The sequence below is a fragment of the Lithobates pipiens genome, unplaced genomic scaffold, assembly GCF_037356315.1.
Source record: "Lithobates pipiens isolate NorthernLeopardFrog02 unplaced genomic scaffold, aLitPip1_a1.2 Scaffold_13, whole genome shotgun sequence".
NCBI lineage: Eukaryota > Metazoa > Chordata > Amphibia > Anura > Ranidae > Lithobates > Lithobates pipiens.
In genome coordinates this window covers 16,184,363-16,328,541 of record NW_027507718.1, presented here as the reverse complement: position 1 = coordinate 16,328,541, position 144,179 = coordinate 16,184,363, and the positions used below count along the sequence as shown (strand labels likewise).

At 41.0% G+C, this 144,179-nt stretch overlaps 1 protein-coding gene across 4 annotated transcripts; it reads right to left on the bottom strand.

Annotated features, from left to right (window-relative positions):
• Window positions 1-33,715: 33,715 nt before the first annotated feature.
• LOC143973955 (transducin-like enhancer protein 1) lies at window positions 33,716-110,269 on the bottom strand. Of its 4 annotated transcripts, none has more exons than XM_077474876.1 (20): window positions 109,611-110,269; window positions 106,142-106,242; window positions 101,303-101,366; window positions 101,148-101,192; window positions 87,069-87,131; window positions 85,568-85,672; window positions 80,122-80,326; window positions 76,548-76,564; window positions 69,082-69,198; window positions 64,400-64,453; window positions 62,837-62,989; window positions 59,305-59,449; window positions 56,714-56,901; window positions 56,528-56,604; window positions 50,290-50,539; window positions 48,163-48,410; window positions 41,490-41,637; window positions 39,170-39,320; window positions 35,340-35,416; window positions 33,716-35,251 (listed from the first exon to the last, which is right to left on the bottom strand). In XM_077474876.1, exons 1-20 carry the CDS (start codon window positions 109,632-109,634, stop codon window positions 35,144-35,146), a joined length of 2,340 nt encoding a protein of 779 aa, XP_077331002.1. In that variant the 5' UTR covers window positions 109,635-110,269; the 3' UTR covers window positions 33,716-35,143. The 4 variants fall into 4 exon arrangements, with proteins under 4 accessions (XP_077331002.1, XP_077331003.1, XP_077331005.1 ...); XM_077474877.1 differs by having other exon boundaries at window positions 80,122-80,323; XM_077474879.1 differs by having other exon boundaries at window positions 80,122-80,323; window positions 85,598-85,672.
• Between the last annotated feature and the right edge of the window lie 33,910 nt (window positions 110,270-144,179).

Below are 144,179 nucleotides of genomic sequence, written 5' to 3'. Positions count from 1 at the left end.
TTAAAGCGATACTAAAGGCCATACAGTACATATGGACACACATAGCCAAGCATGGCTATGTGCACCCGTACACACAGTACCAGTAAGTCATGCCTCTGCTCCCTCCTTACAGGAGTTTGACTGAAAGCAGCAGAAGTTTATGGCTCAGTTGCCCTTGGTTTCTCCTGCTAAAACAGGAAGTGAAGGGAGCAGTGCTGAGGACAGAGACAGCGCTTGAGGGGAGACAGTGAGACATGGAGGCAGGTAAATGTTAGACCCCTTTCACACTGGGCTGTAGCCGCATAAGTGCTAAAGTGCTGATCCTTTTAGCGGCACTTTAACAATGTTTAAGCATCGCTTTTCAGCCGCTAATGGGGCATTTTTAACCCCAAAGAAGGGATTAAAACATCCGTGTTGCGCCGCTTTCTAAACACTTTTCAGATGCTTTGGAAGCGCTGCCCATTCAATTCAATGGACAGGGCATTTTTGGAGCGCTAAATGCAGCACTCCCAAACCGCCCCAAAGATGCTGTTTTCAGGACTTTTCCTAATGTCCCGCTAGCGCACCACTACATGTGAAAAGTCACACTGAAATGAATGGGAGGTGGTCTTAGGGATGGGGGGAGGTGGAACAGGGACAATTGCAGAGAATGCATTAAAGCAGTAGTAAACTCCGCTACCCCCAGGTGGTTTAGGCCATAATGTGCATTGCAGACTTACCTGTCAAAGGAAGCTTTCCAGTGCTGTAGTGCCAGGGAACTTCCATCTTCACCCCTGTCTTCTTTTCGGATACTGTCTATTGGCGGGCCATGATGACATCATTCCCACACATGCACATGGAACTCACATCATAGCAGCACAGATTAGGTGCCATTAATGCACGCTGAGCTGCACATGCATTGATGCATGGCTTAGTAAGCATTACAGCTGACAAGCAGGGGAAGCACTTATGACATAAAAGACTGATAACGTCTCACCTGTCATAAAATCCCTACCATTCAGCAGTGGGTTTACAGCCACTTCAAAGCAGACCTTCAGTCATTTTTTTATCTTTCCATCTATTAAATCGTATGCCCTTGTTTTAACTCTGGATAGTAAAAAAAAAAAAAAGAAAAAATTCTCTGCCAGCAAATACCTTACATAGCCCACTTCCTGTTTCTTGTCTGCTAAAAAGCGTAGACTTATGACATCATGCACAGCTCTCTTTTTGCCAGGAAGGAAGAGGGGATGAATCATAAGAGGACCAACAAAAGCTGCATTGCTGCAGAGCTGGAGGTGTGCCTCTATGTGTCTATGTAAATCCAGGAAGAGAACAGGCCGCAGCTTCCGCTGTCTACAGTTTAAATGGCTGCAGCCAGACTCAGTGGAGGGAGATTTCTGCAGCATATTTGGCTAGTACAGAATCGCAGTATATATAAAATAATATGCAAAGTGGTTGGAGGGAAGCTTCAGAATGGCAAATATGTTGTTATTACAACTTATGTGAGCAGACTGCAGTTCTTTTTTAAGGTTAAAAAAGAGATTTAGACTTTAGAATAATTTCAAGCTATCTAGCAAATAATCAAAGCATACTTATAAATCAGTTAGCACCCAACTGACTGGTGGCAGATTTCCACCTTCTTGTTCTTCTCCAGTCCTTTTCATTTTGACTTGCAGTTTTCCTTAATTGGCAATGAAGAATGAGATTAAAAAAAAAATCAGCACAAGGGACATTACTTACTGGGAGTGTGATGCTCCCCTTGTCAGCCGATTTAGTTAAACTATTTCTCCTCGGATTATCTCGCCACCATAATGTTCCTGCACAGCAGAGGTTAAACAAGTTGAGGGAGCTGAGACAAGAATTCATCAAGAGTTCCCAACTATGCCCACCCTTTTTAAACACCTCTTCCATTCATAGATGTTGTAGTACTATAGCTTTCAAGAATGAAAACTATCTATAAATAGAGGAAGGGCAGATAATAGGATTTTTATAACAGCTTACCTGTAAAATCCTTTTCTTGGAATACATCAAGGGACACAGAGCCACTGTAATTATTGTATGGGTTATATGGTACCTTCAGGTGATGAACACTGATAGTTCAAATCTTAGTGGATGGTAAGCTTCCACAATTGTCAGAATTAGGAGCTGAGTAAAAACATAAGTAGATACAATATCAACAGTTATGCCGCGTACACACGATCAAACAATCGGGTGGAAAAGTCCGGCAAACTCAAGTCCGCCGGACAATCCCCCCGTGTGTAGCCTCCGGCGGACTTTTTTTACCCGAAAGTACAGCGGACTTAGAAAGTAGTTTTGCACTCCAATCTTCCTGTCGGACTTGCATTTCAGGGGACAATCCGGCCGTGCGTATGCCAGTCCGCAGTACTTTTGAAATGAACGGACTTTTCCCGCCCGGAGAAAAGTCCGCTCATTTTGAGCGCGTCTCCAGGTAGGCGGGCCCGCGAAGGATGCGTCGCTGGCCCCGCCACCTGGTACGGACTTAAATGGGAACCCCAACGCCCAAAAAATCGGTGTGGGGGTCCCCCCCAGGTCCACATCAGACCCTTGTCCGAGCACGCTACCCGGCCGGCCAGGAAAGGGGGGACGAGCGAGCGCCCCCCCCCTGAGCAGTACCAGGCCGCGTGCCCTCAACATGGGGGGTGCCTTGGGGAAGGGGGGGCCGCGCAGCCCCCCACCCCAAAGCACCTTGTCCACATGTTGATGAGGACAAGGGCCTCTTCCCGACAACCCTGGCCGTTGGTTGTCGGGGTCTGCGAGCGGGGGGCTTATCGGAATCCGGGAGCCCCCCTTAATAAGGGGGCCCCCGGATACTGGCCCCCCACCCTATGTGAATGAGTATGGGGTACAATGTACCCCTACCCATTCACCTGTAAAATAAAGTAAAACACAAGATAAAATAGTTTATTGCACAGCTCCGGGGGTCTTCCGTCTTCAGGGGTCTGATGTCCCCGCCTATTATGATGTCACAGTCCCAGCATCCTCTGCGTTAAGCTGCGTTACCCCCTGTATAAAGCTTTGGACCAAAGAATGTGAAGCAAGCGGACATTGAAACAATACCGATAAGGCCAAGACCTGGCCCTTGATAGTATTCCAAGCCAGTTTCATCTCTAGCCCCATTTGCAGAAAGGCAAGAATTCTACCTATAACATACTTCCTTGGATGCCAACCCCTGCATTCACACCAGGAAACATATGCCTTCCAGACTCTATAATAAATGACTGTGGAATCTGGATTCTTTGCATTAATCAAAGTAGATATCACTGAGCCTGAAAGCCCACAATTCTTCAGAATGTGGGTTTCAATAGTCAAACCCTTAAATTTAGCGTTTGTAAAGTAGGCTGGAACACTGGTCCCTGCGATAGCAGGTCTGGACGTGGTGGTAGGGGCCATGGGGCCCCTACCACCATCTTTACTATTTACGCATACCAAAATCTTCTGGGTCATGCTGGGGCCACAAGAACTACCGACTTCCTTTCCCGCTTTATCCTGCCAAGAAGTTGAAGTAGCAGCAGAGTAGGAGAGAATGCACAAATCAGTGAGAACTGATCCCACGGGGTCACTAACGCATCTGTTCCGCATGTGAGTGAATCCCTTGTTCTTGACACAATGTTGTCGACTTTGTTGTTGAACCTGGACGCAAACAGATCTACACCCGGGATCCCCCATCTTTGGCATATAGCCAGGAAGATGTCAGGGTGCAGGGACTATTCCCACAGGAACAACTGCTGGCGATTTAAGTAGCCTGCCTGCCAGTTTTCTACCGCTGGAATGAAGATTGCCGATATGCATGGCACATGCTTTTCTGCCCGAGTTAGGATATGGTTTACCTCTCCCTGGGCTGCCTGACTTCTGGTGCCCCCTTGGTCATTGATATAAGCCACTGTTGGGGCATTGTCAGATTGAATCCTGACAGGAAAATTCTGCAACCTGAATGTCCAGGCGTTTGGGGGTAGATGCGCTGCATGAATCTCTAGAATGTTGATGGGCAAGGTCCTTTTGGTTCTGGACAATTTACCCTGGACAGACGCCTCTTCCAGGACTGCTCCGCAACCTGAAAGGCTGGCCTCTGTTGTTACCACCTTCCAGGTAACTGGTAAGAAGGATTTCCCCTTGTGCGGATTCTCGGATATCCTCCACCAACTGAGGCTCTGGCGCACTTTTGGCGAAAAAATGCATCAGAAAATCTAGTGCTTGGACCTTCTTGTTCCATGCCGATAGAATACAGTCCCGAATAAAACTGAGCATAGGGAACTGCTTTGAATGAAGCCACCATCCTCCCTAACAACCTCATACAAAGGCGAATGGAAGGACCCTTCTTTGCCCTGACCACCTGAACCAACTCCCTTATGGCGCTGATCTTTGCCTGGGATAAAAACACCCTTTTCTGGGTTGTATCTATAACCAGACCCAAGTACTCTAATCTTCTTACTGGCTTTAAAGAAGATGTCTCTAGGTTGAGGACCCAACCTAGGTATTTGACTGTGGTGACCATGCTTTGGTCTAAGCGGCCTACCGACTAGTCTATCAAGAGCAGGTCACTAAGGTATACTATTATTGTTATACCTTGAGTCCTTAATCTGGCCAGAGGAAGGGCCAGAAGTTTTGTAAACACCCGAGGTGCAGTAGCTAGACTGAAAAGCAAGGCTACAAACTGAAAATTACGTTTTTCTACCTCAAAACGCAGATACTTCTGGTGAGCGGGGGAAAATAGGTACATGCAGGTATGCATCCTTGATGTTGACTGATGCCGGAAGTTCTCTTCCTTGTAGGGTAGAGAATACTGATTGGATTGATTCCATGTGAAAAGAGCGAATTTTCAGGAACCAGTTTAAATCTGTGAGATCTAGAATGGGTCTGACATCTCCATTTGGTTTTGGCCCTGTGAAAAGGTTTGAATAAAACACCAACCCCTGCTCTTTCATGGGGACCACCATGATCCCTTTTTGCTACAAAAGTCAGTTTAACGTTAGAAAGAGAGACTTCTTTTTCTCTGGATCTTTGGGGACGTTTGACCGGAGGAAACAAGGAGATGGGAATTCTTGGAACTCTAGTTTGTAACCTAGAGCTATTGTGAAAACCATCCATCTGTCTCGAAATTCTTCCTATCAGGCCCTTAAGAACTGAAGAAGTCTTCCTCCCCACTCGAGCAAGCGGGGGCGCCCCTTCATAAAGAGGCTTTAACGTTCTGTCTTGTGGGTTTCCTCCCCCAGGTTTTCTTTTGTCCCTGGGGTTGACCCTGAGGTTTACTTCTTGAACCCGATGGTGGAGGCCATTGAGACTGCCTGAAGGCTGATGCCCCTGGCACTGGAGAAAGAGCCGGTTTAAATGAGGGACGTTTACTCTTTTTCTTAACTGTCAAAAGGGTACTTTTCCCACTTGATATGTCTTAGATATATTTGTCCAAATCCTCCCCAAACAGCTTTTCACTGCGGAAAGGAAAACCAGCCAGGAGATTTTTGCATGGCGTTTTGGCTGACCAACTTTTCAACCATAAGATTCTACGCATATGTACCAACCCAAGTGTAAGGTAAGAGGTTTGAAGAATGGAATCTCTGATTGCGTCAATTGCAAAACACAAATCCACCGGCAGCTCGGCTAACTCCTGAACCTGCTGTTCAGGGAAAACCTTGAGCACCTGTTTCAAATGGTCTCTCAAGGATTGACATACCCCAATTGCCACCACTGCAGGTTAAGCCACTGAACCTGCCAAGGAGAAAATGTTTATTTTAACAGGAATTCCAATTTCTTTATCAGTTGGATCCCTAAGCATTGTCAACCGGAAAAGTCAAACTTTTATTCACAGAGGATATAGCAGCGTCAATTGCTGGTATACTCCACATCTTAGTACATTTTTACTCCATAGGATAAAGTGTTGAAAACTTTTTAGGAGGGAAAAAATATCTGGGTGATCCCACTCAGAATACATAAGCTTTTCTAGTAATGAATGGACAGGAAAGGCGTGCAAGGCTTGAGGAGGCTTTAGTGAACCCAAACAGGAAGCGGGCTCTTCAACTGACTCCGTTAAGGGTAAATGTGGAGCGGACCATTTCAGTAAGAGAATGCACCAGCAACTTCTCAGCATGTGAAGCTGAAGAAGGTCCTTCCCCATTTGATCCCTCAGCCTCTTCACGGTCCCTTTAAGGGGGATTCATCTTCCCCCTTCCACTGTTCCTCTGTTTGAGGATCCTGGGTGGTAGAAGGGAACCAAATGCGTTTTCTTCCACTCTGTAAAGATACGATTAAAGCCGCTAATCTTTCCTCCAATCCACGCATAGGAGAAAACCTGCTCAGTTATATAGACAGGGGCTGAAGTGTCAGAAGCAAATAAGCTAACCAGGTAGAGGGACATTCCGAAGAGAAAAAAAAAACCTTCCCACGTCTTACCTGGAGCTTGGGCCAGAGGAAGCATGCAGCTTGTGACACAGAGCGAGACTGATAAGCATGGAAACAGGCACGTGCTTTTGACAGCCCCCGGTGGTGACTCTAGGCATGACAACATTTACTTTAAAGGAGAAAACCCACAAGAATTAGAAAAATTCCTTAGGAATCTCTCTTACCTTATCCAGCTGCAGGGTTCTGTGGTAACAGACCCAATCTTCACCACTCACGATGGGCTCCGTTAAAAAACATTTAGGGACCGGGCCTCCTTTTTATTGGGGAATACACAGCCTTGGGCATGTAAAGCACCCCACCAGGAATATGGCTGAAAAAAAACAAATACTGGATCCTGGGGTTCAGCTTTCTAAAAAGAGAAGCGTCACAGGCAAAACCCCGTTTCTTCAGACAGGAGGCCCAAGTACCATTCAATTCAGCCTGGAAAATACATTTTGAATGGATCTGGTTGCATAGCTAGCCCCAGCAAGTTACATTCCAGCGGAGCTCAGCACAGCACATCTTTACTCGTGACCAACACCTAAGACACTGGCGAAAAAAAATAGGTACTCCCGGTAAGGGGAGGGGTTATATGGGGAACCCAAACTTCCTGTCTAGAGTGTGCCCATCACCTGAAGGTGCCATATAACCCATACAGTAATTACTGTGGCTCTGTGTTCTGTGATGTATGATAAAGAAAATTTAACGGTTTACCTCCTCCATTCATAGATCATGTTAAATTAATGGAAGCAATAGTAAGGTCTCTATGAATAAAGGAGGCAGGCGGAAATACATCACACTGACAGTAAGTCTCCTCCCTTGTGCTGATTATTTTAACTAAACGTAGGCTTTAGGTTTTGGATTGAGTGGGATTAAAGAAATCCCCCTGTAATGTATTTACTTCTGTCTTTGTCCTTGCTGTGGACATCATGTCAACATTTGCCCTGGTGACCACTGTCATCAACACTGAGTAAGAAAAAAACTAAATTTTGAATTTTGAATTTGTCACTGAAACAGGACTAAAGGGGAAAACTACAATACAAGACTTTCTCTGAATGGATCAGGTGGAAAGGCAGGCAGATGATGCTACGCTTCCTACCACAGAGGAAGCCTTGTATTCATTACAAAATCCAAGGCTTCCTAAAATGGCTGAGCAGCATTCAGCTTAAAGGGGTTGTGAGCCCTCATGGTTTTTCACCTTAATGCATTCTATGCATTAAAGTGAAAAACCTTCTGTGGTGCTGCATCCTCGACCCGAGCCCCCGTTTTACTTACCTGACCCTGATCTCTCTCCGGCCGGGAACGAGCATAGCATCTCTACCTGGTTTCTTGTGTCCTGATTGGATAGATTGATAGCAGTGCAGCCAATCCCGCTGTTGTCAATCAAATCCAATGATGAGACGCCAGGGGGCGAGGCCGAGTCCTGCATTCTGTATGAATAGACACAGATGCAGGACTCGGGAGCGCACCCACATGGGCGTCCACAGAGGAGAGCGCTTCTCCAACGTGGACACTCGATGCAGGGAGGAGACACCAGCGCCACTGAGGGACCCCAGAAGAGGAGGACCAGGCCATGCTGTGCTAAACGAACTGCACAGTGGAGGTAAGTATGACATGTTTGTTTTTTTTTTTTTTGTTTTTTTAAACGAGGGTTTACAACCCCTTTAACTCAATTATGTTCCCACCAAAATCCAGTGAACAAACTACATCAGGCTAGCAAGCAAAAAAATGTGGGCTCTCTCTGAGCAAACCTATTCTTAATGTATCCACGGTTATGTGTCCACCAACCTGGAGTCTCAAATATAGTTAGGACCTTAGTATATAGAGCAGCCTGTGGCCATGCACATAAGTTTGCACAAATGTGTGCAACTAAACCCTCTGTTATTCGTGTGCATTTTTACACAAGGTCAATTATTTTTCTTTCTTTTTTTTTTTCAGGCTAGCTGGTAAGTGTGCTGGGAAATTTTTGTTTGATACTGGAGTGGTTGCCATCTTTTTGTATTGCTTGTTTACTGAATTTGGCATGAGGACACATTGGATGCCTTCAGCTGCCACTTTGCTCTTGCTAGGTGTCTAATGTGGTCCTGTGTCTTTCAGGAAGAATGGATTATTTTCAGGCAAACCTGCCTTTAGATTATTTACTACTATATACTGTAAGCTCCAACTTAAAGTCTTTACATTTTAGATTTAGAATTACAGTATATAGAGGATCCTTGATGGGGCACTGTGGAATCCACATATAATTGCAAATGTGAGTAACTAGCTTTTTAATTTTTAGACAGGATCAATTTGTTAGCTTTAAAGAGTTGCTAATGTGTCCTTACATATAAGGAGTCAGTGGAATTATTTTATCAATGCTATACCCAGGGCTGGTCCACAGCTTGATTTATTTTGGACCTTTCCTACTGGATTTGCTGTTGGAGTGATAACATGTTCCTGACTCCCCAACACAACCCAATACCCAACATCTTTATGACAACTTCGCTATTCCTTCCTTATGCAAATTTGTAGCCTGCGTTAAACCACGGTTTGAGGTACCCAGCCATCATTTTTTTTTTTTGCCAGGCTATAAACCAGCCACTGTTATTTTGCACAAAAGTCTATTTTTGCCCTCGAATAGCATGTGGAATGCAATAAGACATGCTTAAAAGTAGAGGCAGAGGTGTTGCCATATGGATATGGTAAGTGGTGAGCCTTGCTATGTGACATCTTCCTTCTCCTTTCCCTCTACTTCCCTGCATGCCAAATTCACTTCATTATTAACATCTCCCCCTCCCCCTCCTTCACCTTCCTTTACACTGCTTCCTTATCTTTATTCAGTTTGATAAAGGCACAAGCAGAGGCCCTGGAAAGCTTTTTATTGCTGCACTGATAGCAAATTGCTCAGGAAGAATTAAAGTGCGGTAACTGACAAGGCTGGGAGTTAACTACAATAATTAGGATACAGTAGTGTAAAAGTGTCAAGGATCAAAACAGTTTTAATCATGGATAATAGGCCAAACCTGGCTATGCCTAAAACCTATTTTAATTTTATCTAGGAGGATGGGATGGGGGGGGGGGGATATTATGAGTATTATATGCCCCTGGCATGCATTTTATTCTTTTTTGGGCTGTAGCTGCATGCATGCCCCTTATATTTTAATAACTTATCACAGCTGCCATACGTTTAAGATCACCGCCGCTATATAGTGGCAAAAATGGCAGACAAGTTTATGAAATTATCCAAATTTTCAAAGGTAACTACATACTGCATCATTCCTTACTCTGTTATGGACATTTCTTGTTTCAGTATTTATAAGGAATACCCAAAGTGTTTTTTTTTTTTTAGTTTTGAATAGAATGTGGAAGGTTAGAACCCGATGTCAGGTTTTACTGCCATCTGGGGTTCTGTTAGAGATCTTTTCCCTTAGTTTCTGTTCTGGAGAAGACCTTTTATCAAGCAGGAAATGGGGGAGACTCTATAGTGAGGGATACTAATGTTCTAGCCTTCCCTTACTTAACTTAAAAAGTTCAGGGTTTTAAAAAACCCAAATATTTATACTACCCTAGGTGAATGCAGTGTCGATCCGATGCTGCATCTGTCCCCTGCCATCTCTAAGGGTGAGAACCGAGCAACCAAACACTGCTGATCTCTTAGTTCTCCCCCTCTGCTCTGAGCAGAGAGCCATGACCGTCAGTCACCAGCTCTCACTGGAGTGCTGGGTTGTGGAGGCGGCATGAGGGGCTGGCTCAGCCTCTTGGAAGAACGCTAACAGGCTGAGCTAGGTGCCATTCAAATCTCCTGGGTGGATACTGACTCTGTGACATCAGCTGAAAATGGATCACATGAGTGCAGAACAAACTGCACGTCTGTGATCCATAGAAGTATGGTCAAAAATGCTTTGGCCATGTTTCTCCTTTAAAATGTAAAGTATTTTTACTTTGTGCTGAGGTTAACCTTTTTATCAGACAGAAAATAAAGGAATCTCTTCAAAGAGCCTCAAATGACAATAAAAACTTGACAGGATTTAGAATTCCCCACTCTATCCAAAACTACAAAAAGTTTTGACTATGGATACATTTTAAAATGGATTTAAATCAAACCTGTGTTTTGTACATTGCCAAACACACAACTTTAGATACACTGGTCTATATGGAGTAGGGCAATGTGAATTTTCTATAAATGTCACATATCACTGGGGGCAGTTCTGGAGATCGGGAATGCATTCCAGTGAAAATGGCACTAGAAATAAAGTGGAAGGAGGAGACTATGGAGCTGACTGCAGGGTAATTTTGCAGCACCTGCTCTTACTAAAACTATTACTCTGGCTAGTTTGTAGCATTTAGTGCAGGTTATCAACATCACCAAAGATCTGCACATTAAATTAAGTAAATATTCAGTCTCATCTCAAGACAAGACACACAACAAGACATAGGCAAAGACTTTGGGTATGATACAAGAGAATCACACACTGTGGACATGGTACAGGAGATGGTCAGAGACTGCAGAGATGGTACAAGATATGGCCAGAGAGAGTGGACATGGTACAGAAGATGGTCGGCGCTTGCAGACATAATCCAAGAGATATTACATGAAGCTGACAGATCTCAACGCTTTATCAGGGCAATAAGGAAACACAGATTAGTGTCTGCACAGGTCCTGAAGGCCACACAAAAAATTTCAAAGGGCAGCAGGTTGGACACTTGGGGATTAGACCGAGATCCCACCTTTGCAGTGTGTTAACACACATGTAAATGCGAGTTTTTCACGCTCACATGTGTTGCCTTAGGGCAGCTCATTTATTTTAAATGGGCTGCCAACATACCCTAGCTTGGACAAAACTGCACCTGACCCTTTTTTTTTGTAACACAATGCATTACTGTGCACTGGAATGCAGGCGTGTTGTCTCAGAAAGAATGCTAAGGCTTGGATGGTGCGGCATTGTGCATTGCGATTTCCTACAGTAAACCTGTTTTGTCCTCCACAGGCAAAATACTGGTTCACTTTATGCAAATCATGTTTTTTGTTTTACTTAAAAAAGACCTCATATGTCAGCGAGTCATTAATAGGCTTTGTATAATGAAGAGATCAAAAAAAATAAAAAAATCAGCTTTGTCATTTAAATTTCTTAAACTGAAATGAAAACTAAAAACATACAGGAGGAGAGATAAACAATTCCAAGAAAAAAATGTCTTTTCTGAAGAGGCAATAAAGGATTTGTAGAACAGCTTGCCAAAACCTAATGAGTATTTTGGCATGGTTTTGTAGCTGTTGAGAACTAATAGCACTGAACAGACCAATACAGCCTGTTCAGATGTATATTACAAATGGAGCAGACACTACAAGATACAGAGCAAATATATATATATATTTTCCAAACACTCAGTTTCTCAAACATTAGATGTTCCCAACAGCATATGTTTGTCTTAAACCTCATTTGAAAGAGTGATTAGTGGTATTAAATACGAAGCTACTGAGATGCTAGAGTGAGGAAAAAAAACACCTTGGTAGTTCTCCAAAAGAGCACAATGCAGTTAACCAGAAAATATGAGTTATTAGCTTATCATAATTACATCCAGTTTCTAAAGTAATGGAGCAGTCCACAGTGAATTTCTTCAGGGAAGTGTAACAAAGAGTGTGAAATGAGCAGATGGATTTAATTTTTGATGAATTTCGACTGCTAAAATGATCTCTCAAGCAATCCTTGGTTAGGCATGTGCTATGTTAGTAATTCTTAACCCTTCTGATGATCAAATTGCTGCAGAATATTAGGTTACCTTTTTTTTTTTTTTAACAGAAACACGCACAATACAATCACCTCTTTTTATACCATATATGTTTTCACTTGATGCATTTATCCAGCACAAATAAAATTTAGTACAAGTGATAAGTAGATTTTTAATAAAAAATGGTTTTAGGTCAGCCATTAGTAGGCAAACGCTAAAAATTAGGGACTATCAAATTTCAGCTTTTTATTGTTGTGTCTGTGTTGAGATTATTCTGTTAGATATCAGGGACCATTTACCAGATTCTAAATGCATTTCCACTAAGTCAATAAAGAAGCAACAAAATACGTGTTTGTGTGTTGACGCATGTTAACATACAATCCACAGTGTATTGCAGTAAGTGCAAATGAAGGGTAATGTGGTGAAAACATTTTGATACGATAAACTGACACGTGTGAATGGGCTTCCAGGGCTGGGTCCCCATTAAGAGCTCTTTTTCTGTTTTGGCAACTATCACCCAGTTAGGAAATGAGGGGATACACCCCATTATGTGAACAGTGTTTCTAAACCATCATAGAACATTTTATTTTAGGATTCTTCCAATTGAAAGGATTTCCTGTCTTCCTGTTCTGTCCAACACCCTTTGAAAAGACAGGAAGGGAGAAAAGTTTTTCACTTCCTTTTATGAAATATCAAACTTAAAGAAATAAAGGAAAATGTCCCAAATGGGGACACAGACAGTAATGAAAACACATCCTATCTAAAACTAAAACATTTTTTTGACTGCAAGTGGACTATAAGTGCAATTACAGGTATGGAGGGAATTCAAATTTAAGTATCCAAGGTTCTTATTTAAAAAGAAGTCATATGGGCCTTAGTGTGCCAAGAAAAAAAAAATCCAAAAATCAAACACTGATATTTTATTCTTTGCTTGCGTCAGGACTCCGAAGCATGCAATTTTGAATTAAATACATTTTTGAAAAATATCTTGGAGGGAGAAGATCTTGGGCATGTAACCTATCAAAGTGAAATCTTCCAATAATGGAGTACTCTATGCAGCATAATGCAGAGAACTCAATGAGCAACTGCAGGCTTCAAAGCAAGGTATGAGTGTAAAGTGGAGTAAACACTTAAATCCAATGGACAGGGGATGGCAATATCTGCTCTCTATTCTAAATGGGTTCTATAGTGACAGAATAATTGTCCTTAGGACTGAAACAAACAACATTGTTGTAGACCATTATTGTGCATGCACTATATATGTTTTCCAGAGAAAGGATAACAACGCAGATTAAACCAGTATAAAAATGGATAGCTGGCCTAATGAGGCCAATAAGTCTTCCAGTGGCAAGACAAGTAAAGCACCAAAAAAAAATCAACTTAAAATACAGAACTTTTGCTCAGTTTGCATACATCAAGTAAACAAGAGCCACAATGCATGTTCCAACAAAATTGAGGTAAGTAGTAGGCATCAAGCTGCACATCATCAGATTCATTTATTTTTACACATGTATAATACATTTCAGGTCATCAGGCAGCAAGTGAAACAGATAGTCAGTTTCCTATGCCATTCAGTCCTTAGTCCTTATTTTCTATTGCTACTAAAATAAAATGTCACCACTTCCGAAAGCTGTATATTTATGTCTGCAAGCAACAGATATAACACAGAGAACATTATAGAAACAGTTGTGCCTTCCACCAGTTTCCTTTCTGAGATCATACGGCTTGACTAACCATAATTCATGTTAATCACATTAATTTCATCTAATCATCTTCGTAATGAAAAACAAACACTTAAAGACACAGAAATAATGCCCAACTTCAATTACAGGCCACAACCCTCATTTTACCATTAAAATAGTTCTGGAGTTTTAAATTAATCTTTTTCGTTATATTTACAAATTGAATTTACATATATGAATAGTTACTATTAACTGATATAACAGGTCACAAGGTTTGGTGTCATCCTTGCGGTTAGGAGAGGGCCAAACACCCCCCCTACCCTCCCCCCGATTCGGTTCACATCAGAACATGCACCCTATTAAAGTCTATGGGACACAAACATGAAAAATTAAAAGTGCTAATTTTAAAGGCTTATATGCAAGTTATTGCCATAAACAGTGTATGGGGACCTGGGTCCTGCCCTAGGGGACATGTATCAATGCAAAAAAAAAGTTTTTAAAATAACCGTTTTTTCAGGAGCAGTGATTTTAATAATGCTGAAAGTGAAACAATAAAAAAATGAAATACGATCGCTCCTTTTAATATCATGCCGGGGGTCCCTTCTGCCTGTAAACTTTCTAGCGGGTGTAATGTATTGCAGGTTCCCTTCAGGTGTGGTATGGCTTTTAAGAGGAAATCCACGCATACTAGCTCATTATGAAATACTTAACTTAGTTCAAAGCTCCCTGGAGCACACCACTAAGATGGCCGACATCTCCCCTGGTGTTTCTTCCAGGTTTGCGGAATCCGACGCAGAGTGGCTTCTGAAGATTCACGAAAAGCATTTGTAAACCGCTGGACATTTTTTTTTCTTATGCAAAAGCATAATTTGCTAGTATACATTGCATACTACCACATTCATTTACCAAATTTCAAACACTATTATGTGACTCAGTATGAATCCTGGATTGGAATTGTCATGCAAAGGCTAAAGACTGGGTGGGAATTGAACGAATGCAGACTAAAACACCTTTATGGTTCCTCCCTTGGGTTTCCAAGGACATACACCATACTAATCTCAAAATCACATCCCACCATTGGACCGATGCTGAGAAATTTTCAAACTATTATACAGAACCGGGTCCACTAACACCACTGATATACAACCAGGAATTTGCGCAGGGTCACACCACACTGTCTTTCCCTCAACTCCTTTGGTTGTTTCTCACTGTATGGAGAATGGCAAACTTAAAACTTTTGAACAGCTGCAGACTGAACTACAAGCCAAACATTTTACACACTGGCAATATACACAGCTTCATAATTATGTTCACTGCCTAGCCAATCAAAAGCATTTCTTGATAGAAATTACATTTGAACAGTTATGCCTGGAAGGAGCTCCTATAGGAAAAGCGACCTCCTTGATGTACAACTGGTTGCAATCAAATCTGAAAGGTCCCACTCGCAAACACAGGAGGGAGTGGGAACTAGCTTTCAAAAGAACATTTAAAGATTATCAATGGCTCAATGCCGGCATCTTAGCACATAAGTGTTCTATCAGTTCTAGCAGTCAAGAAACTGCATATAAAATCTTGACTGATTGGTACTTCACCCCAGCCAAATTGAACGCATGGTATCCGCAAGCGTCAGAAACCTGCTGACGCTGCGACAATGACATAGGTACCTTGTTGCATATTTGGTGGGACTGCTCAGTCTTGCATAACAGATTTACGCCATAATTGAGACAAAGCTAAAACTTACCCCAGAATGCTGCCTGCTGAATATATCCAATTACTCATTAAACAAATACAAAAAAATCTATAGTGAGACATATGCTGAATGCGGCAGAATCTATTATACCCAAGTATTGAAAAAATACTCATGTGCCGATGATGACAGAATGGCTACTTGCGGTGGACTCCATTCATAAAATGGAAGAGACAACTTCCAAAAACACAGAAAAATTCCACAAATTGTGGAGGTCCTGGTTTCATTTTAACCACTTGCCGACCGCCTCACGTAGATATACTGTGGCAGAATGGCACGGGCAGGCAGAGTAAAGTATGGGTATGCTACTCCCCTACCGTGGGCGAGGGACTTGATTGTGCCCCCCCGGTGCCCAAGGCGGTCGGCATTGTTAAGGGGGAGACCACTGATTCATGGCCTCTCCCTCATGATTGCTCCTGACGAATGGGAAGCAGAGGAAGTGAAGTCATCTCTCCTCATGGAGCCTTTTTGTTCTGGCTCCCGAGGAGAGAAGACATAAATGTGAGTTTGCACCAATACTACACTAACACCAGTACACAAATTACCCCCCAATCAACCACGATCACCCCCCCCCCCCCCGTCACAGTGACACAAATAGTAGTTTTTATTTTTTTACTGATCACTGCATTGGTGTCATTTTGTGACTGTTATAAGTGTTAGGGCAATTAGTGGTAGGCCCCTTTAGGTATAGGGTACCCCCCTAACCCCCCTAATAAAGGTTTACCCCCTTTATTGCCCCCAGTTAACCCTTTCACCCCCTGTCGCCAGTGTCACTAATCGATCATTTTTCTGATCACCGTATTGGTGTCACGGCTGATGCTATTTAGCCTGTTAGTTATTTAGGTTCACTGTCAGCTTTTTATAGCATCGGGTACCCCCATATACTACCTAATAAAGGTTTTAAGCCCCTGATTGCCCCCTAGTTAACCCTTTCACCAGTGATCACGTATAAGTGTTATGGGTGACTCTGGTTTGTTTGTTTTTTTATACCCGCCATTTATTACCCAATAAATGTTTAACCCCCTGATCGCCCGGCAGGTGATATCAGTAAGGTTTTAGGGTCAGTTAGGGTCTGCATCGCACCAGGCAGCATCAGATTAGTGCCAGTACTGCTAACACCCACGCACGCAGCATAAAAGGGAGGTTATAGTGGTATAGTGTCTCAACGGATCGATATCTGATCTGATCAGATCTATACTAGCATCCCAGTTTAGGGTTCCCAAAAAAGCAGTGTTAGTGGGATCAGCCCAGATACCTGCTAGCACATGCATTTTGCCCCTCCGCCCAGCTCAGCCCACCCAAGTGCAGTATCAATCGATCACTGCCACTTACAAAACACTAAACACATAACTACAGCATTTGTAGAGTAGGGATGAGCCGAACACCCCCCTGTTCGGTTCGCACCAGAACCTGCGAACAGACCTAAACTTCGTGTGAACTTTAGAACCCTATTAAAGTCTATGGGACTCGAACGTTCACAATCTAAAGTGCTCATTTTAAAGGGTAATATGCAGGATACTGTCCTAAAAAGTGTTTGGGGACCCGGGTCCTGCCCCAGGGGACATGGATCAATGCAAAAAAAAGTTTTAAAAACGGCCGTTTTTTCAGGAGCAGTGATTTTAATAATGATTAAAGTGAAACAATAAAAGTGTAATATTCCTTTAAATTTCGTAGCTGGGGGTATCTATAGTATGCCTGTGAAGGAGCGCTTGTTTCTGGTGCTTAGAACTGTCCCTGCACAAAGTGTCATTTGTGCAGGAAAAAAAGTCTTTTAAAATCACTTGCGGCTAAATTGTCGGGTCCCGTAATACAGAGAACACTCAATGAGTGTTCTCTGCATTAGCCGACAATTCATTCATTCATTGATAAAAAAAAAAAAAAAAAAAAAAAAAAAAAAAGCGTGGGGGTTCCCCTAAATTTAATTACCAGGCCCTTCAGGTCTGACATGGATATTATGTAACGGAAACCTGCGTTACATCAGAGGGGGCGGGGTCACCCACACGTCACTGGGGAACCCCTGGCTTCCCTCTCCAGCGTCAGAGGGGTGGGGTCAGGTGACGGGTGGCCCCGCCCTCCTAATATAAGAAACGTCAGCGCTGGGATCTCTGCAGTGTCTCCGGAGTGGAGACAGAAGAAGGATGTATGGACAGCGCTGGACTGAGAGATCCCCCGTCGCTGGATATGATCATCCATCGCTGGAACCCTGAGACCCGTCGCTGGATAGCAAGAGTGGATTAGCACCGCTGGAATCTTTTTTTTTTTTTTTTTTTTTTAATAAAGGAATTTTTCAAAAGTGTGTTTGTCTTATTTAACCATTTTGACACTTTCTTTGTGAAATGGTAGGGGTACTTTTGTACCCCCTTACCATTTCAAACAGGGGGGGCGGGATCTGGGGGTCCCCTTGTTAAAGAGGGCTTCCAGATTCTGATAAGCCCCCCGTCCGCAGACCCTCACAACCAACGGCCAGGGTTGTGAGGATGAGGCCCTTGTCCTCATCAACATGGGGACAAGGTGCTTTGAGGGGTCACAGACCCCCAAAGCATCCTCCCAATGTTGAGGGTATGTGGCCTGGTACGGTTCAGGAGGGAGGGGGGGGCGCTCTCTCGCCCCCCCTCTTTTCCTGCGGCCTGCCAGGTTGCGTGCTCGGATAAAGGGTCTGATATGGATTTTTAGGGGGACCCCCACGTCAATTTTTTTTTAAATTTGATGCAGGGTTCCCCTTAATATCCATATCAGACCTGAAGGGTCTGGTTATGGATATTTAGGGGACCCCCACGTCAATTTTTTTTTTTATTTGACACGGGGTTCCCCTTAATATCCATGTCAGGCCTGAAGGGCCTGGTAATTAAATTTAGGGGAACCCCCACGCTTTTTTTTTTTTTTTATCAATGAATGAATGAATTGTCGGCTAATGCAGAGAACACTCATTGAGTGTTCTCTGTATTACGGGACCCGACAATAGCCGCAAGTGATTTTAAAAGACTTTTTTTCCTGCACAAATGACACTTTGTGCAGGGACAGTTCTAAGCACCAGAAACAAGCGCCCCTTCACAGGCATACTATAGATACCCCCCAGCTACGAAATTTAAAGGAATATTACACTTTTATTGTTTCACTTTAATCATTATTAAAATCACTGCTCCTGAAAAAACGTCCGTTTTTAAAACTTTTTTTTGCATTGATCCATGTCCCCTGGGGCAGGACCCGGGTCCCCAAACACTTTTTAGGACAGTATCCTGCATATTACCCTTTAAAATTAGCACTTTAGATTTCTCCCATAGACTTGTATAGGGTGTTCCGGCTTTTCGAATTTGCTGCGAACAGCCCAAATTGTTCACTGTTCGCTGAACAGGCGAACAGGCAATGTTCGAGTAGAACATGAGTTCGACTCGAACTCAAAGCTCATCCCTATTGTAGAGTCAGGCCTGATTGCTAACAGTTTTTTTGGTAGCGTTTGATACAGTTTCTAACAGCCTAGGAGCTTTTCTACCTGTGAGTCTCACTAGTGTACCAGTAAATTTAGAGCCCAAAATGGCAAATCGAAAGTACACTAGTGAAGAGGCCTACATGTTTCTGAGCATGACAGATAGTGAAGAGGAAGTCACTTATCTGTCAGATTGAGGCTCAGATTATGATCCTGTAGACCACAGCAGCTCCATGACAGATAGCTCTGATGACGGAGTTGTGGTACCTGCTAAGGTCAGGTGTACCAGACCCCGATCTTCTTCTTCTGTTGTTGAGGTGCAAGAATCGCAGAGCTCTCGTATGGAGCAGAGAAGTACTAGTGCTGCTCATCCTTCTGGTAAACTGGCAAGCACCAGCAGCCTAGTACACCCTGGTCGTACATCCAGCACTGCAGTATCACGTGGTGAGTCCTATAAGTGCATTTCAAGCTGACGAGGTGGTAAGCACAAGTAGTGTCCCGCTGCCACCAAGAAGACAAAAACAGGCCCGTCGTGCCCATAGTGTCAGTGTCCTTCCTGCAGAATTTGCCAAACCTAATTCGGAGCCCACCACTTCTGCAGCACCTGTACTTCCCCCATTCACTGGCCAACCTGGAATTCAGGTGGAAACAGTTGATTTTACGTCACTTGATTTTTATTCGCTGTTTTTCACGTAAGATCTCTATAGAGCTATTGTGGACCAAAGTAATTTTTATGCTGGTCAATTCATCGCAGCCCCTGTCCTCCCTTGCCAGAGGCTGGAAACCAATTACAGTTTCCGAATTTAAGACCTTTTTCGACCCATTTTGCACCCTTGTTTACTCCCCATCAAGTTGTCTGCGTTGATGAGTCCCTGATTACGTTTTCTGGCTGCTTGTCTTTCAAACAGTATCTTCACAGCAAGCGTGCCAGATACGGGGTCAAGATGTATAAGCTCTGTGACAGGGCCACAGGCTATACATATAGTTTTATGGTTTACGAGGGAAGAGGATAATCACGTAGAGCCGGCGAAATGCCCAGATTACATAGGGAGCGCTAGCAAGATTGTGTGGGACTTGGTATCACCCTTATTCGGAAAGGGGTACCATTTCTATGTGGACAATTATTACATGAGCGTGTCAATTTTTAGTCACTTGTTTGATCATCAGATTGGCGCATGTGGCACCGTCCAATCTAATCGCCGGGGCTTACCCCAGAGGCTTGTAGATTCCCATCTTAGGCTGGGGGAGAGAGCCTGCTTGAAGTGTAATAACTTGCTCGCTATGAAGTGGAGGGATAAAAAGAATGTTTTTGTTTTATCCTCACTTCATGCAGACATGATGGTCCAAATTTTTACGGCGACTGATGTTGTGGAGAAACCCCTCTGTGTCCACGAATATAACCAAAATATGGGAGGGGTGGACCTCAACAACCAGCTGTTGGCGCCGTACCTAGTTGTCCGTAAGGCCAGATGCTGGTACAAAAAAGTGTCTGTATAGTTATTTCAGTTGGCTTTGCTGAACACTCATGTGCTATACAGAGCTTCAGGGCGGACTGGATTCTTCCTTAAATTCCAGGAAGAGATCGTCAGAGCCCTTCTGTTTCCAGACAGTGCTCCACCTCACCTTCCCAATCCAAATGCAGTAAGCCAGCTTCATGAGAGGCATTTTCTGTATGTCCTTCCGAGTACCCCTACCCAACAAGCCCCCCAAAGAAGAAGTCGTGTCTGTAGCAAGCACGGATATAGGTGTGACACCCGCTATTATTGTCCCTCCTGTCCTGACAATCCTGGTCTTTGAAGTCAGGGATCCAAGTGGAGCAACAGCAAGCAGGGTAAGGAGCCAGAAGGGATGTCAGCAAGCCAGTCTTTAAACAGAACTGCAGGAGATGGTTTATTGTGATGTGACCAAGGCGAAGGCAGAGATGAAGTGAGCTGGACAGCGTTAAGTAGGCAGGTCAGACGAGTAGGATCAGGAACAGCTGGGTGACTGTGGAGAGAGATGAGAGCTGACAATTAGCCGACAGCTGAGCAGCCAGCCCAGAGAATGAAGGGCTAAACCAGCCCTGACAATTGGTGAATGTTTTGAACGCTACCATACACTAGTGGAGTTTTAGCATAGGGTAAACCACTGCACAGACTACGACACACTTTCACAGGGACTCCCAAGTTACAGTTACAAATAAAAGTGTAAAACAAAAAGAAAAAAAAGAAAAAAGTAGTCGTTTTATTGTTCTCTCTCACTCTCTATTGTTCTGCTCTGTTCATATATTCCGAAGCATGGGGGCAGCAGGGGTGGAGTAGCGATTTGCTCCTAACTTTTGGGGTGAATGCCTCCATGCTTCCGCATAAAATAATTTTTTAATGTTTTATTGTATTTGCTTTGCAGGTATGGTTTGTCTTACTGTTATACTGTAATGTTACTTTGTTTTATTGTTAACCATTATTTGCTTGGCAGATACGCCATTCAGTTGCAGCATGGATTTATGTTGACAGGAACAGCGTTTGCTCCCACGATACATAAAGCTGTGACTCCAGCGCTGTAGGGGGTGATTTCACCACCACAATTAAAAACAAAATGGTACATGTATGCCCATCATTAGAAGTGGGTGGATGAAGGGAGATATTCTAATGGTGGGCATACCCACCGATTAATTCTTTTTTTTTTCGTTCAGCCCACAGGATGCATGAAAAAAAGATTACAATATATGCCCAACAAGGACCAGCAACATACTAGTATGTTGCTGGACTTTGAGTGGTTATACCAGAATGATGCCTGTGGGTTTAGGAATCATCTTGGTATCATTCTTTTCAGCCAGTGGTCGGCTTCCATGTAAAAGAAATCCTAGCGGCTAATTAGCGCCTCTAGACTGCTTTTACAAGCAGTGGGAGGGAATGTCCCCCCCCCCCCCATCATCTTCCATGGTTTTCTCTGGCTCTCCTGTCCCAACAGGGAACCTGAGAATGCAGCCAGTGGTTCCGCCAGCTGACCATACAGCTGATCAGAGACCAGAAAGGCTCCAATCATCTCTATGGCCTAAGAAACTGAAAGCTACAAGCATTTCATGACTTAGATTTAGCCGGATGTAAACAGCACCATTGGGAAATTGGGATTACTGGAAAAGGAATCCCCTAGGGGTGGATTTTTAAGGCACGTACAACTGCTTATAGACCAGTACAAAAATTATTTAATTTCATAAAACAAACAAAAGAAATATAGTATACAGTATACATCTAAAATATATATCTAAGGGTGTACATGTACAAACAGTATTAATGATATTATACACTTGGTTATGCCATATAATCCATGTAGAAAAAAACACCCTACGCGTTTCGGAGCTTAACAAAGCATGTCCTTCTTCAGGGGTATGATTACAGCATTTACATGGAAGGCAGATTCCACTTGCATGACACCAGTCAGACGAGCTACCTTTCATTCTGGATTACCCTGTCTTTTAAAGAGCACTTCTGGGTGGAGCACTACTAGAGCTTCAGTCCATTCAGACTCTTTCTCTGGTCCGCATAACCTTTTTTGTCGTTGTCATACTTGCACGACATTTATACCATCTGCCCCCATGCAGACAAGTTTTGGGACGTGCCTTGAACACTGGCGGAGCCACTCCTACATGTGAGGTCATCTGTAATTACTTTTTATTAACCACTTGGTGCCCATACTATGTCATATGACATCGTGGGCTTTGTGGTGTAATGATGCCTCATTCAGATATCGGCATTTTCAGCCGGCGATTCCCTGCACCATAGGATCGATCATAGCCACATATTCCACCACTTGATCGTTCTTACGGGCGGCGGGAGGGGACGCCCCCCCTCCCGCCGCCCTCCGGTGCTTGTACACAGGATCCGCCGACCCCCGGATGATACCATAGAGATTTCCGGTGGACCAGATCGTCCCCGGAGTCTCTATGATCGTTCGGAGGCCGGGCGCGATGTTATGACGTCACGCCCGGCCTCTGCATTCAAATTAACAGCGCCGTTTTGGCTGGGAAGCCAGGATCGTTTTTTTTTACCCCATATCTCACTGTAAATAGGTCAGATCGTGCCATATTCCTATTACAAGGGATGTTTACATTCCTTGTAATAGGAATAAAAGTAATCAAATTTTTTTTTTAAAGTGTCAAACTAAAAAAACAAAAATAAATTTAAACCGCCCCTGTCCCCATGAGCTCGTATGCAGAAGCGAACGCATACGTAAGTCCCGCCCACATATGAAAACGGTGTGTTCAAACCACACATGTGAGGTATCGCCGCAAACGTTAGAGCGAGAGCAATGATTCTAGTCCTAGACCTCCTCTGTAACCCAAAACATGTAACCAGTAAAAAAAATTAAAGCGTCGCCTATGGGGACTTTTAAATACCAACGTTTGGTGCCATTCCACGAGCGCGTGCAACTTTAAAGCGTGACATGTTGGGTATCTATTTACTCAGCGTATCTTCCTCTTTCACATTATGAAAAAAAATTGGGCTAACTTTACTGTTTTTTTTAAAGCATGAAACTGTTTTTTTCTGAAAAAAACGCGTTCGCAAAAATTGCTGCGCAAATACCGTGCGAGATAAAAAGTTGCAACGACCGCCATTGTATTCTCTAGGGTCTTTGCTAAAAAAAAAAAACATATAATGTTTGGGGGTTCTATGTAATTTTCTAGCAAAAAAATTATGAATTTTACATGTAGGAGAGAAATGTCAGAATTGGCCTGGATGCGAAGTGGTTTAACAATATCTTTGGGATAATATCCCCCTCATTACTAGTATTATTCCATGTAAATGCTGTATTCGTACCCCTGAAGGAGGACATGCTTTGTTAAGCTCTGAAACGCGTAGGGTGTTTTTCTCTACATGGATTATATGGCATAACCAAGTGTTGTATAATATCATTAATACTGTTTGTACAGATGACCTCACATGTAGGAGTGGCTCTGCCAGTGTTCAAGGCACGTCCCAAAACTTGTCTGCATGGGGGCAGATGGTATAAATGTTGTGCAAGTATGACAGCGACAAAAAAGGTTATGCGGACCAGAGAAAGATTCCGAATGGACTGAAGCTCTAGTAGTGCTCCATCCAGAAGTGCTCTTTAACCACTTGCCGACCGCCGCACGACGATGTACGTCGACAGAATGGCACGGGCAGGCATATGGGCGTACCTGTACGTCCCTGCCTTCCCGCGGGTGGGGGCCCTTTCGCCCCCCCCCCCCGGTGCCTGCGGCGGTCGGTATTCGTTCGGGAGCGATCCGGGATGAGGGGGCGGCCATTCATTCATGGCCACCCCCTCGCGATCGCTCCCGACGAATGGAAATGCTCCGTGACATCACTTCCTCTCCTGTAATGTAAACACAGGAGAGGAAGTGATGTAATCTCTCCTCCGTGTCGGTATTTTTCGTTCCGACACCGAGGAGAGAGGATCGGTGAGTTGCACCAACACGACACTACACAGTAGAACATGCCAGGCACACTCACACCCCCCCCGATTACCCCTGCCCCCAGTCACAGTGACACCAATGTCATTTTTTTTTTTTTGCATTGGTGTCATTTGTGACTGTAATAACTGTTAGGGTTAGCCCCCTTTAGTTCTAAGGTACCCCCCTAACCCCCCCAATAAAGGTTTAACCCCGTGATCACCCCCCGTCGCCAGTGTCACTAAGGCTGGGTTCACATTGCAGCGGTTTATGAGAACGGATGTGATTCGCACCGCACTGCAGTGCAAATCACATCCGATCTCTGTGCGATTCGAGTTCAGCCATACAGATAGTATGGCTGAATTTGCGTCGCACCCGCCGCAAATTCGCATGGGACCCTTTTTTTGGTCTGCAGCAGAATCGGATCGCATGGGTGTTCACACCATGCGATCCGAGTTTGCAGATCGCACTGCGATATGCGAACTGATCTGGGGGTGTCATTAACATTTCACTGACACTCCCAGCAGTTCGCATAGGGCAGTGTGAACTGCCGCCGGGAGGCATGCGATGCGGGAACGCGGCGCGGATTTGTGGCGTTCCTGCATCGCTCCAGTGTGAACCCAGCCTAATAAGCGATCATTTTTCTGATCGCTGTATTAGTGTCACAGGTAGGTATTTAGGTTCGCCGCAGCTTTTTATAGCGCCAGGGACCCCCATATACTACCGCCTAAAGCCCCCTGATTGCCCCCTAGTTAACCCTTTCACCAGTGATCACCATATAACTGTTACAGGTGACGCTGGTTGGTTAGTTATTTTTTTATAGTTTCAGGGCACCCGCCATTTATTACCTAGTCTCACTAGTGTACCCCTAAATTTAGGGGTGTCTACTTTCCAAAATGGGGTCATTTGGGGGGGGTTTGTGCCATCTTGGCATTTTATGGCCTTCAAAACTGTAACGCCCTTAGAAAGCCTGAAGGCGGTGCTTGGTTTTCGGGGCCCCGTACGCGGCTAGGCTCCCAAAAAGTCCCCCCCGTACTCAGGAGAAGCAGCAGAATTTATTTTGGGGTGTCATTTCACATATGCCCATGGCATGCGTGAGCAATATATCATTTAGTGACAACTTTGTGAAAAAAAAAAAAAAAAAAAAGTTTGTAATTTTCCCGCAACTTGTGGCAAAATATAAAATATTCCATGGACTCAACATGCCTCTCAGCAAATAGCTTGGGGTGTCTACATTCTAAAATGGGGTCATTTGTGGGGGTTTTGTGCCATCTTGGCATTTTATGGCCTTCAAAACTGTAATAGGTAGTGAGGAGTGAAGCCAAATATTTACGCCCTTAGAAAACCTGAAGGCGGTTCTTGGCTTTCGGGGCCCCGTACGTGGCTAGGCTCCCAAAAAATCCCACAGATGTGGTATCCCCGTACTCAGGAGAAGCAGCAGAATTTATTTTGGGGTGGCATTTCACATATGCCCATGGCATGTGTGAGCAATATATCATTTAGTGACAACTTTGTGAAAAAAAAATAAAAAAAAATTAAAGTTTGTAATTTTCCCGCAACTTGTGGCAAAATATAAAATATTCCATGGACTCAACATGCCTCTCAGCAAATAGCTTGGGGTGTCTACTTTCTAAAATGGGGTCATTTGTGGGGGTTTTGTGCCATCTTGGCATTTTATGGCCTTCAAAACTGTAATAGGTAGTGAGAAGTGAAATCAAAAATGTACGCCCTTAGAAAGCCTGAAGGCGGTGCTTGGTTTTCGGGGCCCCGTACTCAGGAGAAGCAGCAGAATTTATTTTGGGGTGTCATTTCACATATGCCCATAGCATGTGTGAGCAATATATCATTTAGTGACAACTTTGTGTAAAAAAAAAATATATATATATATATATATTTTTTTTTTGTCATTATTCAATCGCTTGAGGCAAAAAAATAAAATATTCAATGGGCTCAACATGCCACTTATCAATTTCCTTAGGGGGTCTACTTTCCAAAATGGGGTCATTTGGGGGGGTTTTGTACTGCCCTGCCATTTTAGCACCTCAAGAAATGAGATAGGCAGTCGTAAACTAAAAGCTGCGTAAATTCCAGAAAACGTACCTTAGTTTGTAGATGTGACAACTTTTGCGCAAACCAATAAATATACAGTTATTGACTTTTTTTTTTACCAAAGACATGTGGCTGAATACATTTTGGCCTAAATGTATGACTAAAATTGAGTTTATTGGATTTTTCTAATAACAAAAAGTAGAAAATATCATTTTTTTTCAAAATTTGCGGTCTTTTTACGTTTATATCGCAAAAAATAAAAATCGCAGAGGCAATCAAATACCATCAAAAGAAAGCTCTATTTGTGGGAAGAAAAGGAAGCAAATTTTGTTTGGGTACAACATTGCATGACCGCGCAATTACCAGTTAAAGCAGCGCAGTGCCAAATTGTAAAAAGACCTCTGGTCATTGACCAGCAAAATGGTCCGGTCTGAAAGTGGTTAAAAGACAGGGTAATCCAGAATGAAAGGTAGCTCGTCTGACTGGCGTCATGCAAGTAGAATCTGCCTTCCATGTAAATGCTGTAATCATACCCCTGAAGAAGGACATGCTTTGTTAAGCTCCGAAACGCATAGGGTGTTTTTTTTTTTCTACATGGATTATATGACATAACCAAGTGTTGTATAATATCATTAATACTGTTTGTACATGTACACCCTTAGATATATATTTTATATGTATACTGTATACTATATTTCTTTTGTTTTATGAAATAAAATAATTTTTGTACTGGTCTATCAGCAAAGTTGTACGTGCCTTAAAAATCCACCCCTAGGGGATTTCTTTTCCAGTAATCATGGTCTTTGGATGTGGCACAACAAATTCACACAGCCCTGCCGTACCTTCTCTTTTGTTTTTGGAAATTGGGAAAGCATTTTACCTCACAGATCTTGGTGTGGTCAGATGCTTTGAGGGCAGAGGAGAGATCTAGGGTCTAATAGACCCATTTTGTTTATAATTAAAAAAAAATAAATAAAATAAAAAAAAAATAAAAAAAAAAACTTACCTGTCGCTACCTATTTCTATCATAGGGGAGGTTTACATTCCTTGAGAGAACAATAAAAATGATAAAAAAAATTTAATAAAAAAAAAAAATTAAAAAAGGAACAGTTTAAAAATAAAATAAAAAAAGCAAAATAAATAATAAAAAAAATGCACCCCTGCCCCCTCCCCCCCTGCTCTTGCACAAAGGCGAACGCAAGCATCGGTCTGAGGTCATATGTAAACAGCAGTTGCACCATGCAAAAAGTGTGTTTTAATAAAAAAAAATAATGCGTTTGAAAAATCGCTGCACAAATTCTGTGCGAAAACAAACAATGAAACACCCACCATTTTAATCTGTACGGCCTTTGATTAAAAAAAATATATAATGTTTGGGGTTTCTTGCAAAAAATAATATATTTTTTCATGTAAACAAAAAGTGTCAGAAGGGTTTTGTCTTCAAGTGGTTAGACGAGTGGGTGATGTATGTCATAAGCTTCTAAATATTCTGCATAAAATGCCAGGACAGTTCAAACCCCCCCCCCCCAAATAACTCCATTTTGGAAAGTAGACACTCCAAGCTATTTGCTGAGAGGCATGTCAAGTCCATGGAACATTTTATTTTGACAAATTTATTTATTTTTGGGACCTTTTGGGAGTCTAGCCATGTACGGGATCCCGAAAACCAAGCACCGCCTTCAGGCTTTCTAAGGGTGTACATTTTTGATTTCACTCCTCACTGCCTATCAATCAATTTCGGAGGCCATGGAATGTCCAGATGGCACCCCCCCCCCCCCAATGAAAAAGTAGAAAGTAAACACCCCAAGCTATTTGCCGAGAGGTATGGTGAGTATTATGCAGATCTCACTTTTTGTCAAAAAGTTTTGAAAATTGAAAAAATAATTGTTCTTTTCTTTCTTCATTTTCAAAAACAAATGAGAGCTGCAAAATACTCACCATGCCTCTCAGCAAATAGCTTGGGGTGTCTACTTTTCAAAATGGTCATGGGGGGGGGGGGGGGGGGGTTTGTGCCATCTTGCCATTTTATGGCCTTCGAAACTGATAGGTAGGGAGGAGTGAAGTTAAAAATTTACGCCCTTAGAAATCCTGAAGGCAGTGCTTGGTTTTTGGGGCCCCGTACAAAGCTAGGCTCCCAAAAAGTCCCAGACATGTGGTATCGCTGTACTCAGGAGAAGCAGAATGTATTTTGGGGTGTAATTCCACATATGCCCATGGCATGTGTGAGCAATATATCATTTAGTGACAACTTTTTGTAAAAAATTTTTGTCATTATTTAATCACTTAGGCAAAAAAATTAAATATTCAATGGGCTCAACATGCCTCTCAGCAATTTCCTTGGGGTGTCTACTTTCCAAAATGGGGTCATTTGGGGGGGGGGGGTGTTGTACCACCCTGTCATTTTAGCACCTCAAGAAATGATAGGCAATCAAACGAAAAGCTGTGTAAATTCCAGAAAATGTATCCTAGTTTGTAAACGCTATAACTTTTGCGCAAACCAATAAATATACTTGACATTTTTTTTTTACCAAAGACATGTGGCTGAATACATTTTGGCCTAAATGTATGACTAAAATTTAGTTTATTGGATTTTTCTAATAAAAAAATAGAAAATATCTTTTTTTTTTCAAAATTTTCGGTCTTTTTCCATTTATATTGTAAACAATAAAAATCGCAGAGGCAATCAAATACCATAAAACTAAAGCTCAATTTGTGGGAAAAAAAAAGGATGAAAATTTCGTTTGGGTACAACATTGCATGACCGCAGTACCAAATTGTAAAAAGTCCTAGTCTTTAGGCAGCCAAATGGTCCAGGGCTTAAGAGGTTAAATACTCTGATTCCTTTGACAAAATGGCTGATTTACCTTTTCTACCCCCTGACTTTTTCACTTCTATTTGTCGCAAACACATCTGGATGTTGCATCTTTTATGAAAGTTTAGACTTTCTCCACCTTGGCTATATATTTGTAAACTCAGCTATAAGGGATTCTACCTAACTAGCTAATGTTGTGAAAATAATTTAGTTGAATCGTTAATTATGATCTAGACTGTAACAAGCCTCACATTCCCTTTTTTCCTTCCTTCACCTTCCCCCCACACTCTTTTCTATCTTTGGATCTTTCAACGTACTCCAATAATCTTTAAGAAAATCATAAAGAAAAAAAAAAAGAAAAAAGTATCTTTATATATAACCCTTAACGTTTTCTTTGTTACGCACTTGTTGCACTGGAGCAATTAACGCAACCGCTTATGCTTGACATGTGTAAAAGTTTTTGTACACTAATGTTCAAATTGTTGTCATTTCAATAAAAAGCTTTATTGCAGGAAAAAAAAAGTGGTCCCAGTGGCGGATTTATGGGCGGGCCCCCACCACTTCCCAGACGTTTCCGGCGCTTACCGGAGAGATGAGCAGCGTCGGAAATTGCGTTTGTAAGACCGCTGCACAAACATGTGTGATGAAGTATTGCAATGATCTCCATTCTGTTCTCTAGGGTCTCTGCCTAAAATTTTTTATATATATATATATATATATATATATATATATATATATATATATACACACACACACACACATATACACACACACACACACAGGTGATACTCGAAAAGCTTGAATACCGTGCCAAAGTTCATTTATTTCGCTAATGTAACTTAAATGGTGACGCAAATATATGAGATAGACTCATTACATGTAAAGCAAGATAGCTCAAGTTGTGATTTGTCATAATTGTGATGATTATGGCTTACAGATCATGAAAACCCCAAATTCACAATCTTAGAAAATTAGAATATTACACGCATGCAATAAAAAAAAGGGCCCTTTTGCAGCAATTACTGCCTCAATGCGTAGTGGCTTGGAAGCTTTCAGCCTGTGGCACTGCTGAGGTGTTATGGAAGACCAGGATGCTTCAATAGCGCCCTTCAGCTCTTCTGCATTGTTCGGTCTCATCTTTCTCTTGGCAATGCCCCATAGATCTTCTACGGGATTGAGGTCAGGTGAGTTTGCTGGCCAATCAAGCACAGCAATCGCACGGTCATTGAATCAGCTTTTGGTGCTTTTGGCAGTGTGGGCAGGTGCCAAATCCTGCTGGAAAATTAAGTCAGCATCCCCATAGAGCTCGTTTGCGGGAAGGAAGCATGAAGTGCTCCAATATCTCCTAGTAGACAGCTGCGTTTACCCTGGACTTAATGAAGCACAGTGGACCAGCAGATGACATGGCTTCCCAAATCAACACAGACTGGAAACTTCACACTGGACTTCAAGCATCTTGCAGTGTGTGCCTCCATACTCTGGGACCTTGGTTTCCAAATGAGATGCAAAATTTGCTCCCATCAGAAAAGAGGACTTTGGACCACTGAGCAATAGACCAGGTCTGTTTTTCTTTAGCCCAGGTTAAACGCTTCTGACATTGTTGTTCAGGAGTGGCTTGAGAAGAGGAATACAACATTTGAAGCCCATGTCCAGGATCCATGTTGTGGCTCTTGATGCACTGACTCCAGCCTCAGTCCACTCCTTGTGAAAGTCCAACATTTTTGAAGGGCCTTTTCCTGACAATCCTCTCCAGGCTGTGGTCATCCCTGCTGCTTGTGCACCTGTTTTATTCCACACAACTTTCTATTAATGTGCTTTGATACAGCACTTTGGGAACATCCAATTTCTTACGCAACTACCTTTTGAGGCTTTTCCCTCCTTATGGAGGGTGTCAATGGTTTTCTGCACAACTCTCAGATCAGTAGTCTTTCCCATGATTGTTATACATACTGAACCAGACAGAGAACATTTAAAGGCTCAGGAACCCTTTGCAGGTGTTATGGCTTAATTAGCTAATTCGATTGGGACACTGAGCTTAGAATATTGCTAAATTATATATAATATATATATATATATATATCTATCTATCCTGTAACCTTTTAACATTTGCCCAGCTCTCCTAAATGCCTTTCCTCAAGGTAGCAGCATTTTGGCAGGGAAAAAAAAAAAGTTGACGCATGTAAAAACGCATATAAACGTGTTAAGTGCTTGGAAGTAAATTCATTTCAATGGTCAGAATAAATTATGCTGGCCAATTAAAAGAACACTCAAGCGATTGACTGGCCTAGTGTTCACACACATTTGGACATAAGTGGAATTTTTTTTTTTTGCCTGTAAAACTCGTGTGCATGGACACAGGTTAATATACACAGGCAGTTATTTGCCAAACAAAGAAAAATGCCCCTAAAAGCAGCTTTTTAACACTCGGGATGCTTGAGGCCTAAATGTGTGGGGATCTTAAAGTAGGTTTATAAATTACATCATTGTTCATGGGATAGGAGTAGGCTAGAAATAATTGAAATATAATGTGGAAATGTAAAGGATTTTACATTTTAACCATAGCTATGATTTAATAGTGTCCAAAGGCAGGCACTAAAAGGTACTACCAGCTTACATGAAATGTTAATAATTGACAATTTTCCCCCTTTCAGTACTTTAGCCTAGAGTGTCAGTTATAAGCACTGTACCCAGGTAAAAGACAGGGCCAGACTTCCTTAGGGCCTTACAGCAAGGCACTGAGCTAGTATTTCCTTTCGGTGCAAGAACAGATTTCATGCAATGTCCATACTGGTTCCTTTTAGATGAACATGTTAGTATCAGAAACCAAAGTTCTTTTGCTAGAGGTCTGACAATTAAAAGGTGTACTTTTTTTCACCTTGCATGCAACTTTTGACAGTTTATTTTAGTAGTAAAGAGTTGACTTTCAGGTCATAATTTCACATGACTTAGTATAAAATGTTCAAAAAAATGTTTAGGACACGAGTGCTTCCAGCTGCAATCATTAGTAACATAAGGAATGTCATACAACTGGCCACATTTTTGGAGATGAGCTACAAGTGCAGCGGGTATGCTTGTTCATACTGCCACAAATTTAAATGTTAACCGACTTTATTATGTGCGTTGCAGATGCAGTTAAGTGTATGTAATGACATTTATTTTTCTTTATACAGACTAGGGGGAATGATTAACACAACTGTTGGGTTGTTTTTTGTGGTCTTTGTTGAGGAGCACGTGCGTATTTGGATGCTCTTCCAACCCCCACCAGGATGCTGTCATCTGTAATGGGCCAGTCATCTGTGGGGGGTGGGGTAACTCCCTGCCCCAAAGCTGCACATATACAGGGGGCATGTATACATGCAGCTGCAGGGTGAGGAATGCCTTCTGCAGAAGATTGTACATTACAGTTGACAGCTTCCTTGCAAGCTTGGCCATGTGGGTTTGGAGAAACGAACAAACCCAAGCTCATCTCTAATCTTTTTTTCCCCCATATCAGGGGAGTTTTGCCCTTACTTCCGGTCTTAAAGCGGGAGTCCACCGGGACTCCGCGTTTTTTTTTTTTTTTTTTTTAAAAGCCAGCAGCTACAAATACTGCAGCTGCTGACTTTTAAATAGTGACACTTACCTGTCCAGCGCGCCCGCGATGTCGGCACCCGAAGCCGATCGCTCGCTCGTCTGGCGGGTCCTGCCGCCGCCGCCATCTTGGGTATGGGAATCAGGAAATGGAGCCTTTCGGCTTCATTTCCCGGTTCCCTACTGCGCATGCGCGAGCCGCGCGGCGCAATCCGGACGGTCCCCGCTGCCTCTGGGAGCTGTGTGTTTCCCAGCAGGCAGCGGGGCACTTGCTGAAGGGGGCGGGCGCTTGCGGAAAGGGGCGTAACGTACGCCCCTTTCCGCAGAGAGCTAGCCCGGAAGTGGGTGCAGTTACCTGGATTATCCAGGTAACTGCACCCCCCTCCCCCCTGAAAGGTGCCGATTGTGGCGCCGGAGGGGGGGGGATTCCGATGAGCGGAGGTCCATTTTAGGGTGGACCTCCGCCTTAAGCACAACAGAAAAAAAATAAAAAATTCTCCAAATAGAGGGATAGCCTCTGGGACAACTGTCACTTCAGCAGGTTTCCCTCTGGAAGATTTCTGATCCTGTGAAAAATTGGGATTTGCCATCTCTGTATGAGACACGATGATCACTAGGATAAATAAGAAGGGTGGATCTTCTTAGTGGGGACAGACAGTCATAACAGCCTTACAGATTCTAACCCCTCAACATATTAAAGACAAAAGTTATGATTTTATATCAAAGTTAAAAGGAACCAATCACTCGCAAAAAATTGCTGAATAATCATATACTTTGCATGTTCAAATTCTGTGTGCATTAACAAGCACTTTTATACCCATCATGTTTCAACATATTACAAAATGATTATGATACATATTTCTCAGCCTGCAAAATTTTTCAATAAAATAACGCTATAAAACTAAAAACTTAATTTCAACATTTGGACTTTGGAAGAAAAAAAAAAAAAGTGAATACCGGAAAATAGTGTATTATGTTTTATTCAGACATAATAATGAAGTATAGACTTCATTAACAGAAACCGAAAGTCTTTGCTTTTAGAAAAACATTCATAATGGACTCTATGGAAGGCTTACAATATGATGCAAAGTTTGCTGCTCACTAAATGTTTTCATCTTAAAATAAATAGATCAGGTGTGTGGTGGATGTGCAGCTAAACAGCCATCATTCTAAACGATGATGCAATATTTAAAGAGGGAGGAGCAGCACAATAAGTTTTGGGCTCTAAGACCCACAAGAAGCCAATTACACATGGCTGAAATACTGAGCAGGCTCATCATATTTATCTGCTTAATAAAAAAGGAATAAACCAGAGTAACAGAAGCAAAATAATTCTGCATAAACTATTTACAGGGACTTGTCTATCATTTGTTAATCACAGAAGTGGAAAAACCTTTTAGTATTCGAGAAAACTAAAGACCATAATAAAAAAAAAAAAAAAGGAAGAGGATGTTCCCATGGGCTGCACTTTTTCAGAGATTTGATTAGGATGCCGTAAAATGGCGGCACCCATCTAGACTGACTACATAGAATGGAAACAAAACATAAAAAGTGTATACACCTAATCCTCTTAGAAAGGCATTTTAATTGTATATACATACACTTCAAAAAACGGTTCTTCATAAATTCTGTATCGACAGTCAGATTTGTGAAATGGAAAGAAATGTTTTGAAAATAAAAATGACAGTCACACTACAAGAGCACGTTATGAGGATAGAATACTGTCTAGAGAAAGAGGTTTCAGACTTGCAGGATTCAGAATTATATAAACTAATCAGGCGTCAAGTTACTGTGCATCTGCTATATCAAATAACATTTACAACTTGACTAGACCTATCACAGTGTAGTAAAAGAATAGACAGTCACAACCTCGGTAAATGCAAGTAATTACAAATCCTATATACACCATGAAAATCCATTTACATATTGACAGTTACAAAATAAAAATGCTGTTGGTACTAAAAGACTTTACTGTAGGAAAACAAATATATGTACATTTTTACAACTGACCTTCAACAAAAATAAAAAATAAAATTCTACGAAGCACAGAACCTTATATTTCAAGAATCTGATAAGTTGCCATGTTGAGAATATCCGTGAGCTCACAAAAGAGTCACATTAAATGTAAGACAAAAATAGATGCTTAAAAACAAACAAAAAAAGTTTTCAGCAGACATATTAAGACATATGTTCATTATATGTTGACTTCAGCTTGTTCCAGGCAGTCATATCCACATGGGTAGGAGATACGGCAAGTCCATATTGCATTTTCTTTATATACACAGGCAAAATTTCATAATCTGGATTAAAAAAAAGTCTGCTTGTTCATCCTACTGATATGCAAAAGTATATTTTGGCCCAGATAATTTGTACAAAATGATTATGTAGTCTTTCAGTAGATCACTTCATACACTGTAGCCTTCTTGTCCCCTGATCCAGTGACGATGTATTTATCATCTGCAGAGATGTCGCAGCTCAGCACCGATGAGGATTCTTTGGACTACAAATGCAACACCAAAGATTATTCCACACTTCTTATATCCAGAGTATATAAAATAAAAACAAAATGCATATATGCCAACACTTACCTGGAATATGCTCGCTCCATATGGTGTTCTCCAGGCATTAAGAAGGTTGTCTTTCCCTGTGCTCACAAACCATTTACCTGAGCCAAAAAAAAAAAAAATGTCACATTCTGAACACTAAAGTATACTGAAAATATGACCAATAAATCTGCTCCAGCAAAGTAATACTTTTTATAATGATCTTTTCATGAAAGTGGAAGTTAAAGTGGTTGTAAGGGCAGAATGTTTATCTGAATGCATTCTATACAGATAAAAAGCCTTCTGTGTGTAGCAGCTGCCCCTGCACCTTCTAATAGTTACCTGAGCCCCATTTTTATCAAGCGATACCCACGAGTGCCTCGGCCGTCGATGACTCTCCCTCCTGATTGCCAGAGACACAACAGCAACACCATTGGATGCCGCTGCAGTCAAAATCAGTTAATCAGGAGAGAGATTGGGCAGGGCCAAACTGGGGCTCCGTGTCTGAATGGACACAAGGAGCTGCAGCTCGGCTGCCACCAAAGCGAGCTGCTTGCTGTGGGGGCATTCGACAGGAGGGAGGGTCCAGGAGAGCCAAAAGAGGGATTCGAGAAGAGGAGGATCTGGGCTCTGTGCAAAATCATCACATAGGGCAGGTAAGTAGAACATGTTTGTTATTTTTAAAGAAAAAAAAAAAAAAGAAGACAATACAATCACTTTAAAGGAAAAACCTAATACTAAACCTACTATGCTCAACCACAGTCGGAACTTAATCTATCTAGCCCTGTAAAGAAAAGATTGCTATACTTAACTGTTCTGAAGTCGCTCCGGTCAGGTCTTCAGCAGTGCCCTCTGTGTGCAGGAGAAAGCCAACAAAGGCTGAGAAATGCCTGGGAAGGGACATCACCCATAGGAGTTACTATGGGGCTTCCTTTGTCGACTGCCTCTCCAGCACACTGAAGGACCCGCTGATGCTGGGACTGGACCAGAGCAGCTGCAGAAGAGTTAAGTATAGAGAGATCATTTTCTTTACAGGGCAAGGATTAAGGATTAGAGAATGTGGCTGAGAGTAGGTTTAGAGTTAAGTTTTGCCTTTATTTTCCACTAAGATTTTTAAAAGAAAAAAACAGGACCACAGTAGATGCCAAGCATGCAAGCCCAATATCCCATGTTGCATATATAAAAAGTGTTACGAAAGAGGCTCAGAGATAACAAGGCATCAATTAGATTTTTAGGTGGTAGTTTAGACTTTTAGGTAAAAATACAAGAAAAAGCAGTCATGTACTGTATGTTGAGCTTTGGTTCAGTTAAATCAGCAAGGCACAGTGGTCTACATTAGTCACAGCATGAGAAAAGATGCATTCTGCATGGATGTAGCCTATGAATGAGGTTAACCCAATGTGGAACATAGGAAGCAGAAAGGTATGGTAAAAAATTGGAAAAAAGTTTAGGCAAAAGGAGAAAACAGAGTGGGGAAAAAGAAAAGGATTTGAGTAACCAACGTCCTCTAGCCTCCACCTGGAACCAGTGCATTCCACCACCCAGATTGAGAAGTAGACCTGTGGTGAACACAGGAAATACTATCCATAACATGCCACATTTCCCCAAGCTTATTGCGTTTGTCCAGGGAGTTGTTAAGGGAGGCTGCAAGATATTCCACCCTTTTGGCATCCCAGCTCATCAAAGAGGGAGAATCAGCTTGTCACGATTTAAGTGCAACTAGATAGCTTGTTGCTGTTAAAATATGCATTAAGAACTGTAGATGCTTTCCAGGTTGCAAACTTTTGTAAAGATAATAGCAGGGAGGAGGAGACAGCCAGGAGGAGGTGCAGGCTGCACTCTTCTACCTATTTCTATACAGGTATTAACACAGGATCACTCTCACATCTGAATATACAGGGTCGGGACAGCTTGTCCCTTTTGCCGTGGCACCCGAGAACTCTCTGCGGCACCCCAGTTGAGAAACACTGCCCTAAACCAAAAATGTATTATTGCAGCTTACCAATCCTTAGATGTTGAGGCTGCATAATTTTAGGCTTTTTGCCCTGGGACCTAGCCAGTAACACCTCCTATATTAGAGTGCCCCAACTCAATGAATGGGCATAGGGGGGCACCTTTGGACAGCAGTATTGTCAGCCTGGGGGGGGGGGGGGGGGGGGAGTGTTAGATGTGCTAGCACTTTAAATACACTAACAAATTGAAGCTGAACTCCAGCTAATAGTTTACATGCATATTCAGCAGTTTTTTCCTTTATGGATAAATCATTGTAAGCATCCCTCATCTCTGTAGCTAATACATTCTGCTGGATAACTTGTTCTGTTGAAAAACAGACTTACTGGTTGGATCAATAGATGAAAACAGAAGAAAGCCGGAACAAAACAAAAAAAAAAAACACAAATGCAACCATCACATCTAAGAAATGGTAAGCTGCAATAATATAAACTATTTGCTTTTGGGTATAATACTACTTTAAGGTGTAAAGGGGATGCAGGAGTTAAATACTTTAGAGCCCAGGAAAATGTAGGCATCAGTAGTTAGGTATAATCATGGACAGCCTAAAGAGTAAGGAGGTACCCATTACCTTATTTATACTATACAAACAAAATAAAAATAAAATCACAGCAGCGCAGGGAGATCACAAGATTATGTGCCAGCTTTTACCATTCTTTTGGGAAATCAGTTCAAGTGCTTCAAATGTATATTCAATAGTACGGGCTGGAAAGAAACCTTAATAGTTACATAGTAAGGTTGAATAAAGACACCAGTCCATCCAGTTCAACCTGAGTGTGTCTCTACAATTGTATAGTGTGTCCCTATCCCTGTACACTCACATCGGTCCCTACCCTCAAGGAGCCCACAATCCAAGGTCCCCATTCATATACTAGGGCCAATTTTGGACAGAAGCCAATTAACCTTCCTGCATGTCTTTGGCGTGTGAAAGGAAACCGGAGTACCCGGAGGAAACCCACGCAGGCACAGGGAGAACATGCAAACTCCAGGTAGTGTCATGGTTGGGATTCGAACCAGCGACCCTTTTTACTGCTAGGTGAGAGTGCTACCCACCACCTACCACTGTGTAGTGGTTAGCACTGTAGCTTTGGCCAAAACAAAAGTACTGTAGGACAGAGGCATTCAATAAAAGTGGTTCTGTTTTTGACCTACACACTGGCTAAAGAAACTACCCTACCATTTTCCTGTTTTAGAACATGTCACATTTAGGCCTCATGCACACTGGACGTTTTTACAGCTGCTTCTAGGGGTGTCTGACTTTTTTTCCTGTGTCTAAACGCCCCTCCATGTTGGTGTGTGTTCATGCACATACAGGCAGTTATAGCAACATTTTGTGTCAGGAGCTTTAAGGACCCTTTTACACTGGGGCGTCGGCAGCAAAACTATTTTTGTGGGGCTTTTAATCCCCGCTAGTGGGCTGAAAAAGGGTTAAAATGACCCACAAAGCTGCAGTGGCGTTTTGCCAGTGGTTCGGCAGTGGTGCCCATTAATTTCAATAGGCAGGACTGGTTTAGGGCTTTCACACTGTATACACCGCTCCAAAGGTGCTGCTTGTAGGTCCTGCCAGCGCATCGCCTCAGCGTGAAAGCCCTCCGGCTTTCATACTGAGACCGCAGGAGAGATGTTTTTCAGGCGCCATTTTTAGCATTAATTTCATTGGCTAGAATTAACGCCCAAGAGCTTGATGCCTGTAAAATCTAAAAGCTTTAGACACTTACAAGCGTCAGCCATTTTTTCTGCAAAAATTCTGCTGGCTTCTAGGAGAGCTAAAAAAACAAAAAACAAAATATATATATATACACACACACACACCAATGAATGTTACTGTCCCTGTATGTCTCGGTTTTTTTTTTTTTTAAACTTACCACAATATGCAAACTTTAGCGACAACACACAGCTCTCATGTAGATGCAGCTGATATTTATCTGGCTTATTTACATGCAGGACTTCCACATTACTGCTTTCCATTCCTACCGCAAGCCATTCCCCAGTTGGACAGTACCCAAGGGAGAAGATCTAAATATAAAACAAAACAAAGAATGTTTCAAAAAAAAAAAAAAAAATCAAAAGGCTAAACATAAGAAAAGAGGTACTCGCATGAGGAATCGCATTCTCTGTACAGGCCAATAATAAAAAGGACAGTCAAGCAGTTTATGAGCACAGAAGCAGTGAACTTCCTATGAGGGCAATTACCTGACAAGCTTGGACGTTTTCAGCCAAGACAAAAAAGTTTCAACTAAATCAGAGCACAAAAAAAAGAATGGAGCCAAGGCACTCAGTTTCCAACATGCATATGCATTCAGTATATGATGTAACATTGTCTTGCTGGAAGACGGTGAGCAGAGAGATCTTTATGGGAATGCTTTTTTCATCCTACTGTAATTTCATATAAACAGTATGCAGATAGAACCCCATTGAAAGAAAACAGCTGCCAGTAGTGCCTTGCACATCAGCATTATGATTTGGAGGGGAACTGACAGTGCTGTAAGCCAGGTAGGCTTTACTACACTGCACAATACTCTAAATCCTTACAAATGGATCTTGCTAATTGGAGAAGCTGACCTAATCCCTGAGCTGCTTTTACTTCACCCAGTTGCATTGCTTTGACTGTAGTCTAGTAAAACAGAATCTTGTTTAGTGCCTGGAAGGAGTATCCAAGTTAAACTTGAGTTATACATTTTTTAGCAGGTGAGACAGTTTCCACATGTATTTCATCATTGTATTTTGCAGTCTGCCAGTCAGAACAGACAATCCATTGCTCCATACAGAACTATTGATCTCTATTCTATCCTACTGCGTAATTGTGAGACAGCTTTTTCTATTTTTCTTAATATTCTGGGATGTAGAAATGGGTCCGAAAGAGGTGTGTACCAAAGCTGTTAAGTTAATAAAAAGTTACCAATATTTTTTTTCTTTAAAAAAAAACTGAAAAAATAAAAAAAATGCTCTACCACATTAAATTGCTTAAAGTGGATCTCCAACTTTACTTTCCAATTTAGTTTGTTTGGGCCAAACTAACCCAAACAAACTGCTCACTACACCAATGTGGGGTGGGCTAATGACGTCACATTCACTGCCTGTGAATAACTGAGCTTTGCTCAGCCCGATGCAATTTTGTTCCACGTGTGAGACAACATCTCATCTCACCCAGAACACAGTGCTGTATACTGTATGTAGCTGGGGCTACAGTTTATACAGCACAATCAATGGGTACATGTTAATGTAGCAAATCGTAATAGAGATCAACTTTAAGCAGATTTGTCACATGGTCTGTAAATAAGGCAAAATTATTTTGGTTATATTAAAATTATAAATAGGAGTAAAAATTTGTAGTGTAAAATCTGGAAAGCAAAAAAGTTAAGCACAAAAAGCACTACCAGTGCATCACCACAGCAATCTAAAATGTTAGGCTATTCTGTTGGCCAGTGGTGTTGCCACCAGTGTATAATTAGTTAATGTTTTTCACAAAAAAAAACAACAAAAAAAAAACCCTTCAGAAGCATGAGAGCATCTCCATTGACCGTATACAAAAAGGGGTCTCCAAACTGCAGCCCTTTGCTTGACTTTACCTAGCCCTTGGGGCAATATTCATACCATTGACACCAACAATGGGGCATATTTTCTGTCACTGAAATTAACAGTGGGGTGCTATTTCTCATTGACTAACGGGGCACAATTCCCCCCCCCCCCCCCCCGCAATAACAAAAGATAGGGCACGGTTTGCTCTGACTGATTCCATGAAAAAAAAAAAAAAAAAAGTGTATATATTTCTGCTGGCCAAAGTCCAGCACCCCTAACGTCTGAAACAGAGTAAACTAACCCTTTGCTTAGAAAGTTTGGGGAACCCGGTATACACCATTATCAATTTGATAAATCTGACATAAAAAAAAAAAAAAAAAAAAAGTCTGAATTCTACCTTTGTAGCGAAGGAGGCCTGCCTTATAGTCCATTCAAACTACATCCAGACACACTCACAAAACAATTGTTAATAAAGGAGCTCACATATACATGATAGTGTCAGCCCTGAAATAGATAGTGTTGCTCTACAGTACACATTGCATTTAGTTAGCGAATCATTCTTGCACACCTAAACAGTCTATAAGCTCCCTTAATTCAAATGTGTGTAAAGCAAGTGTTAAAAAAAAAAAAAACATTTTTACAGAAAATGAAAACCACAGCATTTACCTGCGATGTGAAGTCATGTTGTTGTAGCTGTCGTCCTTCGCGCAAGTCCCAGGATCGCACTGTGTTGTCCAAACCTCCTGTCCAAAGCTTGGTACCATCATTAGAAATGTCAATACAGCTGGCTCCATCTGTGTGGCCCTGGAATTGCCTGATAAGACAAACAAGATTGAATAATGATTTCCTGCCAGTACTCAAGGTAAACACTGCTGCGTTGTTAGCTTTGGACTTTCCCTACATGTGTCATCTCTTGTAAATCTAGTGAAATGGAACAACACTCCTTTTTCTTGCAGAATTAAAATACACCCACAAGTTCTTAACAGCAGGTATTACTCTGGTTAATTCAAATGGCTAGCAATCGCAAGCTTCTAACAAAAAGGCTTTTGCCATCAAGTCTGCAATAACATGCCTCACACAGAGAAAAAAAAAAATCAACCATTATCAAATTTTTCACAATCCCACCAGACCAATGGAACTAATTACTAGTGATAATTATGTGTCAAATGTCTTATTAACCTGATAACAGCAAAAAAGTAAAACAGCATCATCACATACTGAAATGATTACAAAATGGTGGGTGCATAGTGCTTGAAGTGGGTGCCCATTTTAAAATGAGCAAGAGTTGCAAAATGATGGAAGGCAACAACTCATGTCTTAAAATTATGTTAACATTTTTAACTCCTCAGTAGTACTTATGGAAATATCAAGTATAATGCATATGTGCCTGTACCACCTGCAATTCATCAAATCATACAAAGGACTAGTATGTACACTTGATGGGATGCAAAAAAAAAAAAAAAAAAAAAAAAAAAAAAAAAGACCTCTTTAGAAAGCTAGCTGCCTGTCCGCCATTGGTTTTAATACACCGCGTACTAACTTAGAATAAGAAAATAGCAGGTTAAGGTCAAAGTGAAGTCCGATCTCTTGACAGGAATGTTTTGTTACAGGGAGTATAGATATTGCTGGATTTGACTAATGGCCTGTCAAGCAGTTTTTCCAAAGACTGGGTTAGCAATGGCAGCCTACAGATTGCTTCAGTAAAGGTTTCTTTTTAGTATGCTACTACTGATCTTTTATGCACCGCAGAAAAGTATTGCCTGTGCAAATCCACGACTGAGACCAGAGGAGCTGCTCGTGGTAGAGGTTAAGGATTGCAGAGAGTTATACATAATTTAATTACACAATCAGTGGCAATCATTTAAAATAACCTGAAAAAGGAGGAAGCATAGTCCTTTGTAATTAATCCATTCAAGTGGTTGTAAAGCTTAAACTTTTTTGCCTTCATGCATTCCCCTCCATTAAAGTAGAAAATGTTTCAGTATGTGTAGCACCCCCCCGTAGACTTACCTGAGCCCGATCCATCGCTGTGCCCATCTGTAGTGGTTCTCTTCTCCCTGGTCTCACAGGCTTTGCTGAGAGCAGTGGGAGCCAATGTCAGTCAAATCCTGTGACGAGTGAGCAGGACCAAGCTTTGAAGTCTGTCTATAGACGCAGATAGCAATGCTTGGGATCGAGCTTGCAGGTGTACTACAGTAGGAATTGGCTTTCTATAGTGGCACACCAAGAAGAGGAGCCAGGAGCACCGAAGGGGGGATACCACAAGAGAAGGATCAGGGCCTCTCTGTGCAATGTCATTGCACAGAGCAGGTATGACTTTTTTTTATTATAAAACAAGGACTTTACAATGACTATCAGAATCAGTATTTGACCTACAGCCCTTGCACACGGGCTATTAGATCAGTCCTTACAGAATAATGCTTCTGCTCACCAGGTGTTCAACCTATATAGTCAATCAGCTGCAGCACTTATGTAAATACAAGCTGTGCATGCAGACATAGAACAGGATGCACATGTACATCAGAAATGCTCTTCATTATTGGGGGGGGGGGGGGGGGGAAGTGACGGCATTAAGAATTTGTATAAATGCGAAAGTTCATTTGCAGTCCTATGGCATCAAAGAAAAGGTGTTGCGCTGTCAAATATGATATGGTGCTTCATCAATATCAGAGGATGAAATGAAGAAAAAAAAAAACCCCACACACTGAAAAGTTCACCACAATGATACGCATTAGTGAGTAATCACCCCTCACTTCAGGTACATGCCAGCTTTACTGTTCAGCCTGTTTAGGGATGCCGGTGATGCATATATTGGTCTTATAGGTCTTCAGACCCAATCTTTGATCCAGGAGAATGGAATTTTATGAAAATACAGAGAGCTCTCCACCATGCTTTCCAGAGGCCTTAAGATGAACACGTGAACGTTTACCCTCTAGTTCCTGCTCACCACTTACTCCCAAAGACCTGCTTTATATTTTCTTATTTTATTTCATTTCTATATGAATTGGGATACTTTGCTTTTTGTGTTTATGTATACATAAATCTAGGAATATGCACATTGTAGCTGGGAAAATCTGTCCCTAATGGGGAATGATATATGTGTGTATATATAAAGGAATTGCACTAGCCCTCCCACAGGAGGGAGGGCTTTCAATCACATAGGCCAATTTGTTAATACAAGTATACAAGTATCCTTTAAAGACCATCTACCAGCATTACAAACTTAGCTCTGAAGAAGAGGAGACACCCGCTTTTGGACCATACATGCCACCAATGTTACTGGCCAGCTGATCTTGCTGGATGATGCACTTTACACTATATGCTTGACTCATTACTTGTTTGTGCGTATGCATGTTTATCCTTTGTACATTAAAGTGTTGCAAAGGTAATACGCAAGGCTGGTGCACCCTCTTTTTCCTTTTAAGAGTTTTCTGGGTTCCCCCTGGACCTGTTATGAGTGGCAGCACAGCTGACATGGTGGTTTGATTAGACTGTTTCATTCCATTCTTTCCAATCTATTGCATGGCTATTTCTCAAAAACGCAGGAGTTTTGGGTTATTCATTATATTGGAGAGACCTGCTTTACTCTGACTGCAGTCTCTGCTGCTCATGCGGTTTCAGCATGAGCAGCAGAGACTCCACTCAGAGTAAAGCAGGTCTGTGCAATAAAGCAGGTCTATGGAAGGAAGTGGTCAGCAGGAACTAGAGGGTAAACGTTCACCTCACTTTCTGTTCCTGTTAAGACCTCTGGAAAGCATGGTGGAGAGCTCTCTGTATTTTTATAAAACTCCATTCTCCTGGATCAAAGATCAGGTCTGAGGTTCCTATAAGACCAATATATGCATGCATCACTGGCATCCCTAAACAGGCTGAACAGTAAAGCAGGCATATACCCAAAGTAAAAGTACTCACTAATGCATATACAGGCCTTCTGGTAAGATACATTTTGTCCTATCCCTTGGGGAGCACAGGTGTTGCACCTGTTGATAATTGGAAGGACACTACTTTTTTCTTCACTTAAAGTGGTTGTAAACCCTTACAAACCACTTTGACCTACAGGCAAGCTTAGATTAAGGCTTGCCTGTAGCTCAAAGAAATATCTCCTAAACCTACACGGTTTAAGAGATATTTGCCAAAAGACAGGCACCACTGTCTACTGCGCATGCACTGAGCACGCCGCTGTTAAAGGCGATATGCCGCGAGTGGCGGTTCCCATGCGCGGGAGTGACGTCATCGCAGCTCCGTCGAATGACAGGGCCGGAGCAGCGAGACCCACCAATATGGAGGCTCCGTACACAAGGGGACAGCGGTGACTTCGCTGGCTCCTGTGTCAGGTAAGTGACACATAATGAACTACTATGCGATGCATAGTAGTCCATTATGCTTTACCTTTGCAGGGAATCAAAGAGGAAGTAGACTCATCAGGATTTACTTCCTCTTTAAAGGACTCTTGCAGATTTTGGGATATTCACTTCACTACAATATTCTTTTAAATATTTTTTAATTATTGTGGTGGACTTCTCAGTGTTTTTTTCCCCTGCATTTCATTCTCTGATATCATATTGAGGACGCACCATATCATATTTATGACAGCACAACACTTTCTTCATTTAATTTGTTTATATGGCGAGTACTGCTGTTACCATTAACCGCTTCTGCCCCGGAAGAACTTTTTGAAATTCTGCACTGCATCGCTTTAACTGACAATTGCGATGTTGCACCCAAACAAAAATTGATGTTTTTTTTTTTCCCCCACAAAGAGCTTTTGGTGGTATTTGTTCACCTCTGCAGTTTATTTTTTGCGCTATAAACAAAAAAAGTGACAATTTTGAAAAAGAAAAAAAAAAGCATTTTTTTACTTTTTGCTATAATAAAAATATCACCGAAAGATATATATATAAAAAACTATTTTTTTCCTCAGTTTAGGCTGATATGCATTCTACATATTTGTAAAGAAATAAAACTGAAAGCATATATTGATTGGTTTGTGCAAATGTTATAGCATATACAAAATAGGGGATTAATAATTTTATTTTAGTTTTTTTACTAGTAATGGTGGCGAACTGCGTTTTTTTACACTGTATGGACAGACGATCTGTCACTTCTCCCCTCAGAGAACCGGAAAGTGTTTACACACACAGTTCCGGGTTCTCCGTATCTCAGCAGCGAATGCAGGACACCGGCGGTGATGGAGACCGCCGGGCACTCGCATCGGCTCGGGGGGCAAGCACGTGTGCTCCCTAATGGCCACATAACGTAGTTTCGCCCAGCCATACCATTCTGCTGCAGTACAACTGGTCAGCATGTGGTTAACCAACTCCATTTTTAGCACACCAAGTGCATTTTCCTATGTATAGATATGGCATAAGTAACCAATTCATAGCATTTTAAATGGATAAAAACAATTGCAGAAGGCCATGCCAAGAGGACACTGCCTGTGCGTGCTTAAAATTACATCTGAAGGTTGGGAGGAGAATTATCAGAGTCCCAAATCTGTCATGTGCCTGCCAAACTGCCTGTAAAGCCTTGTGGATTTATTCCAGTCAGAATAGTTTGCTGGACTCCTACACAGGCAGGGTTGCCAACCTAATAGGATTCAAAAGCTGTGCGCTACATACAACCTAGCTCTAAGAGCAATTAAATAAAAATCCGTGCTAAGCCTTGTTTAACCCTTTTGGCATTCGCTGCTGGTATTAGGAAATTCCAACTGCTAGGGTCATGGAACATAAAATACTAAAGGTCAGTTCTCAAGAACATAGTGTCAGCATTCCCATCCCATAAAATGATATTACTCTTTAGCAAGGCCATATAAATATATCTGTACATTTTTAAAGATTAATCTGGCTTCTGGGCTAACCTACTATTAAAGACAATTGCCTAGCTCCTCCTGAAAACAGAAAATACTTAAATATGCAATAATGCAAAGACATACTGAATAATTAGGCAAGGCCTAAACTGAGCTCACGCTAAGACCTGAAAAATTTGGAAGCCTGTTAATACAAGCAGTGGGAGACATTTACATGATTATTCAATCTGAAAAACCCAACTACAGGTGACAGGTCTATTTTTTTTTAATGGACATCTTGCATTTTCTCAGTATTAGAAAGGCATGTCTAAGGTGCACCTGAGCATAGAATGCAGTTTTCAAACAATGCAATTGCTGTTTATGTCTCAACATAGTTGTTTTAAATCATATCATTAAAACTGTTGCACAGGTATATGCAGGTATAAGATTTAAATATTAGGTTTCAATTTGACCCATAAGCAGAATTAAATGAAATGAAGCTCCCAAAAATTACAGTACAAAAGAATGAGTCATTTGCATAATTTTTTGCTACAGTTCTGTGCCCTATGCAGCAAAGTACATGTAGCATCTTGTCCCATGTTTTCTAACCCTAGTTATGCAGTCCGACCTGCCCTTGTCTCCTGCTGATCCAACAGCTTTGATGGAGACCGTGACAACTGAAGTTGGTCTTGGCTGTGAACACTTAACAGAAAAGCAGTGGCATTCAAATGGAGGGGAGGGACCTGCCATGCTATGCATGCCTCTTGCTGCTGCTGGTCTGTCAAAAGTGTCCACAACCGAGACAAGCAGCAGCTATGAATCAACCATGTCCTTCATAGCTGTTGTCAAACCGACTGCCGCAGGAGGAAAGGAGAGCAGGTTTGACTTCATAGCTAGGGTTGGAAAACACTAGCAAGGGACAAAATACTACATTTACCTTTCTCCTACAGGATACAGAACTGTACCAAAAAATGTAACAGATTGTATGCACGTCAGCTTTTTTGATAGATACGAAGAGAAATCTCCATAGGAGAAAAAAAGGTCCATCACCTTAGGACACTAGCATAAATCTAAGGATTCATGGAGTGGGGAAGAGCTATAAAAAGCATGTCCTCAAAAGCTCATCAGCATCCAATCAGCCAAAGGTACCATCCACGGGCTTACTACAAAGGGGTATGGGTGGATGTATATATATGTGTGTGTATATATATATATATATGTATATATATATATATATATATATATATATATATATATATATATATATATATATATATATATATATATATATATATATATATATATATACACACACACACACACACACACACACACATATATATATATATATATATATATACACACATATATACACACACACACATACACATATATACACACACACATACAGTTGTTAATGTTCTTTAACAGTGTTAATCTTTAACATTAAAGATTAGTAGGGGGGGGGGGGGGTGTCTTTCTCAAAACCAATCAAAATGTTGAATTAAACAAATTTTCCCATCAAGTAAGAATAAAACACACTTTGACACATACCTTACAAGAGTCTGATTGTGTAGGTCCCACACTGCAATGTTGCCATCACTACAGCAGGAGAAGCAGACCTTGGAGTCAGGGCTGATAGCCAGAGCATAGCAGGCAGGAGCAGATGATGTCAGCTCTGCTTTTATACGAGGGGTGGGAGCTGCCAGGTCCCATATGGATAACGTGCTGGCTTCCCCTCCGACAATGAGAGTGCATCCATCAGGGAGTAATTTACAGGATCTAATATAGTTATCTCTGTTCTAGAACGAGAAGACAAACACTTTCTTAGGTACACAGCTATGACTATTTCAACAGCATTATAAAGTTCTAATGATTATTTATATTATGTATGTTGTGGAACCCATCATGTATACTGAACTACAGGTTCAAGAGTATTTCTGATCAAAATTTAAACTATTTATTTCCACATTGTATTCAACAATTTCTGGCCTATTTCTATAAATCTGAAAGATTGTGATGTAAAAATACGCACACTTCTCTCAACGCTGACATGCATTGACTAGGCCCTGTGAGTAGGCATGGTCATGCCACACATTTCATAGGGCCTGCCCTCTGAACTAAGAGTCAGTCAGTACAGGAATCAACTTTCCAGCAGAAAGGTACTAGTCAATATGTAGTCCTTATAAATGAAAAGAAAACAGCAGAATAGAAGCTGCAAAGCATGCAGGGAATACAGGAATTTGTGGAAACAGAGTGCTGTCCGTCTACTGGCTATCAACATGAAAGGAAATGATTCAAGTAAGCTTACACTGTATTGCCAAAAATAACTATTGCTATTATTGGTATTACAATGATGATGTTATAAGATGAAAGAGTATGTTGTGACCGTAGAAATCTTAAAAGGTAAACAGATCCATTTCAAGCAGACAGATCCTATCAAAGCACGCACACACAAAGCAAATATGAAAATTCTAGATATTCAGAAGCTGGCTTAAGTAAGGGTTTAAGTAAGCACAGGGGAAAATAGTTGCAGCAGTATGATGGGGGATTTTTCTACCCAGCAGTATTTCACCAGAAATATTTCCTAGCCTAAATTACAATTCCACAAATGTCCTTAAAGAGAGCTGTACATTGGTTACAACTTCCAAAGTGCTATGCGGTAGCAATGTTATGGTTCGAAAAGCAAAAAAGGAATAAACTATAATTTATAATATAATATCTTAGCTATGGAACAGTTATGGGCTTCTTTAGGGGGAAGGGACGATAACAGATCCTTTTCAGTATTTATAATTCTACTGTCATTAATAGTACAACAGTATTTGCACAGGTACGGTCCTTCAATTTAATAACAAAAGCAGTCTGTAGGTGAATGACTGTAGAAGCCTGGGTAAACACTCATCATAGCAACGTTAAGTCCTTAGATTATTTTTCATAACCGTCAACCAACAATTTTTTAACCACCTACTTGGCAAACACATAAAGCAAACATGCACACACAACTGAGATGACTGTTGTACGAAAATGGATCTCTCCTGAAAGCAGAGCTCAGGCACTGCACAGTTTTAGATTATAATGTTAAGTAGATTGAAGACCGTAGCATTGACTTTAAAGTGGTGATTAGCTCACACAATACATGTATGCTTTTAAATTAAACATTTTAGGTAAGCACACTAAAAAATAAACTCATTAAAGTGTTCTTTCACATAAAAGTGATTTCAGTATCAGGTGGGCATGATGAGGAGTCAATTTAGGCTGATGCCAGGATCTCACTACCATAGTTACTAGTTCTGTCCCCACCCTCCTTGCAGTTCAAGATATTCCAAACTACCGCTTGATCATCCAAGTTTTCCTTTATATTCTGTGTAACATAAAATACAAATACAACAGAGGAAGTAAGAACCATTCATAAAGAGTGCAGATGTATAACCTAGCAACTCAAGAGGTGCAAGAATGTTCAGTAACTAAAGCTTAGGAAGGAAAAAAAAAAAAAAAAAAAAACACACACACACACACACACCACACACACTTTTGGTAACCCTTCTCTATATCACTTAGACTAAAACATTGCTCTTCAGAGCAAAATCGGTTTCTTGGGCTTTAAGACCACTAAAGAATAGAAAGTCATTTTCTTGTACAGTCTCCAAGGACCCTAGAACACAAAAGTTTCTGTACACTTACCAAGCAGTCCAGCTGAGAAACAGGGCTTTTGTTGCCAGGTTGGCTGATGTCCCAGACTTTGACACATCCCTTCCCACCAGTATAGACGTGTCTTGTGGGGTTGCTGATGGTTACTGCACAAACCACTTCCCCGTGATTTAGTGTGTTTATCTGGCGTGCATGCCGAGGGATTCCTTGGCCAATCAGAGCATCAGGAGGGAATGGGACCGGCTGCATCTGGCCATCTGCAGTAACATGGAACGAGTAAGCCCTAAGAGTGAGAGAAGAGAGGCAGGTGGATTTTGTTCTTTTGTTTTTTTTAATAAAATCAGCAAATAGTGTTGTAATTAACACCTACATAATTTCATTTTGAAGCTATATAGATTTTTAAAAATACCATATTAAATCCATGATGCATTTTAGGGGAAATAGACCACAATCTTCAATCTATGCAACTTTTACAAAAAATAAAATATGGTTTGATTTGGCTTGAGGTACAGAAAACAATTAGAGGTAGAAACCATCAACGTAGAAGCATTTTCTCTGCTACATACTACTCCTCTGTCGACTACACAATTTAAGTCAGAACATCTGTGCTTCCACTTATTGTAAAACATACTTCAATCTGTGACACTGCAAGCACTCTACAGGGAAAATGATTTAGAATATTTATACTTCAGTGAACGATCAGTGCAAAAACAGTGTGGTTCTGGATGGAGTGATACATTGACTAGATTTACTATCAAATATTTCAAATCTACAACAATAAGGAGCCCATCCTGTACCTCAAAATGTAGACTCAATTGCTCAGTAAGCTTAACATTAAAATATTAAGCATCATCAGCTGGCTTGATTATGTTTTATCAATTTTAAGTTCTAATATATACACACACACACACACATACATATACACATACATACATACACACACACGTAATGTTTAGGCACCTTTTTTCAGTGTTTGTCAGGCAGACCCAATTAGAAACTGTTAATCTTGGTGGCCATTTACATCCAATCGTTTCCAAGCTCAAGCTTGACCAGGTCCAGGGAAAAAAAAAAAAAAAGGTCTGTGGCCCTTTTCTGTTTTTTGGACCTTAACATAAACTGATCAGAATTGGATGTAAACACAAGCAAGACAGAAGGGTGGCCCGTCTCCTGTATTCCAAGATGTATAAATACTTTATCTTAAATTTTACAGTACAGGACGCAGGGTTGATATTTATAGACCCTGGGGCTTTCCCAAACAGTAAATGAGAAGGTTGGACAAACAGAACTGTACCAATAGGTGCAACGATAAGCATTATACATGACTAAGTTCGCTTGCAATAACCTTGTGGCTAAAATCTGCATCCACCAAGGACTGGAAAGTATGGACAGAAGACCATTGACCTGGTGCTTTATCTCATAGGTAAGCTCGAGGAGCCATCTAATCCACCTAGCAATGGATCTTGAAAAAAATATGTTCCTTGCGAGGTCCTGAGAGCAGGAAAAACTTGTCTCTTCAAGATAGAAGCCGCTTACAATCAGTAACAAGCAATCTCCTTAGGGTGCTTAGGAGTAAGGCACAAAGGATGTAGGATGGTGTCTTTATTAAAAGTGGAAGGCTGACAACGCCTGAAAAGGAGGGTTTTAGACGCAAGACTACTTTCTCCTTTGTAAGGAGTCATTTCTCATTCTCCACAAGGACAGACTTCTGACTGATGCGATAGCCACCAAGATGGACACGTTCTAGGGGATATCATCCAAAGGTGTTTTTGCAGGGCAGAGAAACTGATGTTTCAATTTAGCATAGGGTTCTGTAAGGATGGTTCGAGCCAAAACACACCTTTGAATAAAGGTTTTTAAGAGGTAGCACAGTCAGGGGACAGGTTTTGGCTATGTTAATGCTTTTCCAAAAAAACCTCTAAGAGTACTTTTGTAGGAAGGCGAAACTGCAGTCATTTCTAGAGTTGTGCCTGTGCTTACACTAGGCAAAAGGATTGCCAGGTAAAATAGATTTCTCTTTAGTGGTTTTCATTGCTTTCAGCAATATGGGAACAGAAACGAAGACCCCTTTGTCTCTCAAGACATGGGCTTCAACAGCAATTAAAGCCAGTAAATGAGCAGTACAGTGGAGCGGAGGCCTGTTTGAAAGAGGCTAAACATCTCCTAGAAGTCCAAGTCTGTCGTGTACTAGGTTCTTGGATAGTTTGAGAATCACAGGTTTCTTCTCTTGCTCTAGTTTACAAACCATGAGAGGCAAAATGTGCACTGAAGAAAAAAAAAAAAATAATTAATAACAACCATTAGCCTCAATTGAGTTCAGGGAATTATCAAGGCATTCAATACCCGTGCCAGAGGATCCTTGGTCCTAGCCACAAAAAGGAGGTAACCTGTTGAATTTAGAGGCCAGGATATCTACAACCTTCCATCTCCAACATCTTCCCCTTGGTCCAGAAGGAGAAGGAGGAGAAGGAGGAGAAGAAGGAGGAGAAGAAGGAGGAGAAGAAGGAGGAGAAGAAGGAGGAGAAGAAGGAGGAGAAGGAGGAGAAGAAGGAGGAGAAGGAGGAGGAGAAGAAGGAGGAGAAGGAGGAGGAGAAGGAGGAGGAGAAGGAGGAGGAGAAGGAGGAGGAGAAGAAGGAGGAGAAGAAGGAGGAGAAGGAGGAGAAGGAGGAGAAGGAGAAGGAGGAGAAGGAGAAGAAAAAGGGGGGGGGGGGGGTTAGCTTTTAATTGCTTTGAGCTTCAAGATGCTGATGGAGAGCTTTGCTTCCTTGGGTGACCATGTTCCCTGAACTGTGAGATTAGACCATTCCTCCCTAGTCTGATAGGCTGGCATCTTCTATTACCTTCCATTGGTATGGTAGAAATTACTTTCCTATTGTCAAGGCTAGGTTAAAAATGTGCCTTGGTATGGAATTCCTTGCTTGGCTGGATAGAAGCATAGGGAGATTGAGGTTCTTAAAGCGGATTTCCAGACAGTCTGCTCACATGGACAGAAATTTGAGCCATTTTGGAGATTTGTTGGTTCTAGAGCAAGGGTCTCAAACTGACAGCCCTCCAGCTGTTGCAAAACTACCAGTCCAATGAGGCATTGCAAGACTGACAGTTACATGGATGACACCCACAGGCAGAGGCATGATGGGACTTGCTTTGCAACAGCTGGAGAGCCGCCAATTTGGAGACCCCTGTTCTAGAGCATCAACATAAAAGAGCAAAGCAGAGGCTAAGGTTTGTAAGTGCTCTATCAAAGCATGGTCCTGAAGACAGGATCTTGGTTGTTCATCACCCTAGGCCAATTAGCAGCAGTTTGACAAATTGCAGAAACAGCTTGTTGCAGAGTTGGGTCTGCAAGAGTAACTAGAGACTTAAAGAACATTTTAAACTTTGTCAGTACAATCTCTGAATGAAGGACCAATGTCAGTGGGTACAATAATACTGGAACAGTCCACTTTTTTATGAACTACCGGTATTTCCAACGGATAGAGCTCAGTAATTGTTCACAGTTGGACTGACCCAATCAAACTGCCCATTACATTTGTTCATGAATGGGGAATGTCTCAGGACTTGGCAGGTCTCTCCAAAAGGTGCAAGGCGAGACAGAAGTGAGCATATTAACACTGGCGAGCATATTAACACTGGCAAGCAAATTGCATGAAGCTGTAACAAGTGTATAGGAGGCCGTGTCAGAAATCTTTCATGGCCTCCTCTAACATGCCATCTGGGTCCTTTTTATTCCCTTCAATGTCTGAGTCCTCTAGAAGGAGGAATTTCACTTTTCAACTCCAGTAGAGACTGTCACGGAGGAGAAGGAGCCTGGCACGTCTGTGCCTTGGACAACGATGGCTGTACTAAAGCAGTTAGTCATCTGGGAAATTGTGACAGTTGAAGAAAAGTCTGGCAAATTCGAGTAGGCCACATGTGTGCTTGAGATGGAGCTAGAATCTGAAGAAAAGGCTGGTGTTACAATTGGGTCCTGCTTCAGTGCAAGGGAAGCAGCGTTGCAGTTTTGTAGGTTTTCACTGAATGAATGTTTGCCTCAGCATTTGCCATGGTTTCCACTACTGCCATCAGCGAGGTTATTCCCCTGTGGGGTACTCTAAGAGGATTGCAGTAATGGACAAGCATATGCAGCAACACAGCTGTCAATTGTGGTAAACAAAAAAAAAAAAAAAAAAAGTGGGAGGAAAAAAGATAGAGTACCTTAAAGTGGAAGTAAACCCATTGATTTAAACAGTTTAAAAAAAAAAAAAAAAAAGGCACGCCGGGAATGCTAACTGCACATTGGATGTGCTCTCAGCCAAACTATCAAACCATCTAATGTCTGGTGTCATAACGAATCACATGTGCAGCACCATAGCAGTTGAAGATTAAACAGAGGCAAAGATGGCAGCTTCCTTGGCTGGAAACGATAGAGGAGTTTACTTCCACTTTAAACAAAAAAGACTCGGCAGAAACATCAGTAAACTATGTGACCTGTGGTGTGATGCAACACCTGATCATCCACCTGAGACTAAGCTCTGAATGGTGGCATTTACTCCTACTTGCTATAAGGCTGCAATAATGGTCCAACAAACAAGGTGGGTGACCTGTCCGTTTCCCTGGTTCCTAATCGTGAAGCGCCCTGCTGCCAACGATATATGTTGCGTCAAGGTGAGCAACCAAGCAAGCTTCAGTGCCCAAAGCAACATTACATGCTGTTCCTAAAGTATAGAGTCTGGGGAAAGCTCCCAAGGTTGCACTGCTTCTATTGTATGTGAAGAGAATGGAGAGTTGATTGAAGAATCTGAAGTAAAATGAACTAGATAAGCCAAGAGTTATTTCTCCATAAGAGAGAAGAGGTCCATCACCTTAGGACACAAGCAAAAAACTGAGGACTCGTGGTGTGGGGAAGGGTTAGAGGACACCCAGGGAACAGGTCCCCAAAAGCTTTACCATTGTCCAATCATCAGAAGGCACCAACCAATAACACAGGATCGCTCTTCGATTGCAAGCTCTAATGAGCAGGGCTCTCCGATTCCCAGTATTAAACTGTATTGTAATTGTACAGTCTGCCCTTATGTTGTAAAGCACTACATAAACTGTCGACTCTATACAACAAAATTGCGGTCGTGCAACATTGCACCCAAACAAAATTTACATACTTTTCCCCACAAATAGAGCTTTCTTTTGGTGGTATTTGATCACCTCTGCAGTTTTTATCTTTTGCACTATATACAAAAAAAGCCCAAATTTTGAAAAAAAAAAAATCCCCAAAAATGTATATAATTTTTTTTTCTCTTTATCGCACGGGACAGAGCCATAGTAGTAACTATATGGGTATACAGGCCTTCAGGTGATGACACTGGCATACCCAATACAGGAAGCTCACTCCCTATATAACCCCTCCTCCTACCAGGAGTACCTCAGTTTTTTTCGCCAGTGTCTAAGGTGTTGGTCACAAGTGAAGATGTACTCTGAAGAGCTCCACTCGATGGATTCTGACAGGATTTAAATAGCCTCCACAGACCGGATCCATCCAAAGTGCCACTGAGGCCAAGGTGGATGGTACCCAGGCCTCGTATAGGAAGAACAAGGTTTTGCCTGCGACGTTTCTCCTTGCAGGGCTGGACCCCATGACCCAGGGCTTTGGTCATGCTTATATTACCCAATTACCTAAAGTTTTTCCTGGCCAGATGCTAATACAGGTTCAAGGGAGTGGAACCCCTATAAAAAAGGGACCCGGTCCTTGATTTTCTAAAAGTCGCCCGCCATGATGGGTGAAGGTTGGGTCTGTCAAATCAGCAGAATCCTGCGGCGAGGATAAGGTAAGGGAAGACGCCTAGGAAGTGTCCACCTATGGTTCTTTCCTCCTCGAGTAAAATGTGGTCATGCCTCAAGTCTCCACTAGAAAGTAAATGCACATACACTTTTTCTGTTATTTCGTCCTATTTGTTGTATGCTTCACAATTTAAAAAAAAAAAAAAAAAAAAAAAAAAAAAAAAGGCCATACAACAAGCATGAACTTACTTTGCACAAATGAGAACCAGACTGAAAAAAATGACAAATGAGAAAAAAAAAAATCTGGTTTGCTTTTTATTTAAAAAGCAATTTAAGATTACATCCCTATATCTATGGCACACTGAAAAAGCTACTTTAGTATATGTCTTCACAACAATGCAGAATGCCTTCTATCAGATTCATGAATTATAGACCATGTAGAAGAGTACAATTTGGAAATTTCATAACCTACAATTATCCCAACAATATCATATCCTACATAAGCGAATAAGCTATTACTTACGGCTTTCCTCCAGGGATTCCAGCTAAGTTTGGAGGCATTCCCGGTACTCTCATATGAGGAGGAGGATCAAAACCAACCTGTTGACATTTAAAAGAAACCCAAATTCGGTGAAAATTACGTTAGCTTGAGAAAGAACAAATGAGACCAGTTGTATAATCTTGTATTTGTTAACAGTTTGGCACTCACCATTGGTGATCGCCCATAGGCCACGACAGCAGCTGCAGCAGCACTCATCTGTGGGGACATATTGTGCAAACTAGCATAGGCAGCTCCAGGACTGGTAAGTTCACCGTTCATACCCGCATGTGGAACCATTCCAAAGGGAGTAGCATAGGGGCCCGGAACGGCTAGTGGAGTCCTCAAACCCGCAGCAGCTATTTGTAAAGAGGAAGAAAACATGCAGAGTATTGCGACTTTTTCCTTTTAAAAATCTTCCATAGCTTAAATGGATTTAGCCAAATTACTCAGTCCAATAATTGATATATATGTACATTTAACAATCATCGCAAACCGTATACAAAATTAGAATATTAAATACCTAATTTTCAGCAAGAAATACCCACATGCAGATCAGAATGCTAAACTGCCTATTCTTTCCTTTCAATATGGTGGCAAAAACACACACAGAGCTAAGAATGGCATCTTCTGAAAAAAGCCTGCCTGTAATGCTGATCCTTACAGTCACTGGCCTAGTATGCAGATAAGGACTTCTAATTTTTCACCTTTTACTTATACTTATGGTCTGTCCACTCGTTCTTGATCAATGAACAGAGCTGGGCAACTAGCTTTTTCAGAATTACACAACAGCAGCCCCCATGAGTCCCAGTGGTGTAGAAAGCTATAACACCTTCTTTCAAAGGAATAATGGATGAAATTTATATTTCTACACCTCTAGGATGTCCAGGAATTGGACCAGTTAAACAAAAAAAACCACACACAAACACACCTTTAAGGCTGCGGTTTGCAGTCCGAAGTCTGGTGCCGTTTTGTTCACCGGTTGAGCTGCAAATTTTTGTCTTAATTCACACCTAAACTGGAACCATAAACTGCACAGGACCCTTTTTAGAAACAGACTGTGGCCGTTCTGGATATGTGTGAACCGGCTCCACTGAAAGGACAGACCAATTCACATGTCATGGGAATTGGATGCAGCTCCAAACGCATCCCATTCGCGTGTGTGAACTTAGCCCAACACTATATAAAATGTAATACAAAAAAAAAAAAAAAAAATCCTCCTAAAAACAAGGCATTCACAATAAAGTCTAGTTGTCTAGGCTGTGGTGTTCAGTGTGGAGGAGCAGGAAGGTGAGCAGGGACCAGATGGGGGATCAGCAGATATCACACAATTTCGTTCAAAGGCCCTGGCTGGGTTTAAAACCACAACTGCTATTGACATTCCATGATACAAGGTCTGTGCCATCTGGTAAGCGAGCATTTTGCCTATGGTGGAGGGGACTGTCATGGGATCACTTAAAGGTGGCAGATGCTGTGGATGCCATCAAAGAACTTTTTTTTACCACATTGGGACTAGCTTTACCACTGGTGTCTGATTCAATATTATTTTTAAACACAACTCCGTTTGATTTTCGGACTTGGGACTGTGCTAGATCAGAGTTTGTGGGGGTTTTTTTATGTTTATTTTAAACAGCGCTTTTTTTGCTCAGTTTTAACATTTTATACTATATCATGCACATTCACAGAACAGCAAATCCAGCCAGACTCTTCTCAGGAGGTATAGACCCTGGAAGCCATTTTTAGGAACGCAAATAAAAGTTACATGTTTTAGAAAAAAGTAATGGTTGGATGTACCAGAGGTGTAGACATTATAGATCTTTATTCGTCCACAGTCTATTGTAATTCTTTGATCTTTTGCAGAAAAAGTCCTGTTCTAAGCAACTTCTGACTCAAAGCCTGTACCTTGAATTTCCTCTACAACACATCTTCCAAAAATGTTTATAAAAATATTAGGCATAAAAAAAAAGGGAATGGAGCTCAAGGCCAGAATCCAAAAAACTGCAGCTCAAAACTTTCAAATTGTGGTTAAAAAAAAAGTTTGCTAAAAATGTCTTTCAATACAAAAAGTATCCTGTAATTTGGCCAAGTAAATTACCAATGATAGCTCATGCAGACAGCAATAATTTTTCTATTCTGCTCTAATCAACTGTTAAATTATAATGCTTAAAACACACACATGGATTTTCCAACATGGCTCAGGTGTTAGAACACTTAGTTATGGAATCCCACCCCCCATTACTCATATTACATAGCCTGATCTTTGTTTACAATTTATTTGCCTGAGCCAAAACCAAGAGATAATGGTGGAGAGACCTGGAATTAATCTTTCAAGGCCAGACTCCTGAACTTTAACAGTCTTCAGAAAGGAAAACTGATTTTTTTTTCCCAAGGATTTACATGAAAAGACTTGCCTGTGAAAGTAAATATGGTTGCGTTCCTTTGCTGTATGCATATAGCAAATATTAAACCAACTGGAACTAAGAATTATAGGTTTGAAAAAGAGCATTACACTGACAATAAGTAGATAGATATCGCCTGCCTGCCTTTCTGAAAAGTGGAGTATTTGGAATTAAAATAAAGCCAAGAGTAAACAGTCTGACTGAAAGTGGTGCAGCTGCTGAAAATTGAGTGCAAACATCTGTTATTCATCAGGCCTCTTGGATGAGAGGGAAAGGGAGAAAAACATATTTAAGATTCATAGGGTATTATGTACATAACATATGTAATGTAAACAAAGCACAGAAGAAAAGGGGAATTCTTACCGGCTTGGTTAACTAGAGGGTCCATGGAGGGAGGCTTGCCAAGTCCTGGACGCAGACCTGATGTAGCACTTGTGCCGGGAGTCGGTACATCACTACGAGGAGTTGGCGTGCTCGATTTCAGAACAGGCGTGCTGGCTTTTTCATGCTAGTATCATTAAACAAATTAAATGAGTATTATTTTTAATCCAGGCCATATTACACAATTTATCACAACAGCAGATGGGATACTGGGCATCTACTACTCGCTCCTTCAGCCAATTTTAATAAATCTACACAATGTTGACAGCATTAACTTGTGAGAAAGAAATGTTGACCTTTAATTCTTCTGCCAAAATGAAAACTCAGATCTGTAGAAAGAGTTACAGTTTTCTAGCTGCATTGGCACAGGGATGGTTTCATGCTAATTTCTAAGTCTGCATACAATTTTCTTAATATGGTTTTTTCAATGAGCTTGACAAATTAAGGACTATCTGGCTCAAAGTCACACTCTACATGCAGTGCCCTTACAACTGGCCTATTAAGCTTGGTGGAAAATGAAGTTCTCATGAAACTGCCATCACTTAAATAAAAAACAGGGCCAAACGAGCTCCATGTTTAGAATGGCTCATCTTTCCAGGATAATCTATTCAGTTCATTGGCAGATCATAAAAATACAAAGAAATTAACCGACACAGCTTATTGCCCTATTAAAAGGGCTACATTTTGAACCCCCCCCCCCCCCCTTTCCGACTACAATACTTTTTCAATCTTAAGTCCCCGCCAGAACCCCTACTTCACCACAAGATGTCCTCAGTCTTCTGGGGTTAATGATGCCTGGTGTCATTCAATCTAAATGGTTGAGCATACTGTGAGAGCAAGACATCATGCTGAACCATCACTCACAGTGTACGGTTTTAGCTCAGCCTTGCTGCGATGGAATAAACATTCTCCATGAAAGCTTACTCCAGATATTTTTACAGGTATTGATGTTAAAAAACAAAGTAACATAGGTTCAATTAAAAAAGCTAACAGCAGAATAAGTACCCAAAAAAAAATATAATTGGAGTTAAATGAAATTTGAAAATTCACCTCAAGCTATTCTAGTGTTTTTCGGAACTGAATCTAATGTCCGATATTTGCCTTCTACAGAAAATGAGCTGGTAAAAGTAAAAAGGTATTGGGTTAAAAAAAAAAAAAAAAATGTTTTTTTAACCCAATACCTTTTTACTTTTACCAGCTCATTTTCTGTAGAAGGCAAATATCGGACATTAGCTTCAGTTCCAAAAAAACACTAGAATAGCTTAAATTCTAATTTTTTGGGGGTACTTATTCTGCTGTTAGCTTTTTGAATTGAACTTATGGTACTTTGTTTTGCAACATCAGTACCTGTAAAATATATGGAGTAAGCTTTCATGGAGAATGTTTATTCCATCGCAGCAAGGCTGGGCTAAACCAGTACACTGAGTGATGAGTGTGAGTGATGATCATCACTGTGAGTGATGGTTCAGCATGACGTCTTGCTCTCACAGTATGCTCAACCATTTAGGTTGAATGACACCGGGCATCATTAACCCCAGAGGACTGAGGACATCTTGTGGTGAAGTAGGGGTTCTGACGGGGACAGCTTCAGATTGAAAAAGTATTTAGTCTGAGGTTCCCCCCCCCCCAAAATGTAGCCCTTTTAATAGCGCAATAAGCTGTGTCGGTTAATTTCTCCTTAAAAGTGGTTGTAAAACTAGTTACACCACTTATACCTACAGGTAAGTCTATAATAAGTCTTACCTGTAGGCACTGGAAATATCTACAAAACCTGCACAGTTTAGGAGATATTTACCATACATTCTTGCGCCATCATCTGCGCATGCTCACTGAAGAAGGGGGCACGATCATGCCATTTCTAAAGGGCCCATGCCGTGACTGGCGGCTCCGGCATGCATGCGAGGGAGTGACATCACACGACTCCAGCCAGTCGTAGAGCCAGAGTCCATGGCTCCAGAAGAGGGGTGAAGATGGCTATGGCAACATTGCAGGCTTACTTTTCATACCAGCCCATTATGCTTTTATTTTGCAGGGAAAAAAAAAAAGGGGGGGGGGGGGAGTGAAACCCATCAGGGTTTACTTTCCCTTTAAGAAGGGTTCAGCAGCAACTGGCAGACTTTACATGTGTGCTCCTTGGTTTGTTACATTGGCTCTGGAAAAAAAAAAAAAACAGCATTTGGTGCATACTTACCGGAGGAGATCACTGCAACCACTTGGTTTTACAAAAGAAAAAAAAAAAAAAACTGCGTGTATACCCAGCTTTACTCAGCTCTATGCTGTCCCATGTTGGCTCCAAGACTGAGAAATAAACAAGCACATGACCATGGATTGTTCAGTTCTTGGTCTGTTCAGAGCGGAAAGCAGCATCTGCACATCAGTGCTCTCTGTTCTGCTCCTCCAGCACTCACTGGAGCACTGAGCTGGAGAGAGGGCAAGCACAACTGCCTCCAGCTCTCAGCAGTGAGCATCAGGGTTTGTGAAACTACTGTAAACGATTGCACTTCAAATTGGAAAACCAAGACTTAACAGTGTCTGGCTTTCACAAAGACAAACCGGAAATAACTATGCTCCGATGTGACCAGTCAAATCATGGTGATGTAAAAACGGGGCTTAGTCTTCCCAATCTTTAAAGATTTTGAGAATGAATAACTTTACATTAAAAGCACCTACAGAGGTTAAGGGTAGATGGTTTTTAAAGCTTTTTTACAGCTTGTTATGAAGGTACAATGGCTCTCATGCACACAGGAGCCATCCTCCTTACAGTGCAATCATGCAACATATTTTGGTTCCCGGGAGCGCCTGCTCATGTGTACAGCTGCCTATAGATATGAATGATTGTAGGCAGCTGTATGCAGGTATGCGTTGCTTCTTGTATAAAGCCACGAGTGCAGACTGTCTGCTTTCAGAGACTTATGTCTATATGCATGCGCCCATTCATGTATAAAGGCAGCTCTGTTCACAGCATCAAAGAATCCTGGGCATCAACACACAAAGCATGTCGATGCCATAAGGAGGAATACGCTCATGAGCTCCAAATAGTTTAATGCTCGTAGTGTAGGGCACAGGTGCACCCCTACTCAAAATGCCTACTTTGTGTGTTGGTGGAGCATGTCCCAATAGGCCAGAAACATGAGATGCAAAATATTTGGTTTCAATGAAAGGAATTATGTCATGTCTGAGGGCTACACTCACAAAAAAAAGAAAAAAGAAAAGAGGTCTACTGCATAAAGGAACAGTAGGTAAACCTTTATCACAGAGGTAACACCTACAGATTCAAATTTAAATTCTTAAATGGGTCAAAAATGATCTATGACCTAAAAGCTAGTATGACATGTCTGCCATAGTCCCACACATTCAGATAATCTAATTTCCTTGTATTTGCGTGAGAAGAATCAATCCATAGTTATCAGTAAGAATGAGTTCCATAATTGCAATAGTTAATATGTTGTATTAAAGAAACTTCTATGTCCATTATTTAGCATTCATTGTTCCACTGAACGTTTGTGTTACCTACCAGGCTCATTTCTTTAGATTTCAATGACGTTGAGCTACCTGAAGATGCAGTGGAGGCTGGGCTACTAGAAGCATCTTTCTTCATTAATCGGCTCTTATCAATACCATTCTCTCGAGGGGAGTGAGCTGGGCTTGCTCTTGGAGAAGATGGATCCTAAGCATGTGCAAACAAAAACATTGCTCAGATGTGGTTGAACACAACAGGATACATGGATTGACTTTTTGCAAAAGCTGATGAGACGTTACAAAGAGCAGCAGCCCAATCAAAAAGCAGGGTTCAGTTTTAAAAGTCACTAATAACCACCAATACTGATACCTTAAAGTGCATCTAAAGCAAAAAATAAAATGGAAACATTAAGTTATTTTCACCTGAGGATCCTGCGAATAAACATTTGGTATAAAAAAGGTGTTTACAAATTACTTTAAGTACACTTTAACCAGGGTTCCATCTTAAACCTGTGAGGTGGAAGATCACTGCAAAAATCAAAAACGATGATGAAACACTTCTTTGCTAGTTTGCACTAATATGCCAGTTGTCACAGAGGTGCTACCACTTACAACTGACGTTTCTTCCCCAGCACGACGTAGTTCATAAATGGCTAAAAAGCAAATACGTTTTTCAAAATGCAAACTGATGTATTATACCAGAAAAAATAAATAAAAAATAAGCTGTAGTAGGCATCAAAACTCTAAAAAAAACATTTCCTAACAATTCAACGTTAGCAATACAAGGGCTGGGAACCCAAGCTGTCTTCACCATGTAAGCAGTTGTTTGGCCTTACAGGCATGGGCGTTTGGAAGCATTAGCTTGTAAATACCAGTCTAAAACCATTAGGCTCTGTAAACCTTCACAAAGCCTTTAACCGTCGAGCAGTTTTTAGCAAAATTTTAGCAAAATTTAGCCAATGAGGAAGCTAAGGGAGCCTGGGGAAACCTTCTAAAACCTTACATAAAGCTACAGCTATTCCCCTTATGATCTGCAACACCTACAAACAGGAGAAAACAAAATGACCAGGTTATAGTTGAAGGGTGCTTTACCCGAAACGCCTGTTGCTAGGCAGTCTTCCAAATCTGCCACTCCCTTCTCCGCTGAGCTGTTCCTTCTCGTCATCCCTCGCGTGGTGTTCTGGGAACTTGGGTGCGCCGTCTTCTGGGACCTGTGTGTGTCCCTGAAGACAGCCACCCATTTACAAAGCGACTCGTGCATGCGTAATAGGAAACAAGAAGTGAAGTCGCAAGGCTCCACCGCCGTTTCCCTTAGATAAAATGGCGGCGCCAGTAACTGATCCGATGGATGGATCGGCCTCTGGGGGCCGACGTTGCTGGCTCCCTGGACAGGTACGTGTCCTTATTAAAAAGTCAGCAGCTATAGTGCTTGTAGCTGCCGACTTAAACTTTTTTTCCAGCTGGAACACCACTTTAAGGGCCTCATGAATTCTACACAGAACCTGTCAAGTGCTTCTTAAATATTTACAAAGTAATGCTGAAAAACGTACATAAAGGTCTTTTTACAGTAATATACCAAACTGTCAAATTTGAAAGTGGGGAAATAGCAAAGCCTTACCTCATTTGACACATCAACAACTAGATTGTCATCACTTTTGTCCCCATCGCTGTCCTGTAAATTATAGGTACATTTGTATTCAACATATAGATATAACCTACTAGTATAAAACTAACTAGTAAAAACATTGACTAGCAATACAGAGAAAAAAAAAAGTACTTAAAAATTACAAGTTTAATTATAACAACTCCAATTAAATCAGCTCTGCAAAACAATACAGCAACACTTTCATAGGAATAGAAATGAAAGTGGGAAAAAAAAAAAAAAAAAGGAAGGAGTGAGGAAATTGGCAAACATCCACATATAAGAAAGCATCTTGAGGATATTTCAAAGGTTCTAGAAATCTGACCCCTGCTGTTGTAGCACGCATTGTAATCTGCATCAGGGTTTGTGAAACTACTGTAAATGATTGCACTTCAAACCGGAAAACCAAGACTGTTAACAGTGTCTGGCTTTCACAAAGACAAACAGGAAATAACTATGCTTTGTGAGACAGGGTTATCAAAGGGCTAGAATACATCTCCTAAGTAGGCTGCCAATTTTTTTTTTTTTTTTTTTTTTTTAACTTTTCTTCTTACTTTTGCTTACCAAGGCATGAACAAAATGAATTAAGCAGTATGCACATTTGAAACTATCTGAAGACAGAGGCAAATATATTTAAAGCCAATAACTGCAAAAAGCCATCTTAAAAAGACAAGTGGTTACGCCTATATACCCGTGTCCTGATGTGCACAGGAGGTCAGCAGGAAAAAACACTGAGCTAAGGGGGTGGGGGGGGGGGGGGAGTGCACTCCCCCCAAGAGGACATTTGGCTATACTCCAAAGCAGTAACCCAAATTTTTTGTATAATGGAAAAGATAGCACCCAACATGCCACGCTTTAAAATTAAGCACACTCGTGAAATGGCACCAAACTTCAGTACCAAAAAATCTCCATATGCGGCAGTTCAACGTTCACAGGTTACCAGTTTAGAGTTACAAAGGAGGTCTTGTGCTACAATTATTGCTCAAACGAATGTACGCAACAATACTTCTCAGGTGGTTTGAATGTCGTTAACATACACGGGCGCAAACTACATAGGTGTTCGCTTCTGCGTAGCAGTTTCAAATTTTATTTATACACTGTCCCTTTATTTTTTTTGGATCACTTTTAATATTACAAGAAACTTAAATATTCCTCTTAACAGGAATAAGGCATGACCAGTCCTCTTTATGAAGACATCTGGGGTCAATGAGACCCTAGATATCTTCTCTACCCTGGAAAGCATGAGATTAAAAAATAAGGGGGGGGGGGGGGAGGGGCGCGAACACAAGACCTCAATCTCTGCTTTGCAAATAAATAAAAAAAACTGTCAATGCCAGAAGTGATTTCGTTGCCGGTCTCCCACGGTCATAGAGATGGCCGGGGACCATCCGGTCTTCTGATCGCATGGAAGAGCCCAGAAAGGTGCTGATGGACACATCCCCTCCTTCTGCCTGTAAAAGCCATTCAGCGGCTTAATAGCCGGTAGGGTAACTCTTAGCCCTTGTACACACAGTTGGAGAATCCGTCGGAATGTGTCCTATCGGACCGTGTTGTCGGATAATCCGACTGTGTGTGGTATGCATCGGACTGATTCCGTCGGAATATCCGTCGGACCCAATTTTCCAACATATTGGAAATATTTCCCGACCAACTGGTTCGATCGGACATACTCCGATCATGTGTAGAGTATTTTGATCGGAACAAGTGCCACGCATGCTCAGATCAAATTCCTACATCAAAGCTATTGGCTACTAGCCTGAACGTAGTCCCATCGTAACGAAATTACGTCATCACGTTCTGAATGATTGGATTTTTCGACAACTTAGTCCGACTGTGTGTATGCAACAGTTTCGGACAAGATCCGACTGACAAAACCCGACGGATTTGGTTGTTGAAATCTCCGACCGTGTGTACAGGGGCTTACATTGGAGGGAATCGCTGCCTGAAAACAGATATCCGAATGATGGCTGTCATAGGACATCCTACTGGCAAGTGGTTAAAACCTGTAGTAAGAGAAAACATATGGGCTGACCCAGCAGACCTTTCAGTTTAGAAGCCTGACATGCTGATGCTAGGACTGCAATAAATTGAGTCACTGATACACAACATATATGTAAATCAAGTGTTCGAGTTCTCTTTAACTTGACCTATTGTATACGTGTTACTGATCAACAATTCTGATAGCAATGAAGCTTGTAACAGTCAAGCAACTAGCATTTTTTTTTTAGAAAACTGTCAGCCTCACTGAGACCGATGGATGATGGGACGCCTTTTCCCAATTATTGCAATGCATCACCCCCTGGAACCCACTGCAATGCTCTTCTTGACACAAATGACTGTGGTGTATGGGTGGTGGCAATTTTGTTCCCATTTTCTCCACAGAAAAGGAAATGAGCAGCTTCTACTTATGCAAAGATATGTCAACATCTTGACCCAAGTGTGACCTGAAAGATTTTCAGACATGCAAAAGTTCATCATCTACTTGTAATAAACTACACTGAGCTTAACTGTCAAACCAATTGCATGTCTAGAAAATAAAAAATGATCAGACCTATGGACAAACCGTAAAAAAGGTACACATGACTCTTAGTCATGGTCATACAGTTGGACAACTCTAGGATGTCAACCAGTAGCAACAGTACTAGTAGTAATGAAAAATGGCCATTTCAAAGAAATTACCTGTTGCCTCAGACAGCTGTTAACTGGATGTAAGACCTCTAACAAGCACGATCTTGTTGCCTGATCATGCCTAAAACTCCTATAACAGGTAACTCACATCTGACATGTATGAGTAGGCATTAGAGACCTGAATGTAACTGAGGCATTAAAAGACAAAGTAAACCCTGATGGTTTTACCTCTTGTTCCCTGCAAAGTAAAAGCATAATGGGCTAGTATCCCATTATGTGACACTTACCTGCAAAACGAAGCCTGAAAAGTCCCCACTGGTGGCTGCATCCATCGCCATCCCTCTTCCTTTCGGGGCTGCGAACTCCAGCACGGCCACTGCCCAGAGCCACGAGACATCACTCCCGCGAATGCGCGTAGGAGCCGTCAGTCATGGCACTTGCGAGTGAACAAACATCACGGAGGTCCGTTTGTTCACAGCGCATGCGCCAATGACATCGGCGGACTACAAAGGTAAATATCTCCTAAACGTGTGCTGTTTAGGAGATATTTCCACTACCTATAGGCAAGCCTTATGCTAGGCTTACCTATAAGTAAAACTCAAAATCAGAGGTTTACAACTACTTTAAGCATTAACAAATCTGTACAATTCAGGCTGGGTTCACACTGTTGCGAATTAGATGCAGGTTTCTCCACATTCAATTCGCATAGCAGGAGATGGGGACCAGCTCTCAATGGAGCCGGCTTACACATCTCTGCAGCAGCTCCGGTGTGAATTGCAAAGGAGTCCTGTGCATCTTTTGGTCCATTTCAGGTCCAAAATCAGCCAAAAATTTGGGCTGAAATCGGACCTGAACCAGTGAAATGGAGACACACCGGATCCCTGCTGTGAGCCGGAGCATGTTGCAGTGTGAACCCAGCCCCAGGTACATATTGCAGCAAGACAATGTAATCACCTGCCAACAAGCTATACATCTCAAATATATATTTGCCACAAATGCTTTGAAAATATAAATAAAAACATTATAAACACAAAAACACTGCGGGAATATACGACTGGAGCAGCTGTGCTTAACTGAACAAGCAGAGGCTAGAAGCTAATTGGCTAGTATGCACAGCATCTCCAAGTTCTGTGTGCAGTTATAGTAAAATGTGCCCATCTGTAGTTAGCCATGAGCATAAGAAAATTCTTTTACAATTTTTATCTTATCTAAAGAAATGGTGTCAGGGGAAAACAAAAAACACACACACTACACTCAAACCACATTTATTTTCAGATAAGCGAAACGGTACCACTAGGCCCCGTTTCACACAAATGCACTGTGGTAACGCAAGCAGTATTACGCATTTTACCACATCACACCATTACTCTGTATGTGTGTTGCCATTCATTTTGAATAGAAGGAAAAAAAAAATCCCTGCGCTACAGAGCACAAAAAATGTGCAGAGGCTTCCTCTGCATTGCTTCCCTTTCAAAATGAAACATTCTGTGGAGTTTGTGGTACTGCAAGGCATTGGGGGGGGATATTCACAAACACTAGAGTGTGCAAAATCTGGTGCAGCTCTTAACAGAAACCAATCAGCTTCCAGGTTTTATTGTCAAAGCATATTTTAAAATGAGCTGAAGTTAGACGCCGATTGGCTACCATGCACAGCTGCACCAATTTTAGTAACTCTCCTCCATGGTGTAAACGGTCCTCGAGACCTCTTGATGGTCCTACTTGGCAAATAAATCTCTGATCTCTAGCGAGTTAGGACCCAAAATCAACCTGGTGATTTTTTTGATTTTTTTAGATTCCACCATAACACCACATTGGAGGTAGGATATACCAATACTGGTGTATGCAAAATCTCGCTCCAGGTTATATTATCAAAGGTTAATTGAACAAGCTGACGTTAGACGCTGATTGGCTACCATGCAAAGCTGAGCCAGATTTTGTACTATCCAGTAAATCAAGCACATTGTCCAAGCTAGAACACTTACAAATATACAACTGCAGTTAAGGATGTTAAACATATAAAGTTCACTTACATAGTGGCTAGAATCCTTATCATCCACTTTCCTCTTTTTAAGGTCATTCGAATATTCTGGGCCATTCCTCCGTTTATCTGTGCCTCGCAGGCTGTCAGAAACCAACAGAGAGTTACTCTATAAAACAAAAAAGAAAAAAAAAACCCAAGCAAGTTAAAACATTTGCAAGCAGCATTTCCGTGGTAAACCAGCAGACTTAAGAAGATGTCATAATAAGATAGGCTGTGAACAGGTGTTAACATGTATGGATATTTAAGGGCATGATCACTTTGTTCATATTCATGCATAAAAAAACATTCTGGCAGTCTGTCCCAAATTACAAAAAAACCTAGCAGATTAGCTCTCAAGTTAGGCTTCTTTCACAGCAGGGTCCGATCAGGTCCGCCTGTCAGTTTTTCAGACGAATCTAAAATCGGACAGTACATTCACCCCTATGGACCGGCGGGGGGGGGGGGGGTTTGGGGTTAAACGAACGCGTGTTCATTTGGGTGGGGGGAGGGGGGGGCAACTTTTAAACAGGGAAAACCCTATGAGACCCATTGACCAGGGACGCACGATTGAGTTTAGTGGGGAAGAAACCTTCCTTCAGTAACCACCTCACGGTAATGTAAAGGTACCTTTATCCCGGTTGCTGGTCCCCTCCAGGGTCCAGGCTTTGTCTGTCATAATGAACATACCCCCAAAAGGGGTCTTCGGGATTGGGTGTTAAAGGAATGGACCACAGACCTTATAGCATCCTGAAGCCAACATACACAACGCACCACATGCCAAGGTGAGCATTGAACGCAAGATTCACTGCCTGAAGAAAGCAAGAGAGGCCCGGCCCTGTTGTTGAGGCAAGTGTAAGAAGTACAAGAGCAACTAGTCTAGAATTCACTAGTGAGCTAAAACTGCAATAAGTGGTTAGATCATGATAGAACAGTCGAAGGAAGACAAACTGGTGAAATAAAAAAAAAAAAAAAAAAAAAAAAGGGATCCAACAGAAGGGGTTCATCACCTGTCCTAAGGCCACTAAAAAAAAAAAAAAAAAAAAAAAAAAAAAACTGGAGCCTCATGGAGAGGATGGGGTTATTGGGGTCATTGGGGGCTTTTCCTAGCATATCCTTTGCCACTTGCAATCATCTAAAAAAAGTCTATGAATTAGGGCCTGTGTCCTGTACAATTAAGATAAATAAAAGGTTTCTCTTAACTTTGTAATATATTTTAAGGTTGTACATTTTTAAAACAAACATTTTAAGAATGCTCCAACAGAATTCATATTTTTGACATGAAACCTTTTACAACAACAACCTCTAACAAACGAGTGATTTCACATATTGATTGGGGTGGGGGCACACGGGGGAACCATTTCTTACCACATTTCCTGAGGCTTTCCTAAGATGATCAGAAAGGGACTCTGAGATTAGCCAATGTCTTTACATCTTGAGTGTTTATGACCCATTACTATCCACACAAGTGTAGAGGTTCCTTGTTTTACACACTTTAGAATGAGAGTTAGAGGATGTTGTGCACGTTATGGTTTTTGCAGATGCCCGATTATGGATAATCTTTCATATGTTGACTATTTGTGCTTTTCTTTCACACTTTAATTTCATGTGTTCTGAAGAGCAAGATTATGATTTTGATTGTTTTACACTTTTAGAGCTCTGGACATTTTTTATTTCGTTTTGATCATATGTGAGTGAAACACATTGAGCTAGCTGCTTTTGTTTAGTTCAGATAAAAGGCTGCACAAGCCTGTGTGTGGTTTGTCTAATCCATGTAAACCAATACAATCTTCTGGATAGCTAGTGCTTTTGAAAAGCAGACTTACTGGCTGAGTCACCAGGCGATTAAAAAATGCTATTAGGAATAGTGGCGAACCCACAGCCACACAGGCAAGTGGGAAAAAAATAATATATATATATATATATATATATATATATATATATATATATATATATATATATACACACACACACACACACACACACACACAGTGCCTTGCAAAAGTATTCACCCCACCCCCCCCCCCTACACACACACACCTTTTTGAAAGGCCCCAGAGGCTGCAACACCTAAGCAAGAGGTACCACTAACCAAACACTGCCATGAAGACCAAGGAACTCTCCAAACAAGGGGCAATGTTGAGAAGTACAAGTCAGGGTTAGGTTATTAAAATATATATATATATATAAAATCCAAGTCTTTGATGATCCCTAGGAGCACCATCAAATCGATCATAACCAAAAATAGAAAGAACATGGCACAACCGCAAACCAGCCAAGAGAAGGTCACACACCAAAACTCACAGACTGGACAAGGAGGGCATCAGAAAGGCAGCACAGAGACACTGCGAGGAGCTGCTGAGTTCTACAGCAGAGACTGGATAACAATAAACCATACGCACCATAGAGTTGGACTTTATGGCAGAGTGGCCAGAAGAAAGCCATTACTTTCAGCAAAAAACAAAAATGGCACATTTTGATTTTGCGAAAAGGCATGTGGGAGACTCCCAAAATGAATGGAGGAAGGTGCTCTGGTCTGATGAGACTAAAATTTAACTTTTTGGCCAAAGAAAACGTTATGTCTGGCACAAACCCAAACACATCACCCAAAGAACACCACGCCCACAGTGAAACATGGTGGTGGCAGCATCATGCTGTGGGCATGTTTTTCAGCAGTCGGGACTGGGAAACTGGTTGAGGGAAAGATGGATGCTGCTAAATACAGGGATAGTCTTGAGCAAAACCTGTACCACTGTGTGTGATTTGAGGCTAGGACGGAGGTTCACCTTCCAGCAGGACAATGACACCCAAACACACTGCTAAAGCAACACTTGAGGGGTTTAAAGGGGAAATGTAACGGTGTTGGAATGGCCTAGAGAAAGCCCAGACCTCAATCCAAAAGAAAATCTGCAGTCAGACTTAAAAGATTGCTTTTCCCAAGTACAAACCATCCAACTTAAAAAATAAATAAATAAATAAAAAAAATTATATACACACACGCCAATAACTCTCCATCTCACATTTTTCTTTTCATTTCTTTTTTAAACTGAAAGGGTTGTTAGAAAAAAAAAAAAAAAAAAAAGACGAAGACGTGAGGGGTTACATATACTTTAATTTTACAGCCAAAAATGCACACATTCTCACACGTGTGCAAAATTAAAAAAAAAAAAAAAAAAAAAACTGTCATAGTGCCAAAAAAGGTTTAAACTGTTTAAAAAAAATATATGTTAAAAAAGGGAATTATCCAAACGGCTAAAGAGAAAAAAAAATGCACTAGATTAGCCTGCAGTACATTACATATTCTACAGTGTAAGGCTACAGTTGTACCAACCTGTAAAACAGAAGCACTGAAGTATGTGGATAGTTAAGATAACAGGGAATTGATCTCAAAATGCTTCCAGTGCAATAGATAAAAATCTACATTTCTCTGCTACTTAATCATGATGTCAAGTCAAGTCAGCAAAGGGAAAGGTGTGTATAAATGACAAAGGACACCTGCGATAGTGTGGTCTGCTGCTGCAATTCCCTGCAGGGCCAAAATAAAAAGTTTACACTTCAAAAAAGGCCATAGCTTTTCCAAAACAGGGTTGATGGGTTACAGAAATATTTTAGCTACAAGGCCCCAAGGACTAGTAGTTGGTGCCAAGTACTTGTGCGTGTATTTTCAAACCTAAAAAGGGTCAGGTCAAAATGGGTTAGTACAAAAATCCTATTTCCTGGCTTCCCTTGAGGGAAATAAGATCTTAGACTGTCAGGGTATACTGACATCTGCAGGAGAAATGAACACTGGCATCAAGGGAAAAAAAAAAAAAAAAGCTTAAGATATCCCAGCCCACAGTCATCATGCCATTTGTAGCAAAAGATGCAGACAAAAAATAAAAACACAAAAAATAAAAAAGGAGGAAGGAAAGAAGGACCTGTGTCCCTCTAGGGACAAAAAAAAAAAAAATACTAAAAAAGGATTTTATTGCGAGTACAAAAACCCCTATTCTCTCCTTTAATCCCTTGAGGATACAGGAATGTTTCAACCAAACGCAGTCTGACAGAAGGGTGGCCAACATGGGAACGAAGGCTAGCAGACAAAAAATAAATAAATAGAGGGGGAGACGACACTGGGGATAGCCTGCAGCAACAAATGCCTAAAGCTAGCATTAGAGGAGGCCTGGGTATTCACCTCGTAGAGCTGGTTAAAAAAAAAAAAAAAAAAACACCCTATAAAATTATTATTTTTTTTTTTTATTTTAATAAAAGACTTTACAAACATGTTATACTTACCTGCTCTATGCAGTGTATTTGCACAGAGAAGCCCAAATCCTCTTGGGTGCCTCTTGTGCTTCTGGTCCTTCCTGGATGGCCAACACACTCGTGGATATCGCTTGACAGAAATGGGGCTCAGGTAAGTATTAGAGGTGCTGAGGGGGGCTGCTGCACACAAAAGGCTTTTAATTTTAACGCATAAAAATCCGGATTTTTCTACCCCTTCACCCTGGGTTCACACCAATGCGATGCTGGAACCAGCAAGATCACAGAGCTAGTTCCCACATCGCTCCTCTCCCGCGGGCAGTTCACACTGCCTTGTGCAAACCGCTACCGATGTCATTAAGTTAATGACAGCCCCAGTTTAGTATACAGATCGCGTGGAGACTGAACTCGCAACAGGAATCCGACTGCATAGGCGAGAACAGCCATGTGATCCGATTCTAGCGCAGGGAAAAACAAGTCCCCGCACTATTTTCTGTGCAAATCCAATGAGAGTCCAGCCATACAACTGTATGGCTGAACTTGCATTGTTTAGAGATCGCATGTGATCAGCACCTGCAGTGCGGGTGCGAATCACATGCGATCTGAGATCGCATTAGTGTGAACCCGGGCTTAAAGCCATCATGTTTGGATGATGTACTAGTGACCTAGAAATGGTGGAATGAAAGCTAGAGCACCTTTCCGGGATCCATCCAAGAGGACAAAAGGAAGCTGTAAATGAGGCTTAGATTTACAGCCCAAACTACATTTAGAAAATGGAGGTAAACTTCCTTTGAATGATCTGGACCTAGCTGGGATTGAAAAATGATGCCCCGGTTGAACTGAAACGTAGGAATGTAGGCAAGGAAGTCGCCCAGGCCCTCAACTAGTATTTAGCAATGCTAAGGCTAACAGCTTGGTAAACGCCTGGGAGGTGCACAAAGTTAAAGGGCAGGGCTACAAATAAGTAATATAGCACAGCAAGACACATATGTACTGTAAAGAGGGGGACATGCAGGTACACATCGGTGTTTCAGCTGTAAAAAAATTTTTTTTAAAAGTCAGCAGCTAAAAAACTAAAAAGTAGCTGCTGACTTTTAATAAGCAGACTTACCTTTCCAGGGCACCCACGATGTCAGCCGCCGAGGCCGACATGTCCCTCGGGTCCCGGTCCCGCCATTCGTACTAAGGGAAACGGGCAGTGGAGCCTTGCAGCTTCACTTCCCGTTTCCTACTGCGAATGCAGTTTAATATTAATGCGCTTGCCGTTTAATATTAATGCTCTTTTTTCAGGATGGCCCTCCACTTTCAAAACCAAAGTCTCCCAGGCTTAAAAAAAAACACATGGTGGATTCCCGGAGAAATTTCCAGGTTTAAAATTAAGCCATTCACAAGTCTGAGATTCTAATGCCGCGTACACACGATCGGAATTCGTCGGAAAAAGCTCTGATGGTTATCCCGATGGAATTCGGCTCAAGCTGTCTTGCCTACACACGGTCACATCAAATTCTGATAGTTTATAATGCTGTGACGTACGACGGGACTAGAAAAAGTTCAATAGCCAGGAGCCAATAGCTTCTGTCTGTTAGTTGAATCTGAGCATGCGTGATTTTTGGCATGTCGGAATTGCACATACACGATCGGAATTACCGATAGAACGTTTTTCTGTCTGGAAAATTGAGAACATGCTATCAATTTTTGGCTGGAAATTCAGACAGCTAAATTCTGATGGAGCAAACACACTGTCACATTTTCTGATGAAAAGCTCTCATCGGTCTTTTTCTGGCCGGAATTCCGATTGTGTGTACACGGCATTAGATTAGGTGAATGCCCTATATGGGTATGGAAACCATGAACTAGTGGACATTTTGATCCAGAATGGCCCAGGAGGGCTTCATGGAGATTTGATAAACTGCAATAATTCTCACTAATGAGAAAAAAAAAAAAAAAGTAAAGTTAGCCCAATTTGCATAATGTGAAAGATGTTATGTCGTGAGAATCGTGATCTTTATTCTAAGCAAAATAAAAATAGTGATTCTCATTTTGCCCAGAATCGTGCAGCTTTACTATATAGGTAGTCTCATTACTGAGAAACTCAACTTGGCATACATCTGCTATGAGCTCACAACAGTGGCAGTATAATACTGAGTCTCAAGTGGATGAGTCTTTTCTAGATTCGAATAGTGGAGAAGGATGAAAAAATCTAGCTCTGGCTTTTTCCTTCTCTAAAAAAAGGGAGCATATTCGGTCTCTTGCTAAAGCAGAGAGTTACCTACATGTACTGTCTGAATCCTTGAATATAGAGAAAATAAAAAGTAGGGGTTCCAACCATTACATTTAAACAAAGGTTTTGGCTGGATATACACTAGTTCTTGTATATTTATCTAGCACCCCCCTTCCACCCCTAAAGATCTTCCTGGTCTTGAGATTAATTTCAACTGCATTCACCTTATAACTAACAAGTAAAACTAACGCAATTACATTGTAAAATATTAGTCAAGAAAGCTGCAAACTACATACGCTTGGGAAGTGCTGTCTGCTTTAGAAACATGATGACTCTCCTTCAAAGTGTATCAAGCATTACATTTTGTTGACAAAAGTTGGTCCATGGAAAAGAAAGCAATCCAGCCTAAATGCTACCAGGTTCCTTGCACACCATAACATAAAATAGCAACATTTATATTATAGTCCTGTATCTTCACAGGAAGATACATGGAACTGTGCAGGGAAATTCACCAAAGAAACATTATGCAAGACTTTTTTCTAAGGTGTGGTGGTGCTAAAATGAACTTTATTGGAATTATTGATTTGCCATCTGCTTATTTTCCCAGTATTGGAGAGCATAAAATTGCATAGCTACCGGTCTGATATGAACTTGACATGGTTGCAAGCATGCATTTTTAATTGCAGCATATGCATGAACAAGAGAAAATATATGATCAAAAAAAAAGGGAGACAGAACACTGCATTTTTGGTGCAGTGATAGGCATTTTGCCCTTTCATGCCAACTGAAACATGGAAGTCACACAGAAAAATACCTACAATGCATGTTATGCATTAGGCATTGCACTTTGGCATGGATGTAGTGTTAAGGAGCCAGAGATTCCCCACTCCTTTACCTATCCAATGCAAGTAGGTACACCAGAGAGAGTTGCCTCTCCCCATTGATAGTAATTTAGCAGAGTCTCCCTTTAAGTCGTAGAACTAATGAATAATTAGCAAGAAACAAGAACTACTTACTGTTCCTGGCTCTCTCTCTGTTCACGAAGAACCCAGAAATGCACAGATATATATCCGTTCAGACAAACAGGCAAGAGCAAAAGAAAAATAAAAAGGAAAAAAAAAATTAGAAGTCAAGTCTCTAAAGTTTTAAAATGTTTTTTATTTTGCAAAATAAAAATGTGCATATTTCAAATACAAGCAATATTCACATTACATAATTGTGCAGAAAGGCTGGTAGATTACATAAAATCACTGTACAAAGTGACACACATTAAAGTGCAAATATACTATTTGTAAGCCCTTTTATTTCAGATATAATAAAGTATGATCTTATCTGAATAGACAAAACCATGATACCAACCTCAAATCTGCAGCACATAGCACTGCATATTACAATGTAATATAGAAAGAGGAAACCTCAGGTTTTTCTCAAAGTCAAGTCAGCGTCCACGTTTTACGTTAATACATTGTATGCTACAATTTGAATAGTGCATTTTCTTGTTAAATATAATGCAAGCAATTGGAAGCTACATAGAAGCAACGCATCACAAGTAGAATGTTAATCATGGAACTCCAAGGCTTACCAAGACCAAAAAAAAGAAAAAAAGAAAAAAGGGAGGCCACAATTACTTCGTTTTACAATGAGGGAAAAAGTATTTGATCCCCTGCTGATTTTGCATGTTTGCCCACCGATAAAGAAATGATCAGTCTATAAAATTGCAATGGTAAACTTCATCAGTGAGACAAAAAAAAGCTATAAATGGATTTGCATTTTAATTAATGAAATAAAGTATTTTATTCCCTATAAGCAAGACTTCTGGCTACAAGGCATCTTCTACACAGGTAATGAACAGAGCTTAGGAGCACTATTAAAGGGAGTGCTCTTAATCTCAGCTTGTTACCTGTATAAAAGACCTGTCCAAAGAAGCAAAATCAATCAGATTCCAATCTCTCCACCATAACAAAGACAAAAAGAACTGTCCAAGGATATAAGAGACAAGATTGTAGACCTACACAAGGCTGGAATGGGCTACAAGACCATCGCCAAACAGCTTGGCGAGCGGGTGACAACATTTGGTGTGATTTGCAAATGGCAGAAACACAAAATAACAGGCAATCTCCCTAGGTCGGAGGTCCACCTCCTGGAGTTTCAATGATCATGAGGATGGCAAGAAACCAGCCCAGAAATACACGGGAGAATCTGGTCAATGAGCTCAAGGTAGCTGGGACCATGTAGTCCCCAACGAAACTGGTAACACTACACCGTGAAGGACTGAAATCCTGTAGAGCCCGCAAGGTCTGTCTGCTCAAGAAAGCACATGTAGAGGCCCATCTAATGAACATCTGAATGATTCAGAGGAGAACTGGGTGAAAGTGTTGTGGTCAGAGGAGACAAAAATCAAGCTCTATGGCATTACCTCAACTCGTGTTTGGAGGAGGAAAGATTCTTATGACCCCAAAAACACCATCCCCACCGTCAAACATGGAGGTGGAAACATGCTTTGTTTTTCTGTGTTTTTCTGCCAAGGAAACAGGACAGCTTCACTGCATCAAAGTGAACGATGGACCGGCCACGTATCTTCAAATCTTGGGTGAGAACCTCCTTCCCTCAGCCAGGGCATTGAAAACGGGTCCTGGATGGGTATTCCAGCATGACCATGACCAAAAACACATGGCCAAGGCAACAAAGGAGTGTCTCAATAAGAAGCACATGAAGGTCCTGGAGTGGCCTAGCCAATCTCCAGACTTTAATCCCATAGATAATGTGGAGGGAGCTGAAGGATCGAGTTACCAAACATCAGCCTTCGAAACCTTAATGAGTTGGAGAGGATCTGCAGAGAGGAGTGGGACAAAATCCCTCCTGAGATGTGTGCAAACCTGGTGGCAAACTACAAGAAACCTGATTGCCAACAAGGGTTTTGCCACCAAGTCATGTTTGGTGAAGGGGCCAAATACTTATTTTACTCATTAAAATGCAAATAATTTTTTTTAAATGCGTTTATGGATTTCTTTTTGTTATTATGTCTCACCGATAAAATAAACCTGCCAAAAAAAATTTAGGCTGATCAATTCTGTCAGTGGGAAAACACCAGCATGGGATCAAATACTTTTCCCCTCACTGTATGAGCAGCCCTTTGAATTCTCATGCATTGGTTTTAAACGATAGCTGTAGGTTCTCTACTGTGAGCACTGAGGTCAAGGGTAATCATTTCTCTATATAGGAAGTAGTTCAGTGACACACTAATGCCATTGTAAAATATAGGTACAGTATTCAATATACAGGGTTTGCATTAAAATCGTACTATTGTTGAACAACTTCCTCCACTAGCCTTAGTCAACACATGGAACAAAATGTTTAAATCCATATGGCTCTGAGCACTTAGTAGGGTCTATCAACTCAAAACGGTTTTTTGTTTTCAGTAGTTACTAGAAAGTTAAACAATCCAAAATGTACTCTATTAGGTACTGTGGGAGGTCAAGATCTCTATGCTTGAGTTCCAAGATCTAGCCATTTATTACAGAAAGTACAGCAGGACAAGTTTGAAGAGCAAGACTCCGAGGCATGTCGACAAAAGCAGTTATTTACAGAGATGAGATCTTGTCACCGGAGTTCACAAACAGGTATAACCACCCTTTAAACAGTGAAAACAATTTCAGTGTCAAATGACCCAACACATAAATACACTGTACAGTTTTGACAAGTATCAATGCTACCAGCAAAATATACACATTTGTTGTGAGGAAGGATATCTGTTTACTAGGTGAAATTGATCAGAGCACTAGTTCAACTAAGAATATACCAAAAAATAGGCAACATGTACCCCATAAAAAAAAAATAAACAAAAAAAAACACAAAACAAAAAAAAAAACAAAAAAAAAAAAAACAAACCCACACGCATACACACATTGATGGGTAGAGTCAAGTAAAGCTGTGGACATACAATAAGCTTGCAGTTTGCAGGCCCCATAAATAGCCACATGTAAATACCGTAGCAGTCTGGTTTCTCTGGAGCTTTGCTAATATGCCTGATGTTCCCTAACTGTGTGACTATTTCCTCTGGACCTGAAAGTTTTGTTTTTCTTGGTACCTCAATGAGGCATGTTATGACCATTTACATGCATCACTTAGGCTGAAACTGTATACCCACTCTAAAGACTAACTTTAAATACAGTGCTAAGAGACTACACATACAAAACATGTTAAAAGTAAAATGGCACTCAAAAGAAAAAATAGCCCTATAGTATTAAAGATCAAAGATCAAAGGTTCCAACCAACACCACCGGTGTGTGTATTGTCGATTTGAAACACTTGTATGCCCTAACATGTTTTGTCTTTTAAAAGATTTTCTGAAGAGATGTTCCATGATCCATAACATATAGAAAAATGTAAAGTACACCAAGTCAAAATTTACCAATCCCTATTAAGTGTACTTTCAAAAAATAAAAATAAAAAAAACAAATGCAAGTAGAGCATATGATGGAGATAACCTGCAAAGTTGAAAATCTAAAGTATCAACTAAGAGGAAAAGGCAAAATACGATGATGGAATGAACGGTCAAGACATCCTAGGTGGGTTTTCCGTGCCGCTCACCTCTGTGATGGTCTGTGTCATGATGTTTCTTGTCATCTTTTAGGGCAAGGTGAGACTGTCCGCCTAGAGCATTAGAAAGGGCAAGAAGGCCCGCACTGCTTCCCAGTGGAGGCATGCCAGGTGGCTGAAGTCCTGAAGGATGTGGCGTAAGAGGCACTGGTGGTCCATGACTATGGGATAAATGCTGAGCTTGCAACTGCTGCTGCTGTGGTTAATGATAAAAACAGCCAGAGATGGATTTCCAGAAAAAAAAAAAAAACACACAAATTAGTTTCTTTCAGAGTACATATATGACAAAATGTATGATACAAAAGAAATAGAAAGTTATAAATACAAAAAGATAAAGAGACAGGATGTGTGCTTAACAAATGATGCATTACAAGTAACCCATTTAGTAAGCAACTCTCCACTCACTCAACTCACCTACAAAAGAATCTTTTACAAAGTTTCTATACAATATATATTGCAACTGCAAAACTAACCAGCTGCTTGGGAAACTGCCCATCAGAAATCACAAATTAAAGCAGAACTGAGGGCAAAACTATTTGCCCATTTTGGATAGAGTAAGGGAGGGTAACAACCCCTGTCTCCTTCATTTCCTGTCCTATATCCACAACCAGAAGTGAGAGTGTGAATTCTGCCAAAGCTGGCCAGAAATCTGAAAGTTCTAGTGTTTGAGAAACTAGTATACTTGTTAGGGGTGCTTACTGCTAAAACCATTTAAAAAATAAATTTAATTCCATAACTTAAAAAAAATATATAATATAAAATATTATAGTCACTTGTTGTAGCGGCTTCAAAAGCTGAAGTTCGACATTCATTTGTCGCTTATAGTGGAGGTCCACCCACCGCTGCAAAAATTAAAAGACAGCAGCTACACATACCACAGCTGCTGACTTTTAATAATAGGACACTAAGGGCCGGTTCACACAGCGAGGCGAGGCGACACGGCTCGCCTCGCTCCCGCAAGTCGCCCCCGTTCTGTACTATGGAACCGTTCTGAGAGGAGCGACTCGAGTCGCTCCGACTCAGAAAAAAGGTTCCTGTACTACTTCGGGGCGACTTCGGGGGCGACTTGCATTGACTTCTATACAGAAGTCCTCTGCAAGTCGCCGCTGAGCTCCCCGCAAGTCGCGGCCAGGTAAGTCGGAGACGCCTCGCCGCGGCTCGCTGTGTGAACCGGCCCTTACCTGTTCTGGAGTCCAGCGATGTCAGCACCGCAGCTGATGTTTCCATCAGCTGCCGCCCCCATTGCCAGTAAGGGAACCCAGTAGTGAAGCATTACGGAAGATCTACTAGCAGGATCAGATAAATGTTATGCGTTTATTAAAAATAAAAATTCCCAATGAAAGAAACTTCATCCGCCTGTCCATTTTATAGATCGAATAGTCCACCCTGTCCATTTATATAAGCTGTAAATTGGCCTAAAAGAGTGGTGGAGTTGGGCAGGAAGGGCAAGACTAGTCGGGCATTCTTGATGAATTTTTCACTATGCCCTCAGTTCTACCAACCTGAGGGTGAGGGAGAGGGGATTGAGGAAAATATTTTGAGGGAAGCAGGAGCCAGCAGCACAAAATCGGATTAATAATAATGTCCCTTGTGCTGATTTTTGTTTGTGACTAAAGTTTAGCCATTAACCTGACAGACAGCATCATTTATTTTTTCCAATAGATTTAAGATGCAGTGAAGTATATAAAAAAAAAAAAAAAAAAAAAAAAAAAAAAAAAAATGATGATCAACCATACCAAATCATGAGACCTCTGCTTATGGCCAGCAGATCATACGTAAAAACACACACACACACTCTGGTCAGTCTTAGAAATTACAACTTGAGTAAACCAGATTTATATTAAAAAAAAAAAAAAATATATATTATATATATATATATATATATATATATATATATATATATATATATATATATATATATATAAAATATAACACACATATATACACACTTGCATCTGAAGCATGTTTCTTATAGGATGACAAATTATGAGCTACAATTTTGTTGCAGGTTTCCATTATGACAATACATGCAACCTAGTTATTCATAGGCTTTTCAAGGATTAACTAGATACTCACACAAATAAACCCTCAAGAGGTTAACCTCATCCTTTTAAGCTTCACACACACACTACAATCCTAGATATAGCCGGCAACCACAGTCAAGGAGTGAAATAAACCAGCATCTTGCTAATCCTTTAGCCAATCACCTCATGCAAAGCAAGCCTGTTTGAAGGCAGACAACTCAATCTGGTGGTGCTGGATCAGAGCAAGCAGACGTTTGACAGAATGCTCGTCTATCAGAAAACGTTATGTACTTACTGATCACAGCATATATAAAAAAAAAAAAAAAAAAGTGTGCCAGATCTATACAAACCATTTGGTCATGTACACTACCAGGTGGCTTGTCCACAAAAGCAAATTGTTTAGATGTACACCAATGGGGAGAACATGCACTTAATCAGCATCTATGGCATAAAGTTAGGCAACTACTTTTTTCAAAAACATCCACTTATCTGGCCTTCTATGGCTTCATCACAGTTACTGTAGTATTTTTTTGCTAATTCACCCCTACACAGAATTTAGGGCACTGCCACAAACTAGTTATTTCTGGGAAACTCAACCACACACTAGAGAGAATTATGTCTGGCTTATTTGCATCATAAAACTCCTGATCTTTCACACTCATAATAGATGTCTAAACCGTTAAATTACTATTTCTTTTCTCAGCATGAATGACGCTTCTCCTTAGGAGCATGCCCCCCCTCTATTGTTCTGCCTACTAAGTCAGCCTGCTCAACAATACTGACAGCTGCTATCAAACTGGGCAGTGCATACTTTCAATGCAGCTGCTGCTTGTAGCAACAGACAGGCTTCTCATGCCTCCTCCCCTCTGGGGAGACAGGTTGACACACTGCATTTTCAATGAAAAGGGAGCAAAGGTCCACAGAATTGTCAACCCAATTTTCTGCTTCTCTGATTCTGCAGGATGCACAAAGGCTCTTTCAAGCAAGTCAAGCATATGCCTGAGCATGAGACTTATTGCGTTGCCACAGATAATTTAATGAGGGGAGTATAAAGAAGGAAATCTTTTTTTTAAAGAAATACATGTAAACAATCACACTACATACATATTATATAGTTTTACACAAAAAAAATTTATATATATATATATATATATATATATATATATATATATATATATATATATATATATATATATATATATATATATATACACACACACATATACACACACACATATATACACACATACATATATACACACACACGCCTAAAACTGCACAAATGTAACCAGTGGATACATGGGCATTTGTAAAAGGCAAGGATCAGCACACTATAATACGAATGCAACCAACAAACATGATTATTGAATAACTTATGCATATTGATTTCTGGCTGGTTCAATATCAAACCTGAAACAAGGCTGCCGTTGAGAAGGGGGGGGGGGGGATGTAAATGAGGCAGTGTTTAGGGCGAGGGAGGTAGAGTGGAGAAGGTTAGGGGAGGGAATGTTTATGCAAGGCTAAGCTGTCAAGTGTAATAAAGCGGCTTGAATAAAACGTAAGCTGAAAATCCACTGAAGCTCCCCATTTCAGGGAGGAAAAAGCTATTAAAAGGAAATGAAGGTCACCCTCCCAGTTTATTTCACCTAATTGACTGCCAATGGCTTACCACAGGCAAACCAACTGCAGATCTGCAATTGAGAAACTGATGAAAGGAGAGTTTTCAAGCTGAGACTCATTCTTTTATCAGCACTAATCCTCCCGCGTTTTTTTTTTTATGTTTTTTTTTTTCCTCCATCTCCAGTTGGGATGTAATTTTAAGCACAGATGGATTAACTGGTCCCATTGTCTGTAGACGTCACTGGACTATGGCACTGTTAATCCATACAGCAGCATGTCTAATTATCATTACAAAGTGTCTAAGGGAACCATAAAGACCAGCAGGGCATCTTCTCACCAGCAATTAACATAAATTGATAAATGGGTAATTTGAATCAGCTCAAGCCGCACGCATGAATAAAATCAGAAAGGGCAGCTCCTTGTTTCGGCTACTTTTTCCTGCATGTGCTGGGAGGCCAGAAAACCAGCAGAAATACTCAAGAAGTGGTGTTGCGGGAATAATTGAATTCACTGAGGGAGCAATACATGTTTCAGAGAATTCATTAATGCATAACAAATAACTTGATTGACAGAGGCAGGGAGAGGTACAACTGCCCAACAAAACACACACACACACACACACACACACACACCTCTAAAGCCTGTAAAACGTAGATTATCTGATATAATTAAATATGTTTAGAGCTCTGACAAGTGAATGGAGTTAAAAAAAAAAAAAAAAAGGCAATGGCAGACCAAGCCCTCAGGGACCAATTCATCAATGTCACACAAAGAGGAGGGGGGGGGGGGGGGGGGAACGACTATATCAGGTTAAGAGTGGGGGGGTTTTATTGACCACAATGGAATAAGCCAATGATTCACATGAGATCTGTTTTACTGATGAGGGAATTAATGTGCGACCCCCCCCCCCCCCCCCAAAAAAAAAAAAAAAAAAAAAGGATTGCATTTCTGCCTTTTGGACAAGAGATATTGTACATTTTTCCCCATCTATTCTACCGATCGCCATTTACCCAGCATACCACTACAATATTCAAATGCTCTGTACCAGCCCTGCAACTAAGGATGAATTTCCAATTTTAGATAGAGGAGCTCAAACACCTAAGCTCATATATTGATTTATACACACACACACACACACACACACACACACACACACACTTTTTCCCCCATTCAAGAAGAGCACAAATTCACAAATCAGATGACACATGTGTAGTGATGGCTCTAGGAAGAATCCACCAGATGGCAGGCTTGATTCTAGTGCCACCGATTTCCTTTAAAATTGCCCAGTAATAGTTAAAGGGTTACACCATACCCAATTTAAATAAAGACGCAAGGCTACGTTCACACCAGTTGAACCCCATATTCTCACATTTACATTTATTTCTGTGAAAAAGACCCTCTTCAAGTAATAGGTAATCAAGTAATTCAAATGAATATTGAAGCAATGTGCTGATGTGAACAAGGGTCATTTCAAAAGATGCACAATTGTAAAAAAGGTACACGCATTTTGCCAGTGATGGGAAAAAGTCACAAAATGCACAAAGTTCTCCTGGTGTAAACACATAAAACTTTTGAGAGAACATTTCAAAAGAAAGCAAAGAAAATAAGCTGCAAAATACATTTAAAAACACACTCAGGCAAGTATTCAGTTCGTTAGCACGAGGCACACTCCATTCAACATTAATATGCCTATTGCTCTTTCACAAAACCATCAAGTGTTCGTTGCATTTCCACAACAAGCACACCTTAACAAACAATATTTAAAACAAGTAGAGAAAGCTAGTTATACACACTGTAGGAAGTAGACCTGGAAGGCCACGTACCCCGATGATGGCATTCAACTCTGCCATTGTCACTTGTTTGGCACGCTCTACGGCTTGAGCCACCTGTTGTTGATGCTGCAAACAAAAGAAAAATGTTAAGGGGAATTGCTTACACATAATGTAGTACAGAATAATCTCATAATGAACCTGATTGGTTAAATACTAGTCTGCAGTCATGTGCTAGCAACTATAGTTGCCATTTTACCCAGGACAAGAGATAAACTTAAGCTTAGATTTTGTTTTTATATAGCTTTGTGTTCCTGTTGTGACATTTCCACTCACTTCCTGTCAAAGGGCAATAAGAATAAATCCAAAAAAAAAAAAAAAACAATTTCATGCCATAGAATTTTGACGGCTTAATTATACTAGAAAGGTTTTAACTTCAACATTATTCAAACAGTTGCCACCAGGACAGGTCTCCTATTTTTTGGCTGAGTGGTTAGCACATCGACATGGCAGCACCAGGGTTGTCAGCTTGAATTCCAACTGACACTGCCTGCTCAGAGTTTACATGTTGTCCCTGTGCCTATGTAGGTTTCCTCCCACATTCCAAAGACATGTAGTAGTAGGTTATTTGGAATGAATGAATGTACAAAAAAATAAAAATAAAGATATTATATATCACACATACACTGTAAATTGAAGCCACTAGGACAGGGCCCTTGTGCCAACGCTTCACAGGAGCCTGGAGAAGTATGAACCAGCTCCATTGAGAGCCAGTCAATTTCCTGTCATGCAAATTGGATGCAGAGAAACCAAACCAAAATGGACCCGATTTCTAAAGGCAGCAGTCTAAACATCCGATAACTTTAAACAAATAAAATATAAGTCTAAAGCTTGCCACAGCTAGATCGTATCTCAGCCGGTTCAACAGGGACCGGGCAAGATTCAATCCATCTGAATCTTAAGTCTATCCAATAAATGACTTCAGTACAACCAGGCTGTCATACAATCGCTGCCAATGACTATATCCGCCAGCAGTGATTGTGATCTGCCGGCAGGAAAGGTTTACCACTGGTGGAGGGATGTTGATTGGGGAACCCAGCAATATTCTTTACTTCCATCTGTAATGGAAGGAAAGAAAATTGCATAATCTATGGTTTGCTTAAGGTGTCACTATTTGACTAAACAGACAAAAAAAAAAAAAAAAGGGGGGGGGGGGGGGGGGGGGGAAGTGTGGCGTTTTACAGAATTTTGGTCTAAAACTGTTTCAGCAAGACAGATGTATGCGATGCCCTGCCTATTATTTTAGGCAGTAATTAGAATTTTGTCAACTATGGAACTGTCCACATTCTCAAGTTTCTGGAGGCTGGCCTGCAATCTGTTAAAGTAGCAGAGAGCTCTGCACACCATAACTAGAACAGATGTTCTTCACACTTCTGCAACGCGATAAAATTAACATTGTAAAGCCAACTAATCTGCAAACAGAGAAGTAGCATAATTGCACTTTAGCAAGCGGCATTTTACTTACTTCCTGAGAAAGAAATGGGATGACTTGTGCACAAATTGTGTTCAGTCGCTTGGCAATTTCTGTCTGCAAGGGAAGGGGGAGAATCACATAAGCAAAGAAATGCATAAAATAGAACAGCTCTATAAACTACCACAGGAGTGTACAACTCATGCAGGAATGTGCATATTCAAATATTGATTACTACAAAAAAAATATTCAAATAAAATGCTTTACTTGGTGTTCCAGCAACTAGCACTAAAAGTTGCAAACCTCAAACTTTATAATGACGAGTGTGTTAAGAACACTGGATTTTAGCATAATACTACAAATACCTGCCAACTGCTCTCAGTGTAAAGACATCAAAAACGGCAAGATTACAAAAGCAACCTGGGCAAAACGTTTGCATACTGCTATGAGGTGAAGGCAAACTGGAGAGAGGCTTCAAAGGCCTGTACATAGTAAAGCCTGAAAACACGATTAGAGAAAAAAAATAAAAAAAATCATCAATTTTGTGCCTTGCCTTTTTTACAGTTACAAAATCAGGAAATCTTGTTTGATAGAACAAATGTGATGTGTACATTTGGCCCTGCACTGCAAATCAAGATAAGCAGAAAAACCAAATCCTTACTACTTGAAGCTTTGGCAGACTGAGTAGTAATAATTGTCCGAGTTCTTTGGCACCATAAACCTCAGCCCACAATGTCAGGAAAAGGCTCTTGTGTCTGTATGGCAGCTCTCAGAACATCTCAAGAGCCCTTAATTGTTTATGTTCTTAATGCTGAGTCTCTTGAGTGTGTTCATTTTTAATAGCAGGCTCAAGTGTACAGCCTATCAAAGAGCAGAAATACAACTTTAGTCATTGGTTCTCTCCATCTGAACGATGGGTTTATTTGCAAAACGACAAGCTTTTAGCTGTGCCCTTCACTCAAGAGCTGCCCTACGATCTTAAGGATCATTGCAATTAAAAAGAGAAAACCCTTCTACTGTACTTTCTATTAGGAGGGACTTGGAGGCAAGCCCATTTGGTATTTTGATTGTTCTTGCTAAACAATGGGTAAAATGCCTGACATGTTTCCTAGCTGTTGTATGTGCGCATAAGTTTTACTTTGACGTTTATGTGAAAGGGGCATACTTCGCACAATTACAAAAGCAACGCAATAGACTGCCTTTCAGCCACTGAGAAAGGCAGAGGTTATTCATCATTTTCTATGAATCATTTGGCTTATGAGGCACATAGCTCCACAAGCTTTTCATACTTTCTGTAGAAGTGAAAAGAGTCATTGTACACCCTTTATTTACATTAGGCAATGTACAGATTAACTTCAGTTTTGTAACTACATTTAGCATGAACAATGTGTAATTGTATAAGCAAATAACCTAAATGAGACTCATTTTGAAACACTTAATCAAATGCATCTTGCAAATAAGATGTGGTTTTCCTAAATCTTTAGGCTATACAGTAAAGCAGCAACATAATGTTAAAGCAAACCATAAACACATGATGCATCTTTTTTTAAAAGCATCTATGCAATGTGCAAGTGATCATCGCTGCATCCCACTGGACAACTGAAATCAGCCAGGAAAAAAAAAAAAAAGCACACACACACACACACACACACACACACACACTTTTTCTAATGGAGCAGGCAAACAAATCCAGCAGCAATCTTCCCACTGCATTATCTAAATACTAATAAAGCTGAGCCACATTTAAAAATGATAAAAATAAATAAGTGACAAATTGGCAAACACAAGGCACCATACCAACATAAGAACACTGTTGATTCCCTTAATTTACCAAGGGCTCACCAATACCATTGGGGACCACTTTAAGTGAAATTATTACCAATTTATCCCTTTTACTGGTGTGAAAGCACATTTAAACAGGTTGAAGGTATAGCAGTATTTAAAAGAAGAATGGAAACTCAAAACAAGCACACATTCACCTAGATGGATGCAGCATCGGTGTGATGCTGAATCTGTCCCCTACCACCTCCAAGACTGAGAAACAAGCAATTGACCTCCAAATCGCTCAGTTCTCGGTCTTCAGTCTGTCAGTCACCAGCTCACTTTCTGTTCTAGCACTTACTGGAGCGTGGGGCTGCTCAAGTTCTCAAAGCGCTAAGAGGCCGAGCTAGCTGCTGGTTATGCATATGGGAGGATGCCGACATTAAAAAATCCACTGAGCCTGGACCAACTCAGTGACGTCAGCCGACAATGGACTTTAGCCTGTCGGCTGAACATAGGTCATAAGAATGCAGAACCAAGAGCATTCCTGTGATCCTCAGGAGACGCAAGGCCAAAACTAGCTTTGGCCCTACATCTCCTGTAAAGCAACAGAGTTCCATTCTCAAATGCAGTAGAGCTGCTGACACACACCTGATTTGCATTAATTCCAGCACACTCAATATGCTAATATGACCTTCAAGTTACAGCTCAAGAACCCCCAATGTAGCATTTGCAATTAATGGACCTATAGAAAGCAGTGTATTGTGAGGCTAAATAAAAAAAATCATCCATAAAGTCAGATCCTAGCAGCAAGTCCTTAGGTATACCACACATAGGAAGATTTGCCATCAGGGATAATGACCAAAGAAAGAACTGTCCTCAAAGTGCCACACTGCAATGCTTTTACTATTGGTGTGTGCTCTGAACTAAAGAAAAGTAATGTAAATAGTCAGTGCCCAAACAGGATTTCCTGGAAAATCCTTGTGCAGCAACTAGCACTTCCTCTGGGAAGAGCTGTATAGCCTGATAATCATGACCAAATCCAGCTCTATTGGTCCATCCTAAGCACCTAGACTCTGCATTATCCTAAGAAAAAAAAATTATTAAAATTATTGCTTGTACAAAAATTCTTAACACTTAAAAAAAAAAAAAAAAATAAAAAAATAGGCAAAGTACATAAACTTACTAGTAAAACTGGCACACAGCAGGTTTGTGTTACTGGAATGGGGTTAAAAGGCCTGGCTCAATAACTCAAAAGTCCTTCTAGACAGAAAAATGGACTTCCTGCCATTTATACCAAGCAACATTGTAAACCACAAAGGAATAAAAGGTCAATGTTGCACTTTTTGTCATTACTGAATCATTTGAGATAATCTGTGTGGCGGATGAGGGAAAAATCGAAGGCAGTGAGAACGCTGCAAATGGCTTATTGACCTCAGAGCAATTTTCATCTCCATCTGTCTAACAGCAGACACATGGGAAGGGGGAAATGCTCTCAGTGCTGAGCATTCTTCCTTTTTAAAGCCGCTCTTCTTAAATGCTTGGCACTCATTATGTAAACCAGGAATCCATTAATTGATTGGTTAAGGAGAAACCACACAAACAGCAATACAGGGTTTACTTTCAGTTTCAAAAGGCAGTATGATAGTGTTAAACACATCTAAACATACATACATACACATATATACACTGTGAATATAGTATGTATATCTCATGAAAGATGTAACACGGAACTTGTGAAGCACTATGTAGAAAAAATAAAAAAATAAATGCAATCTGATGGATTCAGAAAAATCAAAGCCCCTGCAGTATATCAATGTCGAACAGCATGTCAAGCTAGGAATCAATTCAGGTAGAGGCCACAGCCAAATTTCACTGATCCCAAATGAGCTTTAAAATTATTTTATTGCTCAAAATTTAATTTGTTCCAACTCGTGTCTCCATGACAACGTTGGCTAACCCTGCAAATCATTTGGGTAATTGGATATCTTATCTTTCTATTGCTCTCAAATCAAATGATTCTGCTAGAATTGCAGCAGCCAATCAAATTTAAAGGTCTCCTGAGTAAAGAGCTTAAGAAAGTAGCCACATTCATCTGCTCTCTAATGCCATATTAAACAGGATATGACAAAATGTAGAGGCTGGTTTTCAAATTCATTTGGGAATAAGAAATGCTTTTTTAAAGGGCACCGTAAAGCAATGCCACAAAGTAGCTACAGCACCTACAACCAACAATTAGTTATAGATTTCTGATAATTTTATAACATATTTAAGTTTAAAATCAACTTACTTTGCTCCTCATACCTAATTTACTGAGCAGCCCAATTCTTTTTTCAAAAGCACAGAGGGGATAAGTGAGCGCATTCCAAGCATCCGATTAAATGAGTACGTCAACTGCTCATCACTACAAGCTATTTGAGAACTGGCCTTGGCAGGATGCAGATACCTGGAATGCTTTGATATAATTGTATTCAGACAAATCTGCACAGGCATCTCTATTGGGGTGAGACAACATGGCAGTGGGGAGTTAAAATGATCATCTGATGGAGGACAGACTGACACCAATGGTTCAATGGAACATGTGAAATGCAGTGTAATGTCACTTTACATACCGTATATACTCGAGTATAAGCCGAGATTTTCAGCCTCTTTTTTGAGGCTGAAAGTGCCCCCCTCGGCTTATACTCGAGTCATCGCTGTCTGCCCGCTCGATCAGCGTGTCGAGCAGACAGACAGCGGCCATTCTATTCAAAAGCCGCGCCTCCGGCTCCGCCTTCGCCTGTGATAGGCGGAACACTGAATTTCCCAGCAGCCTGTGTTCCGCCTATCACGGACATCGTATCATCCTCGTACTACGGACGAGGATGATACGACGTCTGTGATAGGCGGAACACAGGCTGCTGGGAAATTCAGTGTTCCGCCTATCACAGGCGAAGGCGGCGGCGCAGCTTTTGAACTTTACAATGGCCGCCGACGAAGAGGGCACGGGACGGAGGCAAGGGAAGGCACGGCACGGGACGGGACGGCGGCGGCAAGGCACGGCACGACACGGGACGGATGCAAGGAGGCAAGTCACGGCACGGGACGGAGGCAAGGAGGCAAGGCACGGGACGGAGGCTCGGGACAAAGGTAGGCTGGACACACACACACACACACACACACACGGATGGAGACACACACAGGGATGGATGGATGGATGGATGGATGGATGGACACACACACACACACACAGGGATGGATGGATGGACACACACACACACAGGGATGGATGGACGGACACACAGGGATGGATGGACGGACACACAGGGATGGATGGACGGACACACAGGGATGGATGGACGGACACACAGGGATGGATGGACGGACACACAGGGATGGATGGACGGACACACAGGGATGGATGGACGGACACACAGGGATGGATGGACGGACACACAGGGATGGACGGACACACAGGGATGGACGGACACACAGGGATGGACGGACACACAGGGATGGACGGACACACACACAGGGATGGACAGGCATGTCTCACCCTCGGCTTATACACGAGTCAATAAGTTTGCCAGTTTTTTTGGGGGTAAATTGGGGGCCTCGGCTTATATTCGGGTCGGCCTATACTCGAGTATATACGGTATAAGGAATTCTGAACAGACTGGCACATACAGATCTTCACACAAGGGGGGAGGGGAACAACTGTGCTTAAAAAAAAAAAAAATTATATATATATATATAAAATATCCACTGTACAAAAGAGAAGGATACTTTCTCATACTAGTATATGGTACAGGAGGCACATATCAGGAATATGAAGTGTTGGGGTAATAAAGGCTTTATGTACACAAGCCTTTTTTACAACCTCTCCTAAACGATTTAACTTGACAGATAGTAACGCACATATACAGAGACACACTTTTTTTTTAAATGGGCAAAAACAAAAAGCGGCTAAATGCGGGTCACAGCATTTATCCACGTCGGAAACTTTGGCATGTGAACTCTGCCTTCAAAAAAAAAAAACACGCAACTGCCTAACAGTAAAAGAACCTGTGTACATGTACACATAAGATAACATTGAATTAGTTCAGGGGCGGCTGAAAAAAAAAAAAATAAAAAAAAAAAAAAAAAAAAAAGCTAAAAGTGTCCAACTGCCTCTGAACGTCCGGTTAGCAGCAGCATACATGTTGCCTTAAGGATACAATTGTAAAACTTAAAAGATGTAGGAACCACATCCAGGAATATACAAATCTGCAAAGCAAGCCACTAGACTAGCAGCCCAAGAAATTGTGCTCTCATGTCTGAAAGACTAACAAAGCTGCCTGTATTGCTCACATCATTCACTGGCAGCTATTATAAACATCCCAACTTAAATTTTTATAGAACACTCTGAACATATGTAGCATTCAACAACTGCTGCATGACTGAGAATACTTTCTTCATAACAGACTGTGCAGAGCCAGAAAAATGTTTGTTGTTGCACTCGCTTAGCAATGCTTGGACTGCATCCTACTATAAAAAAATTGTCTTTGAATGCTTCACTCCTCTAAATCCTAATTTCTCAATACACACAAAAAAATAAATAAAAAAAAGAATAAAATTGCTCCCAGCAGTTTTTGAGCGGACATAGTAAATAACTGTCCAGTTTACACACAGCTGTAAATGTTGCTGACATAAAGCCAATTGGCATGTAGAATTCCCTTGTCAAGAGCTTTTGCTCTTATACCTCTTTAGTATGTCAGAACTCTCAACCATAGTTTGATGGATCACAGTCTTGTCTGACATTCAAGAGTTATCCTGTTTCCAACAACTTTCAAGTACTGTAGGTGAAACAAACATTGCTTGCACACGGAGTAGTCTAAACAGAAAAAAAAAAACCCACCCCACACACACAGTTTAGGAACAGTGAGCCAAAAAAATTAAATATACTTGTTTGCTATAAGTAGACAAAATTTGACACCTAAAACAATGGAAAATATCCAAACTTGTGCAAATGTGGCTTTCCAAGAAAGTTTTGGCCTTCTTGGAATGGCCAACTGCTATTACATACTTTACTAAAGGACGTTAAAATGTTCACACAGAATAAGTGAATGTTTACTTGAAATTATCCAGTTTTATCATAGGATGACTGAAGTAAATCTTTACATGTTTTGTCATTCTCAAATCCTTCAGTACATGAGATTAGAGAGTTTAACCACTCTCTTACTGGGCACTTAAAACTAGTGTTCATAATGGAGATGGTACATTCACCATGCAGCTAATTTTTTAATCTTTCAATGCAGCGCATTCTCTTCTTCTTTATAATGCTAGAATAATGATGTTGCTTTGCTGCTGATATTCACACAGAGTTCTGACAAGCTTTTGTGGGAGTATAGTTTGGCAAAAAAATAAACGCTACTGCAAAAATGCTGAAACACTCATTCTATGGCTTTCTATAGCCACCGCTATTTTTGTAACGTCCAGTGTGCATGAGGCCTTACAGAGACTTCATACATAATTAAAATTAGGTCCAGGAGAAGGTTTTTTTTTTCTCTCCACACACGATTACAACTTATCCCTAGCTCAATTCTTCCAACATTTTACTTCAGTGGAGCTGTGAGCCTGGTCATACCTGATCCGCAGCTCACGTAAAGAAGCGTGCTGCAGCTCATTGGAGGAAAGATAGAGATATCCATCGCGTACACCCCAACTTATCTTTACATATTACTAATAAAATAAAAAAAAAATAAAAAAAACACTCAGTGGTGTGCATTCACCTATTTTAAACACAATACAGGAGCTCTTAAGTGCCAACTACAGATTTACAGAACAGCCAGCATGATGTAAACTAGTTCAGGGTCCAAAGTGAAGATTCTCAAAGCATTCGTAAATTTTTACACTTCATAACATGTACTTGTAAACTCCTTACTGTGACACCAGCTTAGCAATGATTGTTTTTAATAAAGGTTTGCCTTTAGTTAGTTTACTTTAAAACAGCCCAAGACAATAATTCTTCTATACCTGCATATACAGTCTTAGGCTCCATGCACACTGGAGCTCATAAAACTGCCTTTTTTTGGAGTTTGGGCTCCTATATGTCCATGCACACATGGACGTTGTTGGACATTTATCAGCAGTGGAGTTTATGGGTTATTTTATAAAATCACATTCAGGAGCAGTACTGGAAACGCCAGACACTGGTAAAAGGTGTTAAACGAGAGTTAAGACTGTAAATAGAGCGTTAAGCCTCATTCTGCATTTTTCTGCCTCTATTCAAAGAGAATGGTTCCCTATGGGAGCCCACTGATTTGAATAGAAGTCGGATCACCATGATCTGACTTGCGGTGCAACTTGTGTGCTGAGGATGAAGGGGAACCCCCAGCAAAATTTAAAGAAAATTGGAGTGCCCCCCCCCAGAAGATAGGAGAGGGGGCGCTTGCTCGTTCCCACCCCCTTTCCTGGCCATCCTGGCTGCATGCTCGGAGACCAAAAGGGTCTGTTATGATCCGGGGGGGGGCAGACAAACCAATTTATAAGTCGGATCATGATGATCAGACTTCTGGTTGCGACTTCTATTCAAATCAATGGGCTCACATAGGGAACCATTGATTTTGAATACAGGCAGAGAAACACTGCTAAAAGCTAGCACCGATGAACGTGCATTAACAGCAATGCAAAACGCTGATATCATCACCTTTTCAACCAGCGTTTTTCTGCCAGCAATCTGGCATCCAGAAACCGCTTTTTTGAGCTCCAGTGTGCGTGGAGCCATATAGAGCAACAACAGTACTGGAAGCAAAAACATTCACTGTAGCTTCTTTGAACACAGAGTATATATACCTCCTGAAACAAGAATCTATATCCCTGCACTTGTAGCAAGAACATTGTTTTCAGTGTTTCATTTCCTTTCAGACAAATGATCCAGCAAATAAAAGAAATGGCCCCTTTGCGCTAATGCAAAAATCCATAACAAGCAGTGCCCTTGCAAGCTGCCTAACAAGCAGTATTGGCAATTCACTTGCATTCTTTAATCTGTTTTCCGCAACTCCCAAAGGCATACCACCTAATGCATTTCTTCTATTTTGTGTCTCTATTTAATAGTAAACCTTTTCACCCATTTCACTTCTCATAATAAAAGGAAGTCTATCAAAAACCTCAAAACAGGTAGCCGCCTTGAAGGCCACGTATACATATCTCCCATGAGGTTCTCCAACCACACCTCAGTATATATACATGACTCATACAAAATCCCTTGCTACCCAATAGAGTAATGCTTGTTAAAATATTGGCAAATTAGTAGCAACAGTCCCAAAATCTTGCCGAAATGAGTATGTGAAGTCAGGTCCGGAAAGACTTTTCAAATTCCATGAACCAGCTCCAAAATGGGAGATCAAGCTACATGGTTGCTGGCTCCCAAACGTGGCTGCCAGTTATAAGATTGGGAGCTATGCACTAGCTGGCCAACTATCTTAATTCTTCAGAAGACCAGGACCATACTCATTCTCACCCTCTTGATAAGCATACAACACCAGGGATAGACAATCATGGTGGATAACAGGAGTAGCTTAACTAATCCAAGAGCACTGGAAATATAAAAACAAAAAAACACCCCGGCCCTTCACCACAATATAGTATCTTATAGGGTAAACAATTATAACAGCGGTCATCAATCCTGTCCTCAGGGCCCACTAACAGACCAGGTTTGCAAGATAACCGAAATACATCACAGGTGATATCATTTGCTGCTCAGTGATTACAGTGTTCTAGTTGACATCTCCCCAAGGTAATACATAAAACCTGGCCTGTTAGTGGGCCCCGAGGACAGGGTTGAGGACCATTGAATTATAAAGGTCAGTGTTCCTATTACTGACAGGTTTGAACGTTTGCAAGGGCTTGGATAAAAGTGAAGCATGCTGCTTGTAGCTGGAGAAATACTAATCTCAGCATGTTCAAACTTATTTGTAAAACTGCAGAAGTCTTCACTTCCACAAGTGTGACTTAAAGCACAGGATGTTTCATTTCTGACCTGTGAAATATGAATCAGTCCGGTACAAAAAGCAGCATTTGAGTTTTGCAGCTGGATACACTTCGGGGAGAGAGCAAAATCTGGTGCAGTTATGCATGGTAGCCAATCAGCTTCTAACTTCAGCTTGTTCAATTAAGCTTTGACGAGAAACACACACACACACACACACACACACACACACACACACACACACACACACACACACACACACACACACACACGGAAGCTGACTGGTTTCTGTGCAGAGCTGCACCACATTCACACTCTCTCCAGTCTTCTTAAACTAACCCCTTTGTGAGAAGGGATCTCCCATGTCAGATCCATACAAGAAAGTCAAGTGAACCTGTTAAGTGCCTATCACGTGAGGAACCATTTCCATTACACTCAACCGGTGAAGTGGTCATGCTCCCACTGGATAATCAACTGGAATAAGGAGCTGCTGGTATGCAAGGAAGGGAGGATTTCCCCACCTAGTCAATGTGAGATAGGGTCACAGTGCAATAGTTCAACGAGTGAACATCAAGTTCTGCTACAAATTGGGCAAACTGGCGATGGAGACGCATGATGTGTTGGTGCAAGTGTACAGCACGGAAGTCGTGAGCAGAAAAGGTTTACGTGACTGGTCCAAATGCTTTTGTGATGGGAGGGAAAACTACTGAGGGTGAGCCACGACTTAGAAAATACGACAAATGCTATCAGAAAACAGGCGACTAGGAATTGGGCATTAGCAAGAACATGGTGTGCACCATCGTCCATGAAGATTTGTGTAAGTGGAAGATCTGTTCCCGATTCGTGCCACACAAGTTAACAGATGAAGAGAAAGCAAAAAACGTATGGAAACTGCTGGACGACGTCATTACCATGTGTAGCCAAGATCCATCCTTTCTGTGAAAGTTCACAGGGGATGAGACCTGGTGCTACCAGTTCAATGCAGAATCCAAGCAACAATCGATGCTATAGCATTCACTGGTCTTCCCTGCAACCCAAAGAGTCATCTGCATGAAGAGCGCATGTTTTGCAGACATGGCAGCAATCCAAGAACGTGCGACAGAGGTTCTGAGATCGATTCCTAAAGAGGCCTTTGGTAACAGTTCCCAGACGCTTTATGAACATTGCCAAAAGGTGTGTTGCAAAGGATGGCAATTTTAAAGGCCAATAAAAAAAAATAAAAAATAAAAAAAAGATACATTTGTTTGCGGATACACCTCGTACAATTCAATACAGCAGGAATCAGAGGGCCCTGCTCAAAAAGAATCATTCATAAAACATATCACATGCAGTCACAACAATGCTACACCAAAATTCGATACAATAGCTGGCAATACCAAATTAACTAAGATAGTTAAGAAAATAGGATGAGGAAAGCTAATAAATGCAGGAATACGTTCCAAGTCTCAAATAGCTGTTATATACACAGTACAAGATTGTATACACCTGCAAACCAATAAAAAGCCTTGCATGTAATTTTGCACATCAAATACAAAGTTTCAAAATGAGAAGCAGCTTGAAGGAGAAAAAAAAAAAAAAAAAAATTGAAAAAAATAACCCACCACACAAAGCCAGCCCCCCCCCCACTTTACCTTGTACATACACTTCAAGCCATAAAAATCAGATGACAGTGCCGCAAAGGGTTTCACAAACTGTACGTGTGGAATCATACACATAGCAGACAGGCCAAGAGAACATTAACGCTGTCTCTGTGGAATTCCCCCACCCCCTCCTCCCATTTCTCAGTAACAAAGATGTTGTCAGAAATGACATTTTTCTGTCCCTAGATGATTCCTTGCTACCATTTGGTTATAAGCCATAAAGCAGGAATAATTTCAGCCTGTCAGGAGTCTAGCTAATGCCCAGTTCCCCCTAGAGAGAATTCCTGTCAAACGTAATGAGCGCTCCAAAGGCCCTCTCTACAACATAATGAGCACTTAGGCCATGCTGGTGATCAGTCAGCAAAATGCATCAATTTGAGCCTGCCTGCACCCTGGGGTCTGCACGTCACCAGTTTTTAATAAGAATTATGATTACTAGCTACCAAATGTCTCTTTAGAATAGTGAAAAAAAAATAAAAAAATTTATGAAAACATTCAGTTTTTGACAAAAGAGAAAAAAAAGCCTAATCTGCCGTTAGCAATGAGAATAAGAAAAAAAAAAAAAAAAAGAAGGGGGGAGGTGTACTAGAATCTGGAATTAACACACAAATGGTGGGTTTCACAGAGAGAATATGCAGGACATTGAAATGGATGTATGATGTATTCATACTAGCAATTCGTAAGTGGACACAGATGAAAAGCAAACTGCTCAAGACCACTGGTGATTTCTCCAATGACCCATGTGATCTCCTGCAATACACAAAGTGCCTTTCACAAAAACATCTCCAGCAGGCAAGCGAATGTTAATGCCCATTCTACTGCACACATAAAGCTAAGAATATCCCCATAGAAATTCAGCTTCTAACTCAATTGCTTGCTAAAGGTCTTTGAATATACTAGAGGCCTGAAGCCTGAACTAATCAATTTCTCTGCAGTGCCCTGGTCGGTCAGCCATGCTCTTTAATTTAATGAAACAAGAATTTTAGACGGAATAGCACATATACATCAAGCTCGAAGTGTATTGTTGCACTTTGAAATGTGTCCAACTGTGCAACTTCATCTAATGATAATCTTTTTTAAGAGGCAAATCGATTTCTTAAAGACTTATTGTGCCATCATCTCGATGAAAAAGTGAGCGTCAGCATATCTGCTGAATACTTACACCCTGCCATTAATGCTTTCTTTGGCAGACAATATGAGCTCAATTGAGGGTCCTCTGGGTTGAACAATCATTTAGCTGCTCTTCTCTTATGAGGCCCTTAGTGCCTTGTTCCAGTTCAATACTCTTTTTATTCACCATTATCATGGTCATAAGTGAGAATTTTATGGGAACACAAACCAAGGTTCACACCTCAAGTTAGAACAACCAATGACCTATATGTTCTTTTCAAGGGCTGAGATTTTACAAGGTGACAGTATGCTAAACTGGACACAGCAGAGTCAGCTGCTCAACACTAATCAGGTAACTTATGATGAATAAAAAAGGAGACCAACACAGGTATACGAAAACATGATGGTTTAACTTTAACGTACAACTACCAAAAATAATTAGCATAAAAAAAAAAATAAAAAAAAATAAAAAATAAAAAAAAATAAAAAGCAAGACTGGTATTACAGTGCAAATGTAGCGTTTTGCAGTTTGTTGCATTACTTTACAATACAAAAAGTTAAATCAGGGAACAAAAAAAAAAAAAAAAAAAAGTGTAAATGTGTGATAAGCACATACCCCTCTAGGCCTAAAAGATTGCCAATAAGGCCTCTTTCACACGGACATATTGCTCAGGTCCACCTGTCAGCTTTTTAGGTGGACCTGAACGGACGCTCCATAGATCTCTCTGGAGCAACAGATATCAGTGGTGACATGTCCGCTGACATCCAACCCACTCCAATCCGAAAGTGTGACAGAGCAAAACCTTATTTTTCCCCATCCATCATCGAATAAAAACAGACAGGCGGTCCGTAATCATCCGCCCCCCCCCCCCCCCATAGGCAAGAGAGGACTCTGACAGGTCCATCCCTGCACAAAGTGTAGAGATGGACTTGTCATCCACCTGCTCAGCGGAGATCAACTGAGCGATACCCCGAGTACTAAAAACAGACAGCCCCGTGTAAAAGGGGCCCAAGTGGTCGTTAAGCCACTATCGCATCTTGGAATCATCCCCTCCGTCAGATAAAGATTTATCCTATTTTTTTGCAAAGCAAAAGCAGATGATTTCTACCAGATTTTTCAGAGCATCTCCCAGCGACTACATGACTCCAAGCTCTCAGCTCTCCTCATCTAACAGCTCCAGGGGGTGGGGTTGAGATTCCCCTGCCAACGTCAGCCGGGGAGGAGAGCGCCTAGAGTCTTCATAGCATTCTTGCCGCTCGCCCTCAGCACTGGGGGTCACATTAGCTGAGTGAGGGAGAAGAGAAACATTGGATTTGCTATTCAGTTCCAATGTGCAAAGATGTATTTGCTTTGGAAGAATAAATCCCTTCTAACAATAGATGGCCTATGTGTGTGGAAAGAAATGACAACTTTAGGAGTTATTCAGGACACAGAGCATGAGCTTTCATGGATTGAGGGGCTGTATGAGGCAGCCCATTTGCAATAAAACCGATGAAATGTAAACAGAAATAGATGTGGTTTGCATAACAGGGAAACATTCATTTAAGGAGAAGCACTGGGGTGCCATTCACCTCACCGCAATGTGTACAGGTCCTTAAATATATTGGTTATGGAAACATCACAAAAAGTATATAAAAGATACTATTGTAGTTTATCAATACTGTTTAACTTACTTGTTTATGCATCTCAATATTTAGGCCATAAGACATCTCATAATACTGCAAGAGGAAAAAAAAAAAAAAAAGAAGGTAATTGAAAAAAAAAAGTACCTATCATGTAAAGGGGGGGGGGGGGGGGGTACATAAAGTAAAAGATAGATAATACATACCATAACATAGTGCCTTTGCATTTCTGTCTTATCACTTGCCAGTTTTTCACATTCCAACTTAAGGCTGAAATAAATTGAAAGAAAAGCAGTTTTATACACTTGTAGATAAGACCTGAGGTGCCCGAAAAAGGACTACATTTCTCCCAGATTTTCTCCTAAAGCATATATAAACATTTAGTATATGACAGCCTACCAATCCTTATATGTAGTAACGGGATTCTTTTTAGGCAATTTATTTTTATCTATGGCTGGATCCATGGTTGCCACCCAGGCTAAACATCAACCATGTCTGCCATTTTTCGTCTCCATAACATAGGTGATAATGGAAATAATAGGATAACATTGTTTGGGTGATAAGGAGACAGCATTAGGTTTCCAGATTAGCACACAAAAGTGATAAGGACACTAAATGTTTGGCAAGATCAACAGGTATTTTCTGTACTCGCTGGGGGGGGCAAAACAAAAAAAGCACAACCCCACACTAGACAACACTAATGCAGCCGTTATCTCAATATGCAATATTTATGTTCTTGGGTTTTGTTATGCTATAAAATGCTGATAAAACATGCTAGGAAAAAAAAAATAAAAAATGGAATAAGCTGTCTGTAAAGAGGAGCAGACAATTGCTCCTTTATAATTAAAATAGAGGTAAAGCCAAAACTTTTTTCTAGCTTTGGATAGGTTGAAACTCCTGTCAAGTTTTCATTGGGGAGTTTGTACGTCCTCTCTGGGGAGACATTTACCCTCTCTATTTGTACTGGTGACCATCTTCTGAGACCAAAGCACTGGGATGTCAAAGATTTTATAGTGGTCACCAAAACAAGAGGTGGTGAGAAAATATTCCAACAGGGACATGTTTCTGTGACAAAGGTCTAAGGCTCGGTTCACACCTACACATTTAATGCTTTGTGCAGAAACGCACTACAGTCCATTTAATGTAGTTTCATTTGGGACATGTTCACGTCTATGCTTTTTTTTCAGCCACTGTATTTTTGGAAAGGGTCAGGGCCAAAACAAAAAAAAAAAAAAAAAAAAAAAGTAAAAAATTGCAAAGCACTTAATGCATCAAAAATGCACTGCATAAATGGATCAAAAGAAAACTATATAGGTGTGAAGAAAGCCTTAGAGGGGAATTCTCACTTTGGACAAAATTTCCTCTCAATTCCTGCGACAACCCCATGGGAAAAATCAAATAAAAAAGCATGCATTTTTTTTTGGAGTCTACAGAACATTCCACAATCAGCAGATCGCAAGTGCAATGTCAGGGTCCTCCAGACAGCTGTCAACTCGTACCTCCTGTATAGGAAGACTGTTCCTGGAGAGCAGGAAGGTCAATGAACTATGAAAGTGCTCACAAGTGCACTCGCAGTTCATACAAACTACAAAGCTATCTGCCACAATGGAAGATGGCAGTTGTAGTTCATTCACAAAACTCTGAACTAAAAAAAATAAATAAATGTATGGGTGGAGCCCATCATGGCTGTGTTGGGGGGGGGGGACCCCCAAAGATAGTGCAGGGAGAGGTTGCTGAACAGGTTAGGCCCCTTTCACACTGGTGGAATCTGCCAGCAGATCCATCTGTTCAGCAGGGGATCTCACCACTGAGCAAACAGATAACAGGTCTGTCTGCTCCGCTGATGCAGAGTGAACACAGACACAGCCTGCTGTCCTCTATATTGGATGGAAACAGACAGCCAACTGTCATCCCATTCACCAGACAGATGGGGAACGGATCCCCATCCATTTGATTTTAGTAGATAGGATGTTGGCAGGTGTCTTGTCTTGTCTTGTTGACATCCGCAGCTCTATAGACAGCAATGGATGGCCTGATCAGTTTTTTTAGGCGGACCCAACCGGTCCATCAGTGTGAAAGGGGCCTTTACACCCCAAGCATGGGTGTAACAATGTTTAGAAAGGTGAACTTATCCTTTAGGGAAAAAAAAAAAAAAAAAAAAAAAAAACTATAAAATACACGGTTTACACAAATTCTTGCTTTTCAAAACATAAAAAAGGGAAAATGGCCGTTTAATGTTTTGTATACACCGTACTCTCAATGTGTGTTAATGTACCAAGCAATGTTCCAATGTGTCTGTAGTTATGTACATGGAGGCAGCTTTTTTGATCCTTGTATCTCAGTGTCGACTCTCATCAGTAATGTGTTTGGTAGCCAGAGATCCTGTGTTCTAGGCTTCTGAGGCTTAACAGGATGCGGTGTTCTTAGATGCAAAAGTTCTCATTCAGAATAATGTAATCTAATGACACCTTTGATTCATTTTAGGTGAGAATGTTAATCATTCCACTGTAAAAATATGCAAGTACTCAGTCATTTATGGCTTTCTTGAAATAGTAAGATCTCATACTGTATAACCAACAGAAATCTACACTTTAAAAAGAAGAGGCAATAAATAGGGCAAAAAAAAAAGTGTCCAATTGCGTCAAATTTTAACAATACCACATATTGGTCAAGAGCATGACAAGAGCATGGACAAATCCACACCTACTTTTAGGTAGTCCGTTATCCTGGTCCTGTTAATTCCCACTCAAGAGACATGCAGTTTGGAAGCCACTATATAGCAACTACAAGTCACGCTAACCAAAAATTGATCTGTACCCTACAAACATTAAAATGAAGGCAGTGACAATCTCTGCAAAAATATTCAGGTCATATGGCAGGGAGGCATTTAAACTCTCCTGCCAACTCTAGGGGCCCAGTCACACATTAAAGCAGATCTTTACAGCATCTTAGCATCACAAACCAATGCCATTATTTGTTTGTAATATGCAAAGCAAACGCCCCCATTCATCCATGTCTCTATGCTTTATTTGTTGAGAAATCACTTTAAACCCCCCCCCCCCGCCCCCGCCCAGCATTTCTGGCTGTGTAAGGGAAGATGATTCATGTAGTATTTCTAGGAATCCATCTGCCCTTAGCTCAAGCATGCAGGAATGTGCACTTACCTGAGAACACTCCCCCCCCCCCCCCCCCCAACCTCTCCTGAAAGCTACAGAGATGCATGACATAATTTGCATAGGAAGTAACTGAAGAAATGTAAAAAAAAAAAAAAAAAAAAAAAAAAAAAAATGTAGCTAGGATACACTTCAACCATTTACTGATGGGAGCAGCATAAGGATTAATAGTCAATGTTGATTGGGAGAGTGACGTTCTATTTTAAGGCGTGCTGCAATGCACTGTACATCACATTTATTTTAGTTTAGTTTTTTTACTTTAGTGGACAAACATGGGCCGTTTATAACTGTCAGATTTAGTAGTGATTGGTCTTGGGGGATAACCAGAGATGAAACATCCCATATAAGTTTTACCTGTTTATATGCAGTCTATTCTCTATATCCCTTCAAAGTCCAGAATTTATACAGCTTGCCTGAACAGTCAGGACAAAAAGGGGGCAGAGAGCTGACGTTACACTATGCAGAGTTCAGCGAGGAGAGCCGATTGGAGTGAAGGGACACACCCCCTTCACACAGCATACAGGAAGAGAACCAAGGCCAGAGAACCAAGAGTTCCCTCCCGTGTCACCTTTTTTTCTCTTGGTGTCAGAAAAACTTGGCAGAAGTGACTAATGGAGATAGCAGAGGAATGATGCAGCAGAAAGAAAGCAACACTATAAAAGAATATTCTTTGTTCATATTTCATGTCTGTCTGAGGTTTAAAACCACTAACTCCATGAGCAACACTGTTAAAGTGTTTCTTCTCCCCCCCCCCGGAGCAAATAAAACACCTACTTTTTTGCCAGCACACAGCAACGTAGCGCATTGATGTGAACTGAAGAATTAGGACACAAAAACAAGATTGCCAATGCTTTGGGAAACAGACCAATGAAGCCCAAATGGGGCTGGTGTGAACGAGCCCCAAATGACTTGTCATGTATGTGTAAAGAATGAAATGGAGGCGAGATGGGTTACCTGCCTAAATGGGAGTATGTATTATCTGCAGTTTACTGAACCTCCTCCAGCTTCAATCTTTTTACACTGCCTGTGTATCAGGATGTTTAACAAACAGTAACTAATTTACTATTTAAACAAAGCCTTATTACTGCAAAGCAGGTTCCTGAAGGCAAACAGCTTCGACTCATCTGGTGTTTTCAACTCAAGATTTTGTTACAAAATGAAGAGCAAATATTGACAGTTCTCAGGCAGGTTTGGGAATAAATACACAGAAAGAAAAAAAAAAAAAAAAAGGGGGAGTTGGTTTGAATAGGACAAACCATTCTGAAAAGAACACAGTGAGGAGGGGGGGGGGGGTGCAACACCACCTGCTGGCAATAAATATGACGGATGGGAAAAAACACCACCACTAAAAACGCATAATGCATTTAACTCAACTCATTTATAGTACACTGAAAAAGTACTTATTTGAAAAACTGAATTTTTTACCCACAGCAACCCAACTCCTTGTTACATAGGATAACTCCTGATTGGATGCTTTCATAAAACAGCTCCTACGGATATAGTTTGCTCCTAGCTATCAACCTGTCCAGAGTAGAGCATTGAATAAATACTCTAATGATCTATTAACAGACATGAAGCTCAGCATACCAGCTCTAAGTACATGTACACAATCACAAGGAAGACTGTTTGAAGCAAACCATACCAATATTTGCACTTTAGCACAATAAAGTCCAAAGCTTCTGTCACAGCATACCAAAAAACCTTTAGAAGTTCACTTTTCTTTTAGCCAAAAAGTAATACATTTTACCAGTCGTTGCAATATACTGCTTGAGGTCTTGATGGGCTCCTACCTCACCTTGATTATATCACACAAAATATATATATATATATCTCAAATTGATTTAAACATTTTTTTTCTGTAAACTTGCTCACCTGTGATACTGAGCTTGAAGAAACTGGAATTCCTCCTTAATTCGGTCTAAGGACTCAGGGATGGTAAATTTAAATTGCTGGCCTGCGGCCTGGTGTGGCGTCTAGAGGACCAAAAGATAGGAATGAAATAAAAAAAAAAAAAAAAAAAAAAAAACCCACCACACACAAACTTTAATACAACTTCCACTTGAATGATACTTGAGGCAGAGCAGACATAATACCCTGCAGTCTTATTCCCACAACAGTTTCATAGAAGCCACCAAGAAATGTTTCCATTTGACTTGCCAAGCAAAGCACAATGCAGATTAACTCATCCAACTCCAGAATGAATACATCCAGAAGAGACACAGCCAGTATTGTTCTGTGTTTGACTGGAGGAGGAATAGGTGTAACGCATTGTAAGAAGAAAAAAAAAAAAAAAAAAAACTAAATCAGCCAATAATTTTTTTATACAGTACATAGCAACCAAAACATCAGTACAGACAGCAGGCCTCACCTGCACGGATAAATATAGCTACACACACACCTAATGACTCTCAATAAACCAGCAATTATATTAATCTTGTGTGACAAGTCTGACTTCTAGAAGTGTTAACTGGGCCAAGGGTAAATAAGACTTTATGACAAGGCCCATTATCTTTGCATCCTTGAATATAGAGTAACAATACCCACACAGGCCGCATTTAGACAACAAAGTAAACCTTTCCTCTTTAAAATTCTAAATCCTGGCTGTTGAGAAGCACTGAATCATAAGTAGAAATGCTTACAGTGTGTGACTAATTGGATCCATTACTGCTAGATTTTAAAGCAAAGGGTCAATGTTAAGGCTATTTGATGCAGCCAGACACACATTTTGCATCTTTCATACTCTATCCATTTAAGCATTACTGAAGTGTGAAGAACAGCAGTGCAATATGGTTCACTCATAGCAAAAAACAAAAGCAAATTATAAAGCTGGTATAAAAAGACAAGTCTACAGCTTCTTTAGCTGTGCCATTTTAAACTCAAATCTCTTTTCCAATTGATGGCCAAATACAGCGGGATAAATGTTACTATTAAAAAACATAATTACAGGCAACACCGTTGGCCAGCTAGCTCAACAAAACTGCTGCTGCCTAAAGAAACCCTGCAACCAACGTAGAGGTCAGACAAGCAACGGACTGTGATCATCAAGCGGGTATATGGCCTATCCATCTCGTTCCACAACGGCTTATTTGAACTAAAACCAGGAAGTGACATCTAAACTGGCAACCGCAGAAAAAAAAAAAAACCCACACAAAAACACTGTAAAACCATCAACTTTAAATTAAAGAACGTGCAATAAAGACAGAGAGCATGTCAGACCCCTTGAAGAACGAGGAGGGAAATTGGTGGGTGGTATCTGGCATACATAATAAGGCTTTCCCAGCTTCCTCCTCCCAACAACTTGGAGAGCAGAACAGATGGCAGACATGTGGGCATGAGATTTATGTTAAACCACTGGCTGGAAGGAAAAAAAAAAAAAAAAAAAAAATTGTTCACAAGCAAACAAACCGCCATGCTTTTTTTCAACACCACATTATATAGTCCAAGAACCCAAAATAAAGACAAAGAACCATTAACATGTAATCAGATGAGACAAACCACAGGAGACAAGTAGGCCCTGCGCCCAAAACATTACCCAAGTCCACTACAGAATTCTGTTATGGCCTTGTGTACACAGAGCTTATACAGACACTAAGCATTTTTTTGTTCAGTCAATAAAAGAGCCTCTATACTAGCCTATGGGGTTGATTTACTAATACTGGAGAGTGCAAAATCTGGTGCAGCTGTGGATGGTGGCCAGCTTACTGTCGAGCTTTGACAATAAAACCTGGAAGCTGATTGGTTTCTAAGCAGAGCTGCACCAGATTTTGCACGCTCCAGTTTTAGTAAATAAACTTCTGTGTGTCCATGCGCACATAGGGAGAGTTACTAAAACTGGTGCAGCTTTGTATAGAATCCAGTCAGCTTCAAGCTTTTATTGTCAACGTTTAAATTGAACAAGCCAATTGGCCATCATGCTTAACTGCACCAGATTTTGCACGCTCCAGTTTTAGTAAATCAACTCCCTATGTGTCCATGCACACATAGGGAGAGATTTATTAAAGCTAGTGCAGCTGTGGGTGGTAGCCAATCAGCTTCTAACTTCAGCTTTTTCAATTAAGCTTTGACAATAAAAGCTTGAAGTTGATTGGATTCCATGCACAACTGCACCAGATTCCAAATGCACCAGTTTTAATAAATCTCTCCCTATGTGTGCATGGACACATAGGAGTTGATTTACTAAAACTGGAGCGTGCAAAATCGGGTGCAATTAAGCATGGTAGCCAATCAGCTTCTAACTTTAGCTTATTCAATTAAGCTTTGACAATAAGCCCAGGCTCACACCGACAGTGGGAATGAAATTGTGCAAATTCAGCTGAACTCGCACAATTCCATTCCCGCGTGTCAGTCCCGACTTCAGGAGGGGGGGGGCGATTTCAGAGACATCTGTGCGGGTTGCTGCACAAATGTCTACTGAAGTCGCACAATGTAGTACAGAAACTACTTTTGGGAATCGCACCGATTCGGACAGGGGCCATTGCCTGAAATTTGACATGTCAAATCGCTGCAATGTGAACCGGGGCTAAAAGCTCAAAAGCCGATTGGATTCTATGCACAACTGCACCAGATTTTGCATCCTCTGGGCTTAGAAAAAAAAAATTAACCCCGTAGACATTTACTGGCATATTTAGATTGTAAGCTCTAAGGAGCAGGGCCCTCCGATTCCTACTGTATTAAAGTGTATTTGTACTGTCTACCCCCCAAGTTGTAAAGCGTTAAACTGCTGGCGCTATACAAATCCTGAATATTATAATAATAATAATGGGGGTGTTTACAGGCAGAAAAATAAACACACCAAAGGCACGTTCTTTAATAGAACATATGCTACATGTGCCTAAACGCTAGATGCATAAAGTATATGCACGTTAATGTACTCAAAGGCCAGACAAACATTCTGGCCCATAGCATGTGTATGTGGCTTTTAGTGTTTTCTAATCCACATTTTGCTGCCAGCTCTGGCATCCAGAGGGGCTCTCTCAGACACCCCCGATCCTTAAGGTGCAGTCAATACAAGCATCATCAACCCAAAAATCAGAACGCTCATTAGCCAAACCCCCCCCCCCCCCCCCTTTTTTTATTCCAATTTAGATCCCGATTCCTGATTGCATCTCTGACAACCTCCACTTCCCGTCTTCATGCACATCCCCGCTCTTCACCACAAACCGTGTCAGCACTGGTAAGCGGGTGACAACGCAAAAGGGCAGAAGGAAGCAGGATCCGGTTGTCACCCCATAAACAGGAAGTAGCAGATTTAAAAGGCCAGAAGCCTCGTGAGATGCCGGTAACCCTTAGATGACGATAGGGAGATGTAGTAGAGGAGGCCGTCCAGGTCCAGGGAACTCACCGGGTGTCTGCTCTGGGGAAACATGGCTCTCCCAGCCGCAGCTTTGGCCCTGATCAGCTCAATTGTCGGCGATGTGTCGGTGGGACAAGCGATGTGATGAGCCTAGGCAGAGCCACCCAGCATCCTCGTCGCCCTTCCTTTGTCTGTAAAGCTCCGGGGAGCCTCCGATCGCTTCTCCCGGACACCGATATTCCCAGCAAACTTTCTATAAATCCCAGAGGTGATGGCGGATGAGGCGATGCCCCGGCGGATGGGGCTCAGCAGCGTGTCGGAGGACACATGGACACACGGGTGGAGACAATACGGCCCCACCACTTCTCCATCCACATGGGGGAAAAGCTCCTCCAAACAACAATAAGAGCCCCTCACTTGTGACGGCTCCGCCCGCTCCTCCCCCACCTTCCTGGGAACAAAGTGACGGGCCGGACAAAAGCCCGCCGCAACAAACTTCTTCCCTCAGTCACCGGGCGTACGAGCTCCGCTCCTCCGTCCAGGCCTGTCCGTGTACGGGGGGCCGCCCTCCTCCTCCGCTCCGTCCTCTCTCACACACACACGGGACACACCACCGACTCGGGCCGCCCTCACTTTTCCACAACTGGTTACATTAACACGCGGTTTCACACTCCTCCAGCTAACCAGAAGCCGGCCCCGCCCAAGCCCATTGCGAAGGCAATGCCTCGTCGCCTCCAATCGCGTCGCCGCTAGCCCAACGTGGGGTTGTGACGTATGGGGCCGCTGTCGCCAATCGCGGCTTTCCCCATGTCGTTTCTGGGGACGCCTTCCGTTCGGGCTGCTGTGAGCCAATGGGGGGAGAGGGAGGCGGGGCCAACTGCCAGGATGAGTGGGATGGGCGGTGAGATGGAGAAGTAGCTGCCTGGCTGTCAATCAAAGTAACGTGGGGGGACGAGAGCGTCAAGCGGCGTGTGTGTTTATAATGCTGAAATATATGCTCGGGTATTTATGGGAGTATTTATGTGGAGGCCATGCTAGGTGCTTACATAGATGAAAAGAGACACGGCTAACTACACCGCTTTTCACCTTCTTTTCTTACCATTTCTATGTATGTGCCATTGTATGACAGTGGTGTGTGCTATATACCCATAGAAACATGCTACATATGTACACGGTATGGTCATACACCACATTATACAGTGCTGGGACAAGGTCAACCAGAACCCCGGTCAAACATGCCAAATTGCCCCCCTCCCCCAATTATGTATGAGCATATTATGTGTCAGCAACCTCCCCTCCCCCCATTATGTACAATCATATAATACGTGTCAGCAAACCCCCACCCCCATTATGTACGATCATTTAATATGTGTCAGCAAACCCCCCCCCCCCATTATGTACAAGCATATGGTACGTATCAGCAATAATCCCGCCTCCCATTATGTACGAGCACATAATACGTGTCAGCAAAAATCCCCTCCCCATTATGTACAAGCATATAATGCGTGTCAGCAAAAATCCCCCCCCCCCATTATGTACGATCATATAATACGTGTCATTAAAAATCCCCCCCATTATGTACGAGCATATAATACATGTCAGCAAACCCCCCCTCCCATCATGTACGAGCATATAATACGTGTCAGCAACCCCCCCCCATTATGTACAAGCATATGGTACGTGTCAGCAATAATCCCGCCTCCCATTATGTACGAGCACATAATACGTGTCATCAAAAATCCCCCCCCATTATGCACGAGCATATAATACATGTCAGCAAACCCCCCCCCCCTCCCATTATGTACGAGCATATAATACATGTCATCAAAAATCCCCCACCCCCCTTATGTACGATCATATAATACGTGTCAGCAAAAATCCCCCCATTATGTACGAGCATATAATATGTGTCAGCAAAAAATCCCCCCGTTATGTAGGAGCATATAATACGTGTCAGCAAAAATCACCCCCCCCCCCCCCCATTATGTACAAGCATACAATACGTGTCAGCAAAAAATCCCTCCCCCCCATTATGTACGATCATATAATACGTGTCAGCAAAATTCCCCCCCCCCATTATGTACAAGCATATAATAGATGTCAGCAAACCCCCCATTATGTACGAGCATATAATACGTGTCAGCAAAACCCCCATTGTGTACGAGCATATAATACATGTCAGCAAAAATCCCCCCCCCCTTATGTACGAGCATATAATACGTGTCAGCAAAAATCCCCCCCATTATGTTCGAGCATATAATACGTGTCAGCAAACCCCCATTATGTACGAGCATATAATACGTGCCAGCAAATATCCCCCCCATTATTATGAGCATATAATACGTGTCAGTAAAACACCCCCCCCATACTTGACCGAATTCCCTAAGTACTCCCAGGTGCAAGCCATCTGGTCCCGGTGATTTATTAATGTTAATTTTCCCAAGTCTAATTTTAATTCTGTCCTCTCTTAACCATGGAGGTGCTTCCTGTGACATGTCATGAGGATAAACAATGCAGTTTTGGTTACTGAAGCCCCCTGATTCCCTCGTGAAGACTGAGGAGAAGAATAAATTCAATACCTTCGCCATCTCCCCATTCTTTGTAACCAGATGCCCTTCCTCATTCTTTATGGGGCCAATATCGTCTGTCCTCTCTTTTTTACTGTTTACATACTTAAATAATTTTTGGGGATTTTTTATGCTCTCCTCCACTGTGTCTTTCATGTTCTATCTTAGCCATCCTTATTGCAACCTTGCATACCTTGTTGCATTCTTTGTAAATTCTTAATGCTGATGATGATCCCCTCAACCTTGTATTTTTTGAAGGCCTTTTCCTTTGCTTTTATATGCATTTTTATATTGGAGTTAAGCCATCCAGGACTTTTGTTCGCTCTTTTAAATTTATTACCCAATGGGATGCATTGGCTAATGCCCTTATTTAATATGCTATTAAAACAAACCCATCTCTCCTCCATGTTCTTTGTTTCCAAGATTTTATGCCAATTTATGCCTTCTAGCAAGGTTCGTAGTTTAGGGAAGTTGGCTCTTTTGAAATTCAGTGTCTTTGTATTCCCCTTATGTTTCCTATTTTTGTGATTTATACTGAAGCCAATTGACCTGTGATCGCTGTTCCCTAAATTGCCCCGTATTTCCACATCTGTGATCAGGTCTGTATTGCTGATAATCAGTAGATCCAGTAACGCTTTATTTCTAGTTGGTGCGTCTACCATCTGAACCATAAAATTGTCCTGCAAGACATTTAGGAACTAGCGAGCCTTAGATGAATGCGTGGTTCCCTCCACCCAGTCTATGTCTAGATAGTTAAAATCCCCCATTATCATAACACTTCCCATCCTTGCTGCTAATCCAAATCTACCAGCATGTCTTTGGAGTGTGGGGGGAAATTCACACAAGCACTGGCAGGACATGCAAACTATGCAGGAGGTGTACTGGCCAGGATACAAACCTGGGATCTAGTGCTGCAAGGCAGAATTGCTAAGCACTTTACACCACCGTACTGCCCCAAATGGGCATTTTGGTGCATTTAGACATGTATAGGAGGCATTAATAAAGCACTGTGTAAACCTTTCAAAAAGCCTAGCAAAACAATTCTTTTTAGAAGGAAATTCATTAAACGAAAAAAGCTTTCCAGCCGTTTATGAGCGGTTAAAGCACGTTTGGGCCATGCTGTCATTGACTTAAATTGAGGCATTTGGCAAGCTTTTCAAGTTGTCCACGCCTGCCAAATGCTCCTAGCGAAAAAAATGGAAAACAAAGCATCGCAAATGCATTGAGAATCTTATGTGTTTACTGGACCGTTGGCTTTTATGTTACAGAACAGGCATTGGCTTTGCAAAACTGTTTGGAAAGCTTTAATAACGCAAAGCCAAGGCCTGTTCTTTACGCCCGTGTGAACGAGGGCCTAATTACGCTTATGATATAAGTTCTACCCTTTTATTCTTTCTGTGAAGTCCATTCAAGAAATTGCGAACAGGGAAAGCTGTGCCAAATGGTGATGTAGGGCTGTTCAGGAAACCTATATCATGTTGTTTTTGTTTTTTTCAGGCATTCATGTGAAATGTGGTGTGCTTAGCCTATAGTTTACAATACAGGGAATTTCTATCTATCTATCTATCTATCTATCTATCTATCTATATATATATATATATATATATATATATATATATATATATATATATATATATATATATATATATATATATATATATATATAATATAAAAAATAAATAAATAAATAAATATATATATATATATATATATATATATATATAGATAGATAGATAGATAGATAGATTTAAAAATAAATATATATGTATCTATCTATCTATCTATCTATCTATCTATCTATATATATATATATATATATATATATATATATATATATATATATATATATATCATACATACATACACACACACACACACACATATATATATTAAATATAGTATGATTACTTCTAGTTTTTTTTTTTTTTTTTTTTTAAATAGTAGCATATAGAACTGCAGTAGGGTTGTTACCATCAATTACAGACTTAAGTGTTTTAAAAATTAAGAGAGAGAGCGCTTTACCTTCTTAAAATGAATGCATTAATTGCTTGGGAGATCCAGCTTGAACAAAAACATAACACTAAAAACATAAAGGCTAATTAAAACATATTTAGCCTATAGTAGTAATAATCCTCCAGAACTAGGGATAATATAGTGATTAATGCTCCAGCTGCTTTAAGGGCCTTCTGTTAGTTTTCAGGCCTTCAGCGCCACTAATAATCGCACATATGAAGCTGGTATCGCTCATAATAAGTTGTAAACAAGGACGGTCTTTTTCTTTCGCAATATGTAAAGCGAGTACCTTGTATTTACTAATAGCCTTGCTTCAGTCATCCTATCATCACAATAATGTGTGCCATTACCAAGGCACAGGGCTGTACTAAGAGATCATGCAAACAAAAGAGTACAAAGAGCCTTTGCATTCCCAGGCCAGGCAGCTTATCAGATGGGTTAAAGATTTGCATTCTGTTTATTTTAGGGGAATTTTTCAGTCATGAGTTCCATCTTATTACTAAATAACGCATTTCCTCATTTCTGGTTTATTATGCCCTAGGGGAGATCAGCAGTGCATATATATCTACCAAGTCAAACATTTCCAGGTGTCAACATAATAAGACTGCATGCTCTAGATTATAAAGATAAATACATATTAGGTTACCATGCATGTTGCATGAAGGCACAGGCAAAGCAACACATTATATCATTTCCAGAAAATCCTTAGGCTAATTAAAATAATTATGGTTCAACGGGCAATAGTTATTATCTCTGAATATAACACATTTTTACTTTTATCTACTTTACATGGAATGGGAAAGGAGTTTAAATGCTCTCCAGTGACTCCCTCACAAACTAGGTATGGGTACCTGCATTCAGGAAGCTATAACGATTGCTATTTTCCCTAATGGCTGTTATTTTTAGAATTGAGGGTCAACGAGGACTGAAAATATCAGTCACATGGCTGAAAATAATATTCATTATGGAAAATAACTCAGTGGGGTGTATTTACTATAGGCAAATCCACTTTGCACTACAAGTGCACTTGGAAGTACAGTCGCTGTAGATCCGAGGGGGACATGCAAGGAAAATAAAAAACAGCATTTTTGCTTGTACATGATTGGATGATAAAATCAGCAGAGCTTCCCCTCATTTAAGATCTTCCCCTTAGATCCAAAGCGACTGCACTTCTAAGTGCACTTGTAGTGCAAAGTGGATTTGCCTTTAGTAAATCAACCCCATTAAGTCATAGCTTAGTGAATTAAAGTGGAACTTTAGTCAGAAAATTAAGTCCTTTTAAATCACTTCAGGCTGGCCCCTTTTGCAAGTATAGTTATGTAAAACATTAAAAATAAATGCTTATACTGTTTAAATTGTGAGCTCCTTGAGGGCAGGGCCTGATGTGAATGTACAAGATATATGTAAAGTGCTACGTAAATTGACAGCACTATAAAAGTACCCACAATTAATAAAAAAAAAAATACACCATCTCGCCATGCTCTGCACATGCTCAGTTACTCTCTATTCTCAGCACTGTGCCTAAAATCAAAGCCACTAGAAGCTGATCAGCTGACAGCTTTAAGATTTACTGTTGCTGAATGGGGAATAAAGCAACAGCAATTACACAGACTGTGTGGAGGGAACACAGTTTAGAGAGGAAGAAAAGAAAAGCAAAAGAGGTGACAGCACAAACTTTGCTGCCAGAGAAATATAAAAGAGTAAACGTACAAGGATAGTGTCTTATCTTATCGCTATCTGGCTGGTGTTTTTCTTTTGGGGGGGCAGCAAACAACCACCTGAACGGGATACCCCCCCCCCCGCTGTTTGCCGATCATTCCGGCACTTACCCCATCATGGCGGGTGGTAGGCAGTGTGGGTCAGCGGCTCGGCTCCAAGTGTCCTCTCCTCCATGGTGGCTTTCAGCTCCTCCTCTCCTCCTCCTAGGCATCCAATAGGATAGCCTGTCCTTACAGCCAATCGGGTAACCAGTGTCAAACCCCGCTTCCTGATTGGCCGAGAGGAGGATCATTGTTAGAACAGCAAATATTTATTTGCTGTTGTAACACACCTGGGTGGGCTCAGAGCACACTCTCTGTGACCTGAGCCCACCCTATATCCCTATATTGAAGCCTATTAGAGCCTTTGGCTCTAATCAGTGCTTAAAAAAAAAAACAGCCCCTCTGCATTGAAATTCATGTGCCAGTGTCCTAAAAGGGACTGGATGCATGTATAGGGGAGGCAGCGATGAACGGGGGGGCCCATGTGCCCTTAATGGATGGGCCCCCCCTGTTGCTATTCTCTTCTTTCTCCTTATCGGCAGCCTGTGAACTTCAGCACTGTAAAACTTCTGTCAGCCTTCTTCTCTATCTGAGCCAAGACATACAATCAAGGCTGGAAATTTACATATTTCAATTAGGCAATTTACAGCACACAGCAATTTCGGTAGCATAATTGTTAAAGAACATTAATTGTTATGAAACTATTATGAGTAAAGTTCCTCTTTAAGCCTATTGTCTACGACATCAATGTAAACTGCCAACACAAGTGCATGCAGGGCAAAACGGAGGAAGTTTATCACTGAACCATGGCATGGGCGTTTGTTTGCTCCTGGCTCATTGTGAGAAGGAATATTTGCATGCTGGATTCATGTTTATGTAGTAGATGGAAGCATCAGGAAACCATAAAGACTGACAGTGACATTGGAATACCATTAACAAATGTTTATGTCATTTTTTTTTAAATGATCATAATGTGTATTTGTTTATATGCCCATTTTTATTAAATGAGAGCATGGAGCAGGCATGCTTATGAACATTTATAGTGACTGAGCAGCACTAAAAATGATGATAGATCGATATAGATAGATAGATAGATAGATAGATAGATAGATAGATAGATAGATAGATAGATAGGCTAGGTATCTGCCTACAGTTTTTAGTAACTGTATTACTAAACTTTACCCATAATAACTTGATAAAAAAATGTTCTTGAGCAAGGGACATACATTCCAGACCAATAATTCTGCTACCAAAATGAGTGTGTACTGTAAATTGTCTCCAGCATTAGTCCTGTTTCTTCTTGATGGAGGCTGCCATTTTGCTGAAGCCCAGAGTCCCTGAACAGCAACTAAACCCATTGATTTAACTGTTTCAAAAAAAGTTACATTCCTGGAATGCTGGGATTGGTAACTTTCACATTGGCTTGTGTCCTCAACCAAACTGTCAAACAGGGGTCAAGTCCTGGGGAAAAAAGTGTGGGAACTCCCACCCAAGATCCACTGCCCCACCAAAAAAAAAAAAAATGATACTCTCTTATGCACGAACACTTCAAAAGTGGTATTTTTGATCCAATTTTCGTATTGTGTGTATGAAGTTAACTGTTAGTACATAAAAAAAAACAATCCTCAATAAACATAAATACGATAATTCTCTGAATAATCAGCATTCATTCAATTGTGCTTCCATGTAATGTGACCATCATGATCTGATCTTTATTGGGGAATTTTGTATATACAGTGTTTATGTGGTGAGTTTACACTTTTCATTGAACAGAGTTTGGATAACACAGGGTTACAGAATGCTTGGGGAGATAGTGATGTGTTCCTGCTTAGGAGATGTATGTTAGTTTGAGGGGCTGAAAACTCTGCAGGGCTCCAACACACACTCGCTGCTATTCCAACCCTTCACATATTACCACATAAACTTCCCTCCTAGCATTAAACTTTGCCAGGTATTGTGCACAGCTTTCCATCCCAAACTGATGTTCCTCCCTCAGCTCACCTCTCTCCCTGCATGTCCTGTGAGCACAATAGCTGTGCTCCTCCTCTGGGTTCGCTCATCATATGGCACTGAAGATAGAGGAGGGGGGATTCAGCGGGACACACAGAGCAAGTATGCAGGAGACGGGGGGATGATGAGACAGAAAATCAGGAGGGGCCGGCGGGGAGGAGCGCATCACGAGAGGTCTGACTAAATACAATCTCTTAGCAGCAGGGACCTGATCTACCCATCAGCTAGCTGTGATTGACAGGTAGATTGAAGAGGAAGCTGTCATGGGGCCCCCTACTGGCAATGCCTGAATGGTCAGTCCACCTCTGGTGTGCGGCGCTTACTATTGTGAGCTGTGTCGGCGGCTGCTGGTATAGCACCTGCCACACAGCTTGCATACTTCAAAGTCTTGCAGGACTAATGGGAATGCTAATGGGAACTGAGTTCCTGTTGTGGAAAAAGTACAGGAACTCCGTTCCCATGCGTTCCCACAGGACTTGAGCCCTGCTGTCAAACCATAAAATGGCTGGTGTCAAAAGTGATCACATATACAGTGGCAGTTGCAGATCATATAGAAGCAGCTTCCTTGGGTGTACAGGATAGAGGGATTTAATTCCGCTTTAAGAGCTGTCAGTAGATCGGCCTCTACGAATTTGGCAGTGGCTAAAACGGAGCATGTGCATGGATTTTAAACAGTATAGACATTTATTTTTAATGTTTTACATAGCTATACTGTACCTATAAAGGGGGCCAGCCTGAAGTGATATAACAGGACTTAGCTCTCTGACTAAAGTTCCCCTTTAAAGCCGAGTTCCACCCAAAGTGGAACTTTCGTTTCAATGCTTCCTCACTTGACAGGACCCCTTCCCCTCTTCTGGAGACAGGCCATGGCCCAATCTCTCGGAAGTTCGTCTCCCCTCCTCTTTTTACTATTAGAAAACTCAGCGAACTTCACGCATGCACAGTAGGGAACAAAGAATGAAGATAAAAGTCTTTACTGCCTGGTTCCCTTACCAGGAATCCAAAAGTATTTGTAGCTGCTGACTTTAAATTTTTTTCACCCAGGCTGGACCTCCTCTTTAAATTTCAATTTAAAGTCCAACTGAACTTACAGTTTAAAAACATTCCAGGCATATCAAAACCATAGAGGTTTAAACTCTTATAGTTTTTTTCTTCTTTAGTCCCCCGTCAGCATACTATAGAGGAGAACTGTTGTTCTGTGGATGCAGTGGTGTCTCTGTATAGATCCAGCACACCTCATTCTGAGTGTTAGAGTTCTCCAAATAGTAGGAAGTATGCAGCATACATTTTTAACTAAATAAGCCACTCTTTTCAGCAGAGGGCATGTTGGACCTCTGCAGAGAGACTGCTGCTTCCCCACAAAACAAGCTTCCTCTACAGCATGTTAAAATGGAACAGGCTTTTCAACTTTTTGTGGCTGCTTTCTAAAGAAACCAAACTGTAAGGCTTTGCACACCATTTATTTTGATGCAGCTGAAATGTTTTAAACTGATTTAAATTGAAAATTCAGTTGGGCTTTAACATGAAATTTGGATAACTATTGTATAGAGCTGCACGATTCTGGCCAAAATGAGAATCACAATTTTTTTGCTTAGAATAAAAAGATCACAATTGTCTCACGAGTCTCACAACGTAAAATCTTTCACATTATACCAAAAAATAAATATGGGCTAACTTTACTGGTTCATTTTTTTATTTTTTATTAATTAAAGTAATTTTTTCCAAAAAAATTGCATTTAAAAGACCACTGCTCAAATACAATTTGACATAAAATATTGCAACAACCACCATTTTATTCTCTCGGGTGTCTACTAATATATATATAATGTTTGGGGGTTCTAAGTAATTTTCTAGCAAAACAAAATGATTTTAACTTGAAACCAACAAGTGTCAGAAAAAGGTTTAGTGTTTAATGGTTAAACTTTTTTCGCTTACACACAAAGTCTATTCCATTGACAAATTGTTACAATGTTTATAGTTAACTTCAACTGATAAAGAATGTTCTAATTCTTGGCAGAATGCCGTTTTTTTTTTCTTTCTTTCTTTTTTTTTCTTCCTTTCTTTTGAGGGCTGTGGCTTCAGACGAGCAGAGAGAATTCTTTGCATAAAAAGAATTGTGAAACACTTTAGTCAAGATTGCGATAACGATTCTTGACAATTAATTATGCAGCTCTTCTATTGTACGATATAACCTTTTCATTGCAACAGATACAATACTGAAGTCAGCAGTGGTGCTGACTGTCATCTTTCAGGTGGAAATGATCTGGGGGCTGTACAACTAACCACTTCCATGGACCCCTGAAATGGGTGTCACCTCCCCACCACAACAACTCCCCCACCACTCCATGTTTCCACACTCGTAGGCCCGTGACCAGCATGGTTAGCAAGTTATAATGATGTCTGCAAATATTCCTGACCTGTGCTAAGCTGGATAATCGGCAACTCACTCTATTGATCCAGGGACTGGTAAATAAAAAAAATGTGAAATGGCAGGAATTCTATTTAAATTTTTTATTTTTTTTGTGTTAATTTTCAACTCGTAAAGCAGAAAAACAGCTAAGGAGAACATAATCTTGACAAATGTGATTGTGGAGGTGAGCAGTAACAACTAGGCCTTAAAGCGGAGTTCCACTTTGATTTTATTTTTTTATTTAATGCATATCAAGCTATTCTTATTCTGGTCATTAGCGCTGCCTTTATTATATACCGTATTTATCGGCGTATAACACGTACTTTTCCCCCCTTAAAATCAGGCGGAAATCGGGGGTGCGTGTTATACGCCGATCCCCGCTATTTCTAACCCTTTCTGCCACTCTCTGCGGCTTCCGGGTATTTTCCGCCGCACTCGCCCGTTCTCGGCTATCTTCGGCCGTTGTTCTCGGCTATTTTTGGCCGTTCTCAGCTATTTTCAGCCACTCTCGCCTGTTCTCGCTGGCTTTCGGAAAGCCGAAAGCCGCCGAGAACGGCTGAGTGTGGCCGAAAATAGCCGAGAACGGCCGAAAATAGCCGAGAACGGCCGAGTGCGGCCAAAAATGCCTGAAAACCGCAGAGAGCGGCAGAGAATTACCGAGTGCCGCCGAGATACACAGGACATCCGCCCTGTATCTCAGTGGTGCCATTTTTAAATGGTAAAGCCACAGATAAGGCTACAAATGACTGACAAGGCTAAATGCAAGGCTACAAATGACTGACGCGGCTAAATGCAAGGCTACAAATGACTGACAAGGCTGCAATGGAAGGCTGCAAATGACTGACAAGGCTGCATTGATGGGCATTTAAATATATACGTTTTTTTCCTTAAACTTCTCTCCTAAAAAAAAAATTCTTTTAAATTCCCTCCTAAACTTGGGGTGCGTGTTATACGCCGGCGCATGTTATACACCAATAAATACAGTATTTATCTTAAAAAATACCTTCGATTTTTCCTTCTTGTGGATTCCCATCTTTCTTGTGGGCAGGAGAAGCCCACAAGCATATTCTTCCAGGATACGGCGCTGCTGTATTCCCAGCATGCACCACCCATTCTCGCGCATACGCAGTAATAGCACGTAGCGCCGCTTTAAACTATATAGGTTGCTATCACAAGGGGTGGCGGAAGTGCCCGCACTGTTGTTATGGCAACCTAGCCCTTGGCACTGCCCACTGACTCCTGGAAAATGATGACACACATTTCCCAGCAGCAGTAGCGAACAGAGGAGCAGAGGGAAGTGACTTATGTAAAATTATTTTTATGGGTGGAACTCCGCTTTAATTAGCAACATCCTAGCAACATCATTGGAATATTTCACTCAGGCTTCATGAGGTATGTACAAGGCCTACACCCATAACAAGGGCATGATTCAACTTTAGACAGAGCTGCGCAGTTTTATTTTATTTACAGACTCCTTATCTGCATATGCCAGTTTTTTGGTAAAGGTGAGCTAACTCTTTAGAAAATATTTACAGGAAATATGTAGCCTGTGATTGCTGAATCCAACTGAATCAAAACTACTGATCTGCCTACTTATTACAGGTTTGTGTCGTAAAAAGAACTGAAGCAATTTTATCTGTATGACAACAAGGCAATTATCTGAGTGGTAAAGAAGAAGTCAACAATATCAACCTATTTTTTTTTCAGAGCAAACATTTCCTTTTAAGGGCTCTATCACATGGGCAGCCAGGGGTGCGTTAAAACAGGCATATAAGCTGCAGTTTTACTACCCCTCCCCCCCGACCACCTACTTAAAGAAGAAGTACAGCCAAAGGTTGGCTGTACTTCTCCTGTGGCTTACAGGAGTGCAGTTCGTTCTGCACTCCTGTGACCCAATTTCAATAGACAGCGGGCTGAAGTCACATAGCCAGTCCAGGCTTGGGAAAGATCGTGATCATATGGTCGGGATCAGCCCAGGAGCCTGGACCGGTGTTCTGCCAAAAATCCTACTCGCCAAAATCTCCAACCACATCACTTCTGGTGACTCTCCAGCAGCAATAATTGAAGATTTCAACAATTTGGCTGTTTTCACAGACAGTGAAGTACACTACAGTCCACAATGAGTTGGCTGTTTTCATAAAACACCAGGTAAGGAGAAAAAAAGTGGTTACTAGTGGGTGGACTAACAATGTCCACTCATTATATCGTGTACGTGTATACGCTGCCGGTGTTCTGCGAAAACAGCCAACTTGTTCAAATCTCCAGTTACTGATGCCGGACTGTCACTAGAAGTGACGTGCTTGGAGATTTTGGCGACTTTTTGGCAGAATGCCGGAACTTGGCTGTTGAAAGCCTGAGCCAGCCACCCCCACCCCCTCCAGTGAATGTGAGAGGAGGGGGCAGAGCAGAGAACAGTCACCAGCTCTCTGCTCAGGGAGCACTGAGAACCAAGCGATCAGCGATTTTTGATCACTCCGTTCTCAGCCTTAGAGATGGCAGGGGACAGATGCAGTAGTGGACAATGCTGCATCCAAGTAAGTATGATTCTAAAATAAATAAATAAATAAATAACAAATACTTATAATTCTCTTTTAAATTCTACCATTACAGCCAAATGGAGCTGTACACATGCCGCAGACTCTGCAATTTTGACTTGGCTAGTAGAGTTTGACAGACAGCACCATGCTGATTAAAGTTAATGATAGCAAGCCGCAGCTGCGAGCCTAACAATCACAGTTTTTTTAATACAAAATCCTCCTTGGGTTAAAAATATATATATATATATATGAAGTAGGTGGCAGGATCACCACCTGAATGACTGCCAACCGTTGCTATGCCGCTCATGTGAAAAAGCCCTAAGAACTATTTCCCCAATGAATGCACATTAGCAACAATGTATTCCCTACCAATTAAAATACTATTAGAAATGCCACACAAATGATGGCTTACACCTGATATAAATTATAATAATGTGCCTTTTGTAATAAGTGCAGTTCAGCATTCATCCAAAATTGTTAAACATTATAATGATTTATTTACAGTTGGAGCAATGAAAAAAAATCAAGGCCAAAGTTGTGAGCAGTTCCTAATTAATTTACATTGTCTGAAGGATGTTCATTAAGTACATCCGAGCAAACGCTACAAGATATTGTACTCTTTTTGCCATTACCAGACTTAGTTTAAAAAAAAAAAAAAAAAAAGTTGTCTGAATGCATGGTTGTTAAATATAAGCCTTGAAAGAAAAACATTAATATTTCTTCTTCTGGTTATCTATGCCAAGGAACTCTACTTTCTCGAGAGAAAAGCTTGCTGATGCTTGTGGCACACTTCCATGTATCCCTGTGTGCTCTTTGGTTCCTTGCATCAGTCCCTACACCAGCACCATGGGAGACGCTCCCGGAAGTGTCTGATGCAGGTGAATTCTAAGCAAGTGTATTTGTTGAAGACAAAGGATGGTGTGGGCAGGAGGAGGATTATGTTTTTTTATTTCCTGGCTGAGCTTTTGACTTTCTAGATGGTAACAGGGTTTCTTTAAGTTGGGTTCACATATGTGCAGCCACAGATTCGTGCCTGGGGTGAGGTGCGTGTCTGTTCACCGGTTCAGGTGCGATTCAGGTCCAAATTTTTACCTGAAGCAGACCCAAACACCCCTGTCATGCGAATTGGATGCAGGGAAACCTTTAAAGCGTAACTCCACTTTTGTTGAGAAAAACACCCCTCTGGGTGATCTGTGTACAGTGCAAGGATTATAACAACCTTTGTTGTAGATTCCTACCTTTTTGTTATTATGAAGAAATCCCTGTGTGTTTGTGTGTGCCTCTGTACTGAGTGGGTCTAATGGGAGTGGTTTCATAATTAACCATCAGCTGTGCAGCTGCAGGGCACTAATGAGAAAATCTGCTGGGCCTGCTTCCCTATAGACGTGCTCCTATTGAAAGTATCTCTCCAAAAATGACATTTTTTGCAGGGGGTGCCTGAAATCTGACTTGTATCTTAGAGCAGACTTCCAGAAAAATTGGTGAGCCAATCACACAAGCAGGAAATGATGTTTCTGAGGAGTGGTCAGTACACACTCTGTGTACAGAAAAACTCCATGTAGCCATATTGCAATGCATTCTCAGTAAATTACAGTGGCTACAGATTGAAAAGGCAAAGTCATTTTTAATAACATTCAATTACAATATGATTAGTGTTGCAATTATATGTGCTGTATTACTTTTTCTTTATTAGCCTTTTTTTCCCCCACAGAAGTGGAGTTACCCTTTAATGGTGGGTTCACATATTTGGGAATTGTTTTTTTTTTTTTTTTGGAGTAGCTTTATTAAATCTGACAGTTCATTTAACTACTTACTGACCGCTTCCGCATAGATACTGTGGCAAGGCTGCTTGGCTGCGCAAACTGACATACATGTACATCAGTCTGTGCATGTGGGAGCTCACCCGTGGGCCACCCGCGATCGCAGTGAAGAGAGTAAACAAGGCGGATCCCCATTCTGACAGGAGAGGAGAGAGATCAGCTGTTCCTAGTGATCAAGAACAGTGATCTCTCTCTACTCCCAGTCAGTCCGTCCCCCTGACAGTTATAAACACCTCCCTAGGGAACACTTAACCCTTTGATCACCTCATAGTGTTAACACCTTCCCTGCCAGTGCCATTTATACAGTGATTAGTGCATTTTTTTAGCACTGATCACTGTACTGGTGTCACTGGTCACCAAAAAGTATCACTTAGGGTCAGATTTGTCCGCCACAATGTTGCAGTCCCGTTAAAAATTGCTGATCACCACCATTACTAGTAAAAACAATAAAAAAAGTCTCTAAATCTTTCCCCTATTTTGTGAACGTAATAACTTTTGCGCAAACCTATCAATATACGCTTTATGTGATTTTTATTACCAAAAATATGTAGCAAAATACATATTGTTCTAAACTGATACTGATACTGAATACATTTTTTTGCCATATTTATTATAGCAGAAAGTAAAAATATTGTTTTTTTTTTCAAAATTGTCGGTCTCTTTTTGTTTATAGTGCAAAAAATAAAATCCGCAGAGGTGATCAAATACCACAAAAACAAAACTCTATTTGTGGGAAAAAAAAAGGACATCAATTTTGTTTGGGTACAACGTTGCACGAACGTGCAAATACCAAATACCACCAAATATTTATTATTTACTTTTATACTAGTAATTGCAGTGATCTGCGATTTTTATCATGACTGTGACATTACGGCGGACGTATTGGACACTTTTGACACTATTTTGGGACCATTCACATTTATACAGCTATCAGTGCTATACAAATGTGCTGATTACTGTATAAATGTCACTGGCAGGGAAGGGGTTAACATTAGGGGGTTAACAAGGGATTAAATGTGTTACCGATGGAGTGATTCTAACTGTAGGGGAGGGGACTCACAAGGGGAGGAGACCGATCAGTGTTCCTCTGTACTGGGAACACACCATCGGTCTCCTCTCACCTGACAGGACATGGATCTGTTTACACACAAAGATTCACAATCCTGCTCTGTTATTGGCAATCGCGGGTGCCTGGCGGACATCGAGGCCTCCGGGCACGCGCATCGACTCCCGCCCAGAATAGGATATCCCCCCGGCAGATGTCATTTGACGATGGCTGGGATGGGAAGTGGTTAAAAAGGAACTGCAGTCTGCTCGCATTATTTGTATTAAAAACATCTTTGCCATTCTGAAGCTTCCCTCCAACCACTTTCATATTATTTTATATATACTGCGATTCTGTACTTGCCAAATATGCTGCAGAAATCTCCCTCCACTGAGTCTGGCTGCAACCATTTTAACTGTGGGCAGCTGACGCTGCTGCCTGTTCACTTCCTGGATTTACATACACACACACACACACACACACACACACACACACACAGACCTTCAGCAAGAAACAGGAAGTGGGCTGTATAAGGTATTTACTGGCAGCAAAAAAAATGTTTTACTACCCAAAGTTAGAACAACAAAGGCAGAAGATTTGATAAATGGAAAAAATTATTGAAGTTCTGCTTTAAGCATAGTAGCAAGTATCGTGTGACTGGACCGGAGTGGATTGAAAAGCACGTACAGTATTCAGATCTTATAAAGGTTTACAATGGGTAGGTAGGAGGAGGGGATGGGAAAATTTTTAAGGATAGTTATGATTTTGCTTTAAGCATAGTAGCAAGTATCGTGTGACTGGACCGGAGTGGATTGAAAAGCACGTACAGTATTCAGATCTTATAAAGGTTTACAATGGGTAGGTAGGAGGAGGGGATGGGAAAATTTTTAAGGATAGTTATGATTTTCTTCCACTTTAAAGTATAACTGTTATGCCTTGTACACACAATCTAATTGTTGGCCAACAAAACCGTGGAATTTTGTGCGAAGGGCGTTTTCAGCTCTTTAGCGCCTCCTTTTGGGCTCCTTCTGCTAATTCAGTGTTAGTAGATGTTTGGTGAGCGTTGTTTCTTGCTTTTCTTTTTGCGTTTTTCATTTAGCGCTTTTCAGTACGCACTTTTCATTCCATGCTTTTCAGTTCATTTCTGAACGGCCATTCGTCAACCAGCTATGATGCGGAATCAGAGGAGATAACGTGTTATTATTGTCCTTGGAGTTATTGCTGACATTATTTTTTTGCTTGAATCATGATTTGATTTGGTATATTTTCTATATTATTGGATGCATAGAATGCACTTTTTGGTTAATTTCTATTGGCAGATAGCATGTCTATTTTTTTTATTTTTATGCACAATAAAAAAAATTGTGGAGAATAATACTTGGCTATGTGTTTTACGTCAAATGACAGTTTGGGAGTAGGCAGTTACATTTTTAAAAATATAATGTAAAATTAACAAGGGACACCAACATAATTGTATCTTTGATTTTAAAAATGACGGGATAATGATGTTGTGGCACCAAAAAACAAACAAAAACAAGCATAATAATATTATTCTTGATATCACTAGAAAAAAAAGAATTTGAACATTAGTTTGCAATAACTCCATCAGTATCACCAGCAAAGCAGCTTCATTATCATCCCTTTAAAGAAGAAGTGAATGTGCGCTGCATTTAGAGACTTCATAATTTGCCACGTCACGAATGTTAATTCTCCAGTACGAACTCTAGTTTACAAGACCGACCACTTCTGCTTCTGAGCATGCGTGTTTTTACTTTGAACTTTTGTCAGACGGACTTGTGTACACACAATCGGAAAGTCTGACAACACACATTTGTTGGCGGAAAATGTGAAAACATGCTAGCCAACATTTTTTGGCGGAAAGTCCGACAACAATTGTCCGATGGAGTGTACAAATAGTCGCATTGTCCGCCAACATTTCCTGACGGAAAGTCAGATTGGTTGTACGGGGCTTTACAGTGACTTGTGTGCTTATGTTAGTTCTCAACCAAACTGTAAAGCCATAAAAATGGCTGGTGTCATAACTGATCATATGTGCAACACCATGACAATTGCAGATCAAACAGAGGCTAGGATGGCAGCTTCCTTGGCTGTAAAGGATAGGAGGGTTTAGTTCTGCTTTAGCTTTTACAGTGTGTGTACAGCCTCCAGACAGGAGTGGACCTTTACTTTCATTCTTTGAAATTAGACCAATAAAATGAAAAGCTATTATGACAATCGTTACAAGGGTTTGCTGCCAAAATCCTGAGTTGCACCAGTGAAGTAGGCTGAAGGCTTCTGTATATTGTTGTGTTGATTGTGAAGACTTTTGTTGACCTAAATTCTGGGCAGGAATCTTCTGAAGCCTGCCCAAGATGAGGAATGCAGATTGACACCTCCTAATATGTTTGTATAATACCATAAGCTGTGATAAAATCATTACTGTGTGCAACAGGGCACTGGGGAGTGCTGTTCTCAATGATCCTGAGAGATCTGATGCCGCGTACACATGACCGGACTTTTCGATGGACTAGGCCCGACGGAACGAATCAATTCGGTCATGTGTGGGCTTCATTGGACCTTTGCTGTCTAAAAATCAGACGGACTTTAGATTTAAAACATGTTTCAAATTTTTGCGATGGACTCGAGTCCAACAGACGAAAAGCGATGCTATTGGCTACTGGCTATGAACTTCCTTATTCTAATCTGGTCGTACATCATCACGTTCAAATCCATCGGACTTTGTTGTGCTTGTGTGTGGCCAAGTCCGTTTGTTCGGAAAGTCCATTGGAACTCCGCCAAAAGTCCATCAGGAAGACCGTCCGACCTAGTCCGTCGAAAAGTCTGGTCGCGTGTACGCGGCATAAGAAGATGGTCAGGAATCTACCTACCTAGCAACATCCAGTTCGGAATTATGTATAATGGAATGAATATAATAGTTTATCTTCTTCCTATTTTATTTCTACTTGCTTTTTGTATTTTAAGGGCACATTTGTAAGAGTTGAAAAAATTATTGGTGATGGATATCATACCGAGGAAACAAATTACAGTCTCACTAACAAAACATGATTCAACTGTTGACTTCTATTCAGATAATTCCTTTCATGCAGTCCAGAGTATGATAGATCCAGACCTCTTGTGCAGCAATAAGAACTCTGTGAATAGAGCCAGCACAAAGCTAAACATTTGTGACCCTTCAGGTCCCTGGAAGGGCAAGAGGTAACAATGTCTATCTTGTTATCTCTCCTAACAGCTGGACTTTTCCAGGCTCACAGGTTTGGACAACAGCGCTCTGCTGTAATTATTTAGTCTGACTGTCAATTAGGTTTTACTTTGTAAATTAATCAACTAGTAATCTACAGAGGTTTTACTGCTTATCTTTTTAAACTTTTTTTTTTTTTTAAAGACTGGATTTCATATCTCACTTGGCTATAGCTGTCCTCTTTGATCCCTTTTAGTGTGTAAATGTTATTACTGGTCTCACTTTCAAATTGCTTGCACAGTACTGATAGTGTATACTGCAGAGGTAATTTTTGACATCAGCAGAACAACAAGGTGTTCAGTAAACAGTGTTTGCATTTCAAAGAAACAGTAATTAAATATTTACTTGTATACTTAATGTTGACAGCAGTAGAATTAAAAAATGAGTGATTTTGTCATGGTAATCAACTGCGGTCACAGTGCTCTTAGATGGGTTTACCAGTTTGTTTGCAGTAGCAGTTGAGATCGACAATACAATTATAGTTACAAATGGAATTTACACATATTAGATGGTTCCTTTCAGATAATGGTATTCTGAATGTAATGAATAAGGAGAACAAGAAAACAGAGCTTAAAGCGGAGTTCCGCCCAAAAAAATTAAATAAAAGTCAGCAGCTACAAAAAGTGTAGCTGCTGACTTTTAATAATCGGACACTCACCTGTCCCACAGTCCAGCGATGCGGGCGTATGACGCCCCGGTCCTCCCCCCCCCTCCTCTCCACGGCATCGGCATTGTTACTGTGCACTGTGCATGGGCGAGCCACACTGCCTGCTGTGAATGGCCGGGCAATCTTCTGGGACCTGTGACATGTCCCAGAAGATTGCAGGGAGGGAGGGGGGGAGAGGTGTTCCCCGTTCCGGTGCCGCTGAGCCCCGGGAGGAAGTGGGAACCGAATGTCTCTAAAGAGGGTATCCCCCCCCCCAAAAAAAATGACATGACAAATGTGACAAATGTGGCATGTCAGGGGGTCACTGTCACTTAAAATGGAAGCTCCATTTTTTTGGGGTAATATTATTATTATTATTATTCAGGATTTATATAGCGGCAACGGTTTGCACAGCGCTTTACAATATGAGGGCAGACAGTACACTTACAATACAAATCAATACAGGAGGGATCAGAGGGCCCTGCTCGTTAGAGCTTAAAATCTAGAAGTAGATTGTAGGGTAGAAACCTGCTTTAAGTTGTGTGCATGTACCATTCTAAATACCTGGAGCCAGTAGAGAAGAGGTGGTTTCATTCACACTTGTGCAACTTGTCATGCACATCAAAGTTGCATGACAAGTCGTTCTCCATGTTTTCCATTTATAACCATTCATATAGGTGTGACTTAAAGTTGCGGCGACAAAGTAGTTTGTGCACTGCTTTGGTCCAACTTTCATGCAACCTGAGGGCCATAGACTTTAATGAATACCCTCAAAATTTGCATGAAAGCCATACCTGAATGTTATACAATGCATCAGTTGTCCATTATCACTGGTCAAAGCCAAAATCACACCCATTCAAAGTTGCGTCAAAGTTGCACCAAAGGTGCACTCCAAAGTTGGCCCAACTTTGAAGTCGTACAAGTGTGAATGGAGTCTTACTTGATAAAGAGGTCCTCGAGTGCAACACCTAAAATCACAAAAGAACCACATATAACTTTGAGGGAGCCTAATGCTAGAGTAAGCTGGCAGAGACTGAACACATACAACAGGAGTTGGTCAGAGATTGAAGGCATGAATAAAACAAGAGAGAGTCAAAGACTGAAGAAACACAAAAGAAGATGGCCAGTGAATGAGTTATACAACAGAAGATAATCAGAGACTGAAGGCATATACTATATTGTCAAAAGTATTGACACCTGCCTTTACACGCACATGACTGTTAATGGCATCCCAGTCTTAGTCCGTAGGGTTTAATATTGAATTAGCCCACCCTTTGCAGCTATAACAGCTTCAACTCTTCTGGGAAGGCTGTCCACAAGGTTTAGGAGTGTATTTATGGGAATGTGTGACCATTTTTCCATAAAGACATGGATGAACGAGTTTGGAGTAGAGGAACATGACTGATCTGGTCATGACTGCACCTCAACCCGATAGAACACCTTTGGGATGAAAATGCAGATAAACACTCTAAAATGTGGCTCACCGGCGTTTTTTTAGTGTTTTTGATCCCATTGATTTAAAAAAAAAAAAAGATTAAAAACGCCAACGCTGAAAACCGCTAAAAAATGTTGACTGCTCACTGCAAAGCTACTAATGTTTTTATAACTTTATTATAACATGCAGTGTGCATGAGGTATTAGATCACTGCTATTACAACCCCTTTACAAGTCAATGCTTTTGTATTTGTGCACCCTACAGCCCTTTCTGTTGGTAAGATCTATTAAAAATATCAGAGGAAAACACAACACATTTAGGCTACGTTTCCACTATTGCGTCCCCAAAGTCACGCATTTTTTGGACGCGATTTACCGCAATTTTTTGCTGTGACTTGAAGCAATACCTGTGTATTCTTGAGGTCTATGGACCTCAAGTCGCATCAAAATGGGACCAAAGTAGTGCAGGGACTACTTTGAAGTCACTACATCTTGAAGACGCACAGATATGAATGACACTCATTGGAAATCATAGGGTATGACTTGTCATGCGACTTTTCAGTCCCAAATCGCATGAAAGGTCACACTAATGGAAACCTAGCCTAAAGGAGAAAAGGAATGAACAGCATAGAAAAAGTAAGCTACTTTGAAATAAATAAACCGAACCATTAACTAGCAGAAGCCAGTGTAAAGAAATTTAATTTTTTTCAGTAGTGAGCACCAACACAGGTTACTGTCTGTAGGGGCCCCAAGAGCTGAAAATAGGGCTCCAGGGCAGTAGGGGGTGGCTAAAAATATAAGCATTGTTGTACTGGCCATGCAAGGGACATTGCAGGATAGCTAGTGTAAGCATAACATATTGGCTAGTTAAAGTGGTCAGCATATGGCTATATACAGATGGTCAACAGCTGATCAGATTTTCGATGTTCTGAGGCCACATTCAATTGCTTTGGCCACACACAGGGCCAGCTGACTAATATTAATAATTTATTGCAGGTAATACCAGAATTGGATGTATGTCTTGTTATAACAATGTAATAAAAGTGAATGGTCTGGGGTTTTACTAATTCTAATATGCTTTCAATGAGAACTATATGGACAATTGCGGTATCAATAGTGCAGTCAAAATGTACAGTATGTACAGCCAATTTTTTTTATTTTTTGGATAAATTAGGGAAGGGTTATTACTTTCATGGAGTTAATTTAAAATGTCTGTTTTACACTACTGCCATTTCCAATAAATTGCTATTCTGGAAACACATCAAGATATTAGAGGAAATCTTCCGAAAACGAGAGGAAAAATGAGAGGCAGTACCATCTTAGACAGTTGTCTCTAGGTAAAAAATTCCCTATTGGATTCTTCCAGTTAGGTGTAGCTTTGTTGCAGGCTGCATGGTAAAAGACAGCCAGGGGACAAAACTGTCAGTGGGTTGGGGAGGGTGGCTGAGCTGTGTAAGATATGTGAACACACAACAACGAATACAAAAGTGAAACAGTCAACACTCAAGTGAGGGGAGCAGATGCAAACCTTGAATGAAGCCTGAACAAAATGGTGCTGTCATGCTGGGAAATAAAGAAGATAAAGGCATCTTCATGGACATTACTATGATACCTCTAAGAAGTCATAAATTCTTGCATTCGCTGTAAGCATTACGTAGCATGCATGTACCTAAAGGGTCTAAATATAAAGATATCGCGCTGAGAGATCTAAAAATAGCAGTTGGCAAAAACTCAATCATTTAAACTGCAACAGATATATAAACCAATCTTGCTGCACTAAAAGATGACCAATGTTATTCAAAACAATTGTGTTATAATATATAAAACAGGGCCCGTCTCTGCTTTCTCATATTTCCGCCTTATATAATTCTCCCACGTACCAAATACGCATAAACGGCACCTTAAACAACCCATTTACACTTTATAACGGCACACGCCAAGGCTGCCCCCTTTCACCGATTCTATACGCCCTATCCCTGGAACCCTTTCTCTCAACAATCAGAAACAACCCAAACATCCACGGCATTACTGTTGGTGGCCTGGAGCATAAATATGCGGCCTACGCAGATGACATTTTGTTTTACATACAACAACCCCTGTTCTCCCTCCCTAACCTGATGTTAGCCTTCTCACAATTTAGTGCCATATCCAATTTTAAAATTAATATGTCCAAGTCGGAAATCCTAAACATCTCAATCCCCAGTAGGATAGTAACTCACCTCAAAGACTCTTTCCCATTTAGTTGGCAAAAAACAGAATGAAGTATTTAGGCGTGTATCTCACCTCTAAACCAACGTCACTCTTTCGTGCTAATTTCTTGCCCCTTCTTAACGCAATTAGAGTAGATTTACAAAGGTTGTCCCAAGCTGCACACTCTTGGTTGGGGAAGATTAGCGTAGTGAAGATGAACATTCTACCCAGGCTGCTGTTCTTGCTCCAGATGCTACCAATTGGTATTCATGCTGGTTTTTTCACGTTAATAGATTCACTGATTGGCAGATATGTTTGGAACAGAAGATGTCCGAGATTGTCTCGAGCCCTCCTGGTCAGACCTAAACGGCTAGGGGATTTGGCCTTACCTAACATTAAACTTTACTTTTTTGCTATAGCTATGAATAGAATATCGGACTGGAAATACCACAAGGACTCTAAATTGTGGGTGAATCTTGAGTTGTCGCTCAGTGGTACAGATCTCTTTACCCAAATATGGATTCCTAAGAAACATAGATTGCTGGCACCTACCACCTCACCTCTCACACATTCGACTCTAATGATTTGGGACTCTATGTGTAAGAAACACAACTGGCTACATAATTCCCCTATTATGCCACTGGGCTGGGCACTATACCTCTTTTGCATCAAGTCACAAGCCAGACAGGAATAGTGCCCCTGTCTCAACTTCTACCAAACTCAGTGGTGACACCCATGGATCAGTGGACTTATCGTCAACTGGCGGCTTTTGTTCACTCTCTCCCAAAACCGCTACGTTCTATAGCTGAATTAACATCTATTGAATCTGCCTTTTCGGAGGAACAGCCGGTGGAGAGACCAATATCCTTTTTCTACCAGGCACTACAGTCGCTATCGACCACAGGACACCCCTCTTTCCTGGCCAAATGGGAAAAGGACCTTCATAAGGAGTTGATGGAGGCACAGAAATTTGCTATCTTGTCCATGGCCCACATATCTTCCACGGCCTCTAAAACGGCAGAAGTAAACTTCAAGCTGTTGACGAGATGGCATTATACCCCAACGGTACTACACAAGACGTTTCCACAAACGTCACCTCTTTGCTGGAGGGAATGTGGGGAACAAGCCACACATGCTCATATTTGGTGGTACTGTCCGTTCATCCGCCCCTACTGGCTAACCATTCTACACTGCGTGAAAGAGATCCTAGGTTATGAGATACCCAATGACCCGTGGGTCATACTCTTCCATTGTACAGGCTCACCAGCAGGGTCTTATAAAAAATCAATGACTTCACACATGCTTAACGCAGCAAAAGCACTTATCCCTCGTTATTGGAAACAAATAACCGTACCCTCTCTACGGCAATGGTTGCTGGAGGTAGACTGCACATATCATTTGGAAGATCTCACTTACTCCCTTTGGAATAAGTCGGATCTGGTAAGAAAGATATGGTCCTGCTGGTTTGCCTGTCAATGTACATCTGTATATACGGACATTATGTCTCAAACTGGGTGAGATAGGGTTCTAGCACCATTTTTTTTTTCTTTAAAAAGTACTAAGATTGGACCGAGGCAGAAACTAACCTCCTTCTCCTCTCCCCTACCTCCCCAAGCTTATCCTCACCCTTTGTTCTCTTTCTCTCTTTTATTCCCCCACTTGCTCTCTATTCTCATGGTTTTATAAAGGCTAACCGTTTTACGAGAGACCTTGTAATAGTTCTTTAGTTGACTAAACCTCATGTTGGTGAATGGCTTCTAAGGTACGGTTCCTATGTTGGGACTCATAATAGATAGTTAATGCCAAGCCATTGTCAGATTGGTTTTACACGCCTTGTCAACCTACAGCTGTTGTCTATGTCTCTCATTCTATACACTGTATACTATGTTTTGTTTCTTTTCCAATAAAAACAAATTAAACAAATAATATATAAAACAGAAAAAAAGTATAAAGTTGATGTCAGATGTGACGAAACACATAGGGCGGAGCTTACACTTATGAAGTCACCACGCACGCTAAAACCAGGAAATATTTGGATCGGACTCTGGGATTGGTATTTTTAACAATCAAGAGCTTGTTGTTTTTTTAACATTGTAAGTAGGTAGTTTTGTATTCATGAATGAATGAGTGACTTGTATAGCGCTACCTATGCGAACTGAATCGCCTCAGGGCACTTTCTTGCCACCAGAGTCCATCTGCGGCTTTGCGTGGTCCTTTACCCCGTAAGGTCCTGACACGCTTACAAACACATACAACATTGACATACACATACACACATATTAAGGCCAATTTTTTTTTAGACAAGGTCTAATTAACCTACCAGCATGTCTGGTGTGGGAGGAAACTGGAGTACCCGGAGGAAACCCACGCAGGCACAGGGAGAACATGCAAACTCCAGGCAGATGGTGTCGTGGTCGGGATGCTAACCACTACACCACTGTGCTGCTGATGTATTCATCAATAAATTATTTGTACAGTTTAACACTATGCAGATCCTCCTGACTCTCTTTCTTTGAATGAATGAATGAATGAATGAAATACTTGAATAGCGCACAATGCGAACTGAATCGCCTCTAGGCGCTGTGGCGAGCTTTGATCATCTGCTAAAAGAGGAAGGTCTTGAGTTTTTTCCTAAAAGCCAGGTGATTTTCTTCCAGGCGGATGTTGATTGGTAGAGCATTCCATAGCCGAGGCCCTTGGACAGCGAATCTCCGATCACCCTTGGATTTATACCGGGCTTTGGGCACGAGGAGGAGGTTTTTGTTGGCTGATCGATGACTGCGGTTTGGTGTGTAATGATTTATTTTCTCCATTAGGTATTGCGGAGCTTCTCTATGCACGCATTTGTGGGTGAGGCAAAGGGTCTTGAACGTGATCCGATTTTTTACGGTTAGCCAATGTAAGCTCCTCAATAAAGGAGAGATGGATTCCCAGTTTTTTTTTCCTGTTATCAGCCTTGCCGCCGTGTTTTGGATCAGTTGTAATCGCGCAAGTTGATATTGTGGTAATCCTATGTAAAGCGAATTTGCGTAGTCCAGACGTGAATTAATGATTGTTCCAACTACCACTGCTTTGTCATTCTTTGGGATAAAAGGGATGAGTCTGCGAAGCATGCGCAGCAGATGGTGAGATCCACTGACTACAGATCCTATTTGCACATCCATTGACATTTGTGCATCTAAAATAACCCAGAGACTCTTCGCTTTGGTCTTTGGGGAGATAGTCTGCCCAAAGACGGTTGGTGGAGACCAGGAGGTTTTGGTTGCGGGCTTATGATTTGGGTTTAAGATAAGAAGCTCTGTCTTTGATTCGTTCAGCTGGAGGGAGTTAGTGGTCATCCAGTCCTCTATTGATTTGAGGCAGTTTTCAAGTTGTTGTTGATCTTTATTTCCATTTATCCAGAAATAAAGTTGGGTGTCGTCAGCGTAAGAGTGGAAGCAGAGATCTGAGCATCTGATGATTTGAAGGAGTGGGCGAATGTAAATTTTGAAGAGAACGGGTGACAAAGGAGAGCCTTGAGGGACTCCGCAGGTGACTGCCCGAGTTTCGGAGAGGAATTTTCCTAGTTTCACTGTCTGTGACCGATTTCCTAGGAAGGACGCAAACCATTGGAGATCTATGTCTTGGACTCAGGCTACTTCTGTGAGGCTGATGAGTAGAGTATTGTGATCTACTGTATCAAACGCTGCACTTAAGTCTAGCAATACGAGGAGACACGGCTCTCCATCATCTGCTGCTTCGAGGGTGTCATCCCAAATCTTGAGGAGAGCTGTTTCTGTTCCATGACCCGGGCGGAAGCCTGATTGCAGCGGGTCCAGGAGTTTGTGAGTATCCAGGTGAAGTTGTAGCTGATGTACTACAGCTTTCTCCATGATCTTCAAAATGGTGTTGAGGCTCGTATTTGGCCTACTGTTGTTTGGATCCTGAGGGTCCAGGTTTGGTTTTTTGAGTAGAGGTTTGACAATGCCTTGTTTGAGGATGCTGGGAACAATCCCTTCATGGAATGATCTGTTTATGAGGTGGGTTATGGTTTGAGCCACGATGCCGGAGCATTCTTTCAGTAGTTTTGTGGGGATGATGTCAATAGGTGAGGTACTGTCACGCAGTTTATTAATGATGTTTTTTGCGGTGTCTACAGTAATTGGGGATAGTGAAAATTTCGGCGGTTGCGGTATGTTGGTGCAGACATCCTCTTTATGTATTTATGTATTTTGTATTTGCTGGCTGAGGTCGGATGTTTTCTTCTGACAAATTGTTTCCCTGATGGTTTTGACTTTATCGATGAAAAAATCATGTTGCTGATCAAGAGACTCTGGTGACCACTGGTGAAGCTATGGTGGGGAAACCAGTCCTTTCACAGATGACATATTAATGTATATAGCCTTCCTGACTCTTTTCATATAAAGGTCCATATGTTCTGGTATGATTGCTTTTTGCCTACGCTGGGTGTTGTACATTATGGATTTAAGAGATCCTACTACATCCCATTTTTTAAAAAATTTGGACTAATTTGGGAATATTATTTTTTTTTCTTTTTCAACTTTATACTTTTTTCCTGTTTTTTTATATTAAGACACATTTGTTTTGAATAAGACTGGCCATCTTTTAGAGCAGCAAGATTGGTTTATGCACCTAAAGGGAAACAATAATAATTTTGGGTCAAATATTTTTTAACTTTAGTAAGATGATTTTAATTTTATTTCACTACTTTCTGTAAATAAACATGATGCTGGTGTCACAGAGCATTACGCGTTGAAAAAAAATATCTGAATCGTTTAGATTAATATGAGTAGTGAAGATATAGTTGAAAAACAATGTAGAAAAAATATCTGATTCTTCATTTGGCCCATAGATTCACTGCTAAATTACAAAAAGGCTTGTGCAGAAATAATATGTTACATGGATATTTAAAAAAAAAGTATGGAAGTATGGCGATATCACGTCCTCCTTGCTGTGGACCCTGCCTACGCTGAGATCTCCCATGGAATTTCTTCCCAACCTTGGAAGTATTTTCCACAAGTATGGGATTTGTACCTGAACAAAGGACTGTTGTTCTCCAGACCTATCCCTTTGACACTTCTGTTTGGAGATGGTGCATTGCCACTCCGCACCTCTCTCTTTTTCTATCATTGAGTAGAGACACTGGAATTGTTATCTCTCATACTTTGACCAAAGGGAATCTAGCGCCACCTATCCAGACTCCTGTCACACTGTCATAGCCTCCAATGGCTTGGCTTTAATACTCTCAATTGTTTCATTACCTTTAATATGTGTCACCACGTCACATGCTCCCTAGGCTTCACATGGATTTTGAATCCCTACTTATGCAGACAGATAGGCCCCCCTCATGCCCTATCATAAACATACCACATTTTCCTGAGAAAAACACACTCATAGGACCCTTACTTTTTCTCAAAGTGGCAGGAGGAACGGAACACAATGGAGGATGGACTGGAATTTTTTTGTAGCACTTACTCATAAAGCCTTGACATCGACCAGAATGCAAGAAAGTAATGATAAAATTCTGTCTAGATGGTATCGCTGCTCTGCTGTCTTACATAAAATTGATGCCATAATGCCAAATATTTTCTGGAAATGTCAGGCTGCACCAGAGACTATGACACATATTTGGAGGACTTGCCCCCAATCACCCCTTTTTGGGATAAAATCCTCCAACTGTATTGCAAATTGGTGGGCAAATAAAACTCCTACAATTACGGTATTGTCATTGCTGCCGGGCTACTATAAGCAAAACAAAAAGTGTATACTCTGTCACTTTTTAGCAGCAGCACACTTTTATTTCTGGAAGTTGGAGTCAATCTGGTACCTCCTCATTACTTGACTGGGCTTGTGATATGGATTCTTTATGCCACCTGGAACAGATGGTCTTATGGAAAAACGACAAATCAGAGACCTACAAGATAACTTGGCCCACATTATTATTATTATTATAATACAGGATTTATATAGCACCCACTGGTTATGCAGCACTTTACAATATAAAAGGGAGATGGTACAGTTACAATACAATTAAACACAAGAGGGTTAAAAGGGCCCTACTCATAAGAGTTTATAATCTAATAGGGTGGGGCAAGTGGTACAGAGGGGTGTAACTGTGGGGGATGAGCTCATGGAAGTAATAAAAGATTAGTTGGAGGCATGATAGGCTTCCATGACGAGATATATACTTTTTCAGAGATTACCTAAAGGCAGGCAGAGTGGGAGACAGCCCGATAGATTGAGGTAGAGAGTTCAAGAGGATGGGAGAGGCTTTGGAGAAGTCCTGGAGACGAGTATGGGAGGAGGAGACAAGGAAGCTTGAGAGTAGGAGGTCTTGAGAGGAGCAAAGTGGACAGTTTGTGTTTACAGAGACAAGATTGGTGATGTAGCTTGGGGCAGAGTTGTGGATGGCTTTGTATGTTGTTAGTATTTTGAATTCAATTCGCTGGGTGATTGGAAGCCAGTGGAGGGATTCGCAGAGAGGGGTGACAGACACTGAGTGGTTGGTAAGGTAGATAAGTCTAGCAGTGGCATTCATGATAGACTAAAGAGGGGATAGCCTATGGAGAGGTAGGCCTATGTTCCTACTTCAGGCACTCCTCTGAATTTGCTATATACTTCAATTGAGGGATTCTCATCAGGGTTATCATGTAATGGTTCAGGTTCACCACATTCATAGAAAGAAGCCTAGATGGCGCGGACCTCCCTTTTTCCATAACCTTTTTTATGCCTCTTTTCTTTCCCCTCTTCCTTATTTCCTCTATTTGTCTCTTTTTGTCAGGACTAATATACTGTATATTTTATAATGGATACTAGTATCCTAAATACCCCACTTACTGGAGTGGCATAATAAGATAGTTATGGAGTATCATTGCCACAAGTCTAATGTGTGGCCCAATTACATGTATGGTCGCAATCTACTTTTACCCTGAACAAATACCTTTGCACTTTCTATGCTTACTCATACAGGTTCTAGACTCAAAGTTTGTGTTCCCATACACATATCCTGGCTACAGTAGCGAGATTTTTTTTGTGTGTTGTTATATATGATTTCTATTCTACATGGCATTTACTATGTCTTCTGACGTTGAACATATACCTTTTATGTACCTTCTCGTTTGCAAAATGTAAAAAAAATCAGAATATACTAAAAGAAAATGGCATTATCATTTAAAGGCTTTTTAAAAAAGAAATGTAACATGTAAATGTAACTTTACAGAATGCAAGAGTGGTAACATTTGTTATAGTAATATAATATGTACATATTATAGACCTGATATAACCCAGTTCAAGTCAATTGCCTGTGAGTGTGAATTGACTTTGTAACATGGAAAGTTTCAACCACTTAGATCTGCTATCTGCTCTCAGCATGCAAACATTTAGGATTGCATGTCCACAGCCCAGTATGTAGTTCAACAGAGGCTGGATGCTGATGGAGCATAAGGTGATGTAACTATATTCATAATCCCCTATACAAAATAAACAGTAAGCTAATTTACTGCTGTTGGGGACCCACTGCAAGAGAATTTTATTTTTATTTTCCAGAGATCAACTTTCAAAATATTTTTTTCCCAAATAGAAAAAAGTACAAAGAGACGTATATTTTTATTATTGATTTTATTTCAAATATATGACCACATACTGTATTTACAACTAGGTAAATAGCAATCACGTTTTGCTGTCACATTACTTAATTCCTAGTATTTCCTTTTGTCTTGCTCATAGTATGGCACTAAAAAAGTTATAGTAATGCCATAAAACTTGACAGGATAATTACTGGACTTGAGAAAATGCTATCATAAGATATCCACCTACGTTTGTGCAGGTCATTTTCCTAGTTGTGTAATAGGATTGTTAATGGATGATAAAAGCATTTCCATTCCTAACAAATTAATTAATACGTTTCCACCTATCTCATGCATGGAATAAAGCTAAAGTGGTGCAGCATTGGACTGGGGTTTAAAAACAGCCCCAGCTAAAAAGCACAATAGTAATTTACAGATATGACTAGCTCAGCAGAAGCATTACATTTAAAGTAAACCTACCACATATTTAAAATGGTATTAAACCCAAAAGCAAAGATGTATTATATTACAACTTACCAAACTACTTAGATCTGATGGCTGCAGTAGTTTTGTTTACTCTATTTTCATCTGAAGAGTTGGTCAGTAAGTCTGTTGTTTTTCAACAGAACAAGCTCTTTTGCAAAATGTATCAGTTACAGGTATGGGACAAACCATTCAACACTGGTAGGGGATGCTTACAATGATCATTTGTATTTATTTATGTAAAAAGGGGAAACAAAAATGAGCTGTAACTGATTATAAAGTGTTAGCTGGAGTTGAGCTTAAATTTGAGGACACTCTAATATAGGAGGTGTGTTATTGGCTAGATCACCAGGTGAAAACAGAGAGAAAAAAAGCCTAACAAAAGAAAACGAATGCAGCCACCACATCTACTGATTGGTAAGCGGCAATATATATTTTTGGTTTTGGGTTTAACACCACTTTAATCTTGTAAATCAACATTATAGATTAAAACCAAGAACTAAAGATGCCTGCATTAGCCAATATTTTTTTCTTCTTGCCTCCAGCTTTTAATGTATATTATCTTTACATTTCTAGGTTCAATGGACGCATAACATCACATCTACTCCTCTTGGCACTAGCCCAAACTTCTTTGTAGGAAAGGTAATAAAGAATATTGAAGTACAAGAATAGGTAGGAGGTTCATGTTCACTGCTACTATGGGTTTAGGATGAATTCTGCATGTTCATGGTTTGCAGACCCAGCAAAATAGTGTGGGAATTCACCATAGTAATTATAATACATTGCCTGGTCTCTGAACTTAAGTCAGCTGTTTTACTAGGACCAATAAAGAGTCTTATGCCTTGTACACATGGTTGGACACCCCGACAACAAAATCCATTGTATTTTTTACCGACAGATTTTGTGCCAAACTTGTCTTGCATACACATGGTCGGACAAAGTTGTTGGAAAATCCGATCGTTCTTCACGAGGTGACGTCGGGACTATAAACGAGCCAGTAGCCAATAGCTGTGGTCTTTTAATTTATTCTGAGCATGCATGGCACTTTGTCCGTCAGAATTGTCTACACACCATCGGAATTTAAACGATCAGATTTTGTTGTGGGAAAATTTTAGATCCTGCTCTCAAACTTTGTGTGTGAAATTCCAACAGAAAAAGTCAGATGGAGCCCACACATGATTGGATTTTCTGACAACACAATCCGATCACACATTTTCCGTCTGAAAGTCCAACCGTGTGTACAAGGCATAGCTGTCAGGAGCGTGTAGCGCTCCTGATCCTTCACAGGTCTCATTCCAGCATCCTGGTTTTGGTTGTGATACATTCTCTCTGCCTGTCCACCTGCAAGGTGATTGATGTGGCCGGTCTCTGGGTGGAGACCAAACCTGATTTAACCGCTTCAGCCCCGGAAGATTTTACCTCCTTCCTGACCACATCTACAGTCTGGTATGCTGCAATACATTAAATTACATTTTAGCTTTTAGGTTTGGATGAACTTTAAGTGTTCTGATTTTTCATCTCCTAAACCCCACAATTCAAAGATCCTCTTAACATCATCCATCTATCTTACTCTATGCCTGGTCAACCTGATTCCTATTAAATTATTTCTTTACAGACCTTTATTATGTTCCTGCCACTTCAAACTAAAACATTGAGTTTCAAATATTGCATTTAGTTTTTTTGTACTGGTCTTTGAGCTACCTCCTCATTCCAATTCTTCAATAATTTACAAGATCAGAAATTCGGAATATCTTTCTCCCCAGCCATATTAAGAGCTTTTCATCTGATGCTGTCATTGTCCAGATTTCTGAACCATAGGTCACCAGTGGTCTTGTATAGTAAATGATTGGTTTTAAGTTTCTGTTGAGACTGCAGGCTTTAAAGTCTTTTTTGCAACACTAATTAGCTTGTATTACCTGCAGCTATTCTATCGTCAACCTCTTCTGCCATGCTATTGTCCTCAAAAGCACTGATCCAAAATATAAGTTTACTTTTAAGTACAGCTCCCACTAACACACAAGTGTTCTCAAACAGATTAGCTCTTCTACCAAATGTCAACCCAAGCAAGTGATTTATAGTGGCTATATACACATACAGATTTAGTCACTGTAAAGCCACCTTCCAAGTCTTTGATGATCACTTATTTAATGACAGTAGGAATGGTTTACACAGTACGCAAAGTGATTAGATCTACAACAGCCTTTCCATGTATGCGTTCAGCTGAATATTTGCCTACACACATGGGCCTAAGGGTATCGGTTTCATAAATAGAATACAGAATGAAAGGTGGTACAGCACCTAGCATAGTGATTTTATAGAGATAAAAGAGAAAAACACAAGACTATTGGACTAACTGGAGAATGAAAAGAACTAGCAGAAATAACATAATATTAAGATTTCAGGAAATTGTCAGCCTATGGTGACATAAAAAGTAATACAAATACATGACTCCCAACTTTGGAACTTGTGAAAGTGGGACACCTTGGGGCAGAGAAGACATGTGGCACATGCAGAACCCTGCAATACAAATGGGTGTGGCTTTATTGAGCTGAACATTGGTTGTGACTTCAAGGGTATATATAAATAAAGTTTATGCTTACCTTTAGTATACTCCTACCTTTAGTGTGTACCTACAAATGATCCCTTAATTACGTTGCTGAGAGTGACAGTCTCAAACTCATAAACCTTAAGAATCATTAAATAAATAAAAATAAAAAATCACATTTTGATGTGTCTACCTTAAAGATGACCTATAATGAAATGGTTTCTTACCACACAGCATTGATCAACTGTTAAGAAAACAGAACATAGTGTATAGAGTGCAAAGGTTAGGTCTACTTGAATTACTATACAACATATGGAGTGCAACAATTAGGAG

Bases quoted from the DNA above. Each gene is read 5' to 3' on its own strand.
- LOC143973955 (XM_077474876.1), bottom strand. From the start codon at position 109,634: ATGTTTCCCCAGAGCAGACACCCG. The intron at 39,321-41,489 runs GTAAATGCTGTG...TTTTATATTTAG, and splicing joins AACATGACTTCACATCGCAG to ATCTTCTCCCTTGGGTACTG. The intron at 35,417-39,169 runs GTAAGTTTAAAA...TTTTTGGCTCAG, and splicing joins GCTAAAGTTTGCATATTGTG to GTAAATGGTTTGTGAGCACA.